The 144,179-nt window shown below is 44.4% G+C and overlaps 1 protein-coding gene across 1 annotated transcript; it reads left to right on the top strand.

The window, feature by feature from the left end:
• Window positions 1-68,473: 68,473 nt before the first annotated feature.
• CHRM4 (cholinergic receptor muscarinic 4) lies at window positions 68,474-143,076 on the top strand. The gene is made up of 2 exons (XM_063438629.1): window positions 68,474-68,604; window positions 140,753-143,076. Exons 1-2 carry the CDS (start codon window positions 68,565-68,567, stop codon window positions 142,255-142,257), a joined length of 1,545 nt encoding a protein of 514 aa, XP_063294699.1. The 5' UTR covers window positions 68,474-68,564; the 3' UTR covers window positions 142,258-143,076.
• Window positions 143,077-144,179: the final 1,103 nt, after the last annotated feature.

The following is a 144,179-nucleotide window of genomic DNA, read 5'->3' as shown; positions in this document are numbered from 1 at the left end:
TATTTGTGATCTAGAATTTACATGATGCTCAGGAAGCCTCTAGGCTGTTTTACTCGATACAAGTATTGCTGTTGGTTATAGAAGCAGGAGAATTCTCTGGAGCTACATTATGTGCGGTCCTGATTAATGTGTATAATATACAAGTGATAATGATATGTATATATAGCTATCCTGTCAGTGTCAATTTAATCCCATAACGTAATTCTTTTACAGACGTTCCAGAACATATACCACTCACACACACACAAAAAAATATGTTAAACTTGTTTGACGTCGCTGTAAATACTGAGGGACTTATTTATTAAAAAGGAATTTGTGAATTGACAAGGGAATTGGTTATTTGAGACCAAATTAGCTGAGCAGGAAAAATCCATGAACTGAACTGTTTCCCACTCAACTATTTTGGTCTAAAATGTGCAACCCCCAGTGGCGCACATACCGGGGTCGCAGAGGTCGTGGCTGCAACTGGGCCTAGCCCACCAGGGGGCCCGGCCGCCCCTGCTACCCGGTATGTAGCCACTGTGGCCAGCCTCTTCTCCTGGGGGGCCCAGGAGTTGACCACCTCAGGGCCCCCCGAGGCTGGCCCTGGTGTCACCCGGTGGGCAGGCTGGCGGGCGCGCGAGGGAGCACTCTCCCCTGAGTGCTCCCTCTTCAGCTCCCTCGCGCACCGCACTGATACTGGAGCCGGAAGATGATGTCCAAAAGGTAAGGAGGCTGGGGGGATTATTTTGTTTTTTAAAAACTAGTGTGTGAGTGTTAGTGTGTGTGTGTTAGTGTGTGTGTGTGTGTGTGTTAGAGTGTGTGTTAGTGTCAGTGAGTGTGTTACTGTGTGTGTCTGTTACTGAGTGTGTTTATGTGCGTCTGTTAGTGAGTCTGTTTGATGTCTGTTAGTGAGTGTGTGTTTTGTAAGTGAGTGTGTATGTATGTCTGTCGCCGAGTGTGTCTCTGTCAGTAAATGTGTGTGTCTGTTAACTAGTGTGTGTGCGTCTGTTCGTGAGAGTGTGTGTGTGTGTCTTCAGCACTTACCTTTCTCCAGCGCCGGACTCCCTTGCCTCAGCTCCGAGAGCCGCGCACATTCAAACCGCCCATAGGAAAGCATTACTCAATGCTTTCCTATGGACGTTCAGTGTCTTAGAATCGCGGAAGCTCCTCTAGCGGCACCAGTGAGCAGGGCCGGTGCAAGGATTTTTGCCGCCCTAGGCAAAAAAAAATTTGCCGCCCCCCCATATGTCCAGCCCTCTCATAGTGGTCCTTATCCCCCCCCTCCCTCCCATAGTGCTCTTTATCCCCCCCTCCCATAGTGCTCCTTATCCCCCCTATCCCACCCCTAGTGGTCCTTATACCCCCCCATACCTCCCCTAATGGTCCTTATACCCCCCTCCCCTAGTGGTCCTTATACCCCCCACCTCCCCTAGTGGTCCTTATACCCCCCTCCCTTAGTGGTCCTTATACCCCCCTCCCTTAGTGGTCCTTAAACCCCCCCTCCCTTAGTGGTCCTTATAGCCCCCCCTTCCTTAGTGGTCCTTATACCCCCCCCTTAGTGGTCCTTATACCCCCCCCTCCCTTAGTGGTCCTTATATCCCCCCTCTCCCTTAGTGGTCCTTAAACCCCCCCTCCCTTAGTAGTCCTTAACCCCCCCCCCTCCCTTAGTGGTCCTTACCCTCCCCTCCTGCCCATGTAGCGTGGCCGGGCGGCGTGGAACGCGGGACAGGAACCTCTGTTTCCTGTACCCGGCCGCCGGCGGAATGACAGGAAATGCACTGTGAGTGAGCACTTCCTGTCATTCCGCCGGCGGCCGGGTACAGGAAACAGAGGTTCCTGTCCCGCGTTCCGCGCCGCCCGGCCACGCTACATGGAGAGACCGGCAGGAGGGAGCGCTCTGCGCTTCCCTCCTGCCGGTCACAAACCCGGCCGCCCTCCATGCAGCAGTGCTGCGCCACCTGGGGCTTGCTAAAGCGCTCAGGCGGCGCAGCATGAGGAAGCGCAGCGGGGACAGGGATCCGGTGCCCCCTGGTAAGTTGCGCCCTAGGCGGCTGCCTAGGTCGCCTTACAGGTGGCGCCGGCCCTGCCAGTGAGACAGCCTCTAGAGGCTGGATAAACCCTCAGTGAAACATAGCAGTTTCTCTAAAACTGCTATGTTTTCAGCTGCAGGGTTAAAACTAGAGGGACCTGACACCCAGACCACTTCATTGAGCTGATGTGATCTGGGTGTCTGTAGTGGTCCTTTAAGTTTGTGTGCATTTAAATGCACTGGCGTACATACCACGGTCGCAGGGGTCGCAGCCCTGCAACCCCTGCGACCTGGTGCCAGCCGCCATGTGCAGAGGAAGCGCGGGGGGCGGGCCCACGGATCAATTTTCGCACTGGAGCCCCATGGGTCATGTGTACGCCACTGGCAACCCCCCTGTTAATTCTGCATAATCCCCTTCTAATATACAGGCAGCTCTATGCCAATGCAATCTATGTATTTGGTACACGTCTGTTCTGCAGATAAAGGGTTAATGTTGGCCCTGTTACAGACAGTCTGAAAATTGAATAAAGCAGAGATGAAATATATTTACACTGCAAAGCTTCTCTGAAAACCCTCCTGTACTTATCCCAGTTTTAAATGCTAATCTGTCAGCTATCAGAGGGAAAGCAAGACGATAAGGTTGGGAGAGAGTGTGTGAGATATGGAGAGAGAGAGAGAGAGAGAGAGAGAGAGATGGAGAGAGAGAATGAGATGAGGAGAGAGTGATAGGTGGGGAGAGAGTGAGAGAGAGTATGAGATGAGAGAGAGTGTGAGATGGAGAGAGAGAGAGAGGGAGTGAGTGTGAGATGGGGAGAGAGAGAGACAGAGAGGGAGAGAGACAGAGAGGGAGAGAGACAGAGAGGGAGAGAGACAGAGAGGGAGAGAGACAGAGAGGGAGAGAGAGAGCGAGAGAGAGAGACAGAGAGGGAGGGAGAGAGACAGAGAGAGGGAGAGAGCGAGAGAGAGGGAGGGAGAGAGACAGAAAGAGGGAGAGAGACAGAGAGGCAGAGAGACAGAGAGAGGGAGGGAGGGAGAGAGAGCAAGAGAGACATAGAGAGGGAGGGAGAGAGACAGAGAGAGGGAGAGAGCGAGAGAGACACAGAGAGGGAGAGAGGGAGAGAGGGACATAGTGTGAGATGGGGAGAGAGACAGAGAGAGGGAGATATAGAAAGAGAGAGAGTGAGTGTGAAATGGAGAGAGAGTGATGGAGATAGATGAGAGAAAGAGAGTGTGTGAGATGAGAGAGTGAGAGAGTGTGAGATGGGGAGACTGAGTGAGTGATGGAGAGAGAGAGTGTGTGTGAGATGGGGAGAGTGAGTGAGTGATGAGAGAGAGAGAGTGAGATGGGGAGAGAGTGTGTGAGATTAAGATTGTGTAGAAGAGAGAGAGAGAGCATTTTGTAAAGACAGGCAATACAGACATTAGTAAGAAAATATAATTCACATGGGGGTGAATAAGCAACAGACGTTTATTAATTGGAATTAAACAATTCATAAGAAGAGCTAGCCATTAGACTGTTTCTAGAGAAGGAAATTTTAGAATTGGGAATCTAAAACAGACTACATCTGTGATGGCCCCGGTCTCATTAGGAAGCGTGCAAGGGCGGAGGAGCAGAGAAAGCACAGTTCCCCCTGCGGCCACCATCACAGCTCTCCCTGCAGCCGCCAGCGCAGCTCTCCCTGCGGCCGCCAGCGCAGCTCTCCCTGCGGCCGCCAGCGCAGCTCTCCCTGCGGCCGCCAGCACAGCTCTCCCTGCGGCCACCAGCACAGCTCCCCCTGCTGCCGTCAGGACAGCTCCCCCTGCAGCTGCCAGCACAGCTCCCCCTGCAGCCGCCAGCACTGCTCTCCCTGCGGCCACCAGCACAGCTCTCCCTGCAGCCGCCAGCGCAGCTCTCCCTACGGCCGCCAGCACAGCTCCGCCAGCACAGACAGCTGTCTGCCCGACCCCAGGTGCCGACGGCCCACCGATATATTTCCCGGTATCCCGGTGGGCCAGTCCGGTCCTGGAGGTGCTTGGCCCCGCCCCCAGACTGAACACAGTGATCTGTGCAGGGCCCCGCCCCCAGACTGAACACAGTGATCTGTGCAGGGCCCCACCCCCAGACTGAACACAGCGATCTGTACAGGGCCCCGTCCCCAGACTGAACACAGCGATCTGTGCATGGCCCCGCCCCCAGACTGAACACAGCGATCTGTGCAGGGCCCCGCCCCCTCAAACTGAACACAGCGATCTATGCACACTCCGGATACAGCCCAATCCCAATCTGCATACAACACTACAAGCAGCTGCCCTCACATAAAACAACCCCAAAAGCACCATCCCCACACACACACAAACAGCACCATCCCCAGAAACAAGCAGCATACCCACACAAATACAACCACTGAAAACAGCACTTCAACACATCCAAACACGTAACCCTAATGTTTGCATATTATATAAGGGGGTGCATGGAGGAAACTGGCCTTGGGGCAGCAAGGAGGGTAAATCCGGCCCTGGTGATGGGCTTGTCAGATGAGAATGACAAACGTAGCCACATGGATAACTTCTTATTTTAAAAAATAAAAGATTAACGAACATAAAAATATGCTCAAAGAAGCATTTATACGAACAGAAAATGAGGCAGCCAAGCTCAAGGCTGTTTCCAAACTCAACTATGATTAGACAAAAATTGATTCTCTTTGTACTAGTGTGGCCGTCGATGACTACAGCCTTGTCCAATTAGACCATACTTAATTAGCACTAGGAAAACTTCCTTGGATTACTGTCGATTTTAAAAACCTGACCTGTGTTTGATATTTAAGAAGCACTTTTACAACCTTCATGGACGGGAACAATTATATTTAGCTTCTTCCAATGAGCAGAAGCTACAATTCTAAATACATTTTAACTATTTATATGTCCCATCAGCAATCCTCTGGGCTTATAGCTGGGTCCAGTTTTTGTAATGGGACAACAGTCCGTAACCATTTACAGTTCGAGGAATTTACCTACAGTAGTAGGGATGTGCATGGGCAAAAAATTTGGTTTGGTTCGGCACTTCCGAAATTCAGGACTTCGGCAATTCAGAACTTCAGGAATTCGAGACTTTGGCAATTCCCTAACCCTACCCCTACCCTTACCCCTAACCCCAACCCCACTTGGGTTAGAGTTAGAGGAAAGTTGGGGTAAGGGTTAGGGTTAGGGTAAGGGTTAGGGTAAGGGTTAGTGGAAGGGGTAGGGTTAGGGTAAGGGTAGGGTTAGGGTAAGGGTAAGAGCAGGTTTATGGTTAGGGGTAGGAGACGGGTAAGGGTTAGATTTCTGTCATCATTCCCTTAATTTCCCCTCCCGTCCTGTTTTGCCGCTTTTCAGAAATCCAAAGCACTTTGGCACTTCCGAAATTCAGAAGCATCCGAATGTCCGAATTGCCAACATTTTTTGTTCTAAATTGCCTGCTCTGTTAGATAAATGGCTATTGAGAGTTACCCAAAATCACACATTTCATTTCTATGGCTGTGGCTGGAGGTCACTGAATGTCTTTATGGGGCCATCAATTGCTAGAACGTTGGATATCAGCCTTTTGAAGATATCTGCTAATTTAACCAGCTACTAGTTATACAACTAGCAACATGTATAGGTACAATTATTAGCAGATTAATACGGATTCCTCTGGTATGTTATACATGACATAGTGCCTTTAACCTCATTCATCAGACAACCAATTACCCCTATACAATATGTCATGCCAGATCCCTGCAGGTTTGAGCTTCAATCGGATGTCATAACCGTTCTAGGTAAAAATAGTCGATTTCCTGAAAAGGTTTTTTTTTTTTTCAGATGTGGATGTAGCAGAAGCTGAAAAATGATTTCTTGTAGAGGAATTTTTTCGTTAATAGAAATGATTGTAGAAGAGGCTGAAAAAAATGCAGTACTTCACCAATGCTTAGAAAGCCATTAGATTATGAAAAGGGTGTAATATATTGGCCAGATGGCTCTTATCTATTATTATATTCTCTGCTTAATTATCCCCTGCTGGTATTGCCGGAGGGGTTAAAACGAACATATTGACGAATTATTAATTTCCCTTATGTCACGTTACATGATATCAAGCACAGATGATTATTTAAAAAATAGACTTGTTTTATTTGCAGTGCCCCAAAATTTCAATATTATTCTAATAAAACCAGCTTAACGTCCCCTTAATTATAGCTCCTGGCATTTAAATTTCTACATATTCCCTCTTTGTTTTTTTATTTTTTTTATTTTGTGCTGATATATAAATGCCAGTTTAAACAGTGAGTGGTTTTGGCAGCACAATAAGATAAGCTGAGAAATTTCAATCGCTGAATCAGGCCAGGCACCGATTCTACAATCTACAATGGCTCCAGGGAGACTATAGAAAAAAAGACAAGGAATTATAACAGATTTTCTATATTGACCTCAATAGTACAAGGATTACAAAGTAGAAGTATTTAGCAACCACGATTTATGGTTTTACTCACCCACCATCTACCTGTCCTTAACCCATCACAGCTGAACAAAATTACACTGAATTGTTGGTTCAGAGAGAAAAAAATGCACTATAATTCTATCTATTGTTATATTATTTATATAGCGCCAGCAAATTTCGTAGCGCTGTACAATGGGTTGATCCCATTTTCCTATAAAAAATATAAAATAATTAGCATAAATTAGGGTTAAGTATCAAGACAAACATGGTGAATTCGGCAAGCCCACATGCATATCAGGATGCTGCCTGTGTTCCAAACTGGTATACAGGGCAACAGCTGTCTGGAAAATACTCAGAAGATTTGGCACTTGCATTAACATTACCTGCAAAGTTGCATATATATATATATATATTTCACACCAGGAACTCAAATTCCACATAATGCCAGCATGTGCTTTTAATACCCGCCCCAACTGAATTCAGAATTTATAGGCGTCCAGCAAAAAAACATGATGATATGCTAACCCTACAAGAACACATCGAAAGTTCATTTTAAGACTGTTCCCTTGCAAGGAACTGACCCATCTATATCTAAGTGGGAATTCATATAAGGACTTTGTAGCGGACCACGGGTAACCCGACTGGTTACCTCCACCAAATCATCCCTTCAGCCACTCTGGAACCATCAAATTAACCAGACCTCTATTGCCCCAGTAACTGGACGAGACACAGCTCTGGGAGTACGATTGTATTGTGCCACACACTGCTTTTATGCATAACCCCCTGTAAGGGGTCTTCTACACAGACAGGGGTTTCCATCCCAGGATCCTCTGTATCTGGGAGCCAAGGTGCGAAAAAAGGGACCTAGTCTCTTTGTCTCCCAGGTACAGAAACCCCGCCACACATGCAAGGGGTCTTCCACACCAAACAACAGGGGTCTTCAGCCTCTGTGCCTGGGTGCCAAGGAGCAGGAAAGGGATCTAGTATCTTTGTCTCCCAGGCACAGAAAGCCTGCCAAAATAGCCAGTGCCCCAAAAGTGTCCCCACCAACCTCATGAACCCCCCCCGAACCAAGTCCATTTCCCCGACCAGTCTCCGTTCATGGGGTTCCTGTGGGAAGAGCATGCAAGGGAAGCGTCTCCTTTCTGGATATAAATGCTCCCCCTGGTTGGCGTTCATCTATACGAAATGGCGGCCACCCAGGGGAGCACTCATTATTTACTTGCCTTGCGGTTATTGGTGTGAACATTCTAAGTAATTGGTGTGGACGTTCTAATGGGGCATCAGGGTGGTTCCGGTCGGGAGACGAATGGGTTCCATTCGTATGAACGCTCCCGCATCGGGAAACAGGGCACAGTACACGAAATACAAGGGGAAACACTCAATATAAGGGGAAAACACATAAATAAGCAGTGGTTCTGCCACAGACTTATTAATTAGAAAACAAATCAAAATGAATTCCAAACGTTTCAGACCAAAACAGCCAAACTGAAAACACAGCTGATTTTTCGGATTTGGCTAATTTTCCCTAAAGTTTAAAATTCACGTTGAATTTCTTTAAATTCACAAATTTCAGGTTTATTCCCTAATCTCCAAACTGTTAGACTCTGAATGGCAAAAAACGTGGGCTAAAATAGCCTTGATGTGCTGCGCTGTAGCCAAGTCGATCATTTTTTCCATTTCACCTATTTTAGCCTGAATGTTTGGAATTGAAAGTCTATTTCAGAGTGTAATGAATAAACCTGCCAGTGAAGAATAGGAGGCATCCAGCACCTATCAGCATGGCCCTGAGAATCTGTGTATTCTTTATGGGAGCCAGGTAAAAAGCTGACATTTAGGGTTAGACCTTGGAATTCCCCGCCGTGTACTAAATTATTCACATTCAAATTTAAAGATGGTTCTCATTTCATTGTCATTTCCCAGCAGGGGAAATAAATGACATGTCCTTTAGTTTAGCGACGATTGCCAGATTCACAGCATTTTGCTCGGTCATGTATCCACACTGATTGACAGCGGATGAAAAATGCTGGACCACGGCATATCGTAAGACCGGAGGGAAGTCATTGAACAAATCGTGGCAGTTACTAAACTCTACCCTCTGATTGATAAATCACATTATTTATTTCCAGGATAGAATTCTGCACATTTTATTACTTCCTCTGATCCATTTATCTAATTGGGTTCCCAGTTTAAAGGGACACTATAGGCACCTGAACCACTATAACGTATAGTATTTGTTCTGGTGAGTATAGTATGTCCCTGCAGGCTTTTTCCTGTAAACACAGTATTTTCTGAGAAACGGCAGTGTTTACATTACTGCCTAGTAACACCTCCAGTGGCAGTCACTCAGACGGCCAGTAGAGGTGCTTCCTGTGTCAGTGTCGTTCATTGTGGCGTTTTGTCGCTCATGTACAACGGAAATCATCAAGAATGATGGAGGGAGAGCCAGTGGCAGCGAGGCCGGCATGGCATTGGAGAAAAAGTAAATAAAATCCCCTTTTCACTGCTCTGACAGGGGGGGGGGGGGGGATATATGTTTGTATTCCTCACACTATAGTGTTCCTTTAAGACAGTAAAAGGGGGATATTTACTCTGTTGCATTAAAACTTAAATTTAAAATGTAGGCAAAAATAGCTGATTTGTTAATTTTGTCCAACTCTGTTGCATCCACAGCTTGACTATTGTAGCCTCAATTTTGCAATATGAATTTCGATTCACTACGGTTTCGTGTTTAGCGATCCAAGTTGCAAGATCAAGGTTTGAGGACACACCAAACAGCAGTTAAACTGCTGCGGGAACAACAGAGGGGTCCCCCCCTCCCCATATTGGCAGTGAGGCATATTAGAAGTGTCAGCAAATTAAGAGGAAGGAAGGCAGGATTTGGGAAAAGCAGAACTCCCACAGCATATTCCACCGACCTCATTAACCAAAAAGAAAAAAAACACGGCTCTTGTGTAGAAAATCAACTTCCCAGGAGGAGAGATGTGATATAAATGCATGTCGGAGATTCGAGCTCAGTGTGATTTCTCCTCCTTCAAACATTGGGGGCTTTGCTGGCTAAGCAGTGAATCGAAATACACATATTAAAAAATATTCAGTGAAAAAGAGCTGATTTGAAAATCTTAATAAGTGGCCAAGTTTGTTATTATTCACATAGACGGCACATCAGATTCGCAATCAATTAAACCCCCTGTGCGGGGTTTTTTCACTAAATTGAGAATTCAGAGTGAATTTAGACAATATCAAATTTAAGGCCAGAGTTAGCAAAGCATAAGTGACTTAGAGGATTTTTTCCAGTTTGGCTATTTCGTCCTTAAATTTGGAATTCCGTCTAATTTCACCTTGAATACTCTTTAAATTAGTGAATTATCCTGTACATGACCTGCTGGAGGGACACACCTGAAACAGGTTTATGAAATCCGTGGCTCTTCTCATTCTGATATCCAACCAGCCTTGGAGATATGGATAGGTCACCAAAGCTAAATGTCCATCACCCACAGACAGTAAACACTAATACAGTGATAAAACACAGCCCTTAGTGCTACTTAAAGTGGCACAGTTACTTCTCTCTTTTAATTAATTATTTGTTAGTCCCTGTATTTCTCTCCTTTCAAAAAAAAAAATCAAAATAAAATCACATTTTATAACTAAGAAAAATTCGGGGCTATATTCCTTATATAGAACACGATCCTTGTCAATTTCGCCAATGTACGGAACTTCTATTCCAGTTGCCAAGGTACCCACAATCCATCAGTCAAAAGACTCCCACAGAAAGGCAAACTGCTTATTTCACGGACAGAGGAAAACAAAATGGCGGAGCCCAGCTACTGAGATCCGACGCAAGAAAGAAAAGGTGATAAATATCAATAAAGACAAGTGATAAGGAGGAGTTTATAATCATTAATATGCAAGTAAAAAAAAATAAAAATAACTGCTTTAACCCCATTTTAAAGAAACATTAGCTTCCTGGAGTGTTCTATGTGAAAACTGTCCTTTTTTATTTTATTTTATTTTTTTATTTTGCAAAAAGTGCAGATTTTCAAAAGAAATCGTTACTTTTATAAATACATTTTGTTACACCTCCCTGGCTGTTACTTGCTGGTTGTGGAGCTAAATTCAAGAGGCAGCAAATGCTCAGATCACCTGGTACATTTCAGTAGAGGTATGTGATCTTTAAACTCCTCTCCATGTATATTGGTGATGGCCACACTTGGCTCCCCAAAAGCGCCCGCTGGCTGGGCATCATGGCAAATGTAATAAAAAAAAAAAAAGAAAATCAGAGGTTCAATGTTAGGCAATCACTGCTCTATTATTATGGGTGTATTGTTTTTTTGTGAAAACATATTGTTATTGTGCCCATGGTAGCAAATAAAAATGGCCACCCTGCAGTATGTATTATTTATGTTACAGAAGGGAAATCAGCTGTTTGAGCCATTTTGACTTTCTAATTTATTTTTTTCCAGCAGCATGTGAATTCTATATACAGCCATGCTGCACTTCTCAATATCTTTCCATCACGATGAAGACACTGTGTCCAGTGCTGTACCTGGCATAATTGTACTGTATAATTGTGTGCATGTGTCGCTGTCTCAGGGTTATTCACTAAGGGGAGATTTAAGGGCAAAATAGCTGAATTGGAAAAATTCTCTAAGTCATTAGTTTGGCTACTTTGGCCTTAAATTTGAAACTCGCTTTGAATTCTCACTTTAGTACATGTCCCTGTTTTCAGTATCCGTGTGTAAAACAAGAGTCATATTGGCTGTATTCGTTTTACTATGGTACCCACAGTGAGATTTGTGACAAGTGTGTATCCTAAAAATGTCTCATGGCGTGCTAAGTCTTCTAAGGAATTGAAGAACAGCGATTGGCTGAGAGAGAAGATGTCACTGGATAAACTTTGGCCACAAAAGAGGGACATTTCTTCGTAATATTTTTGTTATGCAGTCCAGGGGCGTATTAGCCGCGAGGCAAACAAGGCATTTGCCTTGGGCGGCATTTTTCAGGGGGCGGCAAAAAAAGCCGCCCCCAAATGCCCAAGGCAAATGTCTTGTTAGCCTTGCGGCTAACAAGGCATGCTGGGCGGCCGGCGGGCTGCTGGGCAGTGCGGGTGGGTGGGCGGGCGGCGAGGGAGCACGTCATATTCCGGCTCCGCCTCCCAGCATCACTCTGCGGCGCGCGAGGGAGCTGAGCAGACAGCTCAGAGGAAGTGCTCCCTCGCCGCCCGCCCACCCACCCGCACTGCCCAGCAGCCACTGGACCACCAGGGAGACAGATACCCCCCAGCATTCCCAAAGGTAAGGAGGCTGGGGTGGAGGGGGGGCGCCTGAGTTTTGTCCTGCCTAGGGCAGCACAAAACCAGGATACACCACTGATGCAGTCTTTAGAATGTATAATAAGATGGGTGATGAATTATTTCTGCACTGTCCCTTTAACCCCTTAAGGACCAAACTTGTGGAATAAAAGGGAATCATGACATGTCACACATGTCATGTGTGCTTAAGGGGTTAAATATAGAAAATTCTAATGCTCTCCCTAGCCTTACCGCTGAGAACTTAGGTCTGGAAAGAATGTACAATACTGATAATTGGTTACATGATAATATTATCCTTTTCTGTGAGTATTTTTATAGTCGTATATTTTTATTTACTTGTATTATTATTTATACCCAAATACAGGATATAGACTTCATTCAAAATGTGCTATTCTGGAAAGCCTTTCCGTTGAGCCCTTTATTATGATGAATGTGCTTATCGATAAATATATTTTAGCTTTATGAAACATCAATATTAATGAAGGAAGGATAAGCAAGGAAGATATATAAAAATATTCAAGAATCTTCAGTTGAATAACAGTTATGAATTAAGGCATAATGTCAGCTTGCGTGCCATGAGACATTCCATTGAAAGGATTAACTAATTGCCTTCTTCCGGTGGTTTTCAAACACCATAAAGTTGTCAATACATACATTGTCCATATGTTTGTTCTAAAATTCGGCCCAATGTGGGTTGATAGCTTTGCAAATTAAATGAGCTAAATAAAGTATGGAGATGTTGGTTGATGGTTTGCTAGTAGTGTAAACTTGGAACCACAGCTGTGCGGCCCAAACGTAGGTTCGTCATCATCTGAAAGGTTCCAGATGGTAAATCACTTTACACTACACTACATTTTTTCATGGTACGTGTAGTGATCGCAAGGATGATTCTAGATTCTTTCTTACTTTGTATTGAAATACATCACAGAAGAACCTTCTAACAGATTATGGATGAAATGTGTCGCTCTGGGTTGTCCCCCACTATTTGAACGCTTACAAGTATCTACTTTTGGGAATTATTTATTATTTTTATTATTTATATAGTGCCAACAAATTCCGCAGCGCTTTACAGTGGGTTGACGAACAAACATGTAGTTGTAAGTAACCAGACAGGTTGGACGCACAGTGACAGAGGGGTTGAGGGCCCTGCTCTATGAGCGTACATGCTAGAGAGAGCTGGATTAAGTGACACAAAAGGTAAGGATAGTATTAGACTAATGACAGTTGCAAGAGAGGAATCAGTCGGGAGCTAGTAACAGTTTAATTGATACGCTTTTATGAAGAAGTTGGTTTTCAATGATTTTTTTGAAGGAGTGGAGACTGGGTGAGCATCTAACGGAAGAGGGAAGTTAGTTTTTACAGGAACGGGGCAGCCCTTAAGAAGTCTAGACGTAGGTACAGACAGAAGATAGACGTAGGTCTTCAGAAGAGCGTAAGGGCCTTGACGGGACCTACTTGTGTATAAGGGAGGATAGATAGGTGGGAGCAGCATTATGTAGAGATTTGAAAGCAAGAACCAGAATTTTATATTAAGCCCTATATCTTACAGAAAGCCAATGTAGGGACTAACTGAAGGGTGATGCATGGGAGGTGCGGGCGGACAGCAAGATGAGCCTCACTGCCGCATTCATTATGGACTGTAACGGTGCAAGTTGGGAGTATGTAAGACCACTGAGAAGTGGATTACAGTAGTCAAGGCGAGAAAGGACAGTGGAATGGACCAACACCTTAGTCAAATCTGGCGTTAAGAAGGGTCTGATGCACGCAATGTTTTTGAGATGGAAGCGGCAGGATTTGGCGATAAACTGAACATGAGGCTTGAAGGAGAGGTCAGAGTCAAAGAGAACACCTAGGCAGCGAGCCTGCGTGGTGGAGCTGATGGTAGCACCGTTGACTTGGAGGGAGACAGAAACGGGAGTAACAACACTTGAGGGAGGAAAGACCAGAAAATATAGTTTTAGTTTAAGGAAGTGAGCAGCCGTAAGGTAAGAAATAGCAGAGAGGCAGTCAGAGACACTAGTCAAAAGGGACAGGGAGAGATCAGGAGAGGACAGGTAGATTTGCGTGTCATCCGCAAAGATGTGATCAGGGAAGCCAAAGGAGCTAATGAGTTTACCAAGGGAGGGAGTATAGATAGAGAACAGGGGACCAAGGACTGAACCTTGGGGGACACCAACAGAGAGGAGTTGGGGAGAAGAAGCAGAGCCAGAGAAAGAAACACTGAAAGAGCGCTGAGAGAAATAGGAGGAGCACCAGGAGAGAGCAATATCTTGTAGACCAATATTACGGAGGATGAGAAGAAGCTGTTTATGATCAACAGTGTCAAAAGCCGCAGACAGGTCAAGGAGAATTAGGATAGAGTAGTGACCACGAGATTTTGCAGTGAGTAGATCATTGGATACTTTGGTCAGTGCCGTTTCCACAGAGTGCTTAGCGCGGACACCAGACTGAAGCGGGTCTAGCAGAGAGTTGGACTCGAGGAAGTCTAAGATGAAGGGAATCTAAGAATGAAAGGAAAATGGCATTCAAGCAACTGAGAAAACATACAAGAGGTGACACTTTGAGAAGAAACAGAGAAATATGATGATAAAGTCTTGTGTAATCTAAAGGGAGAAAAAAAAACTAACTCAAAATCCACCCATGTCAGCCTACTATGTTGATAGAACCAATTAGTTAATTGTGACAAGTGTGCAGTCTGGGAGTAGAACTTTGCAGGCTGCACTACATTGTTAGAATATAGAAGGCTCAATTCAGTGTAGGTTTGATTCCCTTCTAGAAAACCTGATTTTAAACTGTCAGGGATAGAATAGTTACTGAATGAAAAGGGTATGATATTTTATAATATTTTCAAGAAGGTATTCATTTTAATATAATAGGATAATATCGTTAAAATGCAATGGGCATAAGGAAAGAAAGCTGGGGGGAAAACAATGAAGAAAAGTTTGTATATATATATTAAAGAGTCCCAAAAGAGCAAACATGGACGTTGTTAAAAACACCCAAGCCTGTTTAATTGAATCCGATGATAGTTTATTTGATGTCAAAAGATCTTTGTTCTCTGTCGTCCGTTAATAAGTGGTAAAAAAAATAACAGGAAAAAAAATATAGATCCTCAACAAAAAACATCTTACTGCAGGCATACCGGTTACAGTCATGCTGGGTCGGTTTATTTATTTTTTTATATTCTTCCTTTTATTTTATTTATTATTTATATTATAGTTTTGCTCTATAAGTCTACACGTTCTGTCCCTTAAAGCCTACCCTTTCTGTATATGATGTCATCAAGCTACGCTGCAAAGGTTTAAACAGGAGCTGTCACTTCCAGGTAAGTGACAATACTTGTTCCTTAACTGCAGAAAACCAAAATTCACTTCTGCATTGGGGCGACTTCGACGCATTCCAACATGTGAACTGCAGCCTGGAGAATGCCGTTAATTTATAGTAATCTCTAGTATAAATAGCAATTATGTTGGAGGAGAATTATGGCAATAACAGATTCGGCCATTCAGTGCTCACCAGCTCTTAATTTGGGTCTTTGAAGTCTTTGGACCTGTTCTATAAGAATGACATGATGTTGGCTCTCTGAGAATGACAATGAAGCATTAAGTTGTAGCAGCAAGGTATAAAAATTCATATGGCAAATATAATTCAATAAATGGTGTGCAAGATGAGTTAAACTCATTCTCTAACATGGAGAACTCCCTGGATTCTTTGAGGATTCCAGTTGGATGATATGCACTAGACTTGTGCAAGAGGTGGAACACAACGGTGAAAAATGCAGTATTTTCACTCCATTATGTTTAGTCTGATTTTGTTTTTTCCAAAATGATCACATGGCTGAAATTCCTCCTAACCGAAACTCCACATGGAAGCTCTGTTTGTCTGAACTAATCCCCCTTCCCCAGACAAATCCATTTAAATGAACCAATTATCAAGCATATCTAAACATCACTGTGGCATAAATAGAAAATATCTATGGCGCAGACACCTATGGTTAAAATAGAAGATGGTTAATCCCACTCACCAAATAAATGTTTAATTGCAATGTATTGTCCTCATTCTCACCAGTCGGCAATTAGTGCTCCTTTTATAATGGAAAATAAGGACCCTTCCGAAATGTGCTCAGAGTGGAGAATGGGGACAGAAAAAGCAAATAATGTGCAAGAAAATATATTGATTGCATAAAATCAATCGAACTGGAGTGTTTAAGTAAAATATAAATATTGATTCTTCAGGAGAAATATGAGGAAATCCCAAACTGTTCCATTCAATACAGATGGTCTACAATATCAGTGTCAGAGTGCATTAAAGCTTGGCTGATTAGCCGATATTAAAGCTATATTTGTATTTATTTATTGATATCTGCACCACTTCTAGACCGAGTGCCAATGTGTGAATTACCGTTTGCTATTTTAATTGTGCTAGTGCTAGAGCTAGTACGGTAAGGTTAAGAGTTTAATGATGGGGTTAATGAGGTAAAGGGGTAATGATGTTCACATGGACAGTACCAGTATAATTTACTCAGTGGAGGACAACAATACTGAACAAAGAGGTCCTATAGTAACTTGAATGATTGGCTGCCCAGACAATTCCCGCAGTTGTTTCTGATGTGCCTTTCCAGTGAGCAATGTTCCTCACACCGCCATGCCTCTTTGAGACTGGATTAGGGATCAGTCCAGTCTTTCCCGTTTTTTTTTTTTTTTTTTTTTTTTTTTTAAATTCTTTATTTTTGATGTGCACGATAGTTACATGAATTCACACTTCGACATACCAGTAAAAGCAAGATAGATTTTTACATTATGCTGAACAGTGGTGGCATATAAGCAATACTGATGCACATTTTTTTTTTTTTTTAAAGAATCAAGTTTGGTACATCTGTAAATCTGGATATAATATGAATAAGGAAAACAACCGATTAATTAGTTAACACGCTTGTACATGAATGTGAGTAGCTTGACAGGGTAAGTTGCATTTTTCTAGAAGTACTTCACACACGGATGTTTAATAAGGCAGAATAGCGTAATATATATAGCACAATGTTGGACACTTTAAGACACGTTAAGGGAAATCTAGTTGAGAGGGACAGCTTACACTTGAGGTTATGCACGCTTGATTTTAAGTAAGTGTGACATAGGCCTATAGGTGAATGCAAAGGGTTTAATACTCAGAGGTTGCAGCCAGCTAAAACTAATGTTGCATAAATATGATAGTGCCTGAGAGGTCATGGATCTGCTAAATTGGGACACGCTAAATTAAGCATTAACATGAGATGGATGTAGGAGACAGAGCCCCAGGCAGAGCTTTAGTCCACAGATCATTACAATGTCCCGTAGGGTGGCCAGCTGCACAAACATGTCCCCAGCTCCACATAACTCACGGCCCATCTCCTTTCAACCTATGCCCGTAGGGTTTACCGGAGTGTCCAGCACGGTGGTGGTCTGCCAGTCTGTGGCTCTCCCGCTTGGTGAGTGGATGCCTAGGCCCGGTCTGCTGAGGGGGAAGCCAGGAGGTGGCCAAAAGCCGTCTAGCAGGGCCCCCAGGGCGTCCGGTGTGGTGGTCGTAGGGCCTGCTGTGGCAGTGTGTGGCAGTGACAGGCCTCGCGTTGCTGATCCTGGTGCGGTCGCCATCTTGTGAGGCTCCTTTCCTGCGCTTGTGTAGCTCAGATTTGTTTTGCACGGCTGCAAAGTTTGGAGCTGGGTTCGCCGTCTCTTAGTGTTGCACGGCCGGGAGGTTTGAGCCGCCTTGTTGGCTGTGGGCGGGAGATAGGAGCAAATCTTCCCTTTGCCGTCGGTGCACATGGCGTCCGCCATTTTAAGTGTGGCGGGCGGGCTCCCTGGCCTCAGTTGCCGTGTCGTGGTCAGTGCCGCAGAGTGAGGACCGGGATCACCCCCCCGGTCCAGAGGGGGGGGAAACGGAGCCGGACCCGCTCTGATCTGCACTCGTGGCTGGGTTCCGTGGCGCAGGATAGTGGGGCAGCGGCCGTCTGCCCCACTCACCGCAGGAGAAGGCCCTGGTTGGGGCAACATGTTCCTCTCCCCCCGGGGGACTGAAGCACAGTGAGCCAGCCTCTCCCCGGGTCCAGCAGTCTCTCAGCCTCGGGTAACTGCTCTGACGGTCTGATTTTAGGCGATGAAATTTGGTTTTAGAGGGTGACTTTCAGTGATTTGCAGGAGCTGCTCAGGCTTGCGACCGTCCAGCTCGGCGGTCCGGCCCCGCCCCCGTCTTTCCCGTTTTAATTTATCTTCCGTTCCCTTTAGAAAAGCCAACGGTGGCTGCTTATCATAAAAAAACAAAAAAACGCAGTGATTTGGCAGCCGCATATTATACTCTAAGGGTGCGTTTGTAAAGACACCATGAGTTAGGAAGTCTTTGACAGTAATAATTACTGGTGCCTGATCCGTATGTGTTGGAGGACTTACTGTGTGCTCTATGATCTCTGTGGTGCTGGAGAGGAAGTGATTTGTCTTGTTTGTCTTCTCTTCCCCTCTCTCTGTCTCCTGCATGCGCCCTGCCCTGACTTCTACATGCTGCTGCTATATTAACACAAACCTGCTACATTTCAGCAGGCTTATGGTTGAAGCCACCATGCCGAATATATATTGTTTTTGACGCCTTAGCTAAAACATCAAGAAGAACAGCCAGTGCAGAAATGTGGGCCATGTTTTACGTTGTCCGAGGCGACATGGCTCTTACCCCGGTGTACAATATATATATATATACTATGTTCAGATTCCACTTCCTTATCCAATTCCGAGTTCCACACTTCTTACTGTGACCGACCGTGTAAAAACGCAGAGATGAAAATAAAGATGAGCTGCATATTATTTTTTATTTTTTCTGTGCAGCTTTTCCATTTTGAGTACTTTTTATATATAATCCTGTGTTTCTCCCTTCACACGAGTCCAAGCCTCATCTGACAGAATGGCAAGTCTCCATGGGGCAGATCTGAGGAGTTCCCAAGACTGATTGTTTTATAACTTGATTGCTGAAACATACTAATATTAAAAATGTGATTGCAGCAATCCAAAAAAAAGGCACTTAGACTTTTTAATCTTTAACTTAGAATTTTTTTTTTGCAATGGAATGGTTAGAGGAGGAGGTTAAAAAAGAAGTATCTTTCAGGTTTAGCAACCCTCATTACCAACAACCCTCGTTAATTGCATGATTTTGCTATTACATGACGAAAAGTCATGATTTTATTAAAGACACGGAGGCGAGTATTGCATAACCCTTTCTTTACTGTCCACCAATAGCAGCAAAGAATATAAACAGAATGAAAAAATAATGAACATACATTAACATAGGCCACTCCCCGCTCAGATCCCAGCACTTCCCTTCCATTTCCCTCTTTCTGAAGAGGCGACCGTAGTAACAATGTCCAACCAAGAACGGTAATAAAATCCAAAAGTAGACAACTTATAACTGAAGAGGATAATTCCACAACAAGGAAGTACGACCGGATGAACCGTCGGACCAGAGAGTATCAGCGGGGGGAGTCCTCTCAAGCTGGATAACGGCATGCCATCCTGTCAGATCAGGCTGTGAAAACATAAAGGAACATAAAGGAACAGGAGCCGACAGGTTAAAGCCGATAATTGCAACTAGTGTCAAGTTTCAAACTGAGGGGAAAATCCCACATATATACAGTCCCACACTACAGGGTGATTAGCAAGTAACCAACATGCACTTACCATTACGACACGGCCCCACTTACCGTACCAAATATGCAATGTGAACTCGTGGTAACATTCGACAACAGGGTAGGGAAATTATATAACATTAGTAAAAGAACGTGGGTGGGACAATACGCGCCTCCGTGTCTTTAATAAAATCATGACTTTTCGTCATGTAATAGCAAAATCATGCAATTTTATAACAAGACACGGAGGCTCATATTGCAAGTTTAAAGCTGGTCAACTACTGCAGCAAAAGTATGTGGGGCCAGGCGAAATTAAAATTCCCAGAAAGTAGACTCTCTACGGCTGTTTTCATAAGGTCCTCCAGACGTGCACCTGCAGTCATCATCGAGGAGGCCGAGGCCCCCCGGACCGAATGGGCGCCGAAGACCGCGGTATCAATGCCCGCCTGGGCCAATAACCATTTCACCCAGCGTGATAATGTGGTGCTAGAGACCGGGCGGAAAGGAGGACGAAAGGATAAGAATAGCTGTGGGGATACAGCTGAACGGTGAAGTTTGGTGCGATTTTCGTATTCGTGTAGGCAAGCCACTGGGCACAATGCTGGAGAGGTAGGGAAACTCGGATAGGACACCGATTTGATAGAGGTCTTTGTCCGTCGACTGATGTTGAACGTTACCCCGTCCGGGGTGTATGACCTGGCGTCGAAGTCCAGAGCTCTGACATCTGAGACCCTCTTGCATGAAATAAGGCAGAACAGGCAAACCAACTTGGCAGATAGTTGTTTCAAGGAGAGTGCTGGGTTAGCGGGCCAGGATGAGATGAAGGACAACACAACGCATCCCAGGGCGTGGAGTAACGAGGGGAATCGAGAGCCTTTTGAGTCGGCATACTAAGTGATGTTGTCCCGCAGGGCATCCGTCAAAGCCTTGATGAATCGCAGAGATGGCCGACCGATAGAGATTGATGGTCCTGTAAGCTTTCCCCGCCTTAAAGAGGGAAGTCAGGAATTGTAGGACCGTGGTTACAGGGGTTGAAACGGGATCCTCGTCCCTAGCCAGGCACCAGCCAGCCCAAGCTCGCCAAGCTGACCCATATGCCCGTCTAGTTCCAGGAGCCCATGCTTCCGCCAACAGGTGTCTAGTTGCGTCCGAAACTCCTTGGAGATCCGCCACGCAAGGAGTGGAAGGGAGCCGTCCAGCCGGAGTGGGTGACCTCATCCCATTGGGTCCAGCAGTAAGTCGTGGAACAACGCAGTAGTCGGGGATAGTCCATCGCCATCTCGAGTATTTGAGGGAACCATGACTGCGTTTCCCAGAAGGGGGTCACCATGACCAACTCCGCCCGGTGTCTGCGGGTCTGCAGGAGCGAGCGTGGGATCATGGAAAATGGGGGGAAAGCATATAGGGGCCCCCGCTCCATTCTTGCAGGAAGGCGTCCACCGCCTCTGCCATCGGGTCTGGCCTCCAGCTGAAGAAGCGAGACAGTTGGGTGTTGAGTCGGGAAGCGAAGAAGTCGATAGTGAAGGGACCCCAAAGAAATGACAATCTGGAGAACACCTCCGTGTCCAACTTCCAGTTCCTGGTGTCTGAAACCCCCAGTCCACCTGAACGTTGTGTAGACCAGGTAAGTATTCCGCGTGGACCATCAGGTTCCGTTCTAGGCAGAATTCCCAAAAGTCTTTTGCCAAGGTGGCCAACACTGCCGACTGCGTACCTCCCAGGTGGTTGACATACCTCACCGCTGAGATGTTGTCCATGCGGAGACGGATGCAAGTCAAGGCTCGGTCCTTCGCGAAGCTGCGGATGGCGAAGGAACCCTCTAGGAGTTCCAGCGCGTTGATGTGTAGCCGGGATTCGGCTGCCGACCAACTACCGGCCGTTGAAATTCCTTCGCAATGGGCCCCCCAGCCGTGGAGGCTTGCATCTGAGTCAATCATGAACTCCGGTAGGGAGCCGAAGATCGCTTTGCCGTTCCATGCGGACAGGTTGATAATCCACCATCGCAGTTCGTCCTTCGTTTCGCTGTCCAGTGACACCAGATCTGTGTAGGATGCACCAGCTCTCAGGTGTGCAATCTTCAGGCGTTGCAATGCTCGGTAGTGGAGCGGGCCCGGGAATACCGCCTGTATCGATGAGGCCAGAAGGTCGATTAGCCATGCAAGCTGTCGCAAAGTGAGCTGGGGCCGATTGAGGGCTCTGCGTAGCTCTTTGCGGATGGAACGGATCTTGGATTTCGGCAGGCTCAGAGTCGCTTCTCCCGAGTCCACGAGGAATCCTAGGAATTCCATGCGAGTGGCGGGGGTCAGGCACGACTTTTCCCAGTTGATAACGAAACCCAAGCGGGAAAGGAGGTTTATGGCCAGTCGGAGGTGGGTAAGGAGAGTGGAGCGATCTTGGGCCATGAGGAGAATGTCGCCTAGGTATACGATTAGACGAACTCCCCGACTGCGTAACCAGGCCATCATCGGACGTAGTAGCTTTGTGAAGCACCACGGTGCCGAGGAGAGGCCGAAAGGTAGGCATGTAAACCGCAAGTCTCGCGTTGCCAATGAAAGCGTAGGAGGTCTCGGGAACCCAATGCAATCAATACCGTCAGGTACGCGTCCTTGAGATCTAGCTTTACAAGCCAGTCTCCGTGAAGGAGAAGATCCCGTAACAGGTGGATACCTTCCATCTTGAAATGATGGTACCGGACTATGGCATTGAGGGGGCGCAGATTTATGACGGGTCTCAATTGACCGCCTTTCTTTTCCACTAGGAAAATGTTGCTTATGACCCCTGCGCGGTTAAGGGGCGCCTGTTCTATAGCCCCTTTGGTAAGAAGGGTGGAGAGTTCCTCGTCGATCCGTCTGCAATCCTGAAGTGAAAAGCAGATCGGTCGGGGCGTGGCTTGAACGCCGACGGAGATGGCCGCCTAACTGGGGAGCTCCGTCCCGCTATGCCATAATAAGCGCACTACACACAGCATAACCTACCCGATGGGACGCACCAAAAGGTCGGACTCTCACCCGACGAAGAGGGGCTCCCAATATTCACCCCAGTCGGGCACGCTAGACGGGTACCTCCGCACGCCAGGCAGGCAACAACGAGCCACACCAGGCCCCAAGATGGCCGACGAACAGGCCGCGGCGCCACATACACCAATGCCCGATACACAGGGACCCTCACTGGCGGACATTAGAGCTGACATCAGGGCCCTCACTGCCGCAATGGTCACAAAATCCGACCTACAAGCCCTATCCGACAACCTGAATGAAGCAATCAGGTCAGAAGTTGCCACACTACAACGAGATCTCACTGCCCAAGATGGCCGCCTACAAACCCTGGAAGGTACCCACCACACCACGGTGGGAAGACTCGACGCAACATGCACAGCAGTGACCAGACAGGGTAACATGTTACTCCAATTGAGGAGGCAAACGGAAGACCTGGACAATAGGGGCCGCAGGTCCAACATACGGATCCGCAATGTCCCAGAAGCCCCAGGTGAGGAAGACGTAGCAGCAGTACTGTCAGAATTATTCAGCATAATTTTAGGCCCAGAAGCCCCACAGCGCTTTGACTTCGACAGAGCCCATAGGGCCCTAAGACCCCGCGCAGCGGAAAACCCGCCTAGAGACATTATATGCTGCCTGCATGAATACAGGATGAAGGAAAGCATTATGGCTAAAGCTAGAACCAGGCAAACTTGGCGGTTCCGCGGGGCAGAAGTCGCCCTATTCCAAGATTTATCACCCCTCACTCTGGAGGCCCGCAGAGCCCTGAGGCCAGTGACACAGCTACTACGAAGCCGCAATATACCCTACAAATGGGGTTTCCCTTTCTCCCTAAATGTCAGACATGAGAACGCATGGAAATCCCTCCACTGGCCGGACGAAGTACCCGCATTTTTACAAGCGCTGGGACTACCCCACACCGAAGTAGAAGACTGGGTCCTGAGCCCCTTGGGCCGCAGACCCAACATACAGGCACCGAGAGCACAGAGGCGCCGCAGAGAAGACTCGCCACACGGACGACAGGCCCGAAGACACCAAAACCCTGCACCGCCTGAGGATAACTAGGCCCTAGGACACGACTCAGTCCGCCCAGCCTATACCCACAGAGCCATGGACCCTCCCGTTGACTGATACCGACGACGATCCGCCTCGATGACCCCAAAGATAAGTACATGATGCACTCGGACTTAGACTGATATTTCTGTACTGATATTTCCCCACTGACTTTCACTCACGCCCTGGGACTCACCCTGCCACGTAGGCCTATGCTCCCGAGATGCCCTATGCCCCCCCCCCCCTTTCTGCTCACGGACAGAGGCCCTACCACCACCACCTGGAACGTTGGCCGACAACTATAACCGGGGATGCCACTGATGTTTGGGAGGGGTGTGGGACGGGGACAATGCTGCAGCCCTAATGACATAAGAGGGTGCACCGTAGAACCCCTCGCGGGTCTGAACTCATACACTGCATAACTGAGGCTACTGACTGTAACACTCTGAACGCTGGTTGATGGGGGGGGATATGCTGGTAATGTACTACTGCCGGGGCTGGCGCTGGTGGGTGGTGTGGGGGGGGTGGGGGGGGGGGGCGGGGGGGTCGGCGGCTGGGGATGCCGATAGAGCTCCCTGGGAGGGACCGCCGTCCCGCGGGTGGACTGGCGGGGGGGGATGGGTTGGGGGGGAGATACGTTGTGTGGGTCAATGTGATACTGTTAGAAATGTAAATGCGCTGGGTACCATTTAGCCAGCAGAGTTATAAGATATGATTGGAATCGTAGATATTGTGGTTACTTAACGTTGCTTACAGATTCGCTTGCTCACCGAGAGGTCAGACCTTGCGGGACTCTCTCCCCCCCCCCCCTCCTCCTCCCTCCCTCCTCCTCCCCCCCCCCCTTGACCCCCCCCCCCTCTCCCTCCTCCGGTGCAAACTGTGCGTGCGCCGCCCCCCCACCAGCTGTAGACGACTCCCGAGACCCCACGATCTCAATGACAGACGGGCGACGGGAGGGGACATGGCAAGATAACACGGAACGGGCTGATACTCCAGCCGTCGGACGCCTGCGAACAGGGGCGCCCCCCCCTTAATTAAACCAAAGTTAACTACATCCCAATTCGGGCCACATACCTAACACACCCGTAAGACATAGCACTGTGCACCCACAACGCTACAACCACCGCGGGACCATTGACTCCCGAGACAAAGACCGATTCACCTCACGTTACACCACCGGACATAACGGTGGACGACCACTCCAACAGGCACGAGCCACCTCCAACCTGATACCCGTGTAGACTACCCACTGGGAGACCCCTGCCGAAGCCTTGCTGGGCAAGATACCCGGCGGTACGGCATTGTCTATCTCCCCAGATACACGGAGACACCCCGCATTGGGGTGACATCATACCCCCTACCGGACCTGACCTCCCCCCCCCCTCCCCCACACGCCCTGCTGCTGACACAACAGAACACCTGGTAACGTCTGCTCCACACACACTCGCACCCACACATTGCTTCAAACACGACACATCACACACAACCAAACACTTATCAGCAACACTAATCTCAACTACATACCCCCCCCCCTCCCCTCACCTCCTGCCTGCACCCCTCTGACCCCCCCCCCCTTATTTTCCACTCCAGGAGCTTCCGCTCCCCCCGGGTGTGCCCGGGTACGCCGACCAGAGAAGTGTACACCACCCCTGCGGAACCGGCGAGGTGCACCTGGAACTCCACACCTGGAAACACATAAATGGCTTATACGCCGTCCCCCCTGGTGGTCCGCTCGCAAAACTGTAGGGGCCTCAATGCTCCAGAACGAAGGTCCCACCTTCTACGTAGCCTCAGGCAACAGCATGTGTCAGTCGCACTGCTGCAGGAAACGCATCTCAAACCCGAAATGAACAAGCTGTTAAAAGATACCCACTATGTACACAATTACTTCAGCAACCATCCGACCGCACGCAAAGCCGGAACGGCAATCCTCCTAGCGGCCCACCTCCAATTTACTCCCATGGATACGCTGTCAGACGCAGGAGGCAGATACCTCTTCATTAAAGGGGAGATAGCGCGCAAAACATATACGTTCGCCACCGCCTATGCACCGAACTCCGGGCAGGCCAGTTTCCTCAGACGAACCCTGACCAGACTGTCGCGTTTCACTGAAGGCACCCTAATATTTGGGGGTGACCTCAATATACCATTAGACCCTCGGATAGATACCTCCACAGGTAGCAGCAGCGTCCCAGACTCGGCGATTCGGACAATACGAAAAGCGCTCAGAGACTTGCGCCTGATAGACGCTTGGAGAGCCCTGAAACCCGATACCAGGGACTACACCTATTATTCCACATTACATCGACGTTATACCCGAATCGACTACCTATTCTTACAACAAGAAGGGCTGACCCATCTACGGAAGGCTGACATCCTCACCACGCCGTGGTCAGACCACAGTGCGGTACAGATAGATATCACATCACCCCTATTCAGACCAAGCAGGACCTCCTGGAGAATGAACGACTCCCTGCTCCTGGACGCTACCTCGAAGGCTCAGATCGCGGAACACCTCAATCAGTACTTCGCCGAAAACAACACTGAAGGAATGTCCGCCATGACGCTCTGGGAAGCCCACAAGAGTGTCATGAGGGGACACCTCATTCAGATGGCATCCCGACGGAAGACAGAAGCCTCTGCGCAACTCAGGGACCTCACGCAGAAGATCTCTGATCTAGAGCTAACGCACAAACGAGATCAACAGATACAGACCTATAGGGACCTAATAACCGCTCGGAAACAATTAACGGATCTCCTCACCTCCAGATACGCCAGGACTGTAAGACGCTCAAGGGCGTTTTTCTACCTACATGCCAACAAGGGAGGCAAGCTGCTCGCCCGAATGCTCAGGGGTGCGCAAGGGAGAGCGCAAGTACACACCCTACGAACTGCACTGGGAACATCGACACAATTCCCGGAAGAAATAGCTGATACTTTCAAGCGATTCTACACAGGTCTATATAACGTCCGCGAAGGAGACACCGAACCGGATATAGCCGCAAGACGGACCGATATCAGGAACTACCTCGACAACCTGCCTCGAGACACTTTAACACCATTAGAAGCTGAAGATCTGGATGCCCCCATCACGGAGGAGGAGGTACGCCGAGCCCTGAAGACGACCAAATCCGGGAAAGCTCCAGGCCCTGATGGCTACCCAGTGGAATACCTCAAACAGTATGGACACATCCTAATACCGCACCTCACTGAGGCTCTCAACGGGATAAAAGACGGACACACCTTTCACAGAGAGGCCCTGGCGGCAACCATAACAGTGATCCCCAAACCGGGCAAGGATACTGAGCAGGTGGGGAACTACCGCCCGATTTCTCTCCTTAACACGGACATTAAATTATTCTCCAAGATTTTAGCGATGAGGATCCATCCTCACATGCCCAGATTAGTACACCCCGACCAAACAGGATTCATTCCGGGACGGGAGGCTCGGGACAGTACATTACGACTGTTTACCATCCAACACCTAGCCAAGCACTCGTCAACCAAACTGTTACTGCTTTCTACGGATGCCGAGAAAGCATTCGATAGAGTCGACTGGGACTTCATGACAGAAACCCTACGAAGGACGGGAATGGGTGCGGGCATGCTCACATGGATCTCGGCACTCTACAGTCAACCTACAGCTCGAATCAGGGTTAACGGGGCACTCTCCGAAAGCTTTAACATTAGAAACGGCACGAGACAGGGCTGTCCACTGTCACCCCTGATATTCGCACTCACCCTGGAACCACTGCTGGAGTATATAAGGAGAAACGAGCAGATACGTTGTGTGGGTCAATGTGATACTGTTCACATTGACTTCCGGTACAAAACAAGCGAACATAAAGTAGCCGCATATGCGGATGATATGCTCTTCTTCCTTGATAGTCCAGTAGACTCACTCCCCAAGCTCATGACCGAGTTCGACAGGTACGGCAGACTATCTGGACTCAAACTAAACCTCCCCAAATGCGACATCCTGAACGTCACGACCCCGAAAGCAGATTGCGACAAAATAATCAGCAGGTTTCCTTTCCACTGGTGTAAGGACAAAATGAGATACCTCGGACTGTGGATACCAGACGCGACTAAAGAGGTCTATACCCATAACCACGCCCCGCTTCTGGCTAACATCCTAGCAGACCTTAAACGATGGAACTATCCCCACATATCCTGGCTAGGGAGGATCGCAGTCATAAAAATTAACGTCCTCCCACGGATACTGTACGTCCTTCAGACGACCCCGCAGACAGTCCCGCAAACATTTTTCGCAACCCTAAAAACAGCGCTCATCCGATACGTATGGCGGGGAGAAAAAGCGAGAGTCAGCTATGAAAAACTCTGCCTCCCCAGGACCTGGGGTGGATTGGCACTACCAGATATCAGAAAATATCATCAGGCAACAATCCTACAGAGGATCAAGGAACTACACACAGACTCACCACACAAAAGATGGGTGACACTATGGAGGGAAACGGTAGACAAACAACTACACACGCTTGTCTGGCACAAGGACGCAGAAGCACAACCGGCCCTGGAAGCCGACTCGCCTATCGCGCACACCCTAAAACACTGGACCACCCTGAGGAAGGACAAACACATCTCACCCAAACCTAGCCCCCTCATACCAATCACGTACAACCCAAACCTAGGAGACAACCTGCCACCAAGTGCCTGGCCGATGGCTGATCAAGCCGGATATATCCCAATTCACGCGGTCCTTCATAATTCGGGAATACGCCAGCTCAGGGACATCGCGACGGTGGGCCCACCAACGCTTATGCACCAATTCCACTACGCCCAACTCACACACTATTACCACAACATGCCGCACAGAGGATCACTACACAGGGACCTAACTTGGTTCGAGAGTCTCTGCACGCAGACGCCAGAAACGGACAGTAGGGTGTCAACCATGTACCAAAAACTAGTAACGGGACATCGAACCCACAACTCTCTCTACAAACAGCAATGGGAAGTCTGGACAGGGACTACGTTCACAACCGAACAATGGGAAAAAATACTGCTTCTACAACACAAAAGCACATCCAGCTCGCACCACCAAGAAACAAACTATAAGCTTCTATCCCACTGGTATCACACACCGAGTCTGATACACCGCTATAACCCAACGATCCCTAACACCTGCTGGAGATGCGGCGAAGACCCTGGTACCCTACGACACATATGGTGGGACTGCGCTAAGATCAAACCGTTCTGGACCAGTGTTGAGCACGAAATAAAAGAAATCCTGGACGAGCCAACACAGCTGACTATGGAGGCAGCACTCCTACACCACACGGAACTCCCAGTGCCGGCCTACAGGAGATCAATCTTAAGACACTTGCTCAACGCGGCTAAGACTCTCATTCCTCTACACTGGAAGTCGGTGACTCCACCCACACTGGAACACTGGAAGCGAAAGGTGGAAGACATTAGGACAGCAGAAGCCAAAATCGCGGAACTACAGGGGAGATATGAAAAACACATTACATGCTGGACACCCTGGATACTATACACGGCCTAAACGATGGCAGGGACGATCGTACCCACTGAGGGGAAATGGGTCGAGAGACTGGGAGGGGGACTTGGGCACACCCTGGGAGGATTTGGCAACATCCTCCCCCCCCCCTTACCCCCCCCCCCCCACACCCTCTCCGACCTAACACACACAAGCAACCACACACACACACCGATCAAACCTCACCGTACACACGGGCATTATCAGAGGACGATACCAGGCTGTTACACTATAACCCCCATTACGCCCAAACTGACGATGCCACGGAACAGGCGCAGTTACCCACACCCCAACAATATATACACAGGAGACATCTCCCTCAGATACATGATAACCGCCGCTAGCCATCGCCCGACAACCCCCCCCCCCCCAGGAGGGCCTGAGAAATGATGTGGGAGAGGGTAGATGACATGGACCCCATGGCTGCTATAATGGCGTCTGTCACCAAGCGCTGTAGCGCTAAGAACTGCGCCCCATCAGAGTGGGTAGTTCTATCTGAGTGAGCGGGTGAATTATCCGAGGTGACAGGGGCTTCACCCCTACTGAGTGGGGTATCAGACTCCCCAGAGGGAGGGGAACCAGAAGTTAGTCTGGGTTTAGGCATTATATATAACACAGCAGGTTGTTAGGGATAACAGTTAAATTAATCCCAATAAGCTGTCAAGAATAGTATGGGTTAGTCACCCAAACGGGTAGCAACGAAGCAAAAAACAATCTCACCAGGGCCCAGACCAGTGGCACACTCGGACAGAGGGTAGGGAAGGAGACAGGAAATCAGAAAATGGCCGCCAGTAATCTTGCAAGATTCGCGGCAAAAAATGTGAAGTTAGGTAGTAATAGAAGAAACCGAACGTTTCGGCAGGTAAAAGAGACAAATTTGTGGATATAATAGGTAAGTATAGGAAAAACTTAAAAAAATGGCGAATGGGCCATTCGCGAAAATTAAGTGAACGCGGCAAACAGCCGAATAGCCCTATCTGGCGAATGAAGAGCGGTATGTGTGCACTACGAATCAGCCGAATGGGCTTAATTCGTATGTGCACACAGCCGAAAATCGGGGAAAAAACGTGCGCAAAATGGCGCTGAGGATTTCAAGGCAAGGAGAAACAGAAGGAATAAGAGGTAAACGGAGGCAAAAAGCCACCAAACATGACAGGGGAGGTCTGGACCCTGGACACAATAAGAAAATAGAAAGTATGCAACAAAGGATTCTAATTAAGACAGAATAAGCAATAGATAATGGATATAAATATATATACCAAAAATTAATAAGAATAAAATAAAAATGAAGCTACATAGTACAATAGTAACTAGAATAATAATTGTTAATAATAATAAAATCTATAAGGAATGATAGTACTAAACAAATGTCAATAGGAAATAATATGACAAACGTGACATGTACTTATCTTTGTGTCGGAGCAGCAAAGAAAGAGGGAAATGGAAGGGAAGTGCTGCCTATTATACTGGGACCTGAGCGGGGAGGGGCCTATGTTAATGTATGTTCATTATTTTTTTCATTCTGTTTATATTCTTTGCTGCTATTGGTGGACAGTAAACAAAGGGTTATGCAATATGAGCCTCCGTGTCTTGATATAAAATCAGCAGTTACATTGTAGAGACAACTAAGAAGATACAAATTGAACAGTAGTCACCAGGTACAAAAAGGGGGACTGACAGAAACCCAGGAGAACTTGGGGAGAGCTCAGCAGGATGAATTTGTGTTCCTGGGGTCATATCAATTAATCACAGCAGCTCATCTGTGTCACCCACAATGATTTACTAATTGATATAAAAACTAGACGCATATGAGTTCTGAATATTCCCGAGCACTTTCAAATCCTCCTTGAAAGAGAAGCAGAATTAATAAGTGTCCCTTAAAAAGATAGTCATTTGTCATCCATATCATGTGATACACAGAACCCATGTACCGAAAAGACTTTGTGTTTTCAGGTACAATGGCAGTGTCGCCAGTCATAACACTTTCTGAATATTTTTATCGCTCTGACAAAGACTATACATTCACCCAAAATGTCCTCTGCGATTCAGATAAGAAGCAAAAATTCCAATCTCCCATTTATGTCAAAAAAATAACTGGGTTAGAGTGTGCACACCGGAACATGGTGCCCGGGGGCCCATCCATTTCCTTCATTGTCAGAATATCCATCTATTAGAGGCCAAATATTCTTCTATTACCTGTGAAACATTTAGCATTGATTTCAATATGAGAAAATTCTCTAAAGATGATATTATTCTTATTACCTTTATGATTACATGACGCCGCTAGGCCATTTATATAAAAGACGAGAAAAATGTGACAGCGGCTATTCAGAAAGGACGCATTACTACAATTTCCTGATTAACTACAGCACAAAATCTAAATAGCAAATACACTATATCTTCCCCTCCGCCCCCCCCCCCCCTTTATTCCAGGTAAGACAAATATAACAGTAATTATAGTTCAGCTCCAAATATTGTTACATTTGTTTAAAACAGATTAAGAATTATAACACCCCTGTAGACATATATTTCACTTTGCCGTATGGTACTGCGTGCGGCGATGCAGAGGAAGATCTTGGAGAGACCCAAAGGCCCCACCCCACCCCTCGACTTGTCAGAATGAGAGATAGGTCTGTGTCATAATTAGACAAATTTGCCAATATTAAACAGTTTCAATGTGCATGTGGCTGACTCTGGGGACTGCGTATTACAAGGTGATTAGGGCAGAGAAAGCATATTATAACAGGAGATGCCTCTGCCTCCCTAGGGAATTGGGGAAGTAAATGAAAAACAACAATTTGTTACAGCTTAAAATATGGTGTTAATTTGTTGTAGAGTGCGGGAAGGGCTGGGGGAAGACTGGGCAGGGGAAGAGTGACACACTCGATCCTCGAGTGGTAGATGGCCCACTCTTGTATTAAATGGTAAACCATTCATTTAGGTGTTGCTGAGCATTTGCAGACTTTATAAGCTGGAGAGATGTATGTAATGGCCAAACTCCTTTTCCTACTGCCGTGGAAGAAAATAGTGTTTACAAAATATGTCACTTAAAATGTCATTAATTGGTCATTAATATAGAATTAACCTGCTGCATCCTCAGCATCTGGATTAACCCCTTAAGGACCAAACTTCTGGAATAAAAGGGAATCATGACATGTCACACATGTCATGTGTCCTTAAGGGGTTAAAGAGATCTATCTATCTATCTATCTATCTAAATATACATCTATCGAAATACATATCATTACAATTCCGTAAGCACAAAAAACGTATTGCCTTAATACTCTATATAATACTAAATCATTTTGCATTTAAACATTGAACCCCCCAGCACCATATGTTAGTGTTTAAACAAATATATTTATATAATTGTAATTAATTTATTTATATATATTTGATATATAATTAAATTATTCATTGAAACTGTAATAGAAGAATTGTACACACCGATGGAATCAGTCTTGCAGGTTCTGTGGAGTCAGTGAACTTAGGAGTTGCTCACATCCTGCACTCCAGACAGTCGCAAGTGTCACGCCCACTGCGGCAACATGCCACTAAAATTCCAATATTACATTTTTCTGCACGAACAATGACCTTTGAACCTTTACAGATGGAATATCAAAATAAAAACAAATGTGTGTGTCATACTTTTTATTATAGTGTTAATAAACAAGATTTGTATACAAAACAAGATTATTAAAGGACCACTATAGGGGGGCGTGGCCTGGACGCTGAAGAAGATGGCAGCATAGACCTAGAGCTCCCTGAAAGGCTCCGCAAAATCACCGCCTAAAGCACACTTTCACCCCGAAAATGGTCAAGACGAACCGACCTTCTCAACCCCCTAAACAAGCGGATACCCCCAGGAGATCTCAAAACTCCTCCATGAGGCAATTCCTGACCGCACAAGCGGACGCTGACCCTCAGGCCTACACGAACCAAACGGCCCCAGAGGACCCGCTCCCACTCACACCAAATGGAGACGGGATCCTGGCGGACAACCTGACAGCCAATCCAGCCACCCAACACCCAGACTGGATGGAAATGCTACGCAACTTACCCACAAAAGCCGATTTAAAGGCGGCCAACTCGGAACTCCGCACCTCCATCTCAACGGAGCTCCAAACGCTCAAGGAGGAAATCCGAGGCCTACACCAACGGGTCGCCCAAGTAGAGGCAGACTGCGACCACATGTCTGTGGCGCAGTCCGCGAACACGGACACACTGCGACTCCACACCCTCCAACTACAGCAAATGGCGGGCCATATGGAAAACCTGGATAATCGCGGTAGGAGGCAGAACATTAGAGTCCGGGGGATCCCGGAGGAAACAGACAACTCCGCCCCGGTGCAGGCCACGCTGACCGGCCTATTCAACTCCATACTGGGTCGCTCGCACCAGGATCCCATTGACTTTATATGGGCACACAGGGCACTACGGCCCAAAGGCCCGGAAGGGACCCCACCACGCGACATCATATGTTGTCTGATGAGTTACCAACTCAATGAAGACATACTTAGAAGGGCCAGGGACGCAGGAACAGTACACCTTGATGGCACCGAGGTACAACTCTTTCCCGACCTGGCACCAGCCACTCTGGCGTACAGGCGAGCACTGCGCCCCTTCACTAAGCAATTGCAGGCAAATAAGCTGTGCTACCACTGGTGCTTCCCCACGGGGTTGCAAGTACAAACACCAAAGGGCCCCTTCCTGATGAAGGACAGACAAGACTTGAACTTCCTGGCAGAGGAACTCCACATCACACCGGCACCCTTACAGTGGCCGGACCCACTAGCACCATATACACCTGCTCAAGGGGCTATACCTCAACCACAGAGAACGCAGATCTGGAAGACTACGCGGCAACAGGCGCTGAGGCCCTCAGGGGCCCAACTTTGAAATGGCTGACGACACGCGCCAAGATGGCGGACAACACCGGCCGACCACCACAGGTAGAGACTCCCCTGACACAATAGCAAAAACCTAGACAGAGACGGACAATCACTAACCACACCGGCTCCCCACACTCCGGCACGAGGGAATGCCCACCTTATGGACTATACCCAGTGCTCTACCCGGAGCTTTGTAGCCCCTCACTCGGAGACATCCGCCTTTAAAGCTACGAAACCCCGGGTGCGGCCCGGACACTGAAAAACTTACAATCTACCACAGAACTGCCGCCCCCGGCCACGACCGAGACGGCGCCCCTGCAGAAAGATTCGCAAGTATATGCTGGACTTTTGATACAGGACTGGCTAAACCACTTGAGGGGGGGGGTGGGGGTTGACGGGAGGGCAGGGGCATCCAAGCGGTAACAGACAGTTCATATGCCGGGAGGGAGGCGGGAACATGACGAGGCCGACTGAGCTGGGCAAACGCTTCTCCTACACAGGGCCCGTGACGACCCCAACAGGAGCGGGCAGGAGAGGCGTGGGCCCGGCTCACTTGGGTACTGACTGGGCCGGAAACTGGCCTGTAGCGAAGGGGGTCAGAGGCGGGAGGAGGGGGGACATTACGAGAGGCCTGAAGAATAAACTCACGGGCAGGGGGAACATAGGTCACCCCAGGTGGACCACCTCGCATGCAGGCACAAGCACATATTCAGTACACTTAAGATATCCATTCAGAACACAGAAGAGCTGGCAGGTCATGGAGACACCTATCACCACAAGCTAGCGTCATAGGGCGCAACTGAAGGCAAGGGGTGCACTATGGCCCACTTTGCAGGAATTAGTATTAACAAAGCCTACTGTATTACGGTATCACCATCTCACTGTGGAAGGGGAGGGAGAGAGGGAGGAGGTCGGCCGGCCGGCTCACAAAGCCGCAAAGCAACAATTTGAATGTTTATGAAGGTTTACATGTGTTATTATTTATCGTTTCTTGCTTTTGTGTTATTTGAAGATATGCTCAGGGTGACGATCCGACGGCAGAAACGTCCATAGGCGGGGACACCCACCTACGAACACGACTAGAGCCACTGAACAGGGAGACGTGGGAGACAGACGTTCCCAGACCACCCAGACTAGGAAGAGATCGAGAGCCGGACCACTTGGGGGAGGCGTTTCCCACGTGGTCACGACACTTCTCGGTGTTCCTCCCACACCCCGACGGGATAGGCGCCACATCCAGGTGAGTGGGGCACTGGGCACGCAAAACTGCCCAGGTCCACGCATACACCTCGACGCCATAACCCTAACGTCACCTAGGTGACGGTTACTCCATACACCCATCTTATCCCCCTACTTCCCAACACCCTCCCCACCCTCCCCACCCCCCTCCCACCCCACACCCCGAGACCAGACGACTGAAGACATAGACATAAATACAGCCACACACCAAACATGTCACTCACACCAGCAACCCTCACATTAGTGTCCATCAATGCCAAGGGGCTTAATAAACCTGAAAAGAGGTCGACTGCGCTACGCGAACTCCACAACTCCACTCTCAAAGCGTCCATAGCCTACATACAGGAGACCCACTTTCGAGAGGGGGCAAGACCCCGCTTCCACGACCACAGATTCCCGAAGGGGTACTATAGCGATTTCCAGGGGGGCAAGGCACGAGGGGTCGCGATCCTAATGCATAAGAGAATCCCCTTCCTGGAAGAGGAGAAACTGACGGACAGTGAGGGCAGATACATATTCGTGAAGGGGAAGATAGTGGGCCAAACTTACACATTCGCCAACATCTACGCCCCCAACCAGAGACACTATAGGTTTCTATCCCACACATTACGCAAACTCCAGAAATTTGCGGAGGGGGTGCTCATCCTGGGGGGCGATTTCAACATAGCTATGGACCCAAGATGGGACTCCTCCTTGGGTACATCTCATGTCCCGACCCAACACCTAACAGCACTTAAAACTCTCCTGTCTAAACAAAAACTTGTTGACTGCTGGAGGGCCCACCACCCCGATGAGAGGGATTATACCTTCTTCTCCCACCCACACAACACCTACACCAGGATCGACTATTTCTTCATGACACACTTTCACCTCCTGCTAGTTGAGCAAGCGGAGCTAGGCACAGTGACATGGTCGGACCACGCGCCAATCTCCATCACGATAGCATCCCCAATGCACAGGCCAAAGGTGACTAAATGGCGCCTAAACGAACAATTATTAACACAACCAGACATTAAAGCGGACATTAGCACCGTACTAAAAGAATACTTTACCATAAACACACCGGAACAAACGACACCGACAATATTATGGGAGGCACACAAGAGTGTAGCGAGAGGTCACTTCCTCCAAAAAGGAGCCATGCTGAAAAAGCGAAGGGAAGCGGAGATGTCCGCAATACTCACCGAAATCCAGGAGATAGACACACAAAACAAGGGCACCCAATCACACGCACTACAAGACAAACTCCTTGCACTCCGCAGGGAATTGACCCAACTCTTACTGAAGAGACATCTCAGGGACGCACTGAGACACAAAGCGTTTTTTGCACTACACGGCGACAAAAGTGGCAAACTACTCGCTAGGATGCTAGCTAAACGCAGACAACAGACATATATAGAGCGCATTAGAGACGAAAAAGGCACACTACACCGACTACCCACGAAGATCCAGGACATAATTAAAGCATACTATGCTAACCTATACAATCTGCCCCGTCCACCGACGCAGGCTGCGGACGACCGCCTGACGGGTAAAATAAATGACTATCTCACTACACAAGACCTACCCAAACTAGACAAAAACACCGCTGACCTTCTGGAAGAGGAGATCACGCTAGAAGAACTGGCCCTCGCAATAAAACAGACAAAACCGGGCAAAAGCCCAGGCCCCGACGGCCTGCCACGGAGCTACTACAAAACATTTGCGGACATACTTTACACCCCCCTAGTAGATACATACAACGCCATCAGGGCGGGCCACCACTTCCCCAAACAATCACTCGCGGCTCACATCACCATCCTCCCAAAAGAGGGCAGGTACGGGGAACACTGTGGAAGCTACCGACCCATCTCCCTCATCAACTGTGACCTTAAATTTCTGGCCAAAATACTGGCCAACAGACTACAACCCCACGTACCCTACCTGGTACACCCGGACCAGGTGGGGTTCGTGTCGGGGAGAGAGGCACGGGACAACACTATGCGCACCCTCACCCTGATACACAGCCAGAAACACGCTCGCGGGGGCCTCCTCCTGCTGTCCACGGACGCGGAGAAGGCCTTCGACAGAGTCGGATGGTCATGCATGTTTAGAACGCTAGCTCACGCCGGCATGGGCCCCAGAATTAGAGGTTGGATAGAGGCCCTATACACACAACCATCCACACAAGTGGTGGTGAACGGGGCACTGACAACGGCTTTCGAAATTCGGAATGGCACCCGTCAGGGCTGCCCCCTATCCCCATTGCTTTTCGTCCTCGCGCTGGAACCACTCTTACAGGCCATAAGGACGAACCCAGACATCACAGGGGTGACGGTAGGAAAGACCCAACACAAAATCGCGGCATATGCAGATGACATGCTATTTTACGTGTCGAACCCAGAGATCTCCCTCCCCAACATCTTAAAGGCACTACATGACTTCGGGACCATATCTAATTTGAAGATTAATAACACAAAATCATCCATACTCAACATCAGCGTACCAGAACACAGGACAACACACATGCGACAAAACTACACCTTTCGGTGGGCAGCACACAAGATCCGCTATTTGGGCATCTGGCTAACCAGACGGGCAGGGGACATGTACGGGGAGAACTTTACACCGATGCACACACAGCTTCACGCAGATATGAGGGAATGGGCGTATCCACACATCTCTTGGCTGGGCAGAATACAGGTGGTCAAGATGAACTTCTTGCCGCGCTTGCTGTATCTGTTCCAGACCATCCCCATAACAATTCCTCGCACATTCTTCACCACACTACGCTCCACACTAGGCAGATACGTGTGGGACGGGAAAAGACCCAGGATAAGTCACAACACACTGACACTTCCAAAAAACAGGGGCGGCTTAGCCCTCCCGGATTTCCACCTGTATTACAGGGCCTGCCACCTCCTGCGGATACTGGAATGGTCCAAGGAGGGGGTACACAAGCTCTGGAAGCAAGCAGAGGAGGGAGAGGCGGGGATGCCGACAGCAATAATACCATGGATACCACCAGGTTCAGGGAATAAGACACAAACACACTCACAATACGTGAGAGCCACCATCCAGGAGTGGCAGAGGGCGAAGGGAAAGCACAATCTGTCACAACACCCCTCACCCATGCTACCTCTGACATACAACCCTGAGTTCCCTCCAGGTCAGGACCCGAAAGCTTTCAGGGCCATAATTCCAGACCCCGTACCCAGGCTCAGACACATCTCTAGACCTGACGGCATTAAAACCCTGAGGGAGCTTAGAGGAGAAGCACCAAACACATTTCTGACACAACTCAGATACCAACAGCTACGCCATTACATCGCCACACTCCCTCAAGGCACGCCACTCACGAGAACCCCCACGGCATTCGAAAGGGAATGTTTAGAACCCCAACCACTGGCACATGGAGTCTCCTTTTTATATAACATGCTACTGACCCACACACCAACGGCCACACCGGGCTTCATGGGAAAATGGGAAGAGGCACTAGGGCACACACTTAACGAAGCTGAATGGGGAAAAATCTGCTACCTCACGCACCACTGCGCTAGCTATAGCAAGACTAAGGACACAGCATACACAATCATGACGCACTGGTACCGCACGCCATCGACACTACACGCGATCTCCCCGACACATTCTCCGCAATGCTGGAGATGCGAAGCGGAGAGGGGCACACACTTACACATTTGGTGGGAATGTAGGGGAATCATCCCGTTCTGGCGGGGGATCCACAAGATGCTACAACTTTTCTCAGATGATCCACCTCCCTTTAAGCCCGCAGAAATGCTCCTACACCATACTAAGTTACCGAGATCCGCATACAAAAAATCGCTGTCCATACGAATACTGAACACGGCCAAATCCATCATCCCAAAATACTGGAAGCAAACCATAACCCCACCGCTGACCACATGGTTCGCCCATATGGAGGACCTCCGATCTCTGGAGGAATTCCAACACACAGCAGCAAACACACAACAGACATACTTTAACACGTGGACACATTGGATACTACAGACCTCCAAACCCAACTTTACGGACCGCTTGAGACTGGTAGACAGAAACGAACCACAAGGGACCACAGACACACCCAACCCCCTCCTAATCCCATGACCCTAACCCTCAATCCTCAACTTTTCCTACACACCCCAACCAGGAAGGACCAGGTCTACGACCTAGAAACACTGGACAGGTTTGACAGGAGAAACAGACCGAACTAGAAGTTAGCACAGGCAAAAGTTGTCACTGGCAAACCGGCGCTAACTGACACCCCTACCTAGACGCTCTGAGAGGGCAAAGAGGAGATAGGGACAGACACGGCCAAGTTAAACGTTCCATGCAAGACCTGACAAGGAATACAGTCCTATGCACCCCGACAAGGAAACAAAGCATCAGGCCACAGGCAGCTGACAGGCGCAAGCCCCACGCACACTCAGCCACAATCACACCTGTCGGTGAGATCAAACTAAGCACCCAGACACGAACGTCAGGTTCCGATAGGCAGCATCCATGCTCAAGTCTAGGCACAGGGCGGAGATATCGCAACATCCACAGACCGTAGGGCCAGCTTATAGGGTCTCCTACTAACCAAGGGGAGACAGTGCTGCCCACATAAGCATATAGGGGCAGGGTGCTTACCAAGCCATGCGGCTTGCGGGTCTTATCATATACCACTGTTCCAGAGACTTGCACATCTCGATATGTTGATTGTAATGCTATTTAACTGAGACCGGTCTGTTTCTTAACACTATACTTGTTAAGATCACTTGAGGCCTGCGAGCCAAAAATAACCAGACGAAAAACGGGCCTGCGCGCCCAAGTGAACATGAGTAAGCTAGAGACCTGCGAGTCTCCATGTTGAGTCTCTATGTTTGACATTACTTATTCCAAAATAATACAAATTTTATTAACAAAAAAAAGGACCACTATAGTGCCAGGAAAACATACTCGTTTTCCTGGCACTATAGTGCCCTAAGGGTGCCCCCACCCTCAGGGTCCTACTCCCGTGGCGCTGAAGGGGGAGGAAGGGGTTAATCCCTTACCTTTTTTCCAGTGCCGGGCTCCCTCGGCGCTGGGACTCTCCTCCCTCTTCTGACGTCCCTGGCTGAATGCGCATGCACGGCAAGAGCCATGCTCGCATTCAGCCAGTCTCATAGGAAAGCATTCTCAATGCTTTCCTATGGACGCTGGCGTCTTTTCACTGTGAAAATCACAGTGAGAGGCACAGAAGCGCCTCTAGCGGCTGTCAATGAGACAGCCACTAGAGACTGGATTAACCCAAATATAAACATAGCAGTTTCCCTGAAACTGCTATGTTTACAGCAAAAAGGGTTAAACCTAGCTGGACCTGGCACCCAGACCACTTCATTAAGCTGAAGTGGTCTGGGTGCCTACAGTGGTCCTCCCCTTAAGGACACATGACATGTGTGACTTGTCATGATTCCCTTTTATTCCAGAAGCTTGGTCCTTAAGGGGTTAATCCTTTCACTCTCACTTCTGTTCCCCAATGCCAGAGAGAAATTCATCCTCCAAAACTTCAGCCAGTACTTATTCCTTGCATGTAAAATCTATAAATGGTGGTACCATCACCTCCTGAATTTTACAGAGGTCTGCGTGGCTCCCGTGCTGAATGACAGCAATTGAGCAGGGGGCAGGGAGCACTGTTTGGGAATTAATATTCCTAAACATGCCTGCATGACCCTTATCACATAATTTGATCTTTGTCACAATTATAGAATTCTATTTTTTTATTTATTTTTTAAAACCAGTATGAATAAAGACAAGGAAAATTAGAAAATGAATCCAGGCACTCCAAATGAATTCTAAGAAAAAGGCAATTTATTGGAACCAGCAGCTACAAAGCGACGTTTCAACCCCTAAGGGTCTTTATAAAGCTTGATAAAGACCCTTAGGGGTTGAAACGTCGCTTTGTAGCTGCTGGTTCCAATAAATTGCCTTTTTCTTGGAATTCATTTGGAGTGCCTGGATTCATTTTCTATTTTTACTATTATATTTGGTCCATTTTGGTACTGGGACATATCCAGTGAAGCACCCTGGATTCCTTGGCAAGGGGTGGAGTGCACTTCCATCAATTTTCTACATGAACAAAGACAAGGAACACTGTATAATCACCAATATTTTATAGGAATTATATACAGATATGCTGCTAACCACCTTTGCTGTAACCATTTTTAACAAATAATGGAATAAAGTACAGTTTTTAATTGAATTTTTAGTGGACCCTAGAAGACTGAGTGTCTTTTTGTTTATATATTACGTTTTATTTTTCTAGTTTATAAGCCCACAATTTATGCAAAGGATTGCAAATAAATGCAATATTACAATATGTAAATGTTCATCGTTTAAAATGTTTTAGGTGTCCCTGAGCAGTAATCTCAACTCTAAATTGCTGTTTTGTTCCAAGTTTGTGTTCTAACTATTCTTCCCAGGTTTCAAATAAATGTTGAGCTAATTTGTTTTTCTAAAGTATGGGTTCTAATCAAAACAACGGTTATTATACAGCACAGCCACCCCTGCTTTATTCATAATATTAATGTTTTTGGATGCGTGCATAACTCTATCAGGATTGCTTACCAAAGGACATGTTAAATGAATACTCTCTATGCACTATAACCACTACAGAGCACATTAGTTGTTATGGTGTCAGGAGTCCGGGCATGATCAGCCCGAGCTGGTGTAGTAAAGGCGAAGTTCATATTTTTGTATTATCATATTAACTAACTGAAAATAAGTTTGGACATTATTCATTGGTTGAAAGTGTCACCAGGCATAAACAATGCCCAACTTGGTATCACAACGTGGTAGTATAAACTCCCTCTTTGCCATACCAGCTCAGAGTAGAACCCGCACAGGCATCTGTCAGAAGCGCATGCTTCTTAAAGATTATGCGACTTAATGAAGCAGTTTGGGTGTATAGATCAGTCTCATTTCTAAATTCAGTGCCATAGGAGTTAAATACCGTATATACTCGAGTATAAGCCGAGTTTTTCAGCACATTTTTTGTGCTAAAAAACCCCAACTCGGCTTATACTCGAGTCAATAGTCTGTATTATGGCAATTTGCATTGCCATAATACAGACTGGGGCTGTGGGGGCTGTAAGAGAGTTTACTTACCTCTCCTGCAGCTCCTGTCAGCTCTCTCCTCCTCCGCGCCGTCCGTTCAGCACCTCGGTCAGCTCCCAGTGTAAGTCTTGCGAGAGCCGCGGCTCTCGCGAGACTTACACTGGGAGCTGTCAGAGGGAGCTGCACGGACGGCGCGTAGGAGGAGAGAGCTGACAGGAGCTGCAGGAGAGGTAAGTAACGCTCTCTCACAGCCCCCACAGCCCCCCACTGAACTGCCAATGCTGGACCACCAGGGAAGGAGAGCCCCCCTCCCTGCCATGTATCAAGCAGGGAGGGGGGACGAAAAAAAAATAATTAGTAGTAATAAAAAAAAAGAAATGAAATAATAATACAAAAATAATAAAAAATTAAATTAAATAAATAAAAATATTAAATAATAATAAAAAAATATTAAAATAATAATAATAAAAAAAAATTGCCCATCCCCCACCAAGGCTCTGCAACACACACACACACACACACACACACACTGCACTCATACGCTCACACACTGCACTCATACACTCACACTGCACTCATACACTCACGCTGCATTCATATACACACGCTGCATTCATATACACACGCTGCATTCATATACACACGCTGCACTCATACACACGCTGCACTCATACACACGCTGCACTCATACACACGCTGCATTCATACACTCACACTGCATTCATACACTCACACTGCATTCATACACACACACACTGCATTCATTATACACACACTGTAAATAAATATTCAATTAATATATTTTTTTTAGGATCTAATTTTATTTAGAAATTTACCAGTAGCTGCTGCATTTCTCACCCTAGTCTTATACTCGAGTCAATAAGTTTTCCCAGTTTTTTGGGGTAAAATTAGGGGCCTCGGCTTATATTCGGGTCGGCTTATACTCGAGTATATACGGTAACTTTTGTTTCTGTTTAGGCAGCCCTTGCCAAACCTCACCTAGCTGTGACTCGCACATCGTGCATGAAACAAATGTTAATTTAATTTAGAAGTATTAATCTTCTGCTCGGTAAATTGAACTTTAACCACATGTGCGGCTCCTGCAGGCTTTTAACAGAGCCGGAGAGAAGAAATTCTAAATAAAACAGACTGTGCAATAAAGGAAGTTTAAACATTAGAACTCTTTTTCCAGGAAGTGTTTAGGAAGGCTGTGTAAGTCACATGCAGGGAGGTGTGACTAGGACTGTATTCCAACAGTAATCTTATTTCCCAAGGTTCATATCACATGAAAGTATGTGATAATTCTAACACGGTCAGGGGATTGATTGTTTATTCACTAAATACAGAATTGCAATTTATTTAAAACCAAATTGCGAGATTTAGTCAAAAAATGACAATTTGAAAAAATTCTCCAACTGTATCATCAACGCTCGATTATTTCAACATAAACATTGCAATTCAATGTGCAGTGAATTCACTTCTAAATAATCATATTGCTTCCATTATTAACATACATAAAGCAATTTAAAGGGACACTATAGTCATCCAGACCACTTCATCTCACTAAAATGGTCTGGGTGCAATGTCCCTCTCCCCCTTAGCCCTGCAATGTAAACATGGCAGTTTTAGAGAAATGACAATGATTACATTGCAGAACTAACACTACCTCCTAGTGGTTCAATATAATTACCAATATGGATACCGCACTCTCCTGGATCCCAGGGTGCAACCGGGCCTGAGGTTGGCCAATCCTCACAATGTGATTTGCAAAAAAGCAATGATGGTCCAGGCACTCAAGTTCAATCCAGTGGGCTGATTTATTGGAGCAAAATAGAAACAACATTTCGGCCCACAACAGGGCCTTTGTCAAAGTCCTTGTTGTGGACCGAAACTTTGTTTATATTTTGCTCCAATACCTCTAGTGGTTGTCTATAAGAGAGCCTCTAGAGGCACTTCCTGGAGTTTTATGGAGTTTGACTCCGTCAAACAACGCTGGACATCCAGCGTCCGTGAAAACCCATATGAAAGCATTGAGGCAACTCTTTCCTAGAGGAAGCCCTAATGACCAGATGCCACTGGAGTAGGCGGACGGCGACTCAGCATTGAGGGGCCTCTGCACTGTAATCAAGTAAGTGAATAAAGGGTTATTGAACCCTTTACAAAACTGGGTGGGGGTCCGTGGCGGCTGAGGAACACGTTAGTATTCCTAACACTAATGTTCCTTTAATCTTATAAATTAACTTCTCAGGATTTTTAATATTCTGTTTACTTATCCCCTAAGGATAGCAAATGTAGTTTTGTTTCCTGAGGTCTTACAGATAAAATTAAATGTAAAAATCTACACACCTATCCTGGAACTGGATGCCTTCACTCAGGGGCGTACCTAGAGCATTTGGCACCCGGGGCGGACCCTGAGTGTGGCACCCCCCCCCCCCCCCCCATAATAAAAATGTAAGAAAACACCCACATTTTTTTCAATGTTTTCAATAATATTTATTGCTCACATTTGTAAACTGCTTGTAAAATTTGTAAAATGCGCCAGTTTTGTAGAAGGGGGAAGACCAGTGCTTTTGTAGAAAGGGGCTGGTGAGAACCTTATAGAAAACTCCTGCCCTGCCCCTTTCTACAAAGCCCCTTGTCTCGCCCTTCATATAAAAACGCTGCACCCCGATCACATAAATGTCATACACTCCCTACACATAAAAACCCTGCACCCCAATCACATAAATTTCATTCACTCCCTACACATAAAAATCCTGCACACTCCCTTAATAAAAAACCCTGTACACCCCCTTAATAAAAAACAAAAACGTGCACAACCCCTCTTAATAACAAAAAACCTGCACACCCCCCTTATAAAAACCCTGCACACCCCATTAACAAAAAACAAAAATCTGCAGTGCACATCCTCCCTTAATAAATAGAATACTGCAGCCCCCTTAATAAAAAACCTGCACCCCCATTATTTAAACCTCCCCCTTTAATTCTTTAATCCACAGCCCCCTTTAATTAATCCACACCCCCCTTAATTAATACACCCCCCTTAATTAATCCACACACCCCTTAATACACCCCCGTTAATTAATACACCCCCCTTAATTAATCCACACCCCCTTAATTAATACACCCCCCTCAATTAATCCACACACCCCTTAATTAATACACCCCCTTAATTAATCCTCACACCCCCCTTAATTAATCCACACCCCCTTAATACACCCCCTTAATTAATACTCACCCCCATTAATTAATACACCCCCCTTAATTAATCCTCACTCCCCCTTAATTAATACAGCCCCCTTAATTAATACAGCCCCCTTAATTACTCCACACCCCCCTTAATTAATACACCCCCTTAATTAATCCTCACACCCCCCTTAATTAATCCACACCCCCTTAATACACCCCCTTAATTAATACTCACCCCAATTAATACACCCCCCTTAATTAATTAATACACCCCCTTAATTAATCCACACCACCTTAATTAATACACCCCCCTTAATTAATCCACACCCCCCTTAATTAATACACCCCCTTAATTAATCCTCACACCCCCCTTAATTAATCCACACCCCCTTAATTAATACACCCCCCTTAATTAATCCTCACCCCTTTAATTAAACCTCCCTCCCCTTCTTTAATTAATCCATTATCCACCCCCCCTTTAATTAATTTAGCCCCATCACATAAAATGACTACTCACATTTTGATGATGCCTTGACCGCCTGAATATCCGTGAAGGCGGGCTGACGGCGCTGCGCACGACGTCATCATGTTGCGCGACGTCGCGGCCCGCAACACTCCTCCCCCTTCTCCTTGAATTAAGTCCCGCCGGGCGCAAAGGTGCTGCGGCTGTGCGCAGCCGCCGCAGCGTAATGATGGGGGGTGACACATGACACTGGACGTCATGGCACCCCCCTAGTCAGTGGCACCCGGGGCGGGCCGCCCCCCCCCCCCCCCCCCTTAGTACGCCACTGCCTTCACTTTCCCTCCCTGTTGCTCATTGTTATAAATTTCAGCTTTTTCTGCCATTGAACGTTGGTGGAAGAGGAGTAAACGTAACTCTTTCTGTTTTCCTCATCACTTGTACTGCGCCTCCTGCTATGTGTTCTCTTCATTACGTCACCGTGCCGGGACAGAGCTGTACTACGATTTGTACTTTGATAAACTTTTTAAAAGCAAACTGAGCATCACATGAAAGTAAAATACTAATCGCAGGTTATTTTCAATGTTTTATCCAATGGTGTGATTTCCAGAGAACTGACAGTTCTACTTAAAAAAAAAAAAAATTATCTAATTATTCTCTGATATTTTTATACATACTTTAGATTCATGCCAGGTACATTAAATTTAGCAAGAATAACAGGAAAACAGTCTAACACATGCTGTTTGTATCCAAGATTTTAGTAGAGAAGCCCTATAAATTTCAGAAATGTTATATATTTATACCATATCCATATATGGGCATATTAACAGAGACACAATACTGTTGTTGTGAAGCGTTTAAAGCGCCACTATCACCCCCCTCCTGCCCCTGCCCCTGCCCCATTTGCAAATAGAGTATTTCGGAAAGATAAAATCTTGACTGTTTTGGAATTAAACTGAAATTCAAACCCAGTCGAAAGACATACTGAGACGAAGTAGAGATGCATTGTATCGGTATTTTAACTCCTTTGACACTTCTTGGCAGTGGGCGGTGCTACTGACCTCAAGAAGTGTCAGTTCCTCAGCCCACCTCTCACCAGTGACGGCTGCAGTGAAGTGGCTCTGTCTATGAAGCACCCCGCGGTCTCTTGAGATTAAGGGGTCTGGGTGCTTTTATAAAACCGTTAAAGGGACACTCTAGGCACCCAGACCACTTCATCTCATTGTAGTCTGGGTGAGGTGACCCTTTTGCACTTAGTGCTGCCCTCTATGGCTGTCTAACAGACAGGCACTGGAGGGCTTCCGGAATCCAAACTGACTTTTGGTCCGTTATCTGACGCTGGAGGTCCTCAGGGACCTCCAGCGTCCGATTTTTCCCATAAGAAAACATTGAATAATGCTTTCCTACTGGGAGGTATAATGTGCGCACAGCCATTGCCGCGCATGCGCATTAGATCTCCCCCGCTGGCTGACTTCGGCGGGGGAGGAGTGTGGGCGGAGCCTGACCCAGTGCCGAGGGACATCGGCGCTGGGTTCAGGTAAGTGGCTGCAGGGGTTTTAACCCCTTCAGCCCCGCAGGAGAGGGGCACTCCAGGAGCCTATAGTGCCAGGAAAGCAGCTTTGTTTTCCTGGCACTATAGGATCCCTTTAATGAAGTAGTTTCAAAGCCTTTAAACTGTTTTTACTAATGAATCCCTAATTATTTTGCCTATTCACAGAGGTATAAAAAATACCTATGCATCTTGATAAACCTCTTTTAAAGAAATGTGTGCACCATAACCACTACAGCTCATTGCAGTGGTTATGGATCCTGGAGTATCCTAGCGCTCCTCCTTGTAAGTAGTCAAACCGTTTTTAGGAGATAAGCCGCTCCCTTCTTCCATTACTTTCGACACCTTGAAGTGCTCGGCAGTCTTTATGATCCTTGAAGTGTTTATTTAACATATGACCATATTTTAGGTGGAATATTTTCACATTCTTCTACTTTACTCTAGTTGAATTCTATTTTATATGCCTTTCGATTGCTTAAAGTGACACTCTAAGTATCATGGCCGATACCGTGTATTGTAGCGGTTATGGTGTAAGACCTTCTGTTTTAACGTTTTGTTTGTTTTTCAAAAGTAGGGCTGTTCTGGCACCCAATGCCCTGCAGTCAAGATAACAGAAACAGACGTTTTACTCCGACTTTAACCATACAAATCCATCTATGACAATGGCAGACTGTGAGTGCTGGGCTTAGGCGTCCTCAGCATTCCCGCTGCACCTATGAAAAACAACTATTTAAACAAAAGAATTCTATATTTTGCTAATAGACGTTTTAGTTTTCTGAGAGGGGCCAGGGGTATTTTAGTCTCTGTTTACGTGCGCAATTTGTCAATTAGTTACAAAATTCTGCTAAACTAGGGCGTTTATTGAAGCATCAGTAACCGGCACCGAAGATGAGAATGCCATTTTAGATATCAATGCCATTTTGAAGATTGCAATTAGGGGTGCTTGCTTGCTAGATAAAGGTTAATATTATGGGATACTTGTAACTGAAGGTTGTTATTCGGGGTTCTTGTTTATTAAATGTATAATATGATATGGCAACTGATAGTGTAGATTTAGTCGCTGTTACCGAGACATGGTATAATGAGAAAAATGACTGGGACATAGCAATACCAGGGTACTCTTTATATAGAAAAGACAGGGAAGGCAAGAAAGGGGGAGGGGTGGCCCTGTATGTAAAGGATAGCATAAAATCTAGCCTAATAAAGGTTAGTGAGGCGAACATAGAGTCCGTTTGGGTTACGTTAGAATTTGGTAATCACACAGTAACTCGTGTAGGTGTGATTTATAGGCCCCCAGGACAAATTGAAGAGTTAGATAATCTACTAGTTGAAGAAATAGCTAAAATGACAATGAAGGGGGAAGTTATCATCATGGGTGACTTTAATCTTCCTGATGTGAATTGGAAAACAAAAATAGCTACTTGTGCCAGGAGCACACATATTCTAAACTCCCTACTGGGATTGTCTCTAAAACAAGTCGTTGAGGAGCCAACTCGTAAAGAGGCCATACTAGATTTAGTGTTAACAAATGGAGATTTGGTATCAGATATTACTGTAGGTGAAAGTTTAGGATCCAGTGATCATCAGTCAGTGTGGTTTAATATAAGAACAGTGACTGAGTCACACCACACAAAAACAAAAGTTTTAGACTTTAGAAAAACAGACTTTTCTAAAATTAGAATATGTGTAAAGGAGTCATTATCAGACTGGAGCAATTTATATGGAGTCCAAAATAAATGGGATTATTTAAAAGTTGCACTACTGAAGGCAACAGAAAATTGCATTAGGCTTGTCAGTAAAAGCAAAAAATTCAAGAAACCACTGTGGTACTCCGCAGATGTGGCCAAAATAGTAAAAAACAAAAAGTTAGCATTTAGTAATTATAAAAAAAACCAGAGTGAGGAAGACAGAATGACCTATAAGATTAGGCAGAAAGAGGCTAAGCAAGTTATAAGAGCTTCCAAATCCCACACAGAAGAGAAAATAGCACAGTCAGTAAAAAAGGGGGACAAAACTTTTTTTAGATACATAAATGAGAAAAGAAAAGTAAAACAAGGATTAGTTAGATTAAAAACAAAAGAAGGAAGGTATGTAGATGAGGATAAAGGTCTAGCTGACTGCCTCAATGAATATTTTTGTTCGGTATTTACAGATGAAAATGAAGGAAAGGGACCTCTGTTAACAAAAAGGATAAATGAGTCATTTATTACACGTGAGTTTACAGAGGAAGAGGTTCTATTTCAACTGTCAAAAGTAAAGACAAATAAGTCAATGGGACCTGATGGAATACACCCAAAGCTATTAAAAGAGCTTAGTGGTGTACTAGCAAAACCATTAACAGATTTATTTAACCAATCATTGAAAACAGGAGTAGTCCCAGAAGATTGGAAGTTAGCGAATGTTGTGCCCATTCACAAGAAAGGTAATAGGGAGGAGTCGGGCAACTATAGGCCAGTAAGCCTTACTTCAGTAGTGGGGAAAGTGATGGAAACCATGTTAAAGGATAGGATTGTTGAACATCTAAAAACACATGGATTTCAAGACCAGAGACAACATGGGTTTACTTCAGGGAGATCATGCCAAACTAATCTTATTGATTTTTTTGATTGGGTAACTAAAATTATAGATCAGGGTGGTGCAGTAGACATTGCTTACTTAGATTTCAGTAAGGCTTTTGACACTGTTGCACATAGAAGGCTTATCAATAAACTACAATCTTTGAGTTTGGATTCGAATATTGTTGAATGGGTAAGGCAGTGGCTGAGTGACAGGCAACAGAGGGTTGTAGTCAATGGAGTATATTCGAAGCTTGGGCTTGTCACCAGTGGGGTACCTCAGGGATCTGTACTTGGACCCATTCTCTTTAATATTTTTATTAGTGATATTGCAGAAGGTCTTGATGGTAAGGTGTGTCTTTTTGCGGATGATACTAAGATATGTAACAGGGTTGATGTTCCAGGAGGGATAAGCCAAATGGAAAATGATTTAGGTAAACTAGAAAAATGGTCAGAGTTGTGGCAACTGACATTTAATGTGGATAAGTGCAAGATAATGCATCTTGGACGTAAAAACCCAAGGGTAGAGTACAAAATATTTGATAGAGTCCTAACCTCAACATCTGAGGAAAGGGATTTAGGGGTGATTATTTCTGATGACTTAAAGGTAGGCAGACAATGTAATAGAGCAGCAGGAAATGCTAGCAGAATGCTTGGTTGTATAGGGAGAGGTATTAGCAGTAGAAAGAGGGAAGTGCTCATGCCATTGTACAGAACACTGGTGAGACCTCACTTGGAGTACTGTACACAGTACTGGAGACCCTATCTTCAGAAGGATATTGATACCTTAGAGAGAGTTCAAAGAAGGGCTACTAAACTGGTTCATGGATTGCAGGATAAAACTTACCAGGAAAGGTTGAAGGATCTTAACATGTATAGCTTGGAGGAAAGACGAGACAGGGGGGATATGATAGAAACATTTAAATACATAAAGGGAATCAACACAGTAAAGGAGGAGACTATATTTAAAAGAAGAAAAACTACCACAACAAGAGGACATAGTCTTAAATTAGAGGGACAAAGGTTTAAAAATAATACCAGGAAGTATTACTTTACTGAGAGGGTAGTGGATGCATGGAATAGCCTTCCAGCTGAAGTGGTAGAGGTTAACACAGTAAAGGAGTTTAAGCATGCGTGGGATAGGCATAAGGCTATCCTAACTATAAGATAAGGCCAGGGACTAATGAAAGTATTTAGAAAACTGGGCAGACTAGATGGGCCGAATGGTTCTTATCTGCCGTCACATTCTATGTTTCTATGTTTCTATGTTTCTATATTATGTTAAATGTTGATATTATGGGGAACCTTTTAGCCAAGTTATTACAGGGGACTAGTTACAGCTGAAATTATGGGGTCATTATTTGGTTATAGTAGATATTATGGGATACTTGTTAGTTTGTGGTTGTTAAGTGACATATTATGACATGGTGAATAGACAAATGTTGCAATAGAGCCTTGAAAATAGATTTTGTAAGCCCTTCCCCAGTTCATGATGTACGTTGGATGCCATCTTGTGCTGAACTTCATATCAAATTATAGGAAAATATTAAATCAAGGCTATGTAGGTCAATGACATTGACTGGCATGTTGGCAGTCATTAAATCCAATAAATAATTCCATGTAGAAAAAGTTTGGAAACTGCTGTATTATTATAAATTATCATAAAGATGGGATTGAACCAAAGAACATGCTCTGCCAAATATTTTAGGACTGTGACCGAAACATTTTTACTCAAACCATAAACCTAGAATGTTCAAAAAGAAACAAAACATAGGAACACATGGTTAGAAATGAAAAAGTACCATAAACACTACAGCTCATTGCGCTAATGATTTCACTGATGCCACAGGGGGGGTAAATGTCTGAGATACTTTCCCTCTTGGATGTCCCTAAATCCATGTCAGAAGTAACTGTCAGAAGCAACAGTTCAAAAGTTACAGTATATAATAAAAAAAAAAACAAGACAAAGCTTTAATTTTATCGGCGGTGAGAGGAAAAAGCCAATCCAATTTGAGGGCTTGTCACTACTACTGTTCCCTGACCTAACGAAAAAAACCCTACTCTGGCGTAGGTCCATGAAACCTCTGCTACAAATCCTCAGAAGCCAAGAAGTGTCATACCGCTGGGGAACCCCCATACTTCTCATACTCACCCACCAGGGAAGCAACTACAGAGCTAAGAGCCCAGAAGACAGAGAGGCAGGCATGCACAGCTTGAAGATACTACCTGAACAGGACGCTTCCACTTCTCGTCGTCAGAACATGGATCCGTCAAAGATCCCAGCTTTCACGCCTCGGTCAACCCCTGGACGCCCAACTACGACACTAGTTACATGACTGACCCGATACATACAGTCCTTCTGCTGGAGGTATCTCCATCAACAAGCCAGATGGACTGTATGAGACTGCACGAACTTGCCTAAAAGTCACCATAGTTTTTGTATTTTTCTTTTATTGGCTTTTTCCTTTTTATCCGTTGCTGTCCTCCCACTAATTCTCTGTTATCCTCTCTCACCCTCTGCGACACTGCTGTTTAACTCAATAGGGTGCTGACATACCCCAACCTGGACGCTATCCAGACATACTCACTCCGAGAGTGCATGACACTTGAGAAGATTTCCCCCTCTCCTCCCTTCCCTTCCCCACACTCTATATGAGAGGGGGGCTACCTTGTATAAGGTTTTACACTTTTTTGGAACCCACCTGTTAGGTCCGCATGCCTTTTAACTATAAAAGTCCTTCCTCCACTCCATACTCACGCACAATGTCTGAATGTCATGCTTGATTCATTATATTGCATCTCTGCTAATCTACTATTTGTTGCATACTCACTAGTGGAGTGAAGCAAAAAATAAAGAACTTTAAAAAATAAATATATAGTTCTATGTAGTTCAATGATCTCTCGGCAAGAACAAATATACAGAAATGCCCATTCCAATTATTTGGGTTATTTTTGCATAGAATGATGGCTAGGGTAAACTGAATCTGTTCAGCTATAGATAGTTGGCTATACAGTAGTTACCTAGCTTCCAAAGTCCTTTGCTAATGATCCCCCCCCCCCCCCCCCATGCCCTTGCTGTCAGTAGACGGAACCCTTTCACCACCTATTCTGAAAGGCACCTGTAATCTGATACCAAGAAAATTAATATCTTGTGGAATTTCTTGACTCGCTCTAAATTGGTTTTGGAGGCTCTTAACATGGAGTTTTACTATGAACTGAAAGATACTTTGAAAGTCTTGCAAAAAAAAAAACTTAAGGGCCACTCCAGGCACTGAATTGTGCAGGTAGTTTTTTTTTTTTTATTTAATCATTTATAGGTTCTATAATTCCCAGATCTTACTATTAACATGACGTAAAGTCATGATTTTATTAAAGACATGGAGGCGAGCATTATGCATAGCTCTTTCTTTAATTCCCTCAGCAGCAAAGATAGAGAGGGTTATAAATATATCAAAATGAGTAAATGTAACATAAGCAACCAATCACATAACAGAGGAAGTGACTATCAAAGGCTTGTGTTTCCCAAGATCCCCCTCTTTCTTGCGAAAACCGAAGACCGGTAACCATGAACTGAACTCATCCACTGGAATCCACAGGAAACCAGACTGGAGCGATAACTTCAAGCTAAAAGGGGGACAGAGAAAAAGCATGTTAATTTCCAAACTCCAAACCGGAATACTCCCAAAACAAATCTGTTAATATCCAGTCCAGGTAATCAAACCTAGAAAACAGAATTCATGATTAATAAATAGCCATATCATGAAAATCCATAAAATAACCAAAACATAGACAAATCCCAAACGGAACACTTTCTGAGTCATCCAAATGTTGTCTCATCACAAAGACCCCCATAACCGGGAGGGCGGGTTGTCTTTAACAAAATCATGACTTTATGTCATGTTAATAGTAAAATGCGGGAATTTTATTAAAGACACGGAGGCTCCTATCATGCAGGTTCAGAGCTGAGCCACCACTTGAGATGCAATGTGCTCAATCGGTCTGAAGTAGAAATCACGGAAAGTCGAATCTTGTGACCAATCAGCAGCCCGTAAAATATCCTCTAGACGATAACCAACCACTGAAGCCTTAGATGCCATGGCTCCTCGCACCGAATGTAAAAATCGACGTGTCAATTCCAGCCAAGGATAACAGCCAACGAACCCAACACGCCAACATAGAGTCGTCACCGGGAAATGAGGAGTGTGGAAGGAAATGAACAGAGGGTGAAGATCTGATGAGCGCAGGGATCGAGTAGCGTCCAGATATGTCATCAGACATTCTACCGGGCACAATGCCAGGATGCCCTGGAACCTAGGATAAACAAAGGATTTCAAGGCCGACTTCGTCCTCCTGGAGATATTAAAGGAAATACCCTCCGAGGTAACTGTAACGGCATCCCGATCAATTGCCCTAACATCTGACACTAGCTTGCAGGAAATCAGGTAGAACAACATCACCAACATCACCAACAGTTGCTTAAGCATCAAATCCTGATTCGGATACCAAGATGTCAAGAATTGCAACACCAATTGACGTCTCAAAAGACAAAGAACCTAGCTTTCGGCGGTCGAGTAAGGCGAATCTCTTTCAGTAGACGACACACGAAAGGATGTCTCCCGACCGGTGAACATCTATGCCTCGATATCCTGCTGAGATAGCCGAACGGAACAAATTGATGTTGCGATATGTCTTCCCCGACTCGAACATGCCAGTGAGAAACTCCAAAATCATATGTAAAGGAGAAGATCCAGTGCTCGTCCCATGCATCAACCAGACCACAGTCGCCACGATGAGCAATAAGTAGATCAAGTACCAGGTGCCCATATGTTGTCGAGGAGAAGAAGAGTTGTCTGTGGAATGCCAGGGAGAGTCCAAGGTCCCCAGAAAGGAGCTACGCCATCAGGTGTAGGAGGTCCTGATCCACTAATCCATGCGAGTTTCCATCCGGATCCAGAAGGAGATTCTGGAAGTTCGCAATCAACCGCAGGTACTCTATCGCCATTTCCAGTAACCAAGGGAACCACGGCTGTGATCTCCACAGTGACCAACACCATCGTATAGTCATGACGGACCAATTTAGTGAACGTGCGCGCAATCAAGTTGAACGGAGGGAAGGCATATACAGCTGAGCATCCGGCCAAGTCTGAAAGAAAGCGTCCGTTACCACGGCCGCTGAATCCGGCCTCCAGCTGTAAAACTCGGGTAACTGGGTGTTCAGCTGGGACACAAACAGATCTACTTCGAATGGTCCCCATAATTGCTCTATACCTTGAAACGCCGAATCGTGTAAGCCCCAATCCCCAGAGCCTTTCAAATATCGATCAGGCCTATGATCCTCGCCAACTGTGTGATCGACAGGTCCGATGCCCGAAGGGCTCGCCTGAGTTCTTTTTTATGGCTTTTATCTTATATTCTGGAAGATACAGGAACTGCTGGATAGAGTCCACCTTGAAACCCAAGAATTCCACGGATTTCAGTACCGACTTTTCCCAATTGATAAGGAAACCCAAGTTCTGAAGCAAATTGGTCGTCCAAGTTACATGCAATTTGAGCTGATCCCACGACTGGGACATTATTATTATTATTATTATTATTATTATTATTATTATTATTGCGATTCTGCAGCGCTGTACAATTAGTGGAGAAACATACAATATACACAGACAAATACAAGAGGATGTCGTCCAGATAGATAATCAAGCGAACACCGTGTGTGGAGGAATGACACTACTGGTGAAGCACCAAGGAGCCGATGAGAGGCTGAACGGTAGACATGTAAACCTCCAATGTTTTCCTCGCCAGGTGAAGTGGAGGAAGTCTCTGTGTTCCATGGGAACCCTGAAATACGCGTCCCGTAAGTCCAGTTTGGCCAACCTGTCCGATGCTTGGAGGAGAGCTCGGAGGCAATGGATGCCTTCCATCTGGAAGTGTTGGTACTGAAGGACAGAATTAAGAGGACAGAGGTTTATCACGGGGAGAACTCATCCTCCATTTTTCAGCACCAGGAAAAGGTTGAAGCCCGGGTAAGTGTACGGCAATTCCTGGATTGCACCTTTTGTGAGCAAGTCTCGAATCTCCGAGGAGATCAACGACTCCTGTTCCGTCGACAGGCTGAGTTCCCTGGGGACACAATACTGAACAGGCACAGAGAGTAAATCAAGGTGATAACCCAGTACAGTTTGGAGAACCCAAGCGTCCGATGTCAAGGCAGCCCACCCGTGCTAAAACTGGGGCAACCTGCCCACCACCTGCACATTAGACATGTGCAATTCGTTTCGGTCCGAATATGAATTCGGACAAATTTCGGACAATTCGGACATTCGGGTACTTCCGAATTGCCGAAGTGCCGAATTGCCGAAGTCCCGAATTTCCGAAATGTCGAAGTTCCAAAGTTGCTGAAGTTCTGAAGCACAGTTTTGCCTAAGTATTAATATACTTACTCAGTGAAAGAAGAAGAATGTTACACTGTATACAATTTGAAATAAAAAGTATACAAACATAGCCAGGATTCAGCTGTAAGCATTTGCAACACTTACAACAATCAAGTAACATACATTCATATAAAATGCAAGTTACTTGGCCAGTCAGTGTAATGACAGGAATGATACGGTATTAGGGAGTTATCTACTAAAAGGCTGAAAGACCTAAATTGGTCTTTCAGCCAAATTTACTAATACTAAGTAAAGATTACTTAGTATTAGTAAATTATGCCCCTACTCGTATACCGCGAGTAGGGGCATGTCCACCTTATCCTGAAAGCTCTTAAGAGAGAAACCAAAACCCTTCTTGGGCTTCCGGCCTGACTTGTTTAGGAACTGGGTGATTTGCAGGTCCATTTCAGGGGTCTTACAGGCAGAGCCGGGGACCGAAGGCCTGGGGCATTCTGCATGCAGTTTACTGCGCCCCTCTTTAGAGAGGGAGGTGCGCATACAATGCACTTTATACTGGGCAATATGCCCAGGGGGCTCCCATTCAGCCGACCGGGGGTAAAGCAGGTCATCTGGATCAAACAGGGGTTTACCCTGAGGGTCCAAAAGAGCTGCGCCCCCACCCGCCGCCCGAGCGAAACTATCCTGGGTGATAACGGCAGCCTCAGAAAGGGTCGCCGCGGTAGGGGGAATGTCCTCCTCAGTATCAGCCTTGTCACAAGTGGCATACTCCACAGCCTCAGAGTCACCCTCCTCACTCCTGTCGGTATCCGACCTCTCTTCATGAGACCTAGCCTGTTTCCACAATCTGCCAATTTTTGCCCGGTCAGGGGCTCTTTTGCATGTTGGGAGCACGACATCTTTGACCGCCTCAAGCAAGTCCGTCATGGCAGGGGAAGAAGGAGGCCCAGTACCAAGGGGCAGCTGCCAAGGGCAGCAAAAGGGCCTGCACCAGCATCTGGGGTAGCGATGATGACACCGCTACCATGGCAGAGGCAAAGGCTCTCTGAATAGATGAGCCCATGGTGGAGTCCAGCAGGTCCTGAAACTCCTGAGAGGCCATATTGTCCTTAGTTTGCAATTGTGGGAAGTCATTTATCTGGCCCTCAGGCCCCTCACCATTAGACTGCATGGTTCAAGAAAATGTATGAAGGGTGGCAAGGTGTAACGAAAAATAATATGAATACACTATGAGGAGAGGATTTAGTAACCCACTAGGGAGACCAGTGGGGGACCCGATCAGCCAGGAGAAACTCCAGGCAGGGGGCACACCAGAAGCAATAAAACAGAATACAATGTAGAATTCTATAAACCGTAAATTCGAGAACAATAATTATAATAAGCAAGTGAGAGTACTTATCTGTTCTGCGAGAGCAGCAAAGAAAGAGGGGGATCTTGGGACACACAAGCCTTTTATAGTCACTTCCTCTGTTCTGTGATTGGTTGCTTGTGTTCCGATACAGTTTTTTCTCGTTTTGATATATTTATATCCCTCTCTATCGTTGCTGCTGAGGGAATTAAAGAAAGAGTTATGCATAATACTCGCCTCCGTGTCTTTAATAAAATGAGTTTTGCCCCATGACCTCTGCCCCTCTCTTCTAGCGTGCAGTGTTTCAATTTTTACTCCAAAAATACTGCTGTACATAATGTCATCACTGAGGTAGGTCATGGAAATTAGTAAAATTTATAATTAAACTACAACTCCTGGAAAGCCCTAAGCCCTTGTTGTGCTCATACATTTACTTATGCGATTAACTCTGCAGTGCTGGAGAATTAAGTAGAAAATTAGGTTGTTTGGTAAGGGTTCATGTAGATAGTAGAAGATACTAAAAATTGCAACAACTGCAGAAACTTTAAATATAAATATATCATAGCTCCCAAGAGTCATTATTCAGGAGGGACAGTCCCTATTTTTGGACCAAATACCTCTGTGCCTCTTTTTGTCCTGTCCCTCTCTTTTCTGGGAGCTCCCTATTGCTGGTGTGTCTGACCAGAGCTCCACAACAATAACACTCTCAATAATGTGTCTTTAACTACAATAAATAAATATGTTTAGAATCAGTATGTGTAAAAAGATACATTGTTCTAAATTACAATTTAGTTGCATTAGTTGTTATTAGTAAATCACCCAAAACAAATCACCCCACCCTCCACTCACACACCCCTAAAATCAAAGTGTCAATTTTTGTCCATTTTAAATGTTGGGAAATATGCATAATTATTATTATTATTTTTAATATATTTATAATGTATTACATTGTTGTATATATGTTTAATTCAGGATATATTAACAAGCCATGGGTGTCCTTTTTATTTTCCGTGTTAAAAAAAAAAAAAATTAGCTAAAAAGCTATCGATTTGCTGATCTGAGATGGATTTCATTCACAAAGCGTTTATAGAGGTGGTTGTAGTGATACGGTTACACAAACAATCCGCGAGCTCTTTCATAGATAATTGAGTACATTTTCAAGCCCTAACAGGAATCATTCAAAATGAATACAATCTTTCCTCTGGCTGACCCTGAATATGAAGAAGAAAGGCGGCACGGACAATAAAAAGGTAGATTAAAAGTGTAAAAATAAATGGTTCGGTTTCCATTACTATAATAATAGCCATCGGTAGTGTGAAAATTTAGCAAATACATTATTTAAAAATAGAAAAAGCTAAATGGTGATGTACTACAGGGCTTATTCATTAAACAGTGTATTAGTTTTGACCTAAAAACTATTCTTTAAAGTCAAGTCTGTCTTGTTACATTTAAAGGAACACTATAGTCACCTTAACATAGCAGGGGATAAGAAAATCTTAATTAAACAGAACTTGCAATAAAGAAAGCCTAAATATGGCTCTCTTTACAGGAAGTGTTTATGGAAGGCTGTGCAAGTCACATGCAGGGAGGTGTGACTAGGGTTCATAAACAAAGGGATTTAACTCCTAAATGGCAGAGGATTGAGCAGTGAGGCTGCAGGGGCATGTTCTATACACCAAAACTGCTTCATTAAGCTAAAGTTGTTCAGGTGACTATAGTGTCCCTTTAATGGTATGGCTTCTACTCCCATACTGCTCTCTGGTATATGTTGGCACTTTAGAAATAACTGCAACATTTAGAGCAATGTAGCCAATAGGGTAATGTTCCCTTGCTCCTGTATAATAACAGCTTGTTTAGGTTAGACCGAACTTTGCAATGTAGTTTTCATTTCTCCACAGTTCAGTTTAGTAAATAAGCCGTTAAATAATTATATTTTAAATAAAACGTATGTTTGTTTCTTTGTTTGTTTTGTATCCCACTATTCCACATGCTGGCTATGAATTCTAATTACATGGTTCTCTGAAAGGTATCCTTTTCAAATGGAGATAAACTGACGTGAAGTGTGTCAAAATGGTCAAACGGAAAACGTGAGCTTTGAAATGGTGGGGCGGTATTTCAGTAAAGTGTCATTTTCTTGCCTATTTTGAACGGACGGTTTACATTATGTGTTTATAAATGCCCACCGGATACAAACTCATAGAACACTATTCTGATGCAACAACATGCATTTTCGATATTGTGATAGGAGCTAAAAGAAATGGTGCTCACACAGCAGTGAATCCCAAAGAAAGGACCAAGAATAGGCTATGTTCTATGTGATCATGTGAGTTTCGTAAAGTGTGTGATCACACCTCGGCACCTTCCATCTCAAAAACATTGCACGCGTTCGCCCTTACTTAACGCCAGATGCGACTAAGGTGCTGGTCCATTCCACTGTCCTCTCTCGCCTTGACTACTGTAATCCACTTCTCAGTGGTCTTATGTGCTCCCAACTTGCCCCATTGCAGTCAATAATGAATGCGGCGGCGAGGCTCATCTTCCTGTCTGCCCGCACCGCCCACGCCTCACCCCTCTGTCAGTCCCTGCATTGGCTTCCTGTAAGATATAGGGCTCAATATAACATTCTGGTTCTTGCTTTCAAATCTCTACATAATGCTGTCCCCACCTATTTATCCTCCCTGATACACAAGTATGTCCCATTTAGGCCCCTGCGCTCTGCCGAAGACCTGCATCTATCCTCTGTTCGTATTCCCACCTCTGACGCTCGCATTCAAGACTTCTCTAGGGCTGCACCTCTTCTGTGGAACTCCGTTCCCTTCTCCGTTAGACCCTCACCCAGTCTCCACAAAATTCATTAAAAACTCACTTTTTCACAAAAGCGTATCAGTGAAACTGTTAATGGCCCTAGAAAACCCACACTAAGTCTTCATTATTAATTTATTTATAAAATATTTTATCAGCAAAGACATTGAGTACTATTCTACCAATCTACTTCCCTAATACTTTCCTTACCTTTTATGTCACTTTACCCCACTCCCTCTAGCATGTACCTCCCCCCCCAAACCCACCTCTCTCCCTCGCCTTTTTTAGAATAATTTTGTTATGATAATTTGCGTCAGTAGTATCCGTCCGTCACCCTTCTCACTATACAGGTGGGGAGGAGGGATCTGGTTGGAACATATACTAGGTAAATAGATGTGGTTGGTTTATTCTAGAAATGCAAACGGTTATTTAAGATTAATAATTAGACCTGTAAGTTAATCCTCAAATAAAGGTCACAATGATTCCACTTACTAAAACCAATGTTGGTGAGTCTATGTATTTATTCCCCAAACTCTCCTTTCTGGAACACGGTATTATATTTCGGAAAATACTGCTGGCTAGGACCACAAGGGGGGCAGTGCATCTAATTTTATCGTAAGACATTGATGGATCTTATATCTTCTCACTTTTCTTGCTGCGTGAGATGCCTCTATATATCTTCTGTGTTTGTAGAGGGACTGGCATTTAAAGGAGCCTTTTTTCCTGTCTGTGTATGCAGAGAAGCTATTCTATGAGCAGTGTTAGAGGGGAGAGGGGGGGGGGGGGGAGTGGGAGAGGAGGGGGAGTGTTCAGGATTCTATGAATGGGGGGGGGGGTTCTGAAGAATAATAAGTCATATCTGGAATTTGACAGAAGATGCCTTAGTGTCTGTCTTGTTCCTATAGAGAGGGAGAGTGGAGAGTGGGAGGGGGGTAGTAGCTGTAATGCTGATAGTGGGTTCTCTTGGGATTAAAATCGGGGAGCCGAAGAAATCATTTTATTTGAACTTTTTTTTTTTTTTTTTGGCAGCAACATGCGAGGTTACTTTGACAAAACTGTGTTATTTCTTGTTGTGCACTGTTAACGCGTTTAATCCTTTGCGTTGAAAATTGAACGTGCCTCTGGCGTTGAATGGGTTATTGCAATTATTTCCCGGCCTAATTATAAGGTACTCCTGGAACAGAGGTTAACAAACAGAAATGGCAGAGCAGGTCCGGAGTGGTGGCATTAACCCCTGCACTCCTTTCTATGCATGGCGATGATGTACACTGTACATAGCTCATAATCCAGAGTATGTGTCACTGTGTGTCTATTTATACCTCTAAGGTTTATTGTGTGATGTATGGACTGCCAAATGTAAATCAGATATAAAAAAAATGCTTAGAATCTTTCGATATCCTCTGTTAACCCCTTAAAGGACAACGGTCACCTCCACACTATTTGTTTTTTAAATATAATAATCATTTCATCAAGTTTTGAAAATAAATAGATTCTTTGTAAAATGGTCTTCCCTGCTTCACTTCCTGCGCAGTGCAGTTACATAATCAGACCAACTAACTATTATATTATTATTTTATTATTTATATAATGCCAGCAATTTCCTTAGCGCTGTACAATGGATCAAAATCAAACACTGCCTGGCCCAAGGTGTATGTATATGGCAGAAAGAAAGACCCTGTCATACACTAAAGGAAAGTTACATATACTTCATATACTTATAGTTATAGAAATGCTATGAATCAAGTTTGGGGTTTATTTGCTAAACTCTAAATTGCAGTGAGACAAAAACTAAATTACACAATTAAAGTGGCACTGTCAATTTGCAGGGTGTTTTTTTTTGTTTTGTTTTTTTATTAATCCTTTTTTGTCCCTCTATCATTCTCTGATCTAATAATTTTTGGGGAGATATTCACATTAGTTCTTTAGTTATACATAGCAAATATTAGAGACTACTTTTTCTAATGGGGAGCGTGGTGTTTGGCATTCTTTGACAACTTTGTGGAGTTCTCAAGGTTTACTCCAGCCACTGTGACCACTACTGCTTCTAGAAGTGGTCATGGTTGTTTGAGTCTGTACGTGCAGCGTTTGTGCTTGAAACGTTGCGCATAAAGAGATATTTTCACTTTTGTGCCAGGGGCTAGTTACACCCCAGGCACACGTAGCTTAGGCAGCTTGGAACTATGTTCCGGACGGCAAAATGTCAGTTCTGTGCAGAAAAATACATTTGTTGTTAGTGTGTGGAATCCAGCAAGGGGAACTTCACCCGGCGCTGGGCTCCAAGTCCTTTTTTTTTTCTTTCATTTAAAAGGTCTATTGGGAGGGAAGTGGGTGGGGGGTAATAAATATTGCCCAATATGGTATTCTGTATTTAAAAATCCAGTCATTTTATAAAGGGTTGGAGTAACAGTTTCAGGAAAGTTCCATTTAAATTGCTACGCTAATTTACCCACAATCCATCAGTCAAAAGAATCCCGCAGAAGGGCAACTGCAGACATCGTGGACAGAGGAGAACAAAATGGCTGCACCCAGGTATTAAGAATATAAGGAATGAAAGATAATATAATAAATAATAACATAAGTAAGGCTAGTGACAGGGGATGGAAGTATAGTTATTATGATATAAGGAGCATAAGGAAATGAAAACTGGTGGAAGAAAAATATATTGGCCGTATTCCCTTAAAGTTAAAATTATTAATTTGGAAAAAAAATCCCCATTCTGGCTATAGTTACGGGTTGGCTATTTTAGCTAAAATTGTGCAATTTGAATCTCTATTCACTACAATTGGTTGTCTATTTAATATTCCCCAATGTTTTGTATTTATGCCAGTGTATATATATATATATTTACACCTTATCACTCTTTACATTTATTTTTTGTTTTGTTTTTCATTGCAATGTTTGCCATTTCCGTTTATGTTTTTGTGTATCTTGTTCATGTCATAACCAGGGGTGCCCAAAAGGTAGATCCCCAAATGCTGTAGAACAACAACTCCCATGGTACTTTGTATGTCTTTGGGATGCCTTTAGATTGGCAAAGCATTATGGAAGCTGTTGTTTTAAAACCTCTGAGGCCTACCTTTTGGGCACCCATGGTCTAAGTGAATGTTTAGCTTTAAACGGGATTTATTTAGGGATTTTCTAATTCTAGGCTAAAATAGCTGATCTCAATAAATAGCTGCGTAAGACACTTTTTAACGTTTTGGCCTACAATTTGTTATAGCCTAATCGATTCCTGACAATCCCCCAATTACTATAAACCATAAGTAAGTTATAGTCAACTGAAAATCAAATTACAAAATGTGTTCACAGTTTAGTGAATAAACCCTGTTTGACCAATATAATAGATACTGAAATTGACTTCTGTATCTCTGGACCAATATGGTTATTACAAAAAAAAAAAAAAGACTAGTAATATAAATACAAGAGCGCGTGCGTACATGTGTGAGGGTTTGTGTGTGTTTACGTGTAAAATACAATTTAAATCTTTTAAATAGATCAATGGTTTATTCCTCTTCCCCTCTGCATGTTTACCTTTCCCAATGCATTCATTTTTAATATCGCCATCAGTATATCTTATTGAGGTAATTAAAGCACTTACACAGACCCGTCAGGTGCATGTTTTTTAGGGTGTCTGTGAACATGCATGTAGGGATGGGCTAGCAAAAGTGTTATGGGGCAATGGAATGGCTCTCATGGTAAGAGAATGGCACACAAACAGTGTTATTTACTACAGTGTGAGTTTGTTGGCAATTCTGAGTGAATTTGAATTTAATTTCAAATTTAAAACCTAAAAATTGCCAAATTGGAAAATTTCTCTCCATCTACTATTCTATAATTCTCAGTGAAATCACTTTCAATCCGGACAATTGGTGAATAATTTGGGATTGTTTTTGCTTTGAGATTCTATATTTCATGCTATACCTTGATCCGTCTATGGGATGTGTAAGCAATCTATAGCAGTGATAATCCATGAAATGGTGAACACCTACCTGTGGACGTTGTTATTGATGTTGATGCCTGTATCTGGGGGCTCACTGTAAGCCGTGTCTGGGGGATTACCAATATGGCCAAACAGTGTGATCAAATACCTCTGTTTGGGTGATTATAGCCCTATAAGATACATTACATGAACATGGTGTGCTCAATCCATTTAATGTGTCTGGGGGTGCTCAATCCATTTAATTTGTCTGGGGGTGCTCAATCCATTTAATGTGTCTGGGGATGCTCGGTCCCTTTTTCTCGGGGTGCTCAATCCATTTAATGTGTCTGGGGGTGCTCAGTACCAGTATCTGGGGGGTTCAGTCCCTGTATCTGGGGGTGCTCAATCCATTTAATGTGTCTGGGGGTGCTCAGTACCAGTACCTGGGGGGCTCAGTCCCTGTATCTGGGTGTGCTCAATCCATTTAATGTGTCTGGGGGTGCTCAATCCATTTAATGTGTCTGGGGGTTCTCAGTCCCTGTATCTGGGGGGCTCAGTCCCTGTATCTGGGGGTGCTCAATCCATTTAATGTGTCTGGTGGTGCTCAGTCCCTGTATCTGGGGGGCTCAGTCCCTGTATCTGGGTGTGCTCAATCCATTTAATGTGTCTGGAGGTGCTCAATCCATTTAATGTGTCTGGTGGTGCTCAGTCCCTGTATCTTGGGGTGCTCAGTCCCTGTATCTGGGGGTGCTCAGTCCATTTAATGTATCTGGAGGTGCTCAGTCCCTGTATCTGGGGGGCTCAGTCCCTGTATCTGGGGGTGCTCAATCCATTTAATGTGTCTGGGGGTGCTCAGTACCAGTATCTGGGGGGCTCAATCCCTGTATCTGGGGGTGCTCAATCCATTTAATGTGTCTGGGGGTGCTCAGTACCAGTATCTGGGGGAGCTCAGTCCCTGTATCTGGGGGTGCTCAGTCCCAGTAACTGGGGGTGCTCAGTACCAGTATTTGGGGTGCTCAGTCCCTGTATCTGGGGGGGCTCAGTCCCTGTATCTGGGGGTGCTCAGTCCCTGTATCTGGGGGTGCTCAGTCAATTTAATGTGTCTTGGGGTGCTCAATCAATTTAATGTATCTGGGGGTGCTCAATCCATTTAATGTGTCTGGAGGTGTTCAGTCCTTGTATCTGGGGGTGCTCAGTCCCAGTATCTGGGGGTGCTCAGTCCCTGTATCTGGGGGTGCTCAGTCAATTTAATGTGTCTGGGGGTGCTCAGTCCCAGTATCTGGGGGTGCTCAGTCCCTGTATCTGGGGGTGCTCAATCCATTTAATATGTCTGGGGGTGCGCAGTCCTTGTATCTGGGGGTGCTCAGTCCCAGTATCTGGGGGTGCTCAGTCCCTGTATCTGGGGGAGCTCAGTTCATACCACGTGTCTGGGGGTGCTCAGCCCATGACATTTATCTGGGGGTGCTTGGTTCATGTGCTCTAACCAGCGGGGCACAGTTTATATTTTAGTGTATATTCTGGAGTGTGTAGTGTAGATTTTGGAGTACTCATGGTATATTTCAGGTATTTAGTGTATATTTTGGGGTGTACATTTATTGCATATTTTGAGGTATACAGTTACTGTATATGTTGAGGTGTGCAGTTACTGTATATGTTGAGGTGTGCAGTTACTGTATATGTTGGGGTGTGCAGTTACTGAATATATTGGGGTGTACAGTCACTGTATATTTTGGGGTTCTCAGGCAGTGAATATTTTGAGTTATAGTGTAAAGTATGAGTATTTGAAAGAACCAGGTCACACAAGGCTCTTGCTGTGTAGTTACAGTAACCAGCATGCTATCCCTGTCCGTTTTACTGACCTTGCCAGCAATACTGTGCAGCGGACTCCAGGGGCCCCTTATTCCAGCATACCAGATACAGAGGGCCACAGACCATGGTGGTCTCCCCTTCACATTCCATGACAACTATATGGTCCATGTATACGGAGTGCCCCCTGTCCAGCGCGGCCCCCCTGCAGGAGGTATGTATAGTGAGTGCCCCATGTCCAGCCTGGCCCCCCTACAGAGGGTAAATATAGTGAGTGCCCCCTGTCCAGCCCACCCACCCCCTATACTGACTGCCCCCCTATACTGTGCCCCATGCAGCCCGGCCCCCCTATACTGACTGCCCCCCTATACTGTGCCCCCCTATACTGACTGCCCCCCTATACTGTGCCCCATTCAGCCCGGCCCCCTATACTGACTGCCCCCCTATACTGGGTGCCAATTTAGCCCAGCCCCCCTATAATGAGTGCCCCCCTATAATGAGTGCCCCCCTATACTGTGTCCCCCTATACCGTGCCCCCCTATACTGTGCCCCCTTATACTGTGCCCCCTATACTGTGCCCATGCAGCCCGGCCCCCCTATACTGTGCCCCCCTATACTGAGTGCCCCCTATACTGAGTGCCCCCCTATACTGTGCCCCCCTATACTGTGCCCCCCTATACTGTGCCCATGCAGCCCGGCCCCCCTATACTGTGCCCCCCCGATACTGTGCCCCCCTATTCTGTGCCCATGCAGCCCTATACTGTGCCCCCTGTACTGACTGCCCACCTATACTGTGCCCCCCTATACTGACTGCCCCCTTTGTACTGACTGCCCCCTATACTGACTGCCCCCTATACTGTGCCCCCCTATACTGACTGCCCCCCTATACTAACTGCCCCCCTATACTGACTGCCCCCCTGTACTGACTGCCTCCCTATCCTGACGTGCCCCCTATACTGTGCCCCCCTATACTGACTGCCCCCTATACTGTGCCCCCTATACTGACTGCCCCCTATACTGACTGCCCCCCTGTACTGACTGCCCCCCTATACTGTGACCCCCTATACTGTGCCCCCCTATACTGACTGCCACCCTATACTGACGTGCCCCCTATACTGTGCCCCCCTATACTGACTGCCCCTATACTGACGTGCCCCCTATACTGTGCCCCCCTATACTGACTGCCCCCCTGTACTGACTGCCTCCCTATACTGTGCCCCCTATACTGACTGCCCCCCTGTACTGACTGCCCCCCTGTACTGACTGTCCCCCCATACTGTGCCCCCCTATACTGTACCCCCCTGTACTGACTGCCCCCCTGTACTGACTGCCCCCCCTATACTGTGCCCCCCTATACTGTGCCCCCTATACTGACTGCCCCCTGTACTGACTGCCCCCTGTACTGACTGCCCCCCTATACTGTGCCCCCCTATACTGTGCCCCCTATACTGACTGCCCTCCTGTACTGACTGCCCCCCCTATACTGTGCCCCCCTATACTGACTGCCCCCCTGTACTGACTGCCCCCCTATACTGTGCCCCCCTGTACTGACTGCCCCCCTGTACTGACTGCCCCCCTGTACTGTGCCCCCCTGTACTGACTGCCCCCCTGTACTGACTGCCCCCCTGTACTGACTGCCCCCCTGTACTGACTGCTCCCCCTATTCTGTGCCCCCCTATACTGACTGCCCCCCTGTACTGTGCCCCCCTATACTGACTGCCCCCCTATACTGTGCCCCTTATACTGTGCCCCCCTATACTGTGCCCCCCTATACTGACTGCCCCCCTATACTGTGCCCCTTATACTGTGCCCCCCTATACTGTGCCCCCCTATACTGACTGCCCCCCTGTACTGACTGCCCCCCCTATACTGTGCCCCCCTATACTGTGCCCCCCTATACTGTGCCCCCCTATACTGACTGCCCCCCTTTACTGACTGCCCCCCCTATACTGTGCCCACCTATACTGACTGCCCCCCCTATACTGTGCCCCCCTATACTGTGCCCCCCTATACTGTGCCCCCCTATACTGACTGCCCCCCTGTACTGACTGCCCCCCCTATACTGTGCCCACCTATACTGACTGCCCCCCCTATACTGTGCCCCCCTATACTGTGCCCCCCTTATACTGTGCCCATGCAGCCCGGCATGGAAGGGGTGTGAATCCCACATCCAGCTGCCGCCAGGTGGGAGAGATGGGCTGTGGACCGGCTCCTGATTGGCCGGCTGCTCGTGACGTCACGGATGCTTAGCCCCAGCCGGCCGGGGGTGGGGGGCATTCTGTGCGCGGAGCTCGGGGGAGAGGGTCTGGGAGCCGGGAGACAGGGAGACATGAACCGGCACCCGGACTGTGAGCAGGGGGAGCAACTCTGAACCTGGACACCATGTACTACGAGGAGGGGGACTTCCAAATGGAGGACACAGGTAGGTGCCCCCTGTGGGGTATCAGGGGAGGGGGAGGGGGGGTAAGAAAGTAACCAGAACAGGTCAATGGAAAGACTCACCTTATACATGGGGAGGGGGGCTGGTATGGGGGTATTCCAAAACAGGGAATGGGACAAGGAATTCCTGAGGCTGAGCTGGGCACAGGAGCTGACAATTCTCCAATTATAGGGTATTACTGGGGAGTTGGTCAAGTGCCCCACTGTAGGGCATTAATGAAGAACTGGTAAAAATGCCTCCCTATAGGGACTAGACAGGTAACCTCACTATTAAATATTAATAAATAAAGAATTTGGATTTGGACGAATGCCCCATGTAGGGTATTAATGAGGACCTGGGCACATACCCCGCTATGTGCTATCAATGCCCATCTGTAGGATATTAATTAATACATATTAAATGTCCCACTGTTGGGTATTAATGAGGACCTGGGCACATACCCCCGCTATGTGCTATCAATGCCCATCTGTAGGATATTAATAAATAAATATTAAATGTCCCAATGTAGGGTAATAATTTGGAGCCGGAGAAGTCCCTCAATATAAGTCATTAATAAGGACCCAGGGAAGTGTATCAATGTGCCCCTTGTTTGGGGCAATGCTGTGCAATGTAGTCCGTCTTGAGTTATCAGCATTGGAGATGTACATACATAAGTGACCGCCTGCAAAATGCCCCTGTGAGGGGTATCACTTATTAAATGTATTATTATAGCTATAGCAATGTCCAGTGCCTGCGTGCTCTGTAAAAATAGAGCACCCCTTGGAAATACTGGCAATTGGGGTATCAATGTGTAGTATGGTAGGGGCAGCAATGGGGTATCAATGTGTAGTATGTTAGGGGTAGCAATGGGGTATCAATGTGTAGTATGGTAGGGGCAGCAATGGGGTATCAATGTGTAGTATGGTAGGGGCAGCAATGGGGTATCAATGTGTAGTATGGTAAGGGCAGCAATGGGGTATCAATGTGTAGTATGGTAGGGGCAGCAATGGGGTATCAATGTGTATTATGGTAGGGGCAGCAATGGGGTATCAATGTGTAGTATGGTAGGGGCAGCAATGGGGTATCAATGTGTAGTATGGTCGGGGCAGCAATGGATGAGATTGTCCAAACTGTAAAGAAACTGTCTCTTTGTGGGCCATCTAACAGGAACCAGGGCAAGTGAGGTGGGATAGTTTTATCAGGCATCGATATGGGCAGGGAACCTGTGTAAATGTTTCTAAAGTGATCTCGATAGGGATAGAAATTCATGTTAGTAATTGCCCCAGTAGAGGGTATATGTTAAAGATTATAATTACCTGAACAAACCCTGTGTTTGATCATTGCAGGCTGTTACTGTAATGGGTATAGGAGATGGCAGGTGCCAGTATGGGGCATCAGGTGGCATGGTACTAATAAATGGTTAATTGATAATGGCATGTACCAATTATGTGTATGTATACTCTGGGCAATAGCAAATCTGTATCACCCCAGGTATATTTCTGAACAGGCTCGGTGGGGCAGATTAATTGGATGATGAACATTGCAGGAGGCAAGTCTGCTCAGCTACTACTGGAACCGAGCCCCAGAGAATGTATCAGTACTGTGTACAGTGTGTATACTAATAATGTATCCGTGCTGTGTACAGTGTGTATACTAATAATGAATCCGTGCTGTGTACAGCGTGTTTACTAATAATGTATCCGTGTTGTGTACGTGTATACTAATAATGTATCCGTACTGTGTACAGCGTGTATACTAATAATGTATCCGTGCTGTGTACAGCGTGTTTACTAATAATGTATCCGTGCTGTGTACAGCGTGTTTACTAATAATGTATCCGTGCTGTGTACAGCGTGTTTACTAATAATGTATCCGTGCTGTGTACAGCGTGTTTACTAATAATGTATCCGTGCTGTGTACAGCGTGTTTACTAATAATGTATCCGTGCTGTGTACAGCGTGTTTACTAATAATGTATCCGTGCTGTGTACAGCGTGTTTACTAATAATGTATCCGTGCTGTGTACAGCGTGTTTACTAATAATGTATCCGTGCTGTGTACAGCGTGTTTACTAATAATGTATCCGTGCTGTGTACAGTGTGTATACTAATAATGTATCCGTGCTGTGTACAGCGTGTATACTAATAATGTATCAGTACTGTGTACAGCGTGTATACTGAGAATGTATCTGTGCTGTGTACAGTTCTAGTATCGAGAATATATTACTGTTGTGTACTGAGTATATCCTACGATATGTATCCTTGCTTAGTACGGTGTATGCATCAGTGTTATTTGCAAAGTATATATTGAGAATGTATCCGTGCAGATTGTATACTAGGAATGTATTAATGCTGTGTATAGTGTATATACTGAAAATGTATCCTTGCTGATTGTATACTAGGAATGCAATAATGCTGTGTATAGTGTATATACTAAGAATGTATCCTAAGTACTGTGTATATGCTGTGAATATGTCCGTGCAGTTTGTATACTAGGAATGTGTTAATGCTATGTATAGTGTATATACTGAGAATGTATCTGTGCTGAGTACTGTGTATATGCTGTGAATATGTCCGTGCAGTTTGTATACTAGGAATGTGTTAATGCTGTATATATACTGAGAATGTATCCGTGCTGTGTGCAGTTTGTATACTAGGAATGTGTTAATGCTATGTATAGTGTATATACTGAGAATGTATCCGTGCTGAGTATTGTGTATATGCTGTGAATATGTCCGTGCAGTTTGTATACTAGGAATGTGTTAATGCTGTATATATACTGAGAATGTATCCGTGCTGTGTGCAGTTTGTATACTAGGAATGTGTTAATGCTATGTATAGTGTATATAATGAGAATGTATCCGTGCTGAGTATTGTGTATATGCTGTGAATATGTCCGTGCAGTTTGTATACTAGGAATGTGTTAATGCTGTATATATACTGAGAATGTATCCGTGCTGTGTGCAGTTTGTATACTAGGAATGTGTTAATGCTATGTATAGTGTATATACTGAGAATGTATCCGTGCTGAGTATTGTGTATATGCTGTGAATATGTCCGTGCAGTTTGTATACTAGGAATGTGTTAATGCTGTATATATACTGAGAATGTATCCGTGCTGTGTGCAGTTTGTATACTAGGAATGTGTTAATGCTATGTATAGTGTATATAATGAGAATGTATCCGTGCTGAGTATTGTGTATATGCTGTGAATATGTCCGTGCAGTTTGTATACTAGGAATGTGTTAATGCTGTATATATACTGAGAATGTATCCGTGCTGTGTGCAGTTTGTATACTAGGAATGTGTTAATGCTATGTATAGTGTATATACTGAGAATGTATCTGTGCTGAGTACTGTGTATATGCTGTGAATATGTCCGTGCAGTTTGTATACTAGGAATGTGTTAATGCTGTATATATACTGAGAATGTATCCGTGCTGTGTGCAGTTTGTATACTAGGAATGTGTTAATGCTATGTATAGTGTATATACTGAGAATGTATCTGTGCTGAGTACTGTGTATATGCTGTGAATATGTCCGTGCAGTTTGTATACTAGGAATGTGTTAATGCTGTATATATACTGAGAATGTATCCATGCTGTGTGCAGTTTGTATACTAGGAATGTGTTAATGCTATGTATAGTGTATATACTGAGAATGTATCCGTGCTGAGTATTGTGTATATGCTGTGAATATGTCCGTGCAGTTTGTATACTAGGAATGTGTTAATGCTATGTATAGTGTATATACTGAGAATGTATCCGTGCTGAGTACTGTGTATATGCTGTGAATGTATCAGTGCTGTTTACTTTGTTGAGAGAATGTATCATTGCTGTGTAAATTGTATTCGCGAGATTGTATCCCTCTGTAGACACTGATACTGCTAACAATTTCAGCCCTGAGTGCAGTGTATACGATAATGTACTAATTCCGTACAGTGTGTGTAGTGTATACTTAAAATGTAGGAGTGACGAATACAGTGTGTAGTGTATGCTTAGAATGTATCAGTGATCTATAGAGTGTGTGTAGTGTATACGTAGAAATTAGGAGTTATGTGTACAGTGTGTAGTGTGCACGTAGAATGTATCAGTGATGTATACAGTTTGTGCAGTGAATACTTAGAATGTAGGAGTGATGTATACTGTGTGTGTGTGTGTGTGTAGTGTATACTTGGAATGTAGGAGCAATGTATACAGTGTGTGTGTAGTGTATACATAGAATGTATCAGTGATGTGTACAGTGTGTGTAGTGTATACTTAGAATGTAGGAGTGATGTATACAGTGTGTGTGTGTGTGTGTAGTGTATACTTGGAATGTAGGAGCAATGTATACAGTGTGTGTGTGTGTGTGTGTAGTGTATACTTGAAATGTAGGAGCAATGTATACAGTGTGTGTGTAGTGTATACATAGAATGTATCAGTGATGTGTACAGTGTGTGTAGTGTATACTTAGAATGTAGGAGTGATGTATACAGTGTGTGCAGAGAATACTTAGAATGTAGGAGTGATGTATACAGTGTGTGCAGAGAATACTTGGAATGTAGAAGTATTGTATACAGTATGTAGTGTATACTTGGCATGTAGGAGTGATGTCTACAGTGTCTATTACTGAGAGGTAGCACTGATCACAGAGTATATCGATTCAAAATGTAACAAGTTGGAAAACTGAATTCGATTAATGTGAATGAAAGTTTAGAATTCAATGCGGGATGTGCTACTATATACAGAGTAACGGGGTGTGTTGCTATATACAGAGTAACGGGGTGTGTTGCTATATACAGAGTAACGGGATGTGTTACTATATACAGAGTAACGGGATGTGTTACTATATACAGAGTAACTGGATGTGTTATTATATACAGAGTAACGGGGTGTGTTACTATATACAGAGTAACTGGATGTGTTATTATATACAGAGTAACGGGGTGTGTTGCTATATACAGAGTAACGGGATGTGTTACTATATACAGAGTAACGGGATGTGTTACTATATACAGAGTAACGGCGTGTGTTGCTATATACAGAGTAACTGGATGTGTTATTATATACAGAGTAACGGGATGTGTTACTATATACAGAGTAACGGGATGTGTTACTATATACAGAGTAACGGGATGTGTTATTATATACAGAGTAACGGGATGTGTTGCTATATACAGAGTAACGGGATGTGTTACTATATACAGAGTAACGGGATGTGTTACTATATACAGAGTAACGGGATGTGTTACTATATACAGAGTAACGGGAGTGTTACTATATACAGAGTAACGGGATGTGTTACTATATACAGTACAGAGAGCTTAATGTAATGTGTGTTATTATAGAGAGAGTATAACAGGGGATGTGTGTTACTATAGCCAGTATAACAGGGGATATGTTATTATAGGCAGTATAACGGGTTGTGTGTTATTATATGCAGTTTAACAGGGGATGTGTGTTATTATATAGAGTATTACAGGGGTGTGTGTTATTATAAACAGTATAACTAGGAATGTGTGTTATTATAGGCAGTATAACAGGGGATGTGTGTTAACATAGGCAGTATAACAGAGGATGTGTGTTACTATAGAGAGTATAACAGAGGGTGTGTGTTACTGTAGAGAGTATAACAGGGTATGTGTGTTACTATAGCCAGTATAAAGAAGGGGGGAGGAGTGTTACTAAAGCCAGTATACGGGGGTCAATAGCCAGTATAAGGGGGGGAGGGTGTTACTATAGCCAGTATAACAGGGGATATGTGTTACTATAGCCAGTATAAGGGGGGGGGGAGGGGGTTACTTCAGGATGTCATTACTTTGATGCAGGAGACAAGGTGTGCTCAGTGATGTAATTCTGTTAGTGCAGGTGAGAAGGTGTGCTCAGTGATGTCACAGTGTTAGGTAGTGCTGGAGACAAGGTGTGCTCAGTGATGTAATTCTGTTAGTGCAGGTGAGAAGGTATGCTCAGTGATGTCATAGTGTTAGTGCAGGAGACAAGGTGTGCTCAGTGATGTCATTGTGTTAGTGCAGGAGACAAGGTTTGCTCAGTGATGTCAGTGTTAGTGCAGGAGAGAAGGTGTGCTCAGTGATGTCATAGTGTTAGTGCAGGAGACAAGGTGTGCTCAGTGATGTCATTGTGTTAGTGCAGGAGACAAGGTTTGCTCAGTGATGTCAGTGTTAGTGCAGGAGAGAAGGTGTGCTCAGTGATGTCATTGTGTTAGTGCAGGAGAGAAGGTGTGCTCAGTAATGTCACGGTGTTAGGTAGTGCAGGAGACAAGGTGTGCTCAGTGATGTCATTGTGTTAGTGTAGGAGAGAAGGTGTGCTCGGTGATGTCACAGTGGTAGTGCAGGAGACAAGGTGTGCTAAGTGATGTCATTGTGTTAGTGTAGGAGAGAAGGTGTGCTCAGTGATGTCAGTGTTAGTGCAGGAGAGAAGGTGTGCTCAGTGATGTCATTGTGTTAGTGCAGGAGAGAAGGTGTGCTCAGTAATGTCACGGTGTTAGGTAGTGCAGGAGACAAGGTGTGCTCAGTGATGTCATTGTGTTAGTGCAGGAGACAAGGTTTGCTCAGTGATGTCAGTGTTAGTGCAGGAGAGAAGGTGTGCTCAGTGATGTCATAGTGTTAGTGCAGGAGACAAGGTTTGCTCAGTGATGTCAGTGTTAGTGCAGGAGAGAAGGTGTGCTCAGTGATGTCATTGTGTTAGTGCAGGAGACAAGGTGTGCTCAGTGATGTCATTGTGTTAGTGCAGGAGACAAGGTTTGCTCAGTGATGTCAGTGTTAGTGCAGGAGAGAAGGTGTGCTCAGTGATGTCATTGTGTTAGTGCAGGAGAGAAGGTGTGCTCAGTAATGTCACGGTGTTAGGTAGTGCAGGAGACAAGGTGTGCTCAGTGATGTCATTGTGTTAGTGTAGGAGAGAAGGTGTGCTCGGTGATGTCACAGTGGTAGTGCAGGAGACAAGGTGTGCTCAGTGATGTCATTGTGTTAGTGTAGGAGAGAAGGTGTGCTCAGTGATGTCACGGTGTTAGGTAGTGCAGGAGACAAGGTGTGCTCAGTGATGTCATTGTGTTAGTGTAGGAGAGAAGGTGTGCTCGGTGATGTCATTGTGTTAGTGCAGGAGAGAAGGTGTGCTCAGTAATGTCACGGTGTTAGGTAGTGCAGGAGACAAGGTGTGCTCAGTGATGTCATTGTGTTAGTGTAGGAGAGAAGGTGTGCTCGGTGATGTCATTGTGTTAGTGCAGGAGAGAAGGTGTGCTCAGTAATGTCACGGTGTTAGGTAGTGCAGGAGACAAGGTGTGCTCAGTGATGTCATTGTGTTAGTGTAGGAGAGAAGGTGTGCTTGGTGATGTTATTGTGTTAGTGCAGGAGAGAAGGTGTGCTCAGTAATGTCACGGTGTTAGGTAGTGCAGGAGACAAGGTGTGCTCAGTGATGTCATTGTGTTAGTGCAGGAGACAAGGTGTGCTCAGTGATGTCATTGTGTTAGTGTAGGAGAGAAGGTGTGCTCAGTGATGTCAGTGTTAGTGCAGGAGAGAAGGTGTGCTCAGTGATGTCACGGTGTTAGGTAGTGCAGGAGACAAGGTGTGCTCAGTGATGTCATTGTGTTAGTGTAGGAGAGAAGGTGTGCTCGGTGATGTCATTGTGTTAGTGCAGGAGAGAAGGTGTGCTCAGTGATGTCACGGTGTTAGGTAGTGCAGGAGACAAGGTGTGCTCAGTGATGTCATTGTGTTAGTGCAGGAGAGAAGGTGTGCTCAGTGATGTCACGGTGTTAGGTAGTGCAGGAGACAAGATGTGCTCAGTGATGTCATTGTGTTAGTGTAGGAGAGAAGGTGTGCTCGGTGATGTCACAGTGGTAGTGCAGGAGACAAGGTGTGCTCAGTGATGTCATTGTGTTAGTGTAGGAGAGAAGGTGTGCTCAGTGATGTCATTGTGTAAGAAGAAAGTCCACCGTGACACACTTGCTTGCTGTATTAGAATAATATTTTTAGGTAAGAGTGTTCCATTGAGAGTACTGTACTGCACTCTGTACACATAACTCTTTAAAGGAATACAGGCAATAATGATCTGTCACCACCTCTTAACCCTCCTATAAATATAGAGAAAATGAAATGAGGGAGTTCAATAAATATTTAAATGAAATGTTTCAAACAGACAATTTTATACGTTCCTCGTAGAAAAAGTGAATTCTAAATATTTATTAAATTCATTGTGTCAGGCTGTAATGTCTGTCTAACTGCAGGTGGTAAATTTTATTACACCAGATCGTTCCACTTATAAGGCCATATTTATCAATGAATAACAGGTGCAATTCTGGGGGCAAAGTGCTGAATTAGGTAAATTTACCATGGCAACCAACAGAATACATGTCCACATAAAGTACTTTGCCCCGGGATTGTTCCTATTTAACCTTTATAAATATGGACTGTCGAACTTTAAGTCACAATGGCTTTTTATGAATAAGTCCTGAAATGCTGGCAGTAGTTATTGTAATGTATCTAAACTGAGCTCACAGAATAAAACTGCAGTTTTGTTAAATATAATGTAGCAACTTTGTAATATTTAAAGTATCAATAATCAATCTGAATCACTAGTCGGTTACTATAGCAACCCCATCCAGCATTTATCCAAACCGGTTTATATAGTATATGACTCACTAGGTCAAAAAAGAAGCAGTTATAAATCACATTGTGATCATAATTATAGTTATAAACCAATAATTATAGTAATAAAACTGTAACAAGTAGGAACTGAATATATCACTAAAGTACGAGTGTACATTATCTGTTCAGCAGTATTTGGAGACTTTCATTTGGCCACTTGCTGTGCTTACATGCGAAATATTAAAATAAACGGACAAAGGATATGAGACATTTGAATTAGTCATAGTGGTTTACAGTCTATTTATACATAGGGTTTATTAAAAAAAACAACAACACGTATTTCTATTGGATTAAAAACTGAATTGTTGCATTTGTACTAAAATAGCCTGGCAGCGTGGACATTAACAGGGTTATTTGCTATGTGAGAATTGATGGGATTTTACAGGGAATTTAAAAGGACACTCCAGGCACCCAGACCACTTCTGCCCATTGGAGTGGTCTGAGTGCCAACTCCCACCACCCTTAACCCTGCATGTGTAATTATTGCAGTTTTTAATAAACGGCAATAATTACATTGCAGGGTTAACTCCTCCTCTAGTGGCTGTCTACTAGACAGTCACAAGAGGGCACTTCCTGCTCCATGGCACAGGTTTTCTGTGCTAGAGCGTCGCTGGACGTCCTCACGCTGTGTGAGGACCTCCAGCGTCGCTCAATTCCCCATAGGAAAGCATTGAAAGAATTTTCAATGGTTTCCTATGGAGAGCTCTAATGTGCTTGCGCGGCATTGCCGCGCATGTGCATTAGGTCTCCTCAGCCGGCGGGCGGGATCAGTCTCGCCCACCGGCTGACGTATGGAAGAGGAGGAGCGGCGGCGACCCGAAACCACCGACGACGGACATTCGCTCAAGTAAGGGACTGAAGGGTTTTCACCCCTTCAGCAACTGGGGATGGGGGGTCGGAGGGAGAGGGGACCTGCAGCGCCAGGAAAACTGATTGTTTTCCTGGCACTGGAGTGTCCCTTTAAGTAGCCAAACTGGAAGAGTAACTGACTTGAAGAATGTTTCCAATTCGGCTATATTGGCCTATTTATTTATTTATTTTACATGGACGTTTTTATTTACTTCTTGTCTTATCCATATGTACCAAATTATACATAAGGAAAAATAATACTTTTTGTTATGTATAACCTTGAAAGACCACTATAGGCACCCAGACCACTTCAGCTCAATGAAATGGTCTGGGTGCCAGGTCCCTCTAGTTTTAACCCTGCAGCTGAAAACATAGCAGTTTCCCGATAGTTAAAACTGAGGTTAATAGAAGACACTGGATCCCCTGGGCATGCGCACTATTTTATGTGCATGCCCAGGAAAGGGCAAAATAAATTACTTCTGGGCACCACCATCTTAGGATCTGCAAGATGGCGGCATCAAAAAGGAAGTACCAGCAAGACCAGAAGAAGTTGAGGGGGGGATCTGTAGGCCTTAAGCAAGATATACCTCTGCTCAAAGTCAAGGGATCTATCTAGTGGCAGAGCCGCTTCAAATTGGAAATTAACTTTTTATTGGTGACAATTCGCCGTTTATTGAATAACCTTGCTAGTACTGCGTTGATTGATTGACGCCCAATGAATGTATTAGCAAAGAGAGTTAAGACAATCGTTAATATTTACTCGTTCTGTAGTTAATATTTAGTGTGTATTAGCAGCTGACATTATAAAACCAGATTAATCACTTTATCATTAATTGCTGTTATGAGTCTAACAGACTGCGTGTTATAAAAAAAAACAAACAGACAAAGCCGTCCTTGTGTATTCTCATCCCACCTGAGATTTTTGTTTATTTATTTAAGTACAGGTAAGAAAACATGCATAAGGGCACCTATTGTAAAATTAGTTACGATAGACCCATAAATTATGTCAAGTATTCCGATCGTTTCAGTCATACATGTTATTTTGATTGAATGGGGCATTGTTCGTAATTTAATATATCCTAATTGAGTATATCACCCATCTGTTTTCAGAAAAAAATATTACTGCGGGTTCTGTGAGTTGCTGATCAAATTATAAAGTAAACAATGTATGACAAAGGGCAGAGTCACTGTGCTGATACAAGCTAGACAAAATAAAAAAAATAGTGTGGGAACAGCCCAGTTTCACCATTTGTAAAGCATCTCAAATCATTCTATGCTTATCCATCCACCCCCGCGTTCCGATTTCTTGCCAGTCTTCAAATGTGTATCCTGTGATGGTCTATCAAAATAGAACATCGTCCTGACAATAGTCCTTTAAACACTGTACCTGGCAGTAGAGCGAAGAGTTAAAGTACAGACTGCGCCTGTCTTCTGAATTTTCGTGCCATTTTCGTGAATTTACCCCATGTATAGGTATGATGTGCATAACAGAACATATACATGTAATATACCGTCTAAGACCATAAATATAACTTTTATGTGTGTGTATGAGAAATTTTCCGAAACTGCCACTATAGCAATATCATGGAAACGTAATTTTTTTTTTATTTATAAAACTAAAATACGAACATCTGCCTATTAACCCCCCGTATCTGATTCTGCTTTGATCCCCGTCATCTGCTATCACTGTGTTGTTGTAAATAAGCATGACATAGTGGTTGGGGTTCAATTATCAAATATCACAATTCAAATAATTCAAATCATTTTGTACAGCATTGCTCGTGCGAACCACCAGATTATTTACTGAACATTCAGGGCATGAGAGCCGTATAGGGACAAAATTGAGCGAAAGCACCGGCCTGCACAATATGTGGGGAAAATAAAGTCGAAAAATCGTTTATTACCTTAGATTTCTTTGCGGACATGTGGTTCATTTATTTAATATTCCATCTTTGAGAAGACACTGGTTATCTGTAGTCTCTCTTTATGTTCCTTTTCCATTCATTCTTGCACATGTATCTAGCCACTAGCTAGGTGATTTAATGTTCAAAAGTCTAATTAGTAAGCTTTTTATCTGTGTCGGAATAAATGAAGACTCAGGGCCCAACGATGTTTGATCAGGATTCATGGGATAGATTCTGTGCTTTTGAAGTTTCTGATAACTGCAGGTTGTATTGTAAGTTGTGGGAAGCCTATAGATTACTACCTTTGTCAGAAAATAATAATATGCATTAAAACGTGTCTGGAAAAAAGCATTAATTTAGGAAAAAAATTTTTTTTAAGATGAGCTGTTACTTCTCATTTACACCATTTAATAGAACACTGAAACTCATGTATAACCGATAGACTCTCACCCAGTCTGCACTCCTTCAAAAAATCATTAACAACCCACTTTATAAAAGTGTATCAATTAAACTGTTAATAGCTCCCAACTGATTCCTCGCTTGCAACTGTCACTAGTCTAATACTATCCTTACCTTTTGTGTCACTTTACCCCACTCCCTCTAGCATGTAAACTCACTGAGCAGGGCCCTCAGTCCCTCTGTTACTGTGTCACTATACCCCACTCCCTCTAACATGTAAACTCACTGAGCAGGGCCCTCAATCCCTCTGTTACTGTGTCACTATACCCCACTCCCTCTAGCATGTAAACTCACAGAGCAGGGCCCTTAATCCCTCTGTTACTGTCACTATACCCCACTCCCTCTAACATGTAAACTCACTGAGCAGGGCCATCAATCCCTCTGTTACTGTGTCACTATACCCCACTCCCTCTAGCATGTAAGCTCACTGAGCAGGGCCCTCAATCCCTCTGTTACTGTCACTATACCCCACTCCCTCTAACATGTAAACTCACTGAGCAGGCCCTCAATCACCCTGTTACTGTGTCACTATACCCCACCACTCAGGGCCGGACTGGCCTACCGGGATACCGGGAAATTTCCCGGTAGGCCGCCGACCCTGGGGCCGCTTTGACATGTGGCTGCAGCCTGCACCCACAAGACAGGAAAATATTTTTTTCCTGTTTGTCCTTCCGCGGCTGCATAGCGGGCCGCGGAAATTAGAGCCGCGAGCGCAAAGATTTTTTTCTTCACCTGCCGCCGGATGTGAGCGGCATATGACGTCATATCCGGCGGCTGCGGCTCTACACTGCACAGCATACCTGCGTCCGGTGGCATCCCTTCCCTGCTTGTGCAGACCATCCATCACTAGTGAACTGAGCTGCCCTGTCAGCATCCTGACTTGAAGTACAGGTAGGAGTAAAGGGGCTTGGGGGACCTATTGTGTATTACATTTGGGGAGTGCATTAGGGGGGAGCCTATTTAAAACACTGCTGGCCCCCCTCAGGCAAATGAGGAGGGGAATTGGGGAACTGCCTATGGGGGAGATATTGGGGCACTGCCTATGGGGGAGGGATTGGGGCACTGCCTATGGGGGAGGGGATTGGGGCACTGTCTATGGGGGAGGGGATTGGGGCACTGTCTATGGGGGAGGGGATTGGGGCACTGTCTATGGGGGAGGGGATTGGGGCACTGTCTATGGGGGAGGGAATTGGGGCACTGTCTATGGGGGAGGGGATGGCATTGGGGCACTGCCTATAGGGGAGGGATTGGGGCACTGCCTATGGGGGAGGGATTGTGGCACTGTCTATGGGGGAGGGATTGTGGCACTGTCTATGGGGGAGGGATTGTGGCACTGTCTATGGGGGAGGGATTGTGGCACTGTCTATGGGGGAGGGATTGTGGCACTGTCTATGGGGGAGGGATTGTGGCACTGTCTATGGGGGAGGGATTGTGGCACTGCCTATGGGGGAGGGATTGTGGCACTGCCTATGGGGGAGGGGATTGGGGCACTGCCTATGGGGGAGGGAATTGGGGCACTGTCTATGGGGGAGGGAATTGGGGCACTGTCTATGGGGGAGGGAATTGGGGCACTGTCTATGGGGGAGGGGATTGGGGCACTGTCTATGAGGGGGATAGGGATACTATATATGAGGAGCGGGTTTGGGAAACTATGGGGGAGGGATTGTGCCCTATATATGAATAGGGGGATTATGGCACTATGAGGAGGGGGATTGGGGTACTATATATGAATAGGAGAATTGGGGTACTATATATGATGAGGGGGATTGGGGCACTATCTATGGGGGAGGGATTGGGGCAATACTTTTGAGGAGTGGGATTGGGGCACTATGTGGAGGTTTTTTTGGGTATTATATGTGAGGGGTGAGTTTGGGGTACTATATATGAATAGGGGGATTAGGGCTCTATATATGAGGAGGGAAATTGGGGTACTATCCATGAAGAGGGGGATTGGGATACTATCCATGAGGAGGGAGATTGAGGTACTATCTATGAGGAGGGAGATTGGGGCACTGTCAGTGTCTATAAGGTGAGGGATTGGGGTACTATCTATGGGGAGGTTGACTGGGGGGTATAATGTATACTATATATGGGGTTAGGAGGAAAATTGAGTACTAGGAGGAGAATATAGTACTATCTACGGGGAGAAGAGGTGAGTAGGTTACTTCTATGGGAGGGATTGAGTACTATCTATGGGGGAAGAGGAGGGACATAGGCTATTAACTATGGGGGGAAGGGAATGGGCTACTAACTACAGAGGGCAAAGACTAGGCTTCTTCTACCTATGGGAAATAGGATGGAAAAAACAGACTACAAACTATGGGGCAGTAATGGGCTACTAGCTATTGCAGATGGAAATGGACTACAGACAATGACGGATACAAATTGACCACTTAATTCACGGAGACAGTCAGTGCCCACCATACACAAGAACACTTTGACCCACTACACACTTCTGCACCTTTACGCTCATCAAACCTCCAGACATATCCCTGCATTCACACACACAGACTCTCCACACACACACACACACACACACGTCCCTACATTTAAACACATTGACCTGCTCCATATATATGCACCTGTATCCACACAAACTACATACAAATATGGCACTGCAAATATACACACACACACATAAAACTATCAATACAAATATGCCCCTGCATACACACAAATTGAAGTTGTGTACATACCTGAATAAATAAAATGTAATTTAAATAAATAAATAAATAAAAATACTGTGCACAAGCATTTGAGGTGGCTCATAACGTTTCACATTGGGCTGGCAACTCAACCCCTTCTAATCTGCATGCACACACCAACATTACCCTGCACTCCACTATCCTGCTCCAGTTACTAATGTATACACACGAATATAAATATATACACTCACACACAAGGCTCAATGACATGGGGCTGGCATAGATTTTTTCCAGGGCTGCTGTGTACCCCCAGTCCGGCCCTGCCACCACTCCCTCTAACATGTAAACTCACTGAGCAGGGCCCTCAATCCCTCTGTTACTGTGTCACTATACCCCACTCCCTCTAACATGTAAACTCACTGAGCAGGGCCCTTAATCCCTCTGTTTCTGTGTCACTATACCCCACTCCCTCTAACATGTAAACTCACTGAGCAGGCCCTCAATCACCCTGTTACTGTGTCACTACACCCCACCACTCCCTCTAACATGTAAACTCACTGAGCAGGGCCCTTAATCCCTCTGTTACTGTGTCACTATACCCCACTCCCTCTAACATGTAAACTCACTGAGCAGGGCCCTTAATCCCTCTGTTTCTGTGTCACTATACCCCACTCCCTCTAACATGTAAACTCACTGAGCAGGGCCCTCAATCCCTCTGTTACTGTGTCACTATACCCCACTCCCTCTAACATGTAAACTCACTGAGCAGGGCCCTCTATCCCTCTGTTACTGTGTGGCTATACCCCACTCCCTCTAACATGTAAACTCACTGAGCAGGGCCCTCAATCCCTCTGTTCCTGTGCGTCCAACTTGTCTGGTTACAACTACATGACTGTTCGTCCACCGATTGTAAAGCGCCCCACCACTCCCTCTAACATGTAAACTCACTGAGCAGGGCCCTTAATCCCTCTGTTTCTGTGTCACTATACCCCACTCCCTCTAACATGTAAACTCACTGAGCAGGGCCCTCAATCCCTCTGTTACTGTGTCACTATACCCCACTCCCTCTAACATGTAAACTCACTGAGCAGGGCCCTCAATCCCTCTGTTACTGTGTCACTATACCCCACTCCCTCTAACATGTAAACTCACTGAGCAGGCCCTCAATCACCCTGTTACTGTGTCACTACACCCCACCACTCCCTCTAACATGTAAACTCACTGAGCAGGGCCCTCAATCCCTCTGTTACTGTGTCACTATACCCCACTCCCTCTAACATGTAAACTCACTGAGCAGGGCCCTCAATCCCTCTGTTACTGTGTCACTATACCCCACTCCCTCTAACATGTAAACTCACTGAGCAGGGCCCTCAATCCCTCTGTTACTGTGTGGCTATACCCCACTCCCTCTAACATGTAAACTCACTGAGCAGGGCCCTCAATCCCTCTGTTCCTGTGCGTCCAACTTGTCTGGTTACAACTACATGACTGTTCGTCCACCCATTGTAAAGCGCTGCGGAATTTGTTGGCGCTATATAAATAATATAATAATAATAATAATAATAAGATGCCCTGTTTTCTTTAAAACTTATATTAAAGATTTAATAAATGACAGAATAATCCAGTTCAGACAAGGCACAGTAAGGGCAAATAATGCAAATGAGGAGGAGAAATAGACACATTGTTTCATGTCTCCTCTTCTTGGTAGGCTCTCTCTATGCTGACTGCCAGGTGCAATGGACAGCGCTTTTAACAATGACTAACAGGGAGCTAAGATTGAGGGATAAAGAGGTTTCTACATTTATATAGATTTCTACATTTCACTTTATTTTTCAAACCACACAGATATTTGTTAAATATATGGATGTGTAAATATATTTTAAATAGTGGGAAGTGAGAGTTCTCCTTTAATGATCAAGTGAGTCTTGGGATATGGATGTTGTTCTTCCAAATACATGATTCTTACTTTATAGACCTTTATGAAGATAAATGGTTTTGTTGGTCCTTTGAGGGATCAAACCTGAGATTTTGAACATGTACAACAATTGATAAATTGACTATTAACCTTTCTCACTAGTTGGAAAACAATTACCCTTTTAAAGGGACACTATAGTCACCTAGACCACTTAATCTTAATGAAGTGTTCTGGATGCAGTGGCCCTGTCCTTTTAACCCTGTAATGTAAAACATTGTAAAACAAATGCTTACATTTCAGGAATAAATTCACTTCTACTGGCTGCCTTAACGAGAGCCAAGTAAAACATGGTCACCCGACATGGAATAGGAAAGCACCAAATACAATATTTTCATATGGGGAACCTTGGATGCGCACACGGCACTCACTACGCATACGCAACAGGTCCGCAATGATCATCTAAGGATTGGTCCATTGCGATGAGGTCATACCTCTTTAAGGATGCCATGGGAGGGGGAGAGGTGGGCAGCACCAAAGGAACTTCTGTCAAACATTTTGTTTTATTTATTTTAAGGCATGTGGGGGTGGGGGGTGGGGGTGGGGATGGAGCTGGGGGGGTGGGGATGGAGGGGAGACGGAAGGGCAAAATAGAGAATTAGAGACAAGGGCAAAATAGCTTTAGGAATACAGGTTTATATTCCGAACGCTGTAGTGTTCCTTTAAGCGCTGGCACTGTGCTTTTTTTTTTTACAAAAAAACAGAAGGAACTCCAGGGTTCTGTGTGAAAAGACATTTATTGTGCCCCAAGAGGCAATATTTTGGTGAAAGGATAAAACCAAACGCCCTATAAAAGGCTCCTATGTCAGTGTATGACACGTGAGAATGTGTCCAGCGTCAGTAGATAATGCTGGAGGATGTCTTACATCATAACCATGAGCTAGCGTCAATCGATGGAGCCACACAGACACCAGAAAGCAGTGCAGGGGAAGATGACCGCGATGTTGATGCTACAAGTAAGATTAAAGAGAGCGCATCCAACAAGTTCATAAAAACTAGAAACGGAAACGGGAGAGGTGAAATGCAACGTTTTTATCTGGATGGAATGATTACCGGAATGGGAAAGACCCCCTTATAATAAGTTAATATCACTCATAATAAGTTCATAACGTGCAGGTAACACAACACATATTTTGTGTCAAATTCTGCGGAGATTTTTAATATAAGTGAAGGGGTGAAGGGAGAGGAGCCACAAATAGGGGGGCAGAACGTAGCGGTTGTAAAAGTTGAGCAATCCGCATTCACCACTGGTTTCCACGGCGACCTCATCTTTTACATCTTGGCCCACAAATGGTTCTTATACATAACACCAACAACATCTCAATGTGAAAATGGAAAAAACATACGTTCAGCTATTGTTTGGAAACAATAACTGCTAACCAGTGCACAGGAAACCCCTGTTATGATATCACTGTAGTACAAGTAGAGAGGAACCGCAAATTATGGAGCAATTTCAGAAGTGCCCTTTAGGGTAATTGAAAGCCCGGATTCTGATAATAAATGCGGCAGAAGAATGGTGTTGTGTAGAGAATATATTGATACCGGAGAAACTGACGGAAGCCAAGCACAGAGAGATGGACACAGGTTTCTTCAGGAAGGAAGAGATTCTTTATTGGATCACCGATCGGGACTCAGAGGGACTAGCGTCACCAAAATACAGCAAAGTCTGAGTACTGAATACATAGAGTACATTCCTTATATAGCACTGTAGCTCCTCCCACAATTAACTACACCCACACATACCCTTAACCTATTTAATAAATAGAGTCTAAACTCATCCATCCGGTCTAACCACGTGGCTCATCTGATACAAAGGAGAGGGACGCGTAATTCCAGTTCTTACATTCCTGCACCTGGTCAGTACAGTGATAACAGTATCTTAGCTACGTGTAATTAACTAACTGATACTACAAACACATATACATACATATGCCTTGTGGCAATCTTAGCCTGCTAAACTTGTATTTTACTGGAATTACATCACATTCCCCCCTTTGATGCCTCTGATATTTCACAATTACTTGAGGCATCACTTAACCTTGGTTTGCATATACCTCAGGTTACCATGAACCAGACCAGACTTATCTTATGATGTGAATCTTTTAACACTCATCTTCCTGCATTGGTTCTCCTTGATCTAGAGCCTTATACTTATATATCGCCATTATCTGTGCAGCAGCCTTCCTCTCTGCTATACTTCCTATCAGGCTTTGCACAGACCTAACTACTAAGGGTATAAGACACGGTAGGAGTAGACACAACAGTAAAATCAGTAGGACTCCACCTACCACTGCCTTAAGCCCTCCAAACCACTCATACCAGCTACCAAACCAACTACTTGGATTGTACCCTTTCCATACCTGAGTAGGCACATGCACTAGTTTAACCATATGGCTAGTAAGCTCAGCTATTGCTTGCCCTTCGTCATCTATTTGAAGACAGCAATTGCTCAGGTTAAACTTCCCACATACACCTCCCTCTACTGCCAAAAGGTAATCCAAGGCTAATCTATTTTGGTACACTGCTGTCCTCATCCTGGTATTATGCTTCGCTAGAAGATTGAGTGCTTGTGAGGTCTCATTAGTAATAATCTCAACCACCGCCTGTAATCTTATAATACGGTTGAGCATATAAATTGGGGTTCTATAACCAAAGGTACCATCTTCTGCCCACGTGGCTGGCCCATAATAATCTATGATACGCTGGGGAGGCCATTCATTATCTTCCCAGGTGCCTATCTCTAAGGGTCCCCTTTTCTTCCTATGATTCACATCATACACTTTAACACCTAAAGTCTCACCTGTTTCAATCGGTAACAAGAAGAAGGATGGTTTGAGCATACCCAACACACATGCCCCTTCCCAGTCCTGTGGCAACTCCGAATAGGCTTTCTTACCACAGATCCAGTACAAATTTGCTGGGGCTCTCCAGGTAGATGTGATGGATAAATCAAACCACACATCCTTTAAACTGGCATATCTAGCAAACGGGTTAGATGGTTCTGAGACATTTGAAGCCGACCACCAAGTTGTATTTTTAGTATCATCATCATAAGCTTTTTGCCCTAGACAAGTTAATTCTCCTACAGAAGTATTATACATTATTCCTTTCCTTGCTATGCAAACATAACCTATGATGGAGGTCTTTAATCTCCACTCAGATTTACCTCTAACACTCAAATGATAATCGGCTTGTGTAGATATTAGTTGGTCAACTGCCTCAGAACCGGACATTACCTCCTTTGCTTCCCAAGGCCATTGGTCTCCCATGTTAGTACCTCCACACACATAGCAGTTGGTAACATTAAGACTACCGGCAATACTTTCAGCTAGGTCAATGAACAGGTTTTTAGCGTTATGGGGGATCTTATTATCTATACTCATCTCTTCATAAAAGGAATGGTATACTTGATGAGTCTGGGAGGATACCGTATCAGTCTCTATTCCTATAAACAATAATGTCCCAGGATCTAAACCCGTCCCGTATATCTGAAACCCAAATAAATTTCCATACTTATCTAGGAACTTGTCGGGGTTATTAATAAGTATATGGACTGGGTTGCATTCCATAGACTTACAATAAGGGCTAGTCGGCAACTTAGTCACTATCATGTCTTTATCTACTGTCTGTCCCCAAGTCGCCCACCCCACACAAGACCAATATGGACAAAAGTTATAGTCTTTATTTGGGCATCTAGGACTCACATATTTATTTTTACTACTGGGACAAATATATTTATCATTAGACCCATACGTCCTCTCCCATCTAAGATCCCCACATACATTCCACGGTTTTCTACCACTTGATATCGCCTTACATGCATCAAATAGCAGAACACCCGAAGAATGTACGGATTCTAACACCGTCTTATTAATTAGGGTCCCCTGAGGATCTCCATTCCTGAGAGTCAACCAAATTGTACGAGGTTGATACTCTGGACTGAAGCACTTAGGTTCTCCTACTCCTAAATGGCACACACTATAGTCTATATTTAGGTATCTACATCTTGATACCTCTCCTTTACATTCGTATTGTGAATGCCAAATTAGGGTTTGGGAAATATGGTTACCTGTTCTCGTAGTCTTAATGCATACCTCACAGCTAGGAGTGTCGGTACCTCTACCTTCCTGAATATAAAAACACATATAAATAAACACAATCAAAAGCACATCTTTCGCCGTCATCCTCAGTCTTCGTCCGTGCGATGGAACCTCAGCTTCCAGGATGTGAGGGCTGCAGGGAATGGAGTTCTGCTCGTCTTCACAGGTGTCCCTTCGAGACTTTCCTGGCTTATACACTATGTGTTGGTAAGCGGACAGGCTTTATTATGGCCTTCTCACTCACACCTGTAACAATAAAATTTGTAATCCACAATAATTCCTCGTTACTCCGACTGAGTAGTGCGTTTCAACCGGATCTTGCAGGGATTCTCTGGATCTGCTGTAATTTGCCAAGAATCGACTGCTGCTGGTTTAACCCTGGAGTGATGTATCCACGGAGTTACTTCGGCTACTTTTATCGCTGTAGGGGTAGACAAAAGAACAACATAAGGACCTCTCCACTTGGGCCCTAACGGTACATTATTCCACTCTTTAATCCACACTTGGTCTCCTGGATGATAACTATGAACAGGGGGATAAATATTCACAGGTAATCTATCTTGTACCCATTTCTGTACCTCCTCCATAGTCTTACCCAACTCTACAACCTGCTGCCGGGTAATTCCTTCTCCCAACTGACTCAAGTCCCCCCTTAAGTTACCAAGTACGGGAGGTGGTCGCCCATACATGATTTCAAAAGGAGAGAGGCCCATCCTTCTGGTAGGGGTACTGCGGATTCGCAATAAAGCTATGGGTAAGAGAACGTTCCACTTAAGTTGGGTTTCCTGACACATTTTAGCCAACTGGTTCTTTATAGTTCTATTCATTCTCTCTACCTTACCAGAACTCTGGGGTCTATATGCAGTATGAAGCCTCCACTTTATACCAAGCATATGAGTCAGTTGTTGTAGGCACTGATGAACAAAAGCTGGACCATTGTCCGATCCTATAGAACAGGGTAGTCCATATCGGGGTATTATTTCTCGTAGCAGGAATCTTACAACTTCTCCTGCTTTCTCTGTACGAGTAGGACATGCTTCTACCCAGCCTGAATAGGTGCACACAATTACCAACAGGTAACGATGTCCACCCGATTTAGGCATTACTGTAAAGTCTATTTGTAGATCGGACATGGGGAGTCCCCCCATAAACTGGACTCCTGGTGGCTTTACTGGTCCTTGTCTTGCATTATTCTTAGCACACGTTACACATCTGCGTACAATGGCCTGAGTCAAGTTGGACAATCTTGGTATGTAGAAATGTTTCCTGAGAGATTCTTCAGTACTGTCTCTCCCAGAATGTGTCCCGTTGTGATAATTTTGGACAATTTCTACCGCTAGTGATGCTGGTATGACTATTCTTCCATCTTCTAGCTGATACCACTTGTTCTCCAAATACTTTCCCGGTTCAGTCTTTAACCACTCCTCTTCTTGAGCTGTATAAACTGGAGTCCATTGAGACAGTGGAGTTGGTATAAGAGCAGCTATATGCCCCACATACTCCTGTCTTCCTGATTCAGCAGCACGCTTAGCTGCACTATCTGCCATCCGATTTCCCTTGGTTACATCACCATCTCCTCTCAGATGCGCTCGACAATGTATGATACCGACTTCTTTCGGCTCCCACACTGCTTCCAATAGTTGTAGGATTTCAGCTGCGTACTTGATTTCTTTGCCTTCTGAATTCAGTAGTCCTCTTTCTTTATACAAAGCTCCGTGGGCATGAGTGGTTAAAAACGCATACTTAGAGTCCGTATAGATATTTACTCTTAAACCTTCAGCCAATTGTAACGCTCGTGTTAGTGCTATTAATTCTGCCTTTTGTGCTGATGTTCCTTTCGCCAGTGGCCGAGCTTCTATCACCTTGTCTATTGTTGTCACTGCATATCCTGCATAGCGGATCCCTTCTTTCACATAACTACTGCCGTCGGTGTAATATTGAACATCGGGGTTCTGGATGGGAAAATCACGAAGATCTGGTCTACTTGAAAATACTTCATCCATTACTTCCAAACAATCATGTTGACTTTCAGTAGGTTGCGGCAAAAGGGTAGCTGGATTTAAGGTGTTTACAGTCTCTAAATGCACTCTTGGGTTTTCACACAACATTGCTTGATACTTGGTCATACGGCTATTACTAAACCAATGATTTCCTTTGTAATCCAACAACGTCTGTACTGCATGTGGGACTCGTACATAAAGTTCTTGACCCAGAGTGAGTTTATCGGCTTCAGCTACTAGCAGGGCGGCTGCAGCTACGGCTCTTAGACAAGGTGGAAGTCCGCTGGCCACTGCATCCAGTTGCTTAGACATGTAGGCAACAGGTCTTTGCCATGATCCCAAGTACTGTGTCAATACTCCCACAGCCATTCTTCTTTGCTCGTGTACATATAAGTAGAATGGTCGTGTGTGATCAGGTAGACCTAATGCTGGGGCACTCATCAAAGCCTTCTTCACATCTTCAAATGCCGTTTGCTGTTCTTGGGTCCATAAGAAGGGGTCGTGCTCTGTACCTTTGATGGCTGCGTACAGAGGTTTTGCCAGTATCGCATAGCTGGGAATCCATATCCTACAGAAGCCTGCTGCCCCCAAGAATTCTCGCACTTGTCTTCTATTCTTGGGTATTGGTATTTGGCAGACAGCTTCTTTTCTCTCTGGCCCCATAATCCTTTGACCTTCAGAGATATGGAATCCCAGATACTTGACAGTTGGCAAACACAACTGAGCCTTCTTCCTGGACACCTTGTATCCTGCCTTCCAGAGAATATGTAGTAGATCGTGCGTTGCTTGCTGACATTTTTCTTTTGTAACTGCTGCTATCAACAAGTCATCTACATATTGTAACAATACACATTCTCCTGGGATAGACTCGAAATCCAGTAGATCTTGACTTAGAGCTGAACCAAATAGGGTAGGTGAATTTTTAAACCCTTGGGGCAGTCTTGTCCAAGTCATTTGGCGTTTTGAGCCCGTTACAGCGTTCTCCCATTGGAAAGCGAAAATACATTGGCTTTCTGCGGCAATTCGGAGGCAAAAGAAGGCATCTTTGAGATCTAAGACTGTGAAGTAAGTAGCCCCGCCCGGAATTAAAGCAAGCAGGTTATATGGATTGGGTACAACTGGATGTATGCTAACAACCGCATCATTGACTGCTCTTAAGTCCTGTACAGGTCGATACTCATCTGTACCGGGCTTTTGAACAGGCAGCAATGGGGTGTTCCAGGGGGAAGTACAGAATTTTAGGATACCATACCGTATGAACTTATCCAGATAGGATTGGATGTTCTTCTTAGCCTTCTGCGGAATGTGATATTGTCTTAGGCTCACTGGATAAACCCCATGTTTCAGTTCAATTTTTATTGGTGGAATATTGCGGGCCAGTCCTGGTGGGTTGTTCTCTGCCCAAACTCCTGGTATGTTAAACAATGTCTCATCACTCCTAGGGTTTTGGCTAGTCAACACTGTATAAAGTCGCCACTCTTCTTCCTTTGGTACGGATAAAGTCATAATACCTGAAGGTCCATTAAACTTTAAGGATGTTGTTCCATTTGGTAGGAACGTAATCTGCGCTTGTAATTTTGATAGCATATCACGTCCCAGCAATTGGACTGGACATTCAGGCATATAAAGGAATTGGTGTTTTACTACGTGGCCTCCCAATGTACAGAGTCGACTTTTAAGAACCGGTTTTTCAGCACTTCTTCCAGTTGCTCCTATCACAGTAATAGTCCTTTCAGATGGAGGAGCAACTAGATTAGTCACCACTGAATGTTCAGCACCAGTGTCGATCATGAACGCACTCCTTTTCCCCCCTATTGATACATCGACCATAGGCTCCGCTCGACCAAGGGGGATGGAGCCCGGTCGGTATCAATAGTCCTCCATGACAGTGTCAGCCAATCCTACAAAGTCCCTACCTTCTCTATCGCGGGACCTTTGCGCTGCTGGAATATACCTGTCTTCCCTAACACTTCCTCTGTTCCCATTACTCCCTCTATAACCATTACTCCCTCCGGGGCCTCCTCTACCTCTCGCTCTACCTCTAAAGTTTCCGTAGCCTGCCCTGGGTTGGTCTCTCTCGTACTGCTCTCTTTGCGGACATTCGTTCCTCCAATGCCCTTCTTCCTTGCAATACGCGCATTGATCCCTACTCAAAGGCTCCCTACTCCATCTATTATTGCCTCTATCTGGGCCCCGTTTATCTACCCCTGCGATCGCTACCGCTAGCATATCAGCCTTTTTACGCATCTTGCGCTCTTCCTCTTTCTTACTTTCTGTATCCCTGTTCATATAGACCTTATTTGCTACCTCCATTAGTTGGGTGATGGACATACCTGCAAACCCTTCTAACTTTTGTAGCTTGCGCTTAATATCTCCGTATGCTTGGCTGACAAAGGCGGAGTTAACCATTCGGGAATTGTCTGCGTCTTCCGGATTAAAGGGGGTATACAAGCGGTATGCCTCCAATAATCGGTCATAAAAGACACTGGGCGCTTCATCGCTTTTCTGGATCACCTCAACTGTCTTCGACATGTTAATGGCTTTCTTTCCTCCGGCTTTCATGCCAGCAATTATAGCGTCTCTATAGGCTCTGAGTTGAACCATATCAGCACCATTTACGTTCCAATCGGGATCGGTGTTGGGATAGTGTGTCGCGGCCCATGCTGCTGGATTGGCTTGGTTCAAAGCACGGGCTCTATCCTCTAATGCTTTAATGGCTGCTTGATTTATTCTTGTCCTTTCCTCATTGTTAAATAAAGTCATTAGTAACTGCTGGCAATCAGCCCATGTCGGATTATGCGTCTGTACTATTGAGGTGAACAGATCAGTCATAGCTTGTGGTTTCTCAGTATACGAGGAATTATGGGTCTTCCAGTTTAAAAGATCGGTTGTGGTAAATGGGACATATACGAAGACTGGGTCAGCGTGTGCCATTTGACCTGCGGCATCGATATAAGCTGACCCGGGATTCAGACGAAGAGGCATCTGATAGTGCTTTAATTGTTGGGCACCAGTCAACTGTCGGGTTTGGATGGGGCTACGTAGAGAGGCGTCAGTCATGGGTTCCGGTCGGGGAGAGATAGGGTATGGGGATGTGGGAGGTCGGTTTTGGGAAAAGGTCGTAAATAAAACACTTCGAGCCGAGCTAGATGAAGCTTGACCGGAAGTCTGAAGTGGCGCCAAATCAGGATATTCGTTTCTAATGGGGGTGGATTCTGGTTCCGGAAGGGGAGATTTAGTACGAGGGGGGGTGGATCCTGTACTGGAGGAGGAAGCGGAAGTGGATGAGGGTAATGAGGGGAGGGGTGCAGGACTTCCTGCGTTTGCGTCACTTCTTCTTAACGGAAAGTAAGGGGGCGGCAAAGGGATCTCGGACTCAGGGGGCGTGTCCAAAATGGGCCTAACACCAGTCCTAGTGGACGAGCAAGTCCTAGCTACCATGAGGCGACACTGCTCCTCGTGGCATGTCTGGAGCCATTTTGGCGAGTCATTTACGGCCTGTCTCCAACAGTCAATATAAGGAAACTGGCCGTAAAGTTCAGGCCTACCCGATACAGCCACGTGTAAGCGCTGTACCAGAGTTGGATCCAAACTGCCACGTGGCGGCCATGCCGCAACCAAAGTAGGCCACTCCCTAGTACACAAAGTGACCAAACGTACAGGAGACATCTTTACCCCAAAATCACAAACTTTGAATCCCTTTTTAAAATTCTTAACCATACATCCTAAGGGATCCGGAATCGTTGACTGCGACGCACCCATACTTAACAATGGAACGTCGTCGACAACGAATACTATACACGCGTACTATTCAACAGTCACACCCGTTTCCTCTGGCAACAGCACCACGTGGTACGGTTACCAAGTGAAACGTACACAATAACAATAAACACTCAGGGAATTCCCGTACACACACAGCTGTTACACCAGTCACTATATAATCAATATTATGCCCTTTGGCGTAACTATACAGTCACCCACGCTATAATTCTCTATATACGAATTACCCGTCTATAACACACCCCAGTAACATCGTCTTTTACAAATAGCGGTTACAGTACGGTTAGCATAGGTCAAAGCACAAGTTAAGGTCACAATACAATTATTAGTGGTTATGGTGTTAAACATGCAATGGACGACAATGATTAGTACTTATTATATAATGTCAGTAAATATACAGGGTTATGGTACCGTGCACTATAATACAGCAACACACTATTAACACTCTCGCTAGACGGCTGAGCTCGCGCTATCTAACAAGATATACACTTTACTAAAACAATCGTTAACACATTTACAATTCCCAACTAAACTATTGGCCAGTACCTTGAATGGACTACCTAAAACTATATACACCCGTTTTGGTTAGCCACACTGCCCAATCACCACATATATAGCGAGCTAGAGAACCGAATTTACACAGGCGCCTCTTAGTCGCACTATCAAAAGTCTAGTGGGTTCCAAATTTACACGCCTTCCCACTTAGCCCAGATAGGATGAGAACTAGCGAACCGAATTTACACAGGCGCCGCTTAGTCTCCCGGTCCCTCCGACCTAGCGAACGTAATATACACCCTAGAACGCTAGTCTAGACAAGACACCGGTGTCCGGCTAGGGCTATTTACACCAGGACCCCGCCTGACTAACCAAATCAAACGGTCTGACTAAAGAGCGTTCGATCGAGCGGTGCGCCTTCGCTCCTTCCCTCCGACAGAGGGGGCAGATACACAGATTCAAAACCCCTTTGGGCCTACCGCACAATCGGTATACCCCTAGTGGGTCCTGCCGTCTAAAACAGCAGTTGTCTTACCTCCTCGTTCCTGAACCTGAGTTCACACTCATCGACGGGGACACCCCAGCACTTCTCACGTAGAGGCCGATGATCTCCTGGACAACAGACCAGTGGCGCCGAGACGAAGGGAGGTCCACGCAGAAGTTCAGGGGTGCAGCCGTAGAGAACGTGGGCAAAGATAGACCGTCTCACGCCTCTGCCTCTCAGCTACCGTTGAACGATGAGCTTCCCGGCCAATGCACCAAATGATACCGGAGAAACTGACGGAAGCCAAGCACAGAGAGATGGACACAGGTTTCTTCAGGAAGGAAGAGATTCTTTATTGGATCACCGATCGGGACTCAGAGGGACTAGCGTCACCAAAATACAGCAAAGTCTGAGTACTGAATACATAGAGTACATTCCTTATATAGCACTGTAGCTCCTCCCACAATTAACTACACCCACACATACCCTTAACCTATTTAATAAATAGAGTCTAAACTCATCCATCCGGTCTAACCACGTGGCTCATCTGATACAAAGGAGAGGGACGCGTAATTCCAGTTCTTACATTCCTGCACCTGGTCAGTACAGTGATAACAGTATCTTAGCTACGTGTAATTAACTAACTGATACTACAAACACATATACATACATATGCCTTGTGGCAATCTTAGCCTGCTAAACTTGTATTTTACTGGAATTACATCACAATATCTATTCTTTCCTCTGTAGTTTCAGGAATTTATTTTTCATTCTGTTTGAACACACTGGGATTCTATTTTTTTTATCTGTGTATCGTAATTTAATAAAGTGAATAGCAGACACATTCTCTGTAGCTAAATGTCAAGTTATATTCATCATTTCCTCTTATCATGGGCTATTTGATGGGGGGGGGGGGGGAAGCAAAATGTTGATGTTAAAGTCAAATTTTCTGCTATAGGGATGATCTAAAGGCAGTCCCTATGGTTCCCGTGATGGTCGCTAACCTAAAGACAGCAGGTGGGCTGCTTTGGGACATCACTATTGAAGATACTTTGTAATGATGGGACTCCAGAATCCATCAGAAATTCTTAAATTAATGTGCAACTCGGCCTTTGCAAAATAAATAAATAAAATATCAAGAAATAATTCAGCTTCGAATGTGATTATCAAGATCAACATGGACTTTAAATTGCAACTGAGCTCTGACTATTAGAGACCCAGGGGATTATTCACTAAAACGGGCTTAGATGAATACATGCATTGTAAAAATAAAAATCTCCTATTCATCAATATTAAATTCACTAAAGTAAAAATTCAAAGTGAATTCAACATGAATTCAAAATAGCCAACCTAGAAAAAAAATAGTTAGGATAGCCTTATGCCTATCCCACGCATGCTTAAACTCCTTTACTGTGTTAACCTCTACCACTTCAGCTGGAAGGCTATTCCATGCATCCACTACCCTCTCAGTAAAGTAATACTTCCTGATATTATTTTGAAACCTTTGCCCCTCTAATTTTAAATGATGTCCTCTTATGCTTCCAGTTCAGCTACTTTGGCGTTAAATTTGAAATTCCCTTTAAATTCTCAGTTTAGTAAATAACACTGCTTGCATTAAACTTGTCAGGGTTGAAATAGAATCTACTGATGTCAATGAATACCCACTGATGGGAAACTCTGTGTCTGGGTGTTATTATCCACCGATGAGAAACTCTGGCCCTGCTTTATATCTAGGTGTTAATATCCACTGATCAGAAACTCTGGACCTGCTTTATATCTAGGTGTTATTATCCACTGATCAGAAACTCTGGCCCTGTTTTATATCGAGGTGTTATTATCCACTGATGAGAAACTCTGTGTCTGGGTGTTATTATCCACCGATGAGAAACTCTGGCCCTGTTTTATATTGAGGTGTTATTATCCACTGATGAGAAACTTTGGCCCTGTTTTATATCTAGGTGTTATTATCCACTGATGAGAAACTCTGGCCCTGTTTTATATCGAGGTGTTATTATCCACTGATGAGAAACTCTGGACCTGCTTTATATCTAGGTGTTGTTATCCACTGATGAGAAACTCTGGCCCTGTTTTATATCGAGGTGTTATTATCCACTGATCAGAAACTCTGGACCTGTTTTATATCTAGGTGTTATTATCCACTGATGAGAAACTCTGGCCCTGTTTTATATCGAGGTGTTATTATCCACTGATGAGAAACTCTGGCCCTGTTTTATATCGAGGTGTTATTATCCACTGATGAGAAACTCTGGCCCTGTTTTATTTTTTTTTTTATATTCTTTATTTTTGCACACGATGGGTAAGGCAAGATTCATACAGCTTGGAGGCTTGCGCAGAAGCCAAAATATACACAAACAGTTTCGTAAATGCGACAATGCAACAACAGCATGTAGCACAAGCCACCTTGATAATTCTATTCAACCTGCCCCCCATCGGGGGTTTTTAATTGTGTATATAGCATAAGTATCAAAATTCCTCACTTTTGCCCGAGGGTGTCATAACAAGAACGGTACTATTGTGTGTCCTGCTTATAAGCCTCAGTGGAAGAGATCGGTCTGTGGAAAACAGTCTTAACGACAGCTGTCCCCCAGACACGCTTATCCCTAGTTTCCGTGGCGCCGGATCCCCATCGGGGATTTGGATTTATGCCGTACTTTTTGGCTGTTGTCTTCCATCATCTATTCGGATAAAGGGCCAGGAATGTAATGTAACGTGTCCGGTTAGCGTGAAACCACATTAGTGATACAAGAGGTCACCTAATAGCCATAGCCAAACCATCCCGAGCTTCCCCGTACAGGTCGTCACAGTCAGCTGCCTCTAGTTGGAGGAAGTGTATATGACTCGGGGAATTACCCATTATCCCACAAGGTGTCTGGCAGGAAAAAGGCATCCAGAGAATATGGTATCTCCGCATTCCCCTATCGCACCGATCGTATCTGAGGAGATGTTGGGTATACAGGCAAAGTGAGGAACCAAGAAGGATGAGACCTTCAATAAAAAGAGAAAGCCTACCCCCGAAACCCGATGATGAGAAATCCGGGGTGGTTATAGGAGAGAGAGAAGTAAAAGATCAGAAGAAGAGAAAAAGAGGTGAGGTGCTGGAACCGGGACGCAGCGAGTGCGGGGCAACCAACCAGGGGCGCCACGCGTCTGGCCCTGTTTTATATCGAGGTGTTATTATCCACTGATGAGAAACTCTGGCCCTGCTTTATATCTAGGTGTTATTATCCACTGATGAGAAACTCTGGCCCTGTTTTATATCGAGGTGTTATTATCCACTGATCAGAAACTCTGGACCTGCTTTATATCTAGGTGTTATTATCCACTGATGAGAAACTCTGGCCCTGTTTTATATCGAGGTGTTATTATCCACTGATGAGAAACTCTGGCCCTGTTTTATATCGATGTGTTATTATCCACTGATGAGAATCTTTGGACCTGCTTTATATCTAGGTGTTGTTATCCACTGATGAGAAACTCTGGCCCTGTTTTATATCTAGGTGTTATTATCCACTAATGAGAAACTTTGGACCTGCTTTATATCTAGGTGTTATTATCCACTGATGAGAAACTCTGGCCCTGTTTTATATCGAGGTGTTATTATCCACTGATCAGAAACTCTGGACCTGCTCCTTTTATCGAGGTGTTATTATCCACTGATGAGAAACTTTAGATATTTCTTTGTCAGGGTGGATGCCAAACACTGATGAGAATTGTTGGGCTCTCTATGTAACTGGGCGAGTGAGTTTTACCCTTTTATTCGCTTTCTCGCTCCATATTAGAGTCAGAGTATATAAGTAGCCGGCTTCACATAGTAGAATATTTCTACTTTTCTTATTCATAAATATAAAAAATTGCTGCCAAACCTAAACCGTGTCTGTCTGCTTTTAAAATCTTTGTTGCAGCTGCTGTTTTTAAAATGTCTTGCATGTGCAGTGTATTTCTTTATTTCTTCGTGCTGTGGTGCCCTTCATCCATCCTACAAAATCACTCCCATGGGTAATTGATTAAAACAAGCTCTTTAAATAGGTCCAACCCAGAGTTCCCTCTAAGACATTCCGTTTCTACATGGAAAGTGTGAACATGGGACTTCTAAAAAGAATTCATTTGATCAGAACACTTGCAGGCGTATTCTATAAAGTGAGAATTGTTTGGAATTGAAAGTCAATCTCAAATATTAGACACAAATAGCCGAAATTGGAAGCATAGCAAGCTTAAAGGACCACTATAGTCACCTCGAACATATTATCTTAATGAAGGGTTAAATACGTCCCTAGTGGCGGTCTTTATGACTGCCACTAGAGGCGCATCTGCATCCAGAACCCAGTCAAGCTCGGTTCTTCAGTCAAATGCTGCTGATAGAAGGAATTGATTGGAGTACCGCAGCATTTTACTATACATGCATTTTCGCCCCCAGTGCTTCTTTACGAAAGGCATTGGATTGGACGAAATTACGGGAGAGACGTCTGCAGGGATGATGTCATTGTCGGAGGCAGAACTGACTGTCGCAGTGAAGGAGTCCATCTAGGTTGTCCGTTCCCTTAGTGTAAAAGCTCCAGAGTTATTAAGCTGTCCTGCATAATGTACCGCTGTCTCACCCAAACTCTAGCCGAGACTTAGCGAAGGGTGAAAATGAACTGACTTTATTGTGTCTGGGAGATAATTGTAGCTCTCGGTTAAACTCATTATCTCCCAGATACAGAGAACGCAATAAGAAATCCCCCAAAAAACACACATCATATAACAGAGCACCCCAACTTGTCATATATCCCTGAAAAGTTCTCTCTGGAATGCCCATTCTGTACAAAAAACGCCTGGATCGGATATGGCTAGCCCGAATTAGACAGAAGTCCAAAGTTTAGTGGGACCCAGCTCAGAGTTTCAGAGTTCCTTGGTCACCTAAAAACAGTGTTTTCCCTGGGTACATGGAGCTCCCCCAAGTCCTTGGTGTCTTTCGATGCCTCACCACCCCCTCTGCTAACTCTCCAAAAAGTGCTCAGTTTGATGGTCCTAGGACCGAAAGCTCTCTGGTTGAGGTTTTAGCAGACCATGGTGACTCTGCACTCCACTTAGGAGTTCCAGGAAAGTTAGGGTTCCTCCCAGTCATGTACACCGTACCTCATCAGCCGACAAATGGTGGCAAGAAAGGGGTACTGGGTTTGGAGGTATAGGCTGGAAGGTTAGTCCATAGTGATAAGTCTTTTGAGAGAAGGGTGGGGGTTTGAGGAGCCATGTACCCGGGAAGGTGACCAGTAGGTTGGTCACAGTAAGTAATCTTTATAAAACTTTAATTTTTTTAAAGCAAAGGGGGGTGCACAATGATCTCCTTGCTAGAAGGGAACCTTAAGTCCAGAAAAAAATTGTTATATTCATTATAGGTTCCCCGTAACTCTGGTATCACAATAGCAACTTCTCCATTGACATTGATAGGATAATTGCTATTCAGCTATCCGAGATATTTTTATCTTTGATAATAGAATCTAGAACAATAATCTCTTCTGCCTTCGAACACAGTAGAGCCATATCCATATGTTCAAAATAATTCTAAGATCATAAAGGATGTATAAGATGATGATACATTTACATTTCGGTCCAAAACTGTTTTGATGGCTTAGATGTATTTCTAGAATACCTAGACAATGCTTGAGACCTCATAGGTCTAGCAGTTATTTCTACTTGGACTCTGACGCAGTTCCACAGATTAGACATGTGCAATTCGTCCGAATATGAATTCGGATGAATTTCGGGCAATTCGGACATTCGGGAACTTCCGAATGTCCGAAGTGCCGAATTGCCGAGGTCCTGAAGTGCCGAGGTGCCGAAGTTGCCGAAGTGTTGAAGTGCTGAATTTACTAGTCATTTTCATGATTTAGACCAATGATTCTTAAGCTTATTTTTTGTGGCAGGAATCCAAAATTCTTATATAAGATTATGTTGCGACCCGTTTTTCTTTTGTAAACTTAGATCAGTCACACTTTATTAAACTGTGTTGTATGTATTTTAATGTACTGTGTAAAATATCTTCATTAACGGGACACTGCAGCACCATAATTACATCAACTGATTACAGTGGTTATGGTGCCTAGAGACTGCAGGTGCTGGGTCGTGCTTCACAGTTCAACCATTGACTCACTGTTTAGCAGAGAGGCTCAGTCACTGGCAGCCTTGTCCCCAAATACTATATGGCGAAGGTGGGGTGATACTCCATGTCATACTAATTCATACTTGGGATTACTGGCAATGATAGACGGCGATCACTTAGATGTTGCTCTCAGTCTTTTATTGCCTGTTCCTCCCGCAATGACAACAGAATGATCATAATTCTGTATATACCATATCATAATTGGATACTAGGCAACAGGCAACTGGGGACCGATCATCTCTGCTAAACGGTGAGTGAACTGTATAGCAATGATGCAGACTCCGGGCACCAAAACCACTTTAATAAGTTAACCTGTTTATGGTGTTCTAGCCTTTGTGTGCATTATTTGCATTGGATACATATGCATCTCATGGCTTTCCATTGCTGTTTGGGGGTAGCGATGTTTAGTCAGTTTTGGCCCAATACCGACCAAATTAAGCAGCATTCATGAATCCCGACATCATACATATGCTCTAGACATCCTAAAATTAGAAAGTACAAATGTGATGGCTATATTGCATGGTCATCTCTGCGCCAATACGTCTTCAAACCAGAAGATTCCGTTATCTAATGCCCCTGGGCGCTAGGCACAGAGTACATGATCCCAGATAACTGTACCCGGTTACTTTGCCCGGGGATCCTGGTTATCATGTCTGGGCCTCCCATACGCTACACACAGTTAATATTACTTTCCATTAACGCTAACCGGTTTGATTTATATGCTCCGTTTTCTGCGTCTCTCTCTCTCTCTCTCTTTAATATGTGCCCTTTTCTGCCTACATCCCTCCCAAAGTATCTATTGTCTATCCTCACGCTCGCCATGCACTGCCTACGAGATATTTTTAGATTTTTTTTAACATATATTACTATGCTACAATGTAGGATGTCATGTTATTTAGGTTAAAGCTACTTCAGTGTGTAGGAAGACGTACATCCCTCTATTGTCAGTGTTACCACACAAGTGAAATGCACAGACACGCTATACATTGTGTGGACGGCCATCCAATTAGATCAGAATGAGACGCCGGTCTTTTGATCATTCATCAATCGCAGTGTCAGCTGTAAAATGTTAATATCATGAACACATTCTGTGGAACCAGGATACAGAGTATCCCACAATATGGTGAAGAGATAAGACTTTCCCTGTCACAAGTCTCAGGGATTAAGCTGCTGCATTCATTTTAACTCCGATCTTCCTTCTTTACTCTCTCTCTCTCATACATATATATATATAATGTCCATTGTGGCAGAAATGTTTCCTCTTCAGTATAACTGTGAATTTGTTGGATGTGCAGATGATGGCTTGTGTAACTCCCCTAGAGTGCTTTAGGACATTTCCCAAACTTATGAAATAGATCCATGTTATTTGATTTGCGGGAACGTGTTCTCTCTGATGATCTGATGTACATGGCTATGTGTACCTTGTCTGTGATCAGGAGCAGTGCTCGACTCCAGAAACATCTCAGGATAGAGTCCATAGCAAATTTAATATATGAAATATCCCACCTCCCCTAAAGCCAGTTAATGACTCCCATTATTGGATTGGAAACAAAATTGCCTTTTCTGTGAAAAATCTGTGTTTATATTGCTTCCTCCAGTGGAATATCACTCAGACAGCTGATAGATGGGCTTTTAGTGCAGCCCTGCAACCTTTGGAGGAATAGCGTTTAATGTCTCCTCACTCTGCATGAAGACGCCGAACGTTCCCCATCGAGATGCATTGACTTAATACAGGTCTATGAAGAGATAATGATTGATGCTCTACGGTGATTGCCACATATACGCCATTGTCCCCCCCCCCCCCCCCCCAGTACTTCTTTATGGGGAAACAATGGATTGGCTGAGATCATCAGTAATGATGATCTCAGCCTGGGAGAAGCAGTGGCCGCAGTGAGACCAGCAAGGCTGGAGGCTATATCTAGTGAATATGTCCGAATTCCAATCGGAATGGCAGTTCTCATATTTTCTAAAGCTAATTCCATTTGGCATTCGCTCAAGCTGACCAAATCTGCAACAATTTACTGGCTGCATTCCATAGACATGTGCATGGTGGAAAAATGTTGTCGACCGAAACAACATAGGCGAAAACATTTTTAGGCTTGGTCGATTCAGGATGTGTTTTAGTTCAGCCTACAATCTTGGCGATTTAAAAATGATTGACAAACCAAAAGGGGCGAGAACACTTTTATGTTTATTTACATATATATTATACATTGAATAAAAAAACAAAGAAAAGAGTTACCTGCTATATTATACATTCGCCTCTGTTAGTCATGTCTCACTTGATCTGTGAATGCAATCAACATTTAGTGGTTGTTCTCTAACCATCAATCATCTATCCATCATTTTCATTGTCTGTATAGGTTTCGGATGCGAAAAGGATGAATTTTAACCCAAAGTATAGGATTCAGATTATATTCAAAGCAGCAATTTAAATAAGCATGATGCCAGACATACTAACATTCAGAGTCGGCTCCAGGTGGCACTTTGACAGGGGCGGCACTTTGCTAGTCCGGAGCAAGCATTTATTTGCTTCTCTGCGGACCACACAGGCGTCTTTCTAATTAGCCGAGTTAGGTAGTCACCAAAGACCTCACAGTCCGCTAACTCGCCTTAGGGCTGACTGATCCGTCGGGTCTTGTGTGGTGCCGGGTGTGAGGCCCCACCACTCAGTCTGCCCTGTCGGAAGAGAGAGCCCAGTATCTCCGGTCTGCACCTCCGCTTCTCTCGAGCTCGCAAGACCTCTACCGCATGGACTGTCTGCTCTCGGCGGAGCTGCAGACCGGATAGCAGAGCAGATGCCTCCATGAAAAATGCTACCCTGTTGACTAAATAATTTCTGTTCTGCACCAAATGAATTCCGCATACAGTAATAAAATATTTTACTCATCATAATGTAGAAATTAGCATTTTGTTTACTCGTACTTTATATTTTTAGCAAATATGTTTTTGTGAGGTCTAAAAAATATAAAACGTAGAAATCACACATATATCCTGGAGCTGTGCGCCTTCATCATACTTCTCTGTTAATCGCCATTATAAATGTTATCATATTCTGCCATTAAATATAGTTAGTGGAAGAGGAAAAACCAAAACCGTGCTTATGTTCTCCTCATTTACATTGAGTGCCCTGACTGTGCCTTCACTAAACTGGATTGTCATACCCCAATAAAATCGAGCATTTTAATTAAAAAAAAAAAGGTTAACACAAATTATAAGCGATTTTGATTGTTTTATTCAATTATACAATTTTCAGAGAATTAATATTATGATATATGTCATATTAAACAATCGCTGATGTCGAGAGACTTTGCATCTTAGACTGACGTGGATATTATAGTGATTTTATGCCGCTTGGGGTTCATTGTCTTCTTCTTCGTAGTGATTTTTTTCAAACGTTTGCTAAACGATGAAGCTCTTTTCTGTCCTTTCTATTCTGTTTTAATAAGCAGGTTTACCTAATAATAGAAAGTTCCAGCTTTTAACGCTCTTCTCCAAATTGCTATTTTTAGAATTGTTCCATTGTGTTTATCTAGAGCACCCTCTTTATCCGTTTAGCTTCCGTTTAGCCTTTTGTGTCACTGCCATTAGTATGGAAATGTGCGTTACGCTGGAGGCTGAATTTAGGGATCTCCTCTGGAGCAAATTCAAAAAGTGGTACAATCAGTAAATCTTCTCCAGGGCCGGACTGGGATGAAAATTCAGCCTGGGCATTTTTTAATTACAGTGGCCCACTGAAAAGGGGGAAGGACAGATAGATCACCAATGACAAACACGCCCCATCACAAAGTGAGCATGTTGGTTCAATGCGCTTCCAGGGAAGACCATGCGCAGAGCTCTGCTGAAGAGCTCTAGCATGAGAAAAAGGCCCTGTATTTGTTCTGCACAGTGCAAGCAAATTTAATAACATGCTTGCACTGTGTTTGCTTGAAATTTGTCTCTCTTTTCTCCATAGATGGAAAACCCGGAGACAAAAATGCCAGGAAAGAGTATTGTGTAGTGTGTGTGTGAGGGTGCTGTGTGAGGGTGCTGTGTGTGTGTTGGTGCTGTGAGGGTGCTGTGTGAGGGTGCTGTGTGTGTGTTGGTGCTGTGAGGGTGCTGTGTGTGTGTGAGGGTGCTGTGTGTGTGTGAGGGTTCTGTTTGTGTGTGAGGGTACTGTGTGTGTGTGTGTGTGCGCGTGTGTGAGGGGTGCAGTGAGTGCAAGAGGGGTGCAGTGTGTGTGTGTGTGTGTGAGTGAGGGTGCTGTGTGTGTGCGCGTGAATGAGGGTGCTATGAGTGCCAGGGGTGCAGTGTGTGTGTGTGTGCGTGAGTGAGGGTGCTGGTGTGTGAATATTTTTGGAGGGCTTGTGTATTGAGGGGGGGCAGATTATTATCAATATATATTAATTTAAATAAATAAACAAGCATTGATTTTACCCTCCTTCCTTTCTTACCTTTAGCCTTGGAGGGGGGACCCTGCTGCCATCCCTGGTGGTGCCAGTGGTGAGTGAACTCTAGCCTGTGGGGCTAGAGTTCATTCTCACGAGACCCGGAGCATTGCCATAGCAATGCTCCGGATTTTGCGAGAGGAACCCGGCGGAGCTGCAGGATAGAGCTCCTCTGGGTTCCTCACCTGACTGTCTCCCTCCTCAGCCGGCGGCCGCATCACACTGCATGTGGGCCGGTGAGGGAGATCTTTGATCTTCCCACTGGCCCATCGTGGAAATCAGCGGGGCCGGTGCTCGGATAGTGATGGCCCTGGATGGACCGGCTGGGGAGATCCTGTGATCTCCCCTGCCGGCCTCGGCCCATGGACACCGCGGCCCACCGGGCATTTGCCCGGTGTGGACGATGGCCAGTCTGAACCTGATCTATTCCATTGGTTTCCATGGTAATTACTCCACTTTCAGACCATGGGCATGGAATCTGGGCAGGTATCAGTGTATATCTATAACTGCCCTTCATGTGCCATCAGTCCTGATATGGGAGGTATTCACTAAATTAGGCATTCTTAAATGATAAGGCACCTAACATGTAAGGCAAAAATAGCAGCACTAGATTGATCTAAAATGTGCATTTTCCCTGTCAATTTTCTCCAATTCTTGGTTTAGTTAGTGAATAAATCCGATAGTGCTGGCAGCGACTGTCTGTCTGTGTGTCTTAACATGGCGTGTGCGTGCTCGGCGGCAAGCATTGTGTGTTGTCTTTATCACAGCTTTCATAGCTTTGAGGCATGCAAAGTTCTAATGAGATTTACCGTCTGCTGGTGGGAGAATGCGAAGGGGGGGGGGGACAAGTAGAAGGGGCTGCATAGATGAGAACAGATGAATGCGGGCACATTAACTGGAAAGCATAAGTAAATGTTAATAGTGTGTTCTCTTTTCAAGTGTAATTGGAGGGTCAGCACAGCAGAGATATGTATTGTCCTAGTTACAGCTGTAATGAAGGGTCAGCAAACAGGTAACACTCCAGATATTATGAACCGCGTATCTCGTGAAGCTTTGCCAGCATGTGGCTTCAATCCAAGCCAATTACTATTTTCATCGCTCCCAACCCAAGCCCACCAATTGAGTCCATCATCTCGTATTGGTGTCTGTCATCATCCCACTGTGCATACCATCATCTTGATAATAACAAGAGCAGTCCGAGGTTCCTACAGCAATGATTCAGGGGATTATTTACTAATCTCAGTATTTGAGTGAATTGACAAGGGAACTGCAAATTATTGGTCAAACTGGCCCAATTTGGTAAAAACAAAATCTCCAACTCCACTATGTTTCCGACTTAGTCAATTTTAAGTTGTCGTCTCGGTTCACCATCCCTGGTTTACTGAATGAATGAATAAATAACAACTATGCCGGCATATTTACTGTAATTCCCCTGTTCCACAGATATTGCGAAACAGCACATTGTTTATTACCCGGTTGCTCTCTCTGTGCAGGCGACGAAGAAGTAGAATGAGAGACACATTCTCTTGAGATCCATAATATCCAGGTTTTATTAAGTGACTGGTATATTTCTGACAATGGAATTGGGAAAGCTGAGAAATATTTTTCCCTGTTGGCCAGATGCAGGTTAGCTACCAGACGATTCTACGTAAAAAAACAGAAAAACGGTCAAGAAGCACCGGGAAACAAATGTGTCCAGAGAAATACATAGTACTGACAGAGCTTGTACTCGTTTAGTGGTGAGTTATATCTGGAGAAAGGTAAAGGAACAATTATATGACCTGCTAAGTGACCGAGATGTAGATTCAACCACAACTTATTGTTTTGTGTTCAGGGTCTTACTGTTTGTTTGACCTGGTGTGGACTTGTTTTCTTCTTCCCAAATTAAGCATCTGATCTAAAACTCCTTCATTTCCTCTTCCATCTGTGTACTAGGTTGATCACATGAGAGCTTAGCATGAACAGGAGATACATGCAGTTAGACAATTATGCTGCTGCTGTTCCCTTCCAGAACTGGGCCCACTAGATTCACAGAAGCCTTGGAACATCGGTTGCACGTAGTTGGGACTCCTACAGTCCTTTGTGCTTCTGCCACACATTTGCTGTACGAGAGCCAACAACGTGCAGCCGATGTCCCAAGTCTTTGAAACTTGTGGTGATGGGAATTAATAAAATGCTAACTTTATAGAAGGACACCCAAATGCATGAAACCTCAGGCACGAGCACCAGGCTCCCCTCCCTAAGGACGGGTCTGGTGATGATTGTGGCTCCTGCTTATGGTGTGACATTGGACCATGACCTGTTTATGTGATCCTTGTGGTGCATTGATGATGCTCACTAGGTCCTACATGTGCAACCTTGTGTGCCTTCTACACGGAGGAATAGTTCCTTGATACAATTACATCCTTTTAATACGACTTACTAATTAGTAGAAACACAACAGTAAATTCTGTTTAATGCTGTATAATTCTGCTTTGTCATAAATTATTACTTATTATTTACAGGGAGTGCAGAATAATTTGGCAAGTTGTATTTTTGAGGATTCATTTTATTATTGAACAACAACCATGTTCTCAATGAACCCAAAAAACTCATTAATATCAAAGCTGAATATTTTTGGAAGTAGTTTTTAGTTTGTTTTTAGTTATAGCTATTTTAGGGGGATATCTGTGTGTGCAGGTGACTATTACTGTGCATAATTATTAGGCAACTTAACAAAAAACAAATATATACCCATTTCAATTATTTATTTTTACCAGTGAAACCAATATAACATCTCAACATTCACAAATATACATTTCTGACATTCAAAAACATAACAAAAACAAATCAGTGACCAATATAGCCACCTTTCTTTGCAAGGACACTCAAAAGCCTGCCATCCATGGATTCTGTCAGTGTTTTGATCTGTTCACCATCAACATTGCGTGCAGAAGCAACCACAGCCTCCCAGACACTGTTCAGAGAGGTGTACTGTTTTCCCTCCTTGTAAATCTCACATTTGATGATGGACCACAGGTTCTCAATGGGGTTCAGATCAGGTGAAAAAGGAGGCCATGTCATTAGATTTTCTTCTTTTATACCCTTTCTTGCCAGCCACGCTGTGGAGTACTTGGACGCGTGTGATGGAGCATTGTCCTGCCTGAAAATCATGTTTTTTCTTGAAGGATGCAGACTTCTTCCTGTACCACTGCTTGAAGAAGGTGTCTTCCAGAAACTGGCAGTAGGACTGGGAGTTGAGCTTGACTCCATCCTCAACCCGAAAAGGCCCCACAAGCTCATCTTTGATGATACCAGCCCAAACCAGTACTCCATCTCCACCTTGCTGGCGTCTGAGTCGGACTGGAGCTCTCTGCCCTTTACCAATCCAGCCACGGGCCCATCCATCTGGCCCATCAAGATTCACTCTCATTTCATCAGTCCATAAAACCTTAGAAAAATCAGTCTTGAGATATTTCTTGGCCCAGTCTTGACGTTTCAGCTTGTGTGTCTTGTTCAGTGGTGGTCGTCTTTCAGCCTTTCTTACCTTGGCCATGTCTCTGAGTATTGCACACCTTGTGCTTTTGGGCACTCCAGTGATGTTGCAGCTCTGAAATATGGCCAAACTGGTGGCAAGTGGCATCTTGGCAGCTGCACGCTTGACTTTTCTCAGTTCATGGGCAGTTATTTTGCGCCTTGGTTTTTCCACACGCTTCTTGCGACCCTGTTGACTATTTTGAATGAAACGCTTGATTGTTCGATGATCACGCTTCAGAAGCTTTGTAATTTTAAGAGTGCTGCATCCCTCTGCAAGATATCTCACTATTTTTGACTTTTCTGAGCATGTCAAGTCCTTCTTTTGACCCATTTTGCCAAAGTAAAGGAAGTTGCCTAATAATTATGCACACCTAATATAGGGTGTTGATGTCATTAGACCACACCCCTTCTCATTACAGAGATGCACATCACCTAATATGCTTAATTGGTAGTAGGCTTTCGAGCCTATACAGCTTGGAGTAAGACAACATGCATAAAGAGGATGATGTGGTCAAAATACTCATTTGCCTAATAATTCTGCACTCCCTGTAGACTGTAAAAGACAAGTTGGAAGCGTTCTCATTCCATTGGAGATCATTTTCAATGAAGCCATTTTGTATCTCACAAGCATGTGATGACTCTAAAATAGAAAGTCGAATGGTCCAGAATGTGTATAATGATAATCCAATAACATGATTATCTAATCACGACTTTCAAACAGTACTAATCCCAGACTTCTCTGCCAGATATGTAAGATATATCCCAGCCTATAAATTGAAGTCCCAAAACTGACACAAAATGAAATAGAAACATAAAACCGCCAAACTGCAATTGGAAAATATTGCCAAGTCCTGCTTTTTTAGTGTATCGTTTTCAACTTGGTTGTGAGTCGATTGCAGCTCACTGTTTAATAAATAATTCCCGTAGATTCCAATGATGTGGAGCCAACTCAATTGCTCCATTTGTCATATGAACATGATGTATATTGCACCCTGCTGCAATGGAGTGGAAGAGGCAGAAATATAATTGGATTGCATGAAAGGTAAGAATGCTTGAAAGACTTGCGTGAGTTGTTTGATGCGAAGTTGCCACGTGAGACACACAGTCTAGTGCTTTGCTTCAGTACTCCTTAGTGGACTGTTAGTCACAGTGAGGGGACCAAGGACTCAACTGCAGCTCCTATTATCATCGATATTAAACCTAGTTTGACATGCTAGTCAGTCGCTATCTCTCCTTAAATCACTTTACACAGAAGGCAGTCATTAACATCCCTATTGGATGCTGGTAGATGATGCCTGGTTAATTGAAGTAGTCAAAAATGTAGCAAAAGAAAATATTAAAAGGACACTATAGGCACCAAAACAACTTTATCTTAATGAAGCCATTTTAGTGTATCAATCATGCCCCTGCAGTATCACTGCTCAATCCTCTGCCATTTAGGCGTTAAATCACTTTTGTTTCTGTATATGCAGCCCTAGCCACACCTCCAGTGGCTGAGACTCACACAGCCTACATGACAAAATGGTTTCATTTCAATCAGATGTTAACTTGCTTTAGAAGATTTTTTTTCTCCTGCTCTGCTAATTGAGCACACAATCACCCACAGGAGGCTCCTGCAGGGTCCAGTAGACTATTAATAGAGTAGGCAATACGAAATTCTAGATTAAACAGACTGTGCAATAAAAGAACCTAAAATATCTAGGTTTGATCTCAGGAAGACTGTGCAAGTCACATGCAGGGAGGTGTGACTACGGCTGCATAAAGTAATTTAACTCCTAAATGGCAGAGAATTGAGCAGTATCTATACTTCAAAATTGCTTAATTAAACTAAAGTTGTTCTGGTGCTTATAGTATCCCTTTAACATAGTTTAACAGGCCATGCTTCTAAAACAGATGTGTTGATAATGGGGACTGTGAAGGGCCATTCTGGAATTAAATAATGAATTTTCCTAAATGGAACTTTGCACTAGCAACATGTTTCATAAACCCAACAACATGATTAATCAATACAGTATTTGCCTTTGTAAGAAGCCATAGCAGATGTAGTAAGAGGGTGTGTAATTTGTACATAGGTTCTAGAATGCAGTGCCAGGGATAGGCAGTAAGAGAGTGCTGTAGTTGGCAAACCAAACTCCAGTTCTCACAGACCGCAATAATTATTTATTTTCTATTGATTACCTCCTGTATATTGTACAGCAATGTTACAGATAAACTGACAACTTGTAACATACAAGCAGCAAAATATTGGTACAGCGAGCTTTAGAGCCCTGATGTTGTTGACTTACAGTCTAGGAGGCAGTGAGATCGAAGGTAAGTGGGTTACATAGGAGATTCAACTACACTGCAAAGGCAACACATGGTTGAAATTGATGTCGAAGGTGGGGGGCAGATTGGAGACTCGGTAATTCTAACAATCGTTAAGACAGATTAAAAAGAGAAATGAGGAACATAATGAAAGGAGAAGACAGGCACAAATCCCCCTGCATAATATAAGAGGTATAGGGGTGCAGGGTTAGAGCTTAGTATGATGGATTATACTTGGGATACGTGGAAGTGAGTCAAGTCCGATAGGAAAATCAAGACAGATTATTACTAGAACTGGATAAGTATTTTGCCATAACAGATCCTGGAGGTTCTATAAGTGAAAGTGACCAGATTTAGCGAGGGATGCAGTGTGGAGAGGAGGCAGCGAAGTTGATTTGAAATAGAATTTTGGCCCAGCCATTGACCTTTACCCATTCGCAATGAGAGTGCAGATGTTACATAGTTACACAGTAATCTCGGCTGAAAAAAGACTAAAGTCCATCGAGTTTCCATATATCACTGTTCTGTCTCTTCACCAGTATATTAGCTGTTAATCCTATGGCTGGAAGGAGACAATAAAGCGTGGCTATTAATCTGCTGGTGGATCCATAGGGGCTTTGTCAGGAGGACAGAGTCTAGAGTAGATGAGCAGGCTTGCCGCAGTGGGTGTGGCCAATAAAACTGGAACTTTCTAAAGTTTACTAGTCTAGAAAATAACAAGGAAATCACTTAAAGGAACACTATAGTCACCTATTTATTATTTATTTATTATTGCCATTTATATAGCGCCAACAGATTCCGTAGCGCTTTACAATATTATGAGAGGGGGATTTAACTATAAATAGGACAATTACAAAAACTTACAGGAACAATAGGTTGAAGAGGACCCTGCTCAAACGAGCTTACATTCTATAGGAGGTGGGGTGTAAAACACATTAGGACAGGAATTTACAATCAAATAAGGTGGGCTGCCCTTTAGGAGAGGGCAAGAGACAGGTATGTGAGGTAGGGGTTAGTCTTGGAGGCCATAAGCTTTCCTATGGTTTTTAAGGCACTTCCTAAAGGATGTAAGACTAGGGGAGAGTCTGATGGCGGTAGGCAGGCTATTCCATAGGAAGGGAGCCGCCCGCGAGAAGTCCTGCAAGCGCGAGTTGGCCGTACGAGTGCGGACAACGGACAGGAGGTGGTCACGGGCAGAACGGAGAGACCGAGAAGGGACATACCTATGGATCTGTGAGGAGATATAAGAGGGGCTAGAGTTGTTCAGTGCTTTATAGGTGTGAGTTAGTACCTTGAATTGACTCCTATAGCATACAGGAAGCCAATGTAAGGACTGGCAGAGGGGTGAGGTGTGAGAGAAACGACTAGAGAGGAAAATCAATCTAGCAGCAGCATTCATTACGGACTGTAAGGGTGCAGTACGGCTATTGGGGAGACCAATCAGGAGAGGGTTACAATAATCCATGCGGGAAATTACTAGAGCATGGACAAGCTCCTTGGTAGTATCTGGTGCAAGAAAGGGGCGGATGCGGGCTATGTTTTTAAGATGGAATCTACAGGATTTGGCAACATGCTGGATGTGAGGCTCAAAGGTGAGACCAGAGTCAAGTATGACGCCAAGACAGCGCGCTTGCAAGGATGGACTGATGTTGGTACCACAGACTTGGAGGGAGAGCGAAAGAGGAGGATCAGTATTAGGAGGAGGAAAGACAAGGAGCTCAGTTTTTGAGAGATTGAGTTTCAGAAAGCGGGAGGACATCCAGTCAGAGATGGAAGAAAGGCAAGCAGTGACACGTTGCAGGACGGCAGGGGAGAGGTCCGGGGAGGAGAGATATAGCTGGGTGTCATCAGCGTACAGGTGGTAGTGGAATCCAAAAGAGGTAATAAGTTTGCCAAGAGAGGCAGTATAAAGAGAAAATAGAAGGGGACCAAGGACGGAGCCTTGGGGAACTCCAACTGAGACAGGGCAAGGGGAGGAGGTATCATTAGAAAAGGAGACACTGAATGAGCGTTGGGAGAGATAAGAGGAAAACCATGAGAGGACAGAGTCACAGAGACCAAGCGATTGAAGAGTTTGAAGAAGGAGAGCATGATCAACGGTGTCAAAGGCCGCTGAGAGGTCAAGAAGAATTAGTATGGAGTAGTGGCCTTTGGATTTAGCTGCGATTAGGTCGTTAGTAACTTTGATAAGGGCAGTCTCTGTAGAGTGGAGAGGGCGGAAGCCAGATTGAAGAGGGTCAAGGAGAGAGTTGGAATTGAGGAAATGAGACACACGGGTAAAGACAAGTCTTTCCAGAAGCTTTGAGGAAAAAGGGAGCAGGGATATGGGACGGTAGTTAGAGGGGGTGGATGGGTCGAGGGATGTTTTTTTTAGTATAGGTACTACAGTGGCATGTTTAAGGTCAGCAGGGACGATGCCAGAGGAGAGCGAGCAGTTGAAGATGTGTGTTAGAGAAGGCACGAGACAAGTGGAGAGAGATCTAATAAGGTGAGATGGGACAGGATCGAGCGGGCAAGTGGTGGGGCGAGAGGAGCAAAGAAGAGCAGCCACCTCTTGGTCAGTAGCTGGGGAGAATGTCTGAAGGGTAGGAAAGGCATGATCTATGTGTGATTGAGAAACAGAAAGGCAAGGAGGGGAGAATTCTTTCCTTAGCTGTTCAATCTTGTCAGTGAAGTAACATGCGAAGTTATCAGCAGTAAGGTTAGTTTTGGGGGTAGCCACAGCAGGGCGAAGAAGAGAATTAAAGGTGTGAAAGAGACGCCTGGGGTTGCGGGAACATGAACTAATGAGAGTGGAAAAATAGGACTGTTTGGCAAGGGCAAGGGCTGCACTGTATGAACACAATATGAATCTATAATGGAGAAAGTCTGATTGTGTACGAGACTTCCTCCAGGAGCGTTCAGCACAACGGGAGCATCTTTGCAGGTAGCGCGTTGATTTAGTATGCCATGGTTGGGGGCGGGTCCTCCTCGAGGTGCTTGTTTGGAGTGGCGCTGCAGTGTTCAAGGCAGATGTAAGAGTAGAGTTATATATGGAGATGGCCTGTGAAGGACAGGAGAGGGAAGGGATGGACAGCAGTTGTGAATCAATGTCAGCTGACAACTGTTGGAGATCAAGAGAATTAAGGTCCCTCCTGAGTTGAGGGGGGTTAGGCTGAGGTTTTTGGGTGAGGGGGTATGTGAGAGCAAATGATAAGAGGTGGTGATCAGAGAGTGGATATGGAGTGTTGCAGATATTAGATACTGTACATGCATAAGTGAAGATTAGGTCAAGGGTATTGCCAGCTACATGGGTGGGAGAATCTGCCCACTGCGATAGCCCGAGGGAGGAAGTCATGGAAAGTAGTTTGGTGGCTGCAGAGGTCAAAGGTGGGTTTATAGGAATATTGAAGTCCCCGAGAATTAGGGATGGAATGTTAGAAGAGAGGAAATAGGGTAGCCAGGCAGCAAAGTGGTCAAGGAAGAGAAGAGGGGAACCAGGGGGGCGGTAAATAACAGCAATGTTAGCAGAGAAGGGTTTGAAAAGGCGAATTGAGTGTATTTCAAATGATGGGAAAGAGAGAGAAGGGGGGGGTGGGAAGAGGTTTAAAAGAGCAGTGAGGGGAGAGGAGAAACCCAACACCACCACCTTTACATTCAGAGTTTCTTGGGTTGTGGGTAAGTTGGAGACCACCGAAGGACAAAGATGCAGGGGTGGCAGTGTCAGAGAGGGAGAGCCAGGTTTCTGTTATGGCTAGTAAATCTATAGAACGAGAGATGAAGAAGTCATGGACAGCAGTGGATTTAGTTATATTGCAAACAGAGCGTGCGTTCCAGAGGGCAGTATTGAAGGAGGATTTAGAGGAACATGAGATGGGTATGAGATTAGTGTGGGTCCTTGGGTTAGTATGTGCTGAGTTTGACCAATTTGTCACGAACGCACCCTACTCCAAGAGTGTGCGTGACCTAGTTGTGGTGGTGAAAGGGTTAAAGTGCACTATTTGTCTGCACTAGACCGGAAATAATGACAAAATACCCCTTTTTAACACCACCCACACTTAAACATAATAATATAACTATTACTATCTTAACGCTGCCACCACCAAGACAATTTATAAATGGGGTGCCTTGGTCCCCCAGGTAAATCAACAATAAAACCCACCAAATATTAATTAGCACAATATTTATGTAATTACAAAAATACTAACTAGTCTCTTCAGGTAACGTGATTCTTAACCAGACAAAGGTAGAACTTAATAAATGAATGTTTATTATGAGCAAAAATAGTCACAGTGCATATACAAATATATGGTAACCAAATTATTTACACCAATAACAGATAAAAACAAAAAGGATAAAATACAGAAGTCCTAATTACTTACTTAGGTTTTTCAAAGTACAACTTCTGTCCAGGGGGTCTCTGGCAAGGAAGGATGATGGTGACTCACTCAAAATTAGATCTTGGCCCCAAGCTAAATAAAGCAGTTTTAGTGTATAGATCATTCCCCTGCAATTTCACTGCTCAATTCACTGTCATTTAGGAGTTAAATCACTTTGTTTCTGTTTATGCAGCCCTAGCCACACCTCCCCTGGCTGTGATTGACAGAGCCTGCATGAAAAAAAAACTGTTTTCACTTTCAAACAGATGTAATTTACCTTAAATAATTGTATCTCTTTCTCTGTAAATTGAACTTTAATCACATACAGGAGGCTCTTGCAGGGTCTAGCAAGCTATTAACATAGCAGTGGATAAGAAAATCTTAATTAAACAGAACTTGCAATAAAGAAAGCCTAAATAGGGCTCTCTTTACAGGAAGTGTTTATGGAAGGCTGTGCAAGTCACATGCAGGGAGGTGTGACTAGGGTTCATAAACAAAGGGATTTAACTCCTAAATGGCAGACGATTGAGCAGTGAGGCTGCAGGGGCATGTTCTATACACCAAAACTGCTTCATTAAGCTAACGTTGTTCAGGTGACTATAGTGTCCCTTTAGTGCGCTAGAAAAATCTAGTTATATACAATCAAATATATATATAGATGTTAAAAACAGATAACATTTGTATCTTGTAATACCTTTTTTATTGGACTAACATAATTTTAATGACAAGCTTTCGAGAGAACCTCCCTTTCTCAAGTATGTATATATATATAGTTAATACATTGCTAAACACAAATACACACACCAGCCAAGCCATAATATCAACAATGAACCACATTTATGCCTTATAATTTCACTTTATGCATGGATTCCTTGGAGTATGTGTTTGCTGTATACAACAACTTTGAAACACGACTCAGGAAGAGGAGCAAAACCAGTGAAATTTACTATGCTGTTACAAACGCTCTTTTCCACGAACGTTTTCCACAAACTCCTGGAGAAGTGGGGAAGCTGGCCTCCTGCCCATCGACTACGGTCCGGGTCCTGAGACCCCCGGAGGCCACCTTCCACACTGCTCCAGGAGTTTGTGGAAAACGTTCATTGAACGAAGCGTTTGTCACATATTCCCTTGTCCGTTTTCCACATTCCAAATTCAGCGATTAAATCCTATTCTTAAAACACACGAGGATAACATCAAGTCGTTAAAATAAAGACGTGTCCCCATGGGAGTATTGATTCCACTAGAAACTCAAACAATACTAGAAAATATTGGGCAGACGTCCAGAGTTTAAAGTCCAAAAAAGAAATGAAAATAATTTTGCCGGTGCTACGTGTAAATAAACTTACAAAGAAAGCCAGATGTATATCGATCAATACAGCACTATTTACGAATATAAATTGAGGCAAGATTTTTGTGACTTGAGATGATTTGATAAAGTTAATCTCTTGATGAAAAGGCAGAGCTCGAGAACGTGTGCAATATTCATTTATGTTCTAAAACAATACATCATATCCATTGACATAGCATATTCATACGAACACGCCCGCGGTTACAGAGAATGTCACCGGAACAGATGTCACTTTTGTCTCCGGTTGCACTGTATCTGTGTGACAGTAATCTCATTAGTTTGAACAGTTTAGATATAAAGGCACTAAAACAGGTGTGTACTAATAAAACAACAAGTAATTACTAGTAGTATTACATTTACCAATAGTAGTCATTTATTTATAAAATGGGGAGTTGTTATTGGATTTCATAACTGTATAATTATGTTAATAAACACAAATCATTTTTTGGAACTTGGGAAGGTTATATTTTATGTAGCTGCTTATCATTATTTTAGATATACTTTTCCATTGTGCTCTCTTATATTGTTTGGTTTTTATAATTATGTTAATACATTCTAATTATTTTAGCACATTGATTGACCTACACCATTCTATCTTTTTCTAACAATATTTCTGCTAAGTGATTTCCCCCAGATTCTCTTCCCCCCCCACCCCCCCCCCCTCACCCCCCGCTATTTATCAAGGTAGTCTACGTATATATTGGGGTACACCACAAATTAATCGAAACTGATTATTGTTGACATTTTAATTACACAAAATGTATCTGTACAGTTATATTTTCGATTGTGGATGGTTAGAACAAGCTACAATAAGGATCCAAAAGGCTTTAATATTTGGGACATTGACTCAGCGACATACATCACAATTTTTTTTATTTCAAAATTTTTATTTACGGAATACTTTCCAAAAACTGTATTTTTAATTTTTTTCTGTTTCTTAAGTGCTTTGTTATTGGTCCATGATTTACCACTCGTCCCTTTTTAACCTTATTCCGAGTCGCGTTATGGAGTCCACACATTGCTCTTTTGATGTTGCAATGGTGTGAGCTTTCTCTCTTCGAGACAGATTAATGGAATGCATACAGACAGTGCTTACAAAGTCTCTCCGTGTGTAGAAATTCTGCTAATCACATGAAATCATTAGGATTATCCTAATTCCATAATAATGACTGAGGCCTGGGAACATTGAGATTCATGAAAGTGTTGCCTTCTGGAAGATGGTGCAAAAGAAGGGCAATCACCGTGGAAACCATTAGAATCGTCCGGTACATTCTATTAGTGATGTGTTCCTTTTACATCTTTCTATCACTACTTTTCAAAGCAGAACAATTTGATAAATCTTGCTACAGTGTCTGCCTAAGATTACTCTTTTCTGACCCGTACGTTACATCAATATATCAGAATATAATCACCCCATAGTGTTCAGTAGAATGTCATAATATACACAGTATACCCTTTGTTCCTCCAAACTAATTCAAAGGGCTTTAGCTCACACAGACTCCCTTTTTCCTCCTGTAGCTTGGCCAGTAAGCCAGGAAGCATCAGTCTGCCTCAAATGACATTTCCCTGCTTCCTCTCTTTCGAAAGAGTCCTATTGGTCCAATTGGTTTCCATGGTGATTGTCCTGATTTTGTTCTTTAGAACGGACCACTTTGATAAATCCCCCCAATGTGCCATAACACCGGAGCTGCCATGCATGGGATATACACTGGATGATAAATCCGGGTAACTAGCCAGTTAATTAGATTTCTAATTCTATTATTCTATTCCTATCAGAAAGTGATAATATTATTATAGCGTTCTGGCAATGTGAGACCTTATTTATTAACCCATGTAGTATTTCTCTCTCACCAGCAAGGGGAGACATTTCTCCAATCCCGTTAGATTCTGCTTGACTGGCTTGAACTGACATTTCGCAAGATAAAGGTTTAACTTGTGTAGTCATCGACTAGAGAAAAATCCAAATTAGAGAAGATGTTAGGGAGACTGCTGCTGCAATCCCGCTCTAAAGCCATATATCCTCATCATATATGCTCATGACGAATCCCACGGTACAGTGATGTGGAATGTGTTGTTTGTTTTTATATAAATAAAATTCTAAAAAATTACTGAATGTAGAAAAACAGCAATTCAAGAGGGAAAGAAAAGTTAACAAAAGTTGTCGGTGAAATTCAATGTTTTATTGAGTGATATCATTTCCAGAGAAGTGACAGTCCCTTTTTAAAATCTACCTCCTATTCTACCTGTGAATCTGCCACTTCGTTACTGGCATAGGGATTGTGTATGAATTCTGAATCATCCCTTCTCTCCCTCATCGTTGAGTTGTTGTTGTTTAATGAAGCTGTGTTAACACTCCAGCTGTGAGATTGTGGCATTTTATCCTTCTCGAATGTGGCCTTTTCAATATACCACCTTGTTACCAGTTTAGTTAATCAGAAATCTCTAAAAACACCCACGTAGCGTGAACTCTTGCTGTCTCAAAGCATGCTATTATTTCCCCTCAGAAATGTCATGCAATAGACTTTATAAAACATGCCATTTCTGCAATCCATACGTCTAATACCCTCTCAGATCTAGCAAATAATTGGATAAATATTGGTGATAAGGTACAAATGCCAGGATGTGGGACAGAAATTGGATTAAAAATGGGATATCATTGATAGATCGTATATAATGCTTAACTATGATATTTCCCTTTCTATCTAATTTGTTAGTTATGTTTAACTCCTTAAGGACACATGACGGAAATATTCCGTCATGACTCCCTTTTATTTCAGAAGTTGTTAAGGGGTTAAATAGTACGTCTGTGGCAGTGTTGTAAAAATGGAGCAGTCACCATGGAAACCGATGGAATGTTACCCCTGATTGCTCCACTGCTAGAACTCTAGAATGGTCTATATGCAAAAAAAAACTTAACCTTCGGTCATGTTACATTGACAGATTCATGAGTGATGTCCATGCGGTAATGGCTTTATGTAGAATGCCATTGCTAAATAGCTTATTGGCCGTAATGTTTGTGCTTTTGCATGTCTCCATAAAAAAAAAAAAAAAAAAAACATTGGTGGCTTTTGTGCACTTAATATATCCTCCTTGCCCCTCGTGCCTTTCCTGATGCTTTATGATTTACTTTATGCACTATGGTGTGCAAATAGTACTGGGATGTTTTCAACAGTAACCAACCCCCCCTGTGTGTGTGTGTATCTGTGTGTGTGTCAGTGCGTGTGTATGTATAATATTTCATGTACCAGTCCACTGTTGACAGTGATTAGATGATTTTTATGCCGTCAAATTAATTAGATAGATAATTAGATAGGCTTATTATGCCTTTTGAAAAATATTATTGCCTCCATGGAAACTGCGAGGCTTTGTGTGGTCTGTCAATGTGGAGTCCCCTGTTTCAGACAATATATCAATTGCTGCAAATCTGCTTGCTTGTATTCTCATCAACATGGTGCTGGATTGTTTGGGTGTAAGCCATTCCATGCTAATCCACAAGAATTATATGATAATGATTAGCGTAAATCACATCTGAGAGTTGTAATTCACGTGTGAGAGGTAAGCAAACTACTTGTGCATATTATTATTATCGCCATTCATATAGCGCCAACAGATTCCGTAACGCTTTACAATATTATTAGAGGGGGTATTTAACTATAATTTGGACAATTACAAGAAAACTTACAGGAACGATAAGTTGAAGAGGACCCTGCTTAGCTTCTACAGGGACATATAAAACAGAAATAGCGTTAGACCGCTGGAGGGACACATAAATAATTAAACGGCTAATCAACTCGTTACCCAAAGAATGAGCAGCCCCAACCAAATCTTTCTCAGCCTACACCAAACTGGGGGAATATTATTTCTCGTAGGTGAACTGGTGTAACGGCCCAATTGATTCCCCAGGATTAATCCCACGGGAGCTGCAGGTAGCTGGTGAGCATCACCCGAGTTCCCGGAGCAGCCTGAACCCTCTGTCCACCAGTCAGTCCAGTCAAGACTTTGAGTTTGCATTTAGTGGAAAATATCACTTTTAACACCATCAACAAGTGGTGGAAATGGTGATATTGTGTCCAAGCAAGTGAGTGGTGCCTATCAGGAGAACCCTGCGTGGCTCTGGAATCAGGTGAGTGAGCAGGATGGTCCCTCTGATCTGCTGGAATCTCATGTAGATCATGCAGGTTGGAATCCAGTTTAGTGGTAGAACTGTATGTCGTAGAACTCACTTTGTGAGACGGCTATGGAAAAAACTTGGCGTAAAGTTCATTGAATGCTTCTAGAGAAGATTTCTTAGACTCTGCCATCTCCTACAGCACAGAAGCAAGGTGTCGCTGATGAAGATGGTGTTCCACCATGTGCACATGGCTGGTGCCCATCTTGGATAAGCGTTGCCGGTACATAGCGGTAGTTAGCTCTTGGATTCTCAAGTATGTAATGAAGCTTCCCTTGTGTGGACCGAGGTAAGCCTCACCTGTCCAAAGTGGGGTGGGGTGGGGCGGGGGACAGGGCAAAAGTATGTTACCACAGGGGCTCAGAATGCTCCAGGTTGGCAGATTGCTCCAGGTTGGACACTAGTTCACATTGTATAGATTGGAGAACTCTGAAAATACGATCGTAATCGCTCTAATATAGACCTTCAAGGGCAAGGATGAGGTAAGTCTCTACCAATCTATCAATGAAAGGAAATAGAGGCAGTTAAACCATCAATATTGAGAGCGAGGAGCTCACTCATAACATGGCTATCCCACATGGCAGTCAGGCCCAGCCTCCAGACCTTTTTTTTTTTTTATCGTAATCTGATTTAAAAAAAAACAAAAAAACCTTTCTGTCAGAATATTCGACAGCTCTAGCTCTTTTATTCTCCTCCGTTCCTGGTTTAGTGAACAAATGCAGCGTATACAGAGTTAATTGTCTTTATAGAGCTGAGTTAAGAGAAATCAATTATTATGAAATTTAGTCAAATAATTATTAACTGTTCTGTTGTTAGTTTGTCATATTTCTAATTATGCTTAATTAAGAAAAAGGAATGGCAAATATAAATAATAAAAAAAAAATATTTACAAAATCCTATAGATTTTTTAACACTATATGCAATATATTTTGTACACAAAATTAAGTTACAAACTAAAAAATAATCACCACAGGCTTGTGTCACCCTAGCCTTGCTGTGTTGTCCCAAACCTCTAATAGAACCATTGCATCCCTCCATTGAACATAAAAAAGGGACCACTATCTCTTTGGGGTTGATTCACTGAATACTGGATAACAGTGAACTAAAAAAACAAAAAAACTAATTGTGAAACTATCTAAAACAGACAAGCGATGACTATATAGCTGAGCTGGAGCTGCAATTCACTGAAAACACTCCATAGTGTGAACTTTAATTAGGACACATTACTATAAAACTGACGTTCATATTGCACATATAAATGATAAATGAGTTTAGAATAGTGGCAGGCGGTAATAGCTCAATCCCAGGGCAGTGGTTTTAAGGGACCCTTTTTCTCTTTCTATTTTTCTATGTCTGTTACCCATTCTCCTTATTTCTAACATCGCAAAATCTAACTGTTTCAAAAACACTTGAGGGTTTATTTTGTATACGGCAAACTGACAAAGCGACACAGACGCCAACCGTTGAATGTTTTGCCCTGCGTGTCACTTTTAGACCAAAAGCTCTCTGCTGCCAGTGATGTCACTAAATTGGGACAGCCGGAGGTTTCTTAAAAGCTTTATGTAGTCTGCAAATTAAAGTTTTATTCCACTTACAAAGACAAAACACTCCAGAGCATCAACATGTATCTCCAGCCAGCCACATCCTCATTTGTGTTAATGGGAAACATACCCTGAATCCCCAAATGTTTTATTAATGAAGTTTTATTTTATATAGAACACAAGATGCACGCTCAAATGACACACATAGTTAGGGGTGTGCAAAGTGGCATTTAAGAACCTCGTAGATAAATATCACGATTGTATGTCGTTTCCCAGCATAATATGCTCATTACATGATTGATACCCACTTTGCTTTAGACGTTTCCAAGTCTATGCAATATCTCAAGCGATGGTGGGACTAGTGACTGTTCCCTGGCTGTGTGCCTATGTAGATACATTGGTGCAATTTAAGTTTTTTTGGTTTTGAAAAAGAGCACTGATCGCAAACTCTGTGGAATAGATAATGCAATAATACTTGTGTTGGCCAAGACACTTCATCGTTTCTCCTCCGTCATCGGCTCCAGAAGATGTTTCGGACATCCAGATGTTTTGGGGCAACAATTCATAGAATTCAGATAACTGTTTCCAACAAATTAATGGCAGATCCTGTTTGGACCACCCCTCCCCTCCCCCACTACCCTTCTATAGGTATGTTGTCAAAGTTTTCCTAGTAGCTACCTCGTCTTCTGTGAAAAAGATGACCCTTTTGGTCCTGGAAGCTATTTCATGCAGTACCCAAAGTTTATATTCCTTGACCATTTGGTTGTTCTACTTAGTAATTCAATTATCTCACCAAGCACGGCCTCTCCTACAAAATATGAGATTGAACATTGTGTTGTGCTGAATAGTTACATCCATTAGGACAAAGTATCCGAGATGAGAAAAAAAATTAAATGCTGCAGATTTGTCTTTTTTTTTTTTTTTTAGTGTAGATATTTTTACCTTTTAATTTTTTTCACAGTCCGCTATCAAAATCGCGCATGTCACTGTTTGTGGCGTAGCTGTAAACCCTTTGTTGACTATTTAGCTTGATTTAAATTGGAAATGGAATGAAATGAAAATATACAAGTGGTGCATTTTGCATGCAAGCATATAGAGTTCAGACAAGGAAAACAGAATACCTTTTACTTTTATAAACGCCATCTACATATATAATAGAGGGCTGCTAAATATAGCTTTCTATGCAGCGCTCGTTTTTTTTAAGTAGTACAAAGCCTGACCTTATTCTATAAGGAAATAAAAAGCAGAGCCAACGATTCCTCCTGTTAAGTACCACTGCTGTCATTTTACAGGCTAATCTGCATTGCCACTTATTGAATGATGTTCTAAATAAATAGGTTAGAAATATAACCTCTGATCACACCAGTAGAAAAATACTGATAACATTATGCAGGGCTTTAGGGTAGTACTGGGCTTGTCTAAAGGGGTTGGAATGGTTTAGCATGAGAATGGGCAGAGAGTGGGTGCCGTCTTTGAGCCATTCGAAAGTGGGTGCCGTTCTGGCGTTCTCTCAGCCCAAATATTTTAGGACATATTGCGGTTGTGCACATTAAACCATTGCTGTCGGTATTCAGACCTGTGATAGACGTAGTTCTGCCCTGACTCTTGGGCTGGATTTTCACAGTAAGAATTTACTCTACTTACTGATTATCCATTTTCCCACATATGTCAATAGAGGAATTGCCATTCAGTGAGCAAAGTAAAGAGAATCCATCCTAATAGGAATCCGGGTTCCAATGGAAACACTTTGTGATGGGTGCCTGAAGTCGGCCTATTTTCTGTTCTGCCATCTATCATTCACTTTTCCAATAAAGGGCTTTATTTTTTTATGCTTTCCAGATGATTCAATACTGTTAGATATACCTTTAAAGGGTTACTCCAACCACCATGACCATTTCTGCTTTTTGAAGTGGTCATGTTGGTAGGAGTTTGGATGTGCAGTGTTTCGGGTACCCCTTTCCTCCCTCCACCGCTCCACCCATCCTTCTCCCTCCCTTCTCTTGCCATCTTAGAGTGTATATCCAGAAATTGGCGTTTGTGTGCAGGGGGCTAGCTCCACCCCTGCCACATGTGACATTGGCATCCCAAGACTCTGTTCCAGGCTGCCTAATGTCAATTCTGTGCACGTTTTCCATCTGTTGTCAGCGCTCAAAACTTACTGGCAACAGACGTAATCTGATTCTCCCCTTGCAGGCAGTACCTGTAAGGGGAGTCTTATATTATTTATTGGTATTTATTTAGCTCCAACTTATTCTGCAGCACTTTACAATGTTATAAAATTAATAATAAATGAGACAATTACAAAATGTTACATAAACAATAGGTTGATGAGAACTCAATGAGCTTACTGTCCCCTCCCTCCCTGCCTGCAGCCAATCTACCTCCCCATTCCATCAACGCAATTATATTTTTCTCCCTCTCTCTCCCCTCTCTCCACCCTTCCCCTTGCCATCTTGGAGCACGTGCATGCGCTCTGACACAGCTAAAGGGTCCATCTAAAGGCTTCTTTATGATAAGCCTTTTATTAGACCATGCGTCGACTGCCATGACAACAGGGGCATGGACAGAAGCACCTGATGCTATACCTGTCACTGGATTCCAGGTAAGTAAAACTTCTTTTAAACCGATTTATGTAGCGATCGGTAAGCGGGTACATAAAGAATAATGCATAATAGGGAGTTATTTTCTCTCCCCCATATCTCTAAGGTTTGGAGTAACCTTTTTAAGTCTATGGGAATATTTGTAGCTAAATCATTTGGATTGTTTTTCTAACAGTGCCTTCAATTTAATAAGCTTTCAAAAGAATTCAGCAAAGTGTTAAAAGCTACATTTACCTATTTACCGTTTTCTAAATCTGTCAGTGTTACGTGTCATGCTGTCCTTGGCATGCGCTCACTGTTGCTCCGTTTCATCTGTTAAAGCGCCGCAGCTACAAAACACGTCACAGTCGACTAAACATTTGTATCTAAGGAACATCCTTAAGAAACCTCAGTCACTTTTTAATGTCCACGTTTGAATTCCACATCCTATATCGCTAATGCTTTTCATCAGTACGTGGCTCACAGGTTGAAATCCATTCATTTATCGGGGCCGATGACTGTGTGTCATCCAGTGTGACTATGTTCAAGGCTCTTATTGCCGCTGGATTTTTATCTCGCCGGCAGCAGGCAAATAATCTTTCCAGCTGCTCACCATTAACTTCCTACTAAATAAAAAGTTATGGCAGCTTTATTTACTAAACTCCCAGCTTTATAGACTGTGTCAGGTAGCTGGAAGATAGTGCGGATCAGGGCAGTTGGCAAGCTATACACAGAACAGCTGAGACATTTTTTTTCCTGTTAGATGAACTGCTAAAAGTATAGGTAATATGAGCAGAGGTGTATGAAAAGACATCCTTCCGTTATACACTAATAGACTGTAAGCTCGTTTGAGCAGGGTCCTCTTCACCCCATCGTTCCTGTAAGTTTTCTTGTAATTGTCCTATTTATAGTTAAATCCGCCCTCTCATAATATTGTAAAGCGCTACAGAATCTGTTGATGCTATATAAATGGCAATAATAATAACAAAATTATAAACGCAACACTTTGGGTTTTGCCCCCATTTTTCATGAGCTGAACTCAAAGATCTAAGACTTTTTCTTTGTACACAAACGGCCTATTTCTCTCAAATATTGTTCACAAATCTGTCTAAATCTGTTAGTGAGCACTTCTCCTTTGCCGAGATAATCCATCCACCTCACAGGTGTGGCAAATCAAGATGCTGATTAGACAGCATGATTATTGCACAGGTGTGCCTTAGGCTGGCCACAATAAAAGGCCACTCTAAAATGTGCAGTTTTACTGTATTGCAGGGGATCCGGGGGGGGGGGGGGGGGGGGGTGTGACCACCATTTGCCTCACGCAGTGCAACACATCTCCTTCGCATAGAGTTGATCAGATTGTTGATTGTGGACTGTGGAATGTTGGTCCACTCCTCTTCAATGGCTGCATGAAGCTGCTGGATATTGGCAGGACCTGGAACACGCTGTCATATACTCCGATCCAGAGCATCCCAAACATGCTGAATGGGTGACATGTCCGGTGAGTATGCTGGCCATGCCAGAACTAGGATGGTTTTTTTTTTAGCTTCCAGGAATTGTGTACAGACCCTTGCAACATGGGGCCGGGCATTACAATGCTCCAACATGAGGTGATGGTCATGGATGAATGGCGCAACAATGGGCCTCAAGATCTCATCACGGTAACTCTGTGCATTTAAAATGCCATCAATAAAATACACTTGTGTTCGTTGTCCATAACATAGGCCTGCCCATACCATAACCCCAACATGGGCCACTCTATTTACAACGTTGGCATCAGAAAACCACTCACCCACACAACGCCATACACGCTGTCAGCCATCTGCCCTGTGCAGTGAAAACCAGGATTCATCCATGAAGAGAACACCTCTCCAAAGTGCCAGACGCCATTGAATGTGAGCATTTGCCCACTCAAGTTGGTTGCGACGATGAACTGCAGTCAGGTCGAGACCCCGTTGAGGACGACGAGCATGCAGATGAGCTTCCCTGAGATGGTTTCTGACAGTTTGTGCAGAAATTCTTTGGTTATGCAAACCGATTGTTGCAGCAGCTGTCCGGGTGGCTGGTCTCTGACTATCTTGGAGGTGAAGGTGCTGGATGTGGAGTTCCTGGTCTGATGTGGTTACACGTGGTGTGGGGTCGTGCGGCCGGTTGGATATACTGCCAAATTCTCTGAAACGCCTTTGGAGACGGCTTATGGTAGAGAAATTAACATTCAATTCACGGGCAACAGCTCTGGTGGACATTCCTGCAGTCAGCATGCCAATTGCACGCTCCCTCAAAACATCTGTGGAATTGTACTGTGTGATAAAACTGCACATTTTAGAGTGGCCTTTTATTGTGGCCAGCCTAAGGCACACCTTTGGAATAATCTAATAATAATTAGTCTAATTAATAATAAGTCTAATGAGCATCTTGATATGCCACACCTGTGAGGTGGATGGATTATCTCAGGAAAGGAGAAGTACTCACTAACACAGATTTAGACAGATTTGTGAACAATATTTGAGAGAAATATGCCTTTTGCAGGGCCGGCGCCACCTGTAAGGCGACCTAGGCAGCCGCCTAGGGTGCAACTTACCAGGGGGCGCCGGATCCCTGCACCCGGTGTCGCTCCTCATGCTGCGCCGCCTGAGCGCTCTTGCAAGCCTCAGGCGGTGCAGCACTGCAGCATGGAGGACGGCCGGGTTTGAGTGGCGTGGCGTGGCCGGGCGGCGCGGAACGCGGGACAGGAACCTTTGTTTCCTGTACCCGGCCGCCGGCGGAATGACAGGAAGTGCTCACTCAGTGAGCGCTTGCCTTCAGTCCGCCGGCGGCCGGGTACAGGAAACAAAGGTTCCTGTCCCGCGTTCTGTGGCACCCGGCACGCTACAAAGGCAGGAGGGGAGGGTAAGGACCACTAGGGGTGGGAGGGAGGGGGAAAGGACCACTAGGGGTGGAAGGGAGGGGGGGAAAAGGACCACTAGGGGTGGGAGGGAGAAGGGAAAAGGACCACTAGGGGTGGGGCGGGGGGATAAGGACCACTAGGGGGGGGGAGGGGGGAAAGGACCACTAGGGGTGGGAGGGAGGGGGGGGAAGGACCACTAGGGGTGGGGGGATAAGGACCACTAGGGGGGGAGGATAAGGACCACTAGGGGTGGGGGGGAGGGGGGGAAGGACCACTAGGGGTGGGAGGGAGGGGGGGAAAGGACCACTAGGGGTGGGAGGGAGGGGGGGAAAAGGACCACTAGGGGTGGGAGGGAGGGGGGAAAAGGACCACTAGGGGTGGGGGGATAAGGACCACTAGGGGTGGGGGGGATAAGGACCACTAGGGGTGGGGGGGGGGAAAGGACCACTAGGGGTGGGAGGGAGGGGGGATAAGGACCACTAGGGGTGGGGGGGGATAAGGGCCACTAGGGGTGGGAGGGAGGGGGATAAGGTCCACTAGGGGTGGGAGGGGGGGGTAAGGATCACTAGGGGTGGGGGGGGATAAGGACCACTAGGGGTGGGAGGCAGGGGGGATAAGGACCACTAGGGGTGGGAGGGAGGGGGATATAAGGACCACTAGGGGGGAGAGAGAGGGTATAAGGACCACTAGGGGGGAGAGAGGGGGTATAAGGACCACTAGGGGAGGAGGGGAGATAAGGACCACAAGGGGAGGAGGGGAGATAAGAACCACTAGGAGGAGAGAGCGGGTATAAGGACCACTAGGGGAGGAGGGGGGATAAGGACCACTAAGGGGGGGTAAGGACCACTAGGGGTGGGAGGGAGGGGGGGGAAGGACCACTAGGGGTGGGAGGGAGGGGGATAAGGACCACTAGGGGTGGGAGGGAGGGGGTATAAGGACCACTAGGGGAGGAGGGGAGATAAGGACCACTAAGGGGGGGTAAGGACCACTAGGGGAGGGGGGAGGAAGGACCACTAGGGGAGGGGAAGGTAAGGACCACTAGGGGAGGGGGGAGTAAGGACCACTAGGGGAGGGGAAGGTAAGGACCACTAGGGGAGGGGAGGGGGGAGTAAGGACCACTAGGGGAGGGGAGGGGGGTGTAAGGACCACAAGGGGAGTGGTGGGGGAGTAAGGACCACTAGGGGAGGGGGGTGAAGGAACACAGGGGGAATGGGGGCGGGGAGGTAAGGACCACTGAGGGAGGAGGAGGGTAGGACCAATAGGGGAAGGGAAGAGGGAAGTAAGGACCACTAGGGGGGGGGAAGACCACCAAAGGAGGGAAAGGAGGGAGGACCACTAAGGAGAGGGGAGGAGGGTAAGGACCACTAAGGGGGAGAGGGAGAGGATAATGACCACTGAGGGGGGGGGGGGAGATTACCACTAAGGGGGTGGGGTGGAGTAGGGGAAGGTCTACTAAGGGGTTTGGCAGAGGGAGGACCACTAAGGGGTTTGGGAGAGGGAGGACCACTAAGGGGGGGGAGGTGGGAGTGAGAAGACCACCAAGGGGGAACTGCAGAGAGACAGGGGGCCAAGGGAGAGCACTAAGGGACAGAAGGGGAGAACATGGAGGGACAGAAGGGAAGGGGAAATCAATAATTGACCGGAGGGGAGAGCACTATGAATTTTAAAAATAAATAAATAAAGCGCTGCTCCCCTCTCAGTCCCTATCCTACCCCACAAACCCTCTCTTTTACACTACACACATACACAATGCATCCCCCCACATACACACACACACACAGAAACATACAATGCATTCCTACTCACACACAGACACACCCGAAACACACAATGCATCCCTTACGTTCACACAAACACTCATTCTCTTAGACACAGAAACTACATTACATACACAGAAACAAACTTTGCACCCCTTACACACACACACACACACACATACACACACAGAAACATACAATGCATTCCTTATACGCAAACACACACTGCATCCCCTATAAACACACTACATCCCTTACACAAATTGCACACATAAAACATCCCCAACTCATGGATGGGCCATGTAGGTGGATTTATGGGTGGGCATTGTAGGCATACTCACGGTCAAGCTCTGGGGGCCCAGACCTTGAGCTGTGTAAGGGGCCCTAAAAAATTGAGCTGCTTCCTGTTCGTTAATTGTTGTGAGCACTGTTAAAAACAGTCTCCAGAGAGCCTCTTCTACACCAGACTTGTGGAGCCAGACTGAGCCCATCATCAGCCTCTTGTCCTCATCTGGTGGTAAGTAGGCAATCCAATATATTATTAGTGGCACTAATTTCTAATTTACCTCACATTAAATGGATACTATAGTCACCAGAAGCACTACAGCATAATGTAGTGGTTCTGGTGTCTATAACCTGTGCTTGTAGGCTTTTTAATGTAAACACACTGTCTTTTCAGATAAAAGACACTTTGTAAAGACTGGCGTTGTCCCATATGGCATAGCATATGGGCGGGGCATTGTGATGTCACATGGGGGGTGAGGGGGGGCGGCAAAAAATTTTTTTGCCTAGGGCGGCAAAAATCCTTGCACCGGCCCTGGCCTTTTGTGTACATAGAAACATTTTTAGATCTTTGAGTTCATTGTTCAAACGGGGGCAATGGTGTTGTGTTTATAATTTTGTTCAGTGTACAACAACCCATTTCGGTGTTAATTAACAAAATGAAGACAAGCAGCAGACTCCTCCCCCAGCACTTCCCGTTTTTGGCTTCCTTTTGAGGACATTGCTAATTTTTTTAAATGTACACTTTGAATTATTACATTATCAGCCTGGCGTGAATGCAATCTAGACTGATTGACAGCCTCCCAGCTGACCCATTAGAGCAGACCACGCAGTGAGTGTGCCGACCCATATTTGTTTTTTGTGAGTTGGCGAGAGGAGGGGTAGGTCTGCATGTAGACTGCACTCTACATGCAGTCAGTACCATCTGATCTGCTCATAGAGGTCTTGACCTCAAAATGACGTGGTGTAACATCTGGTTGGGAGAATCCTGAGTGAGAAGAAGGAAAAATAAATCATAAACCACCACCATTTATGCTAAGATATTGTATGTTGCAAATCAATAGGTTGTTCTTTAATTCATGTCTTTCTAACCAAATCCCCACAGCAGACCGTGCACCTAAAACATTTTGGGACCAAAAGAGTTAAGTTGTCTTTATATTTGGGATTTATCATTTAGTAAGCAGAGCTAAAGCATTCAGATGCTCAGTGAACTTTAGAACGATTACACGGTAACAAAGAATGAAGAGATAATTTTGGTAACTAGCAGCGACGTGGTATTCAGCATCAATCAAACGACCATTTATGGATCATAGCAGTGGGTGTCTGTTTCCAAATGCACTGCTCCGAAGCACAATGGTAATCCATATTAGTGTCCTGATATATTATCATTATCTTTGATCTAAAAGGCATATTCTGCAGAGCTCTGTGTAGATACAACTTTAGTTATCTGTAACCAGCTCTCTTCCAGGGGGAAAGCTTGTATTAACATATTGTCTTCCACTGTCCGCCGGGGTGACATTAATGTCTAGAATTTGATGTCTACCAGCACATCAAAAGAAATCTGTATAACAGGTGGCACCGATGTCCTTCTCTGCATTTGGCAACACTGGACATACCTTCATGGACTAATGGATATTTGGAGGACTTTTATATAGAGCTCACTCCTGTGAAGACATTTCAAGATGTGCACAATGTTTAGATGATGTAGTCACTTTAAGCACATTAGTTTTATACTGCCGCTTCTTGACGCATCCTGGTTTCCATTGAAGCTCCAGATCCCCACTCTGATCTTGTTCTAGGTCTGTGTGCCTAGCCTCAGGACAGCCATCAAAAATTATGAAACCATTTGCTGGGCTCCCTAGGACACACTACCAGACATGCACACAGATACCTACTCACAAATATACACACATTCCCAGACATAGGCACACACGTGAACACTCTCCCAGACACATGCAAATACACCTCCCAGTTACCTAACAGAGACATGCATTCACAGAGAAACTCCAACATACACATACACAGTGCCAGACACTGCACACACATACATACTCACAGATATACACACATTCCCAGACATAGGCACACACGTGAACACTCTCCCAGACACATGCAGATACACCTCCCAGTTACATAACAGAGACATGCATTCACAGAGAAACTCCAACATACACATACACAGTGCCAGACACTGCACACACATACATACTCACAGATATACACACATTCCCAGACATAGGCACACACGTGAACACTCTCCCAGACACATGCAGATACACCTCCCAGTTACCTAACAGAGACATGCATTCACAGAGAAACTCCAACACGCACATACACAGTGCCAGGCACTGCACACACATACATACTCACAGATATACACACATTCCCAGACATAAGCACACACGAGAACACTCTCCCAGACACATGCAGATACACCTCCCAGTTACCAAACAGAGACATGCATTCACAGAGAAATTCCCACACACACATACACAGTGCCAGACACTGCACACACATACAGACAAAGTGTAACACACACTCTAATGCATACTGCCACTCACACACCATAACACACACAATGCCATACAGATATACACACTGCCACTCACACTGCCAAACACAGACATACACTGCCAGAGACAGACCTGGCAACAACATGCCTTTTTTTTTTTTTTTTTTATTCTTTATTTTTTCTGTGCAGAGCTTAACATTACGCTTGTGAAAGCCACGACAGCTGTGACAAGCCAGACAGTAACAGTGTTAAACATCATTGTGGCATACATTTGACAGCACAATTTTATAGTAACATAATAATAACATGCTTCAACATTTTAGTAAGGTCAAATGAATAGACAGCACAAGTTTTAGATCATGTTGAGAGGACGTATAGACAGTAAATGGACATAACATATAAAATAAAATTTAAGCTTTCCTGTCTGTGGTGGTCATGTTAAGTATTGGTCTATGTGTGTAGTGCATGTTAGGCAAGTCATACGTTAAACATTTAAAAGCATTGCACATTTTTACATTTTAGTTTCGTTCTTACAGCGTAGTTACATAGCTGCCCTACACAGGGCTAGATATTTTAGTTATTAACAAGTGAAACTGTAAGCAGGGGATTAGTGGTTGCTCATGCTAGTAATTTTTAAACAAGCTTAGTCTAATCGTTTAGATTCTATTGAGTGTTTCAGTATACGCGTGTAGCAAGAGTGTGTTACAGGGTTGTAGCATGTGTTATACAGGTTAGGTACAAGCTGTGTAATAGCGACCTGCTCGGCTGTCCTATAATGTGGGCAAGTCTACAACACAGTTAGTATAGTCTGGTGTAGTATAATGGCGTTTATAACTTTATGGTGTGTGTTGTGGGGAAAACAGTTGGAGTGAGCCGTGGCAGTGTCACTAATGTTACAAGCTAGGTTGTTTGCTTATGTAGATTAGCAAGTTTAAGCATGCAATCAGTAAGTATGCATTGTACAGTTTAAGACATATGTTTGGTTTGCAGCAAGCCGTGTTCAATAACCAGTAGTCCGCAGGTAGGGTTTAAAAGAGTACCTAACCGATGCCCAAAGGTAGAGAGACACAGCTTTCCCTGCAATTAGTCTGAAATCGAAAGTCCTGTACACCGAGGGCTAGGGAGGCAGCAGCACTCAGGTGGCGCCGTTGGGCATCACTCCCACCCCAGGCCGGTTGAAAGGCCAGCATCTTCTTGCCACGGACCTGGGGGCTCCTGGGGTCCCGGTCCTCCCCTGCATGGGGTAGACAGGAGGTCCTGGTGGTAAACCGCCATCGACTGCGGGCGATCCTCCGTCTGCGTGGGTGATGCCGTGGGGCTTTGCCCCTGGTGGCCCTCGGCCTAGGTGATCCCTTACTAGGAGGCTTGAGTGCGGTTGAGGCATGGATGCCTCAGCCTCCCTGTCATCCTCGTGCTGAAGTGTTGCTGCAGCTTGGCGTGCTTCCAGCTTAGCCCAAAAGCGGTTAAAAATTTTGTCCAGCATCCTCTGTCATAGCTGCGCAGGAGTGAGAGGTGTTGTCTCAGACCGCTGAGTGGCTGGTTCCCGCTGGGTATGTCGGGCCGCCATTTTGCGTGCTTTGCTGGGCTGTAGTGTAGGTCGATGTGAGACGAACCAGATCGGACCGGGATAACCCCCGCCGGTCCAGAGGGGGGGGAACAGGGCTGAGAGGTAAGCTTGGGATGGCACAGCGTCGCACCGAGCAGGGGATCGGCCGCTTCCCCCGTCCGGCGGCCGTACTGGGCCTCACTCCTCCAACCTCCGTCGGATGTGCAATGCACCCGCGGGTAGCAGACCCGGGGTTCCTCGGCTGGCTCCAGAGGCAGGTAAGTCCCTTTTTATGGTGGTTTGGCTGGCTGGATTAGCTAAAATCAGGCTTGGTTCATGAATTGAGCTCGGAGCTCACACGAGGTGCGTCCAGCCAACATGATGTCCAGGCCCCGCCCCCGCAACAACACGCCTTTAATAGTATTCAGTAATTTTTGTTGATGTTTTGTTTCCTCCTTTGTGAGTTTAAGTAATTCTAAAAATGATGAGAAATTAAAGAAAATTTTCCAGAATTGTTGTTTCCCATTCCCTCGCCAGGACAGGTAGGCAGGAGAATTGCAGAAAGTGCAAAAAAAATGTTTTTAATCAACTCCCTTATTTCTTGTCACCGACGAAGGACCTGTTTGTGCTGCCAGTGTCCATGAAATGCTAACTCTTTACACCAAATCATTTTTTGGGAGATATATTTTTGGGAAATGCCAAGATAACACTTCATCCTCCACCTTCCATCATCTGCCCCGTGGTGGGATGAGCTAAACTGTCAACGGTCTCCGCTGTTCCCAGCTGTAGACCCTGCTTAGTCATGTATTTCGTTCTCCGCAACAACAGGTACACAATTACACCATGGAACTTTGTGATTGTCTTCCAGGACCCCCCTATGAGCAAAATATCACAAAATGTGTACTTGCAATGCAAACAGTGAAGGGTAGCAATAGAATCGTTGGGCTGTCTGTCAGTGCAGACAACGCAGCTGCAGTTTGTCTATGACTCCCAGTGAGCAGCGACTACATACTAACATTGTTTGAAAACTATACATGAGATCACCAGCGTATAGTAATCAGTGTGTTCAGTCCTGGTCCCACCAGAAAAGCTGTGATTTTCAGAAGACAGCATGTTATTAGTACCATATATATTTATGGTTTAGATGAGAAGCAGACGGATGTAGGTTGACGCTAGGGATTCATTGCAATGTACGCAGCCGAAAACAAACAAAATAAGTTTGATGGCATATTCTTCTGATTTGGAAACAAGTGTACCATTAGAGAGGTATACATCTCCAAGAGCATGTCCCACCCATAAAAGGAATGTTTAACAGTAACAACACAATCAAATTTAACAACACAAACAAAGGCCAACAGAGAGCACCAACAGAGCTATTCACCAACGTTTGCATTGTCAGAAATTCAAAGTGAATTCAAGTTATTATTATAGCCAAGGTGGACATTTATTTATTTATAAAATATTTTACCATGATACCAGGACACATTGAGATTTCTCTCGTTTTCAAGTCCACAAAACGTTGCATTGACACAATAGGATGCAATGAAATACAAAAATATTATTTCACAAATTATACAAAATGTATCATAGAACAGGTAGGAAATATATCATCAACCATGACAGGTGCCTTTTGTTTGAGATATGTAGAGAGAGGTCTCTTAAAGGATTTTAGGCTTGGGGAAGATTTGAAGGTGTGTGGGAGGTCGTTCCATAATTGTGGTGCTCTGTAGGAAAAGGAGGATCGTGCTGCTTTCTTTTTGTATTGAGGTAGAATAAATAAAGTGCTGGTACTGGATCGGTGGTTATAGGAGGTGGGAACAGCCGGGGAGAGCATTCTGCGCAGGCAGGGTGGGAAAACTCTTAAACACAGATGTAGGGAAAGCTGAAGGGTGTGTCTGGATTCCAGCGACAGCCAGTTCTTTTAGCATGTCACAATAGTGGGTCCTGTAATTACATTGTAGCGCAAATCGGCAGAAAGAGTTATACAATGTATTAAGTTTATTAAGGTAGGATTGCGATGCAGGTGCATATACTACATCCCCATAATCAATGATTGGCATCAGCATTTGCTGTACAATCTTTTCCTTCACTGTAGGGCTTAGGCAGGATTTTTTTCTGTACAGGGCACCTAGTTTGGGATAAAGTTTTGATGAGATTGTTTCTATGGACATCTAGTTGACATGGATCATTTTTCCACTTAATTTGAAATTAAATATAAAAATTCCCAACAATTTACACTTTACTTACTAAACCTGTCTTTCTAGACACCTGTATCAATTTATTTATTACCCTGAACCAAAGCAAAAAGCAGTTTTAACACCAATCCGTGTTTTACTTTAAACCTAAACAGCGGAACTGTCACTTATAAGGAATTACCGCCATTCAATAAATCCTCTCTAATTTATGTTAACTTTTTTTTTTTATTATTTTTTTTTTTGTTCCATTTTCTCATAAAATGCATGTTAGGATTTAACCGAATTACATCACTATACAGTTCCGACCAGGCACAGACACAGGGCACACATTGTGAATGAGGAGGACAAGCAGTAACATTGGTTTCTTCTCTTCTCTGTATAATTTTCTCTACGCTCTATAATCTCTTTAAATTATTATTAACGTTCTTGATAGAGTGCTGCCATATTCGGCAATACAGCACCATAAGTGCACGTGGTATACAAGTAATTGCATGTGCTTGAAAATGTGTCTGCCTCGGCTGTCGGATGATGGAGTCAGATCTGACTTTCAGATCCCCCAAAATAGAATAACATTGGCAGAAGCATCCTGTGCATGTAGAAGATCCATCATTCCGAATGATGCATTTGTGGTACTTCGGATATAACTGAAGTGAGAGTGGCATCTGCTGGTGAGGTGGTGTAATACAACTTTGCAACCAACTTTAACTCTGGCAACCGTTTTAACCACTTAAGGACCAAACTTCTGGAATAAAATGGAATCATGACATGTCACACATGTCATGTGTCCTTAAGGGGTTAAGTTCATGAGTTTTGCCCACTCTTTCTCGTCTTCAGTTTAAAATATTTCAAAGACCGGTCTCTGAAATGAAAGCATGTTTTTTATTGTGCAATCTTTGTACGGGAGATGCTGTCTCCTCTATCCATGTATCTCAAGGTTTAGACCATTGAGGTCAAACTGTACTTGAGTTCTTGGCGTTTGTTGTAATTGCAAGAGAACAACAACTGCGCACGTTGTATTAGAGTGTGCAGCCAGAGACAATTATCGTCTAAATGTTTCTTAAAAATACTCATTTAAAACTGAAGTACAACATACAAATGTTTGCTCCGATAACTAGACCTATACGCAGAAAGTCAAGATTTTTATTTTCTTCGAAAAACATAACAATCTAACTCGAACTCATACAAATATGTCCTTAGAGCCCAAAACAGGGGACAATGAGGACAATTAGGCCGTACATACCTAGCACATACCGCTGACCTCAGACATGCCTCTGCCAACCCCAAGTAGGGTATAAGGCTTATGAAATTCTAAAGGGCTTCATTCACTAAACATTGATTTGCAGGGACTTAAAAACTTAGCAGAGCGCCCTTCATGGAAATGCTGACGAGTGAATGGATTTTGGGAAGAAGTGCGTTAACTAATAACCATCCATGGGTCACCCACCCATCCCCGTCACACCTCAGATTGATATGTAATGTTTTTGTTGTGTTAATTGAGTTTTATATCATTTGTATTGAGGCGAAGACATGCTAATCACAACAGATTTTATTTGGTGAAAACTCGGTCCGTGGAATTCTCTAACAACAAGCATTATGAAGGGAGAGTATTGTCAGTACACAATACTTATTAAGTTACACCCTATGACATGATCTATACGTTCGTCTGTGTTCCACTTTAAAAAAAAAGACAAAACTGTACAAAATGCTTATTTTTTTGCTTTATGCACTTTTAAGAGGTTCACACGCGTATAAATCTGTTGTTTTTATGTGTACTTCATAATTTTATGTACATAAAGAATCTCTTAAAAAAAAAGGCATATTTCATGCAAAAATATCTTGTATCCAGTTAGTCACAGTTTTGTTAATTTGAACAATATTTTACAATTTATGTTTCAGTCCACTGCGATTCAGAGTGTGAAAGGCATTTACATTTATATTGTACATGAATAGGCATTTAATGGCACTGACTGGGACCATTGATAAGATGGTTGAGATAGGCGATTACTATGCTCATGAGGATTGCCAAGCACTGAACAGGTTAAATGTACATGGATGTAAGGTAGACTGCCCCTACAAAGCAACCTTATATATCAATTTCAATATCCGATACCCAAACTCATGATTGTTGGCACCCTTACAGAAATACAAATGTCCTAAAAACTTGAGTTTAGTAAATAACCCAGCCATTATAATGCATAAATTATAACTTGTCAAGAATTCAAAATTAATTTAAATTGAATTTTACATTTAAAGGAGCACTATAGTGCCAGAAAAAAAACAAACCCGTTTTCCTGGCACTATAGGGTTGTTAGGTCCCCCCCCCTCCCGCTGGGTGAAGGGGTTAAAACCCCTTCAACCACTTACCATAATCCAGCGCCGGGCTCTCTGAAACGTGTTAAGCTGTACGGTTAAAACTAGGGGGACCTGGCACTCAGACCACTTCATTCAGCTTAAGTGGTCTGGGTGCCTATAGTGGTCCTTTAAAGCCATAAATTCTGGGCAAATTCTTTGTCAGCTATGTTTTTTGTTCAGTTATTTTGGCCTTAAATGTAAATTTCACGCTGAGTTCAGTTTACATTCCTGACTATTCCTGACTATTCCTGACTATTCCTGACTATTCCTGACTATTCCTGACTATTCCTGACTATTCCTGACTATTCCTGACTATTCTAACTTTAAAACCACCTGAAAGTGATTTTACAATTCTAGGCCATTCTAGAAAATGTTCCAAAACCGCTATATTTTCATTTTGCCAATTGTTGCCTAAAAGTCTAAATTCATTTTGAATTAACTTAAAATGCCAGACAGCTCATCCTTATGTGAATACCTCTGTGAGAATTCTGGAGAACTACCAAGGCAGTTGTAAAACAAATAGGTTACAATACCCAAGCTGAAAAAAAAATCGAGATCATTTATTTCACGTTGACTGGATGTACAATTGTATCAATTATTTATCAGTTGGGTTCTCATGAATGAATGTCTTTGTTTCAACCACAGTTACCAAATGCCCGTCTCACTGTCCCCATACGTTAATGATACATTTCTGACATCACACACAAACTTTTTGGTCTTAAGATACAACTATGTTATTTATTTTTTATGTGTGTGTGTATAAAACTTTGTAGTATTGCACATCCCTGTCTTGTCTAAAAAGTGTATGCAGCCTGTTCCCATAACATTTTGAATAGTATGTGGCTTCTGTAATCGGCCTAATCTAATTTCATGTTCTCCCGTTTTCTCACTTCAGACTTGCCATACAACCTTTCGAGCCCTCACTGGCTGGCCAAGATGGAGAATGACACTTGGGACAACTTGACAAGTGTTGGCAACCAATCTACCAGAGACAAAGCGATGACCGTAGGAAAGTACCAAACAATGGAGATGATTTTCATTGCCACTGTGACTGGCTCTCTTAGCTTGGTTACTGTTGTAGGAAACATCTTGGTCATGCTCTCAATTAAGGTCAACCGGCAACTACAGACAGTCAACAATTACTTTCTCTTCAGCCTTGCATGTGCTGACTTAATCATTGGAGTCTTCTCAATGAATCTCTATACAGTATACATCATAAAGGGCTTCTGGCCCTTGGGACCTGTTGTGTGTGACCTCTGGCTGGCTCTAGATTATGTGGTCAGCAATGCCTCTGTAATGAACTTACTCATCATTAGCTTTGATCGGTACTTCTGTGTAACCAAACCATTGACCTACCCGGCTCGAAGAACCACCAAGATGGCAGGGCTTATGATTGCAGCAGCCTGGCTCCTGTCATTTGCGCTCTGGGCCCCTGCCATCCTGTTTTGGCAGTTCATTGTGGGAGAAAGGACAGTACCAGATGGAGAATGCTACATCCAATTTCTCTCCTATCCAGCAGTCACTTTTGGCACAGCTATTGCTGCCTTCTATCTTCCAGTGGTCATTATGACGATCCTCTACATCCACATTTCCCTAGCCAGCAAGAGTAGAGTACGCAGGCACTGTCCAGAGATGCGTCCAGAGAAGAAAGCCAAACCAGTCAGTTCTATGAAGAGCCCTTTAATCAAGCAGGCAAAAACCAATCCAAAACCAGACATCGCTGAAGTGAAAGGAGAAGAGGAGAACGGTGTTAGGAATGGGAAGATTGAAAAGTCCTTGACAAACCTTCAGTCAGTGGAAGAAAAAGAAACCTCGAATGACTCCAGTACTGCCAGCATAACCCAGAACCCAGAGGAGAAACTGCAATTACATGATCCTTCTTCAGGTGTTGTTTTGGCTCCCACCCAAAGTATGCCAACACTTCATCCAAGAGTCAATGCTGCTTCCAAGTGGTCTAAGATCAAGATTGTCACAAAGCAGACCGGCAACGAGTGTGTAACCGCTATCGAGATAGTGCCAGAATGTTCCATCCCTTTGCCCCGGGATCCATCTCTTCCCAACACTCGTCCAGCCAATGTGGCAAGAAAGTTTGCTAGCATTGCCCGTAACCAGGTTAGGAAAAAGAGGCAGATGGCAGCCAGGGAGAAGAAAGTTACCCGGACCATTTTTGCTATTTTACTGGCTTTTATCCTCACCTGGACACCTTACAATGTTATGGTCCTCATAAACACATTTTGTGAGACTTGCATCCCTGAAACAGTTTGGTCTATAGGTTATTGGCTTTGTTATGTCAACAGCACAATAAACCCAGCATGCTATGCGTTGTGTAATGCCACCTTCAAAAAGACATTTAAACATCTCCTTATGTGTCAGTATAGGAATATAAGAATGGCCAGATAGGCCACAAAACATATTTTGATATAGGACAACTATGACTGCATTGTATCAGAGAAAATGTGGAGGGAGAGTTTCAAGGATTTTTAGAATTTGGATAAGAAAATCCTGAGGAACTCTGTCTTCGGGAGATGGTGTTACCAAGTTGCAGTGTTGATTGATAATTCTCAGCAAGATTAAGGACGTTGGAGATAAAACTTTAAGGCATTTTGCACTAGTATTCAGAATGGGACCAAGTTTGACTGTAAGAAGTTTTGTAATTAATCCAAAGTAAGAAAATTAAAAAATCAGAAACCTATTGGACTTCCAAGAAAAATAAAGGGATGCATCATATATTTTAAAGTACCAAATGCCCTCCCTGAATAGGCTATTTCTGATGAGTCAAGGAATCTGTAGAACTGCAATGTAGGAAATCATGCATGGTCAGACAAAACCAATTCATGATCCACAGACCCAGAGAGGAGGTATCTTTGGGTTCAGGGCACCATTGCGTGAGATGCCATCAGGATATTGCCCAGTTATTGACTCTCCTGCTGCATTGACTGTGTTTACATAATGCTTTATGTGCCGTTGCCATGCAGTGGATTTGTCTTATATTATCTCTGGAACCATGTTTGAACAAATAACCTGACCCTTCCTAAATCGTTACGACCCAAAGGCATTACCCCTCTGCTGTATTACTTTAACATCTTCCTGATTGCAGTTCTTAAAAATTACATTCTGCTAAGTACTCTAGGAAATCATATCCCTTTGCAGCCTCTCATTAAGCTAGAATTGTGTTATTAAGCGAAAATTGTGTTACTGAGTGCATTGGTCGATATGGAGAACTCAGTCTTAATTGATTGTACCATTTATAGAGACAGTAATGCATAGATTTGACTAAATTCTTGGGAGGGGGGGGTGGTATGTCTGGTAAATCATTCAAAATCAGATACAGTAGTCTGATTGGCTCAGTGGTGCTTTTGTAGCCAATGAGAATACAGATACAATTGAAATCAGGGTACTAGCCAATAAAGTAACAAATACTAAATTAATAGTTACAGATGCAGAATACAATCAAAACAGGTTTTATCTAATCATGTATGCATGCTTAATTAATAATGAAATACATTTTGCATTCAATTGTAGAATTACTGTCTCTTTAAAGGTAATGTTGGTTAAATATTCCAATAATCCATTGGGCACTAAACAAGTTATCTGGAAAAATACATTGAGATCATTAGTAATGATCAGAGGATGCAGGATATCTAGTTATACCTCACGTTGTCCGCAAATGCGGTGTAGCTTTTACTAAAGGTGCGCAGGTTTAAATGTGATAGTTCTCCATATCCACTGGCAGAGGGTCCAAGTTAACGGTGAATGTAATGGCATTATATATATATATATTTGATGAAAAAGAGTGTGCGTAACAATATGAACCTTCTGGAATAGTTAAGGAGGTACGATACTGAAACAGTAAAGTAGCAATGAATCTGACAGGTATTTTTTTTATAAAGTCTTTAAACTTTGATTATCTTTGTAATTATTCCTGCATGATCCCAGCTACAGGTCTTGTTTCTGCTTGAACTATGAAGGAATTTGCACAGACAAACAAAGGCGTCTTTTCTGGCAGCAAAGGAATGAATTCACCTCTTGTTGAGAACTTAGAAGATATATTTATCAGAGTATTAATTTTATCATGTTGGACCACGATGTTTCGCAAGGCTGGCCTTTATTCTAAAGTCATTATTACGCCATTCTTAACTATGTGATGATGTCACCACAATGCCATTGACGAGAGTCCAAGATTATCGTTATAATTATGTCACTGTGGTGTGATATGAACTAGAGAGCCCAACCTGCCTTACTTGATCATGAGGTCATCATTGCATGTCATAAAAAGTAAAAGGCAGACTTTGACTTTGATGTCTTGATGAGGCAGGGCAAGC

Source organism: Pelobates fuscus, chromosome 12 (genome assembly GCF_036172605.1).
Source record: "Pelobates fuscus isolate aPelFus1 chromosome 12, aPelFus1.pri, whole genome shotgun sequence".
Classification (NCBI taxonomy): Eukaryota; Metazoa; Chordata; class Amphibia; order Anura; family Pelobatidae; genus Pelobates; species Pelobates fuscus.
The sequence above is the reverse complement of the archived record's forward strand: the minus strand, read 5'-3'. Positions and strand labels throughout refer to the sequence as shown.

Bases quoted from the DNA above. Each gene is read 5' to 3' on its own strand.
- CHRM4 (XM_063438629.1), top strand. From the start codon at position 68,565: ATGTACTACGAGGAGGGGGACTTCCAAATGGAGGACACAG. The intron at 68,605-140,752 runs GTAGGTGCCCCC...TTCTCACTTCAG, and splicing joins CTTCCAAATGGAGGACACAG to ACTTGCCATACAACCTTTCG.